Genomic DNA, 121896 nt, shown 5'->3' on the forward strand with positions numbered 1-121896 from the left:
GCAGGAGATGAAGTAGAAAGACTGTTGGCGCCACATACAGTGTGGGATGTTGTGAAACTGTCTTTCAGGCTGGACATGGCCTTAGCCTGGGACTTTGGTGCTAGGGAATCTCTGAGCCCAGTTTCCTGGACTCCCTAAGTTCACGCTCAGACTTACGTTGCCAGTAAGTTGCACATATTGAAGACTTACTGGGCTTGAGCACACATGCCCAGAAAGCGAGCATGCACAGAAAGCAAGCATGCCCATAGAGCATCTGCCCTTTGCAGTGCAACAGAGGAGCTGAAGCCCTCATCGTGGTTACTAGGTATCTCTTCTTCCTGACAGATGGCTCCACCCACTCCCAGTCTTACTCCCTCACCCACCCACCCAGCTCCACGAGGCAGAGGGTGCACACCTGAACCTGCCACATCACCACCACCTCCCAGGGCCCAGCTTGGCTCCAGGAAAACATAGTAAAAAGTTAAAACTATAAAATGTAGAAACGTGTGGTACCATTTGTCCAAGAGGCTCACATTCTTCACGTACTTCAAGTCCCTCTGTGGGGTTGGATGCTTTAGGCAAGGAACTGGCTGCCTGTAGAGCAGAGGCAGGACTCAAACCCACGTCAGCCCGTGCCCAAAGCTGCAGCTCAACCACGATGCATACAGCCTCTCTGCCCACCTCCCTATGACCAGAGGGACCCAGATGTGCAAAGGACACAGCTGCCGTCAGCCTGTAAGGATTCACAGAAGTCCCCAGAGGCAATGGATTCCCATGGTGGGGATTCCCTGTGGTCAGTAAGCAGCAGTTAGTCCTACCCACCTTCCCCTTGCCAAGGCTGTCCACCCCCAAAGCTAAAGGCACTTGGTCCTCAGGTGTGAAGAGGAAGACAGCTAAGGATGCTCCCTGGAAACTCAGGTCTTACCCAGGGAGAGAAAAAGAAACAATTTCAAACAAAGAAACAGGAGGGAAACAGAGACACCATTGTCTTTGACAGCAGAGTCAGAAATTGTATTGTTGCCAGGACAATGGCAGAGGAACCTGGGAGAGGGGAGGGGAGAAAAGGAAGAGGTGGGAGGGAAGGAGAAATCACTGGCCCTACCTAGAGGTAGGTAATGCTGTGGGTTGCTGTTCTGTAGTGTAATGGGTAAATCACTCCCTGTGTAATGGACCAAAACACATACTGCTCTCAAATAGGACTCAAGAAGCAGCTATTGATAACCCTCCCAGGACCAGCACCCTTCTCCCTTACCTGTTCAGCACTGATCAAGAGCTCTGTGGAATGATCACATGGCCATCTCTAGAGGACAGAATTAGACTTGTCTAAAACAGGCTGGGAGGGCAGCAAGATGGCTCAGTGGGTAAAGGTGATTGCTGCCAAGTCTGACGACCTAAGTTTGAACCCCAGAACCCACGCCAGGAGAGGAGTCACAAAAGCTGTCCTCTGACCGCCACACATGCTTGCACGCGCACACATACATACATACATACATACACACACACACACACACACACACACACACACACATGCTGAAAGAAGGAAAGGGAGAGAAGCTAGAGAGATGGTTCTGTCCATAAAGTGTTTCCAAGCAAGCATGAGGACCTGAGTTAATTCCCTAAGGCCCATTTGAGAACAAAATAAGCAAAAACAAGGGTGTGTGGGCTGGAGAGAGGACTCAGTGGCTAAGTGCGGCTGCTCTTCTAGAGGACCTAAGTTCGATTCCCAGCACCACGTGGCAGCTCACAACCATCTGGAATTCCTCATCTGGCTTCTATGGTGCACAGAAACACAGACAGACCAAAAAAAAACAAACAAACATAAAATTGCATATATGTGTGTGTGTGTGTACATCGTATGTATGTATGTATGTATGTATGTATGTATGTATGTATGTATGTATATATGTATATATGTGGCAGTTGTAACCACACAACCAACCACACACACCTACACACCTATAATCCCAACTGGTGAGAAGATAGGAAGATCCCTGGAATCCATTGTCCAAGCCCCGTTAGCTCCAGGAAATCCGGGTGCAGCAGATGTCTCTTACCCTAGACATGGTAGGACCAGATTGAGAACGAATGCTGTGTCACTCTGTGTTCTCTGAAGAGACAGAGTCTATGAGATTAGTGTGTAGATATATAGATATTGTGTGTGTGACTGAGACCATCTTATAATGAAATACCAACAACAACTCAATCACCCCTGAAAGGCTAAGAAATGGAAGTTGCTCGATCCTTGAGGCCTCTACAGTTGAAGTTGCAGGGTGGTTGTCTCCCGCTGGAAAAACCAACAACCCGGTAGCTGCTCAGTCCACAAAGCAACGTGCCTCAGCAGACAAGATGACAGTCAAACCCTGGCAGTCCCTGGAGAGCCACTGGTCTTGTTGACTCAAAAACCACAGCTTTTATCTTAAATAGGTTTACTCTGGGCACATTTTGAGTGACCGTGGCCTGGAAACACAGATGTAGGTTGCCCCAAATTCTAACATGCAATTGGTTTCATAAAGTTTTTGTTGTTTTTACAGAACAAAGAAAGTCATAAGCCAAAGCAAGGTTAGATACATTGGTGGGTACATCAGAGAAGTAGGTACAAAGAGACAGCAAAGCTTTTCTCTACACTAAGATGCTGTCTCATGACGTCCTTAGCTTTGGCGTTGGTGAAAGCTAGCTGTCTGTTAATGGATTCCAAATAAGTTTCTATAGATACTCGTCAGGGGACATTAGTTCCAACACAGGTGGCAAGGAATAGCTAGCTGTCCAGGGGCTAGAACTAGCCCAAGGTAAGGTAATTAGTCCCTGGATCTGCAAGATCCCAACCTCTCCACGGAAGTTGGTTCCAACCAGTCAGTGTCTGGGGACACAGCTTTTCCCTGACTCCTCATCCACAGTCTTTAGTCCATGCTGGGAGCCTGCGCGCACTCGGGGTTCTGATGTTAGCAAAGGAATCTGCAACAGCAGCAATAGCAGCAGGCTGAGTCAACCCGGGGGCAAGAGAGCAAAAGGGAGTGACCACAACCTTCTATCTTTCTATCTTTCTGCCACAACCTTCTATCAACACTGCTAGCAGAAAGCGTGTCAAAGCAATCTGGGCGGGTCCTCCCATGTCAATCCAAACAATCTGGGCGGGTCCTCAGGCGGGGATCCTTATTGCAGGTAAGGCTAATTTGTAGCAAGTTGACGTGAAAACAGCCAGTGTAACACTTGACCTCTGACCTCCACGAGACCAAACACACGGAGAAAAAGAGAGAGACACATGGAGAGCTGTCTAGCCCCATCATACTGCCCTGTGTATTGTTCATATCTGAACCAGCAAGGAAGGCATGCGCATGCGCAGAGAAAGGGCTGCCCGGCTCTCATCTGCCCTTCCTGGCATTGAGCACTGACTACAGTCTTGGAGCAGTTACCGTGAGGATAGTCATGGCCTACACGATAGAATCGGCAAGACAAAAAGATAGGAAACGCCCGTGATGCAACTATCTTCTAGAACAATCTTTTAAAATAAAGGCCTTGATAACTTAAGCTCCTCTTTGTTGGGGGTCGTTAATTTTTTGTCTGCCACACAGTAAAGTCTTGGTAATGAGTAACAAATCATTTCCGAGCTTGCAGATAGGAATGATTCACTTGCACGTCTTAACTCTGGGGATGAAAGTGAAACACGCCTACAAGTCTGGTAGAAACTAAACTTGCATTTTGATCCCCCCACCACCACAACCCACCCCGGACTTGTGACACACATTGCCTTCCTTCTTGTCAGGGCTAGACAGCAACGGTGAGCCTTGTCATCCATGTAGTCACTGTAGCAGAGAGGAAGATGTCCAGTTAGGTTTTTGTCAACTTAACCCAAGCTAGAGTCGTCCAGGAAGAAGAACATCAATCGAGAGAACACCTCCATCAGATAAGCCTGTAGGCCAGTCTATGGGACATTTTCTTGACTGACGCATTAGGGGAGGAGCCAAACCACTCTGGGTGGTGACACTCCTAGGCAGGTGGTCCTAACCGTGTAAGAAAGCAGGCTGAGCAAGCTGGTCAGTAGTGTTCAACTACTGCCCGTGATCCAGATGTGTAAGCCAAATAAATCCTTTTACCCCAACTTGCTTTTAATTTGGTGACTATCCCCAAATTGCTCTGATTTGGCAACAGATACCAAAGCACCTGGGTGGTGGCGGCGGAGGCACACACCGCTGTATTAACCCCAGCATTCTGGAGGCAGAGGCAGATAGATCTCTGAGTAACAGGTCAGCCTGGTCTACATAGTGAGTTCCAGGACAACCAGGGCTGCATGGAGACGCTGGGCAGGAGACAGGGAAAGGGATGACTGGGTTGCAGGTGTCACCTGTGAGGGTACATTCTCCCAGCTTCCTGCTAATTGGCCTACTAAGTGACTGGCTGCTGATTCTGCCCATTCCACACCCTGGGACAGGGTAGGTGATGCAGGTCTTGCCTGCTCAGTATCAGGCTCCCATCAGAGGCTGGGAATCCCTTGGTCTCTCTTCCAAGCCCCCCAGAACAAGGGCTAATGGGTTTGGTGTAGGCCAGGGTTCTGACTTAAGCCACCCTGGGCAGGTTTGGAGGGTTGTGCCCAAGCACACTGTGCAGAAGCAGACGAGGAGACATCAAAGGGAAGGTAGAATGCCCCACTGAAAACTCTGGGATTCAGTAGTGTTTCCCAGGGTGTGGTTGGAATGTAGGGTCCTGCGTTATACATCTGTTTCCTAGCTCCCTTATGATAAAGAATTGGCAAGACCTAGCTGTGGCCCTTTGCAGCTGTAAGGAGGCACCTGCCTGACCCTCTGTCTCCTCATCTCTAAAAAAATTAGTGGCATCCTTCCTGCTCCATCGGACAGCAGGAAGGACTCTGGGGCAAAGCTGCCCCTATGTAACAGGTGTGTGTCTCCTTAATCTCTTCTTTTTGTTTCCTGCAGGGAAGGTGGCAACCGATGCATCCCCCACAGCCCCTGTACTGTGAACAGTGTCACCCGGAGATTCGGGTCCATTCAGAACCTGTGAAACTGACCTTGTTGGAAAACAGGGTCTTTGGAGATGTGACCCTTTTGAGGGAATGTCACAAATGATCTGGAGAGGGAACTCTCTTCAGTGGCAGGAGTCTGTCTGTCTGTTTAAGGAAAAGTTTAGAGACATCAGCACATGGGAAGGTGGCATGTGAAGGCAGGCAGCAGGAAAGGTGGGCATGCCCCCACAAGGCCAAAGAGAGTGGGGAAGAGGGCTAGAGAGATGGCTCAGCAGTTAAGAGCACTGACTGCTCTTCCAGAGGTCTTGAGTTCAATCCCCAGCAGCCACATGATGGCTCACAATTATCTGTAATGGGATCTGATGCCCTCTTCTCAAAAAGAGAGGAAGAAAGAAGAGCCAGGGACCAGCAGAGGCTGATCCTTAAAAAGGCAGGACAGGTCCTATAGATATTTCCATCCTAGATATCAGGCTTCCAGAGCTACACAAGGCTAAATCCGGTCCCCTTTAACCCACCCACCTGGACAGTCCTAAGACACAGTTTAATCCAGTACCCAGCATGTGGGCCACTCTCAGGAAGCAATTGTGAAGGCTGGTACAAATCTCTAAGCTGGGAGCTGACCTGACTGGGCTTAGAAATAGTGCTGCCAGCGCCCCTCCCCCTTCTCGTTTTTGTTTTTGTTTTTGTTTTTGTTTTTTTTCTGGAGACAGGGTTTCTCTGTGTAGCCCTGGCTGTCCTGGAACTCACTCTGTGAGTTCACCAGGCTGGCCTCAAACTCAGAAATCCACTGCCTCTGCCTCCCAAGTGCTGGGATTAAAGGCCTGTGACACTACTGCCTGGTTTCTGCCAGCTCCCTTACAGTCATGGCTAGTACTCGGTGGTCTCTTCCGGTCATTGACTGGCTGGCCACTTCTCATTTATACTGAGGCCCTGCTTTGAATCAGAGGTTCAGTACTGGCTGCTGACACCATCCTCGCTTGAGGATGAATTGGGGAACTGGCCTTTTTTTTCTAGTCCCTATCTCCCCCAAGTTTTGACGGACACTTCCCGAGAAGCCACCCAAGCACACCGCCCCAATAAAAGGAGAGAGGAAATCTCATAAGAGTCCAAATGGCCTTCATATATTAAGCTACCGGTAAGTGCGGCAGCTCAGGGTTTGCCCCCCTCGTATTCTCCAGACAAGTTCCCGTGTTAATGAATTCTAGATTCTCATTTAATAAATGTTGCGTGGGAAGCCTCGTTATTCGAGGCTTCATCAATCTCTGGCTGGCACACGGACGCCCCTGTGGAAGTACCTGAGATCGATCGAGCATGGGGCTCACGTCCTCGGTTCTCCGCTCTGCCACCTACAAGAATTCAGTAATTGAAAAGACCTTATAAATCAATACAGCCAAATTGAAAACTCCCAGAGAACAGCACATCATTCAGTGGGGGGTGTTTGTCAGGATTTCTCTCTGCCTTCCCAGGAGGGGAGATGCAGAAGAAGGGCGAGCAGGCAGAAAGACAGCTGTTGTCCCGACCAGGGAAAGGGGTGCTTAGCGCTCAGACACTCAGAGTCCATTCAGCTTTGATTGCTTGTCTGGCCTGTTTTTGGTTTTTTTGTTTGTTTGTTTGTTTTGTTTTGTTTTTTTGTGACTTGGCCTGCAGTCAAACACTAGATTTTACCACTCCAGACAAAGGTTTGAGTTTCTTGTAGGAAGATGGAAGTGCAGAGCTGCCTTGGTGCTAATTACGCCCTGGGGAGGACCCCTCTCCAGCTAGAAAGGAATGCTTGTAGCTCACCAAGCAGAAAGGAAATGGTGTGGAGGCTGGGAGGAACAGGAGGAAGAGAGGATATGGTTGCCCAAGGAAAAGGAAGGTGTTTGAGAGCTGAAAAAAAAAAAAAAAACATGAAGGAAATTCGAAACAATGAAAGGAAATCTTACTGTTGATCAGATTAGCCAAAACTAATTGCCCACCCTTGACAAGGCAGAGGGAGGGGGAGACCTTCCAGCAAACAGGCAAGGGCTGCTCCAAGCCTGCAAGTCCATCCCGCCTCACCTTGTCTCCTACAGAAACATGCACAGACAAAAGGAAAAGCTGGAAGCCTGTATTGGTCCACAGGGGGGATAGATAACATTCCCTTAGGTTATTAAAGAGCTCTTTCAGAAAGAAACCAGGTCTCCTGGTGCCCAAGACCTATTTCTAAGTAACTAAGAAAAACTTGCAACAGTCTGTGTGAGTACGTGCTTATAGCAAGTGTTCAAATATGGAAGAAAACCCGGTAAGGATGTGCCCAAGCTGTTCAGAAGTAGACCAGGAGGACAGACTAGACTGATACTTTGTAGTCTAGGCAAAGAAGAGGGGAAAAAAATCTAAGGGGGAGGAAAGACCGCATTGATACTTTCTTTGTATTCTAGGCAAAGAAAAAAAAATCTAAGAGAAAAACAATAGAAATAAACAAGGAATGAGGTGTGTAGATAGCGAACACAACCACCTGCCCCTACTGTTCTTTGTTTTATTTTTACTAATTATTATTGAATTAGTGCGTGTACATGCATGCTGTGGAGGTCAGAGGACAGCTTTCAAGAGACACTTCCACTGTGGGTTACAGAGACCAAACTTGGGCCCCACAGCTTATACAGCAAGTGTTTACTGAGCCATCCTTCCTGCCTTGGCCAGGTGGGTCCTCATCTTAACTGTTTAGAAGGCTTTCAGGCATTTGCCTTGCTTGCTCTGCCGGTCCCTTAGGGCTAGCCATGGGGTGTGCAGCCACCAGAAGTCACCCTAAATGAACAGGTCTAGACAATTTCAGGGACTTAGTCATAGGACTTTGAGCTCAGCTATTCTTTGTGTTTCTGTAAACCTTTCTTTCTGATTTGTTCCCCTTAACGCACTCGAGTCCCCTGGCAATGGGTATTGTGCTCCTTCAGCCTTCTGGTTACTGAAGAAACCAAATTAAGAGAAGGTAGAACCTTTTACACACATTCAACAAAACATCTGCTGTTCCAGCTGCCTCTGTTAACGGCGGGACTTGGCTAGGTTTCAGGAGCGGCTAGATCCAGGGACTTGCACTTTCTCAGAAAGCACTTCGCCTGCTTGTGTGTTCTTTTCTTATGTCCACACTGGAGCCTACCACTTGTCAAAGCAGTGGTAGCACAGAAAAGTCGAAGAAGGGGTCGGTTACCAATGTACATAGCTCCTTCTTACGAGTACAAAACCACGAGAATGACACACTCACCCAGGAAGCTCTGGAGTGAAATAAGATTTTATCCAACCTTTGTGAACTCAACAGGGGTGCCCCCCCCCCAAAAAAAATATAAACAAAAAGAAAACCCTTCACATCAGCACCCTTTCTTCCTCCTCCTTCCTTCTTCCCTCCTCCCTCCCTCCTCCCTCCTTCCTTCTTCCCTCCTCCCTCCACCCTCCCTCCTTCCTCCTTCCCTCCTTCCTCCCTCCTCCCTCCTTCTTCCCTCCTCCCTCCACCCTCCCTCCTTCCTCCTTCCCTCCTTCCTCCCTCCTCCTTCCTTCCTTCTTCCCTCCTTCCTTCCAGCCCCCACAGAGCCACCAGGAAGGCCTTCTGCAGAGTTGCTCTGACAGCAGACAGACCTGTAGAGCACGGTGTTCAGCATCACCAAAGTCCAATCAGGGTCTCAAGGCTGCTGGCACATAGGTCACATCTCATAGAATTTTCAAGTAGGAACTTAAAGGGCTGGGTGACCCAGTGGTAGCTTGCTTGCCCAGCATGCACAAGGCCATGCTTTTCATCCCGGCACTGCAAAGAAACACAAAAGGAAGTTGACATGGAGTCCTGGGCTTCACTCCTCCTGTCTGATGTGCTTGAGCCGTGATATTCACTAGGGTTGGCTGACTGAGGCCTCTTGCCCACCCTGAACCAACCACTGTGTTCAGACAAATGGACTGTTTTGATTGCCTCAATCAAACCAATGAAAGCCCATCCCTGGGGGCTGGAGAGATGGCTCAGCGGGTAAGAGCACTGACTGCTCTTCCAGAGGTCCTGAGTTCAATTCCCAGCAACCACATGGTGGCTCACAACCATCTGTAATGGGATCTGATGCCCTCTTCTGGTGTGTTTGAAGTCAGCTATAATGTACATAAAATAAAGGAAGGAAGGAAGAGAGAGAGAGAGAGAGAACCCATCCCTGAAGCAAGAGGCAGGAGGTGAGTTGGTGGTTCTGGGAACCTGGGAACCTATGGCTGAGTGGAACTGAAATCCAGTTCTCTAAGGAAGGAGGGTAAGGAGTGTGACCTGACAGCTGAAGTCAGCTACCCTACCAAATCCAGCCAGCTGTCTGGGGTGTGTCCGTGCACAGGTATGTGAGGCCAAAGGACAACCTCTGGTGTCCTTCACTGTCCACCTTGGCTGTTTTAGTCTTTTTATGTATGTGTCTGCCTGTGTCTATGTATGTGTGCCTGTTGTCCTGTGAAGTCACAACTGGAATTACATGTGGTTGTGGAGCAACTGTGTGGGAGCTGGGAACCAAACCAAATGCTCTAAACTGCTTAGCCATCTCTCTTAACACATCCCTTGTGTTTTTTGAGACAGGAGCTCTCATTGGCCTGGAACTCACGGATTGGGCCAGGTTGGCCAATGCATTCCCAGGATCCATCTGCCACTGTCTCCCCCATTCTGGGATCACCAGTATACTCCACCATGCCGTTTCCTATAAAGGTTCTGGAGTTTGAACTAGGATCCTATGCCAGCAAAACCCAACCAATTGAGCTGTCTCCCTGGAGACACTCATGTGGCTTGCACAGCTGAAGATATTTATTATGGGGTCTTTACAGAAGAAGTTTCCAGTCCTTCTGTGCAGGCAAATGTACCATTTTTGTTGCAATTTGTTCATGATTGCAATTTCTGTCCCTGTTCCCTCTCTGTTGAGCGCCATCGTGACAAGACAGCAGAGCAGACCTCTGCGAGCAGAAGAATCCTCCAGGTTCCATCGCTCCTACCCAGCTTCCTGTAAAGCCCCTGAGTTCACATCAGGGCCAGGATCAAATGGAAGGAGCTTATCACAGCCTCTGGATCACAGACCGACTCCATTACCCACCGCAGAACCTCCCCGCTCAAAGATCAATGTCGCGCAGCCTGCCCGAGGCTGGCAGGCCAGGGACTGTCGCCCAGTCTTCTTAGGAGACAAACAGGAAGTCATCTGTAGCGGTTCCAGCCAGAAAACAGTCTTAGTTAAATGACTTTATCTCCCAGTGAGCGATGTCTGGCTGCAAAGAGAAATACAGGCTGTGCATGCTAAGTCAGCCCAGCCTGGGTGCATCCTTCCTCCATGTCAACTCAGAGCAGAGGCCTGGAAGCCACACTTCTGCAACTCCACAGTAAAGATGGTGTCTCTGTCCTTTACTGGTCCCCAAAGCACGTGTCTGCTTTTACTTCTGACTTAATTTTTCATTTTGTTTTATTTTTGCTTACGGGCATTGTTTATTTGGTTGGTTTTGGTTTTTCAAGACAGGGTTTCTCTGTGTAACCCTGGCTGTCCTGGAACTTGCTCCATAAACCAGGCTGGCCTCGAACTCAGGGATCTTCCTGCCTCTGCCTCCCTAGTGCTGGGATTAAAGGCGTGTGCCACCACCGTACAGTTGTTTGTTGAGACAGGGTTGCATGTGACCCAGGCTAGCCTCGAAGTCACTACATAGCCAAGGATAACCTTGCTCTTCTGTTCCTCCCTCCCCTTCCTTCTGACTGCTGGGGTGACACACCTGGTATATGCAGTGTGACACTCAAGCCCAGGGCCTCAGGCTTGCTGGGCCAACACTTTGCCAGCTGAACTGCATACCCAGCACGTAACAGGTGTCTTCCTCTATCTCTCTCCGCCTTGATTTTTTTTCCTTCTTTTCATATGTGCGCGCAGTATACAAGCATGTGCGTGCATGTTCACATGTATGGGCATGCATAGGCATGTACAGGCCGGGCTCCAAATCCACCTTATTCTTTGAGGCAGGGTCTCCCCTTCCAACGCAGACTTTGCTAATATGGCTCGTCTTGGTCAGCTTGCTCTGGGGAGCCCACCTTTCAGGGCCTGGATTACAGAGCCACTGCCTTTCCTGCTTGGTATTTACACGGGTTTTGGGATCCAAGCTGAAATCCTTGTTTCCACTGGCTTTAACCACTAAGCCACCTCCCTGGCTCACCTTGGGTTTGACTTTGTTTGTTTTTAAAGCATCTGTGCGTCTCACGTGTGTGTGTGTGTGTGTGTGTGTGTGAAGATGTGCCTGAATTCATGCATGTGCACTGAATGTGTGCTTGGTGCCTGTAGAGGCCAGAAAAGGACAGCAGATGGTCTGAAACTCGAGTTACAAATGGTTGTGAGACACTATGTGGGTGCTGGGAACTGAACCTGGGCCCCCTGAAAGAGCAGCCAGTCCTTTTAACCATCTCTCCACTCCCAGAGTGTTTTTAAATACTTATTTTAGTGTGTGTGTGTGTGTGTGTGTGTGTGTGTGTGTGTGTGTGTGTGTGTGTGTCTGGTGCTACAGTCCAGATAAGGTGTCAGATCTCCTGGAACTGGAATTACCAATGGTTGTGAGCCACCATGTGGATTCTGGGAACTGAACTCAGGTCCTCAGCAAGAGCAGCAAATGCTCTTAAGGACTAAGCCACCTTAGTTTTCAAGACAGGGTCTCTCTCTAAATCTGGAGCTCATCGGATGGCTAAACTCAGGAGCCCTCCTGTCTCTGCCTCCACAACACCGGGATTACAGGTGTAGAATGCAACACCCAGTAGGTCCATGGGTGCAGGGGCTCAAAGTGAGTTCTTCCTGCTTAGACAGCAAACATTCTGATCGCTGATTCACATCCCCAGTGCCTGGCAGCAGGGCAGAGTTCTGATGGACTCTGGCAAGACACAGACAGACAGCCACTCCTCTCCACTGAAGGAAAGAGAGGCAGGCAGTGACTGAGCACCTGTTAAGGCAGAGCCGGCCTTCCCTTCCCCGCTCCCCTTCTTTTTCCTTCTTCCAAGCTGCACCCAGCAGAGAGGAGAGATCTCCAATATCCCATCTGTCCTCATCCTTTCTTGTAGCGAAACAGAACACAAATTAATACCTCGATAAATTATCCTGCCACATAAAATTTCATGCTAAATCAACTATCTTCTCATACCAACCTCTAACACAAGCCAGAAGCAGGCGCCGATGATCTGGTTGGGGCAGAAGGAAGAAAAAGCCAACCCTATAAAGTCTATGCGTTCGGGGCTGGCTTAGGGACCTTCTCCGTGAATTGGAAACATGTTAATGTTAGTAGTGGGGAACCATCTGGTAGACAGTAGGTGCTCAATAAATGTTTAACCCAACAGAATGTGGAGGGGTGGGAAGGGACAGCTGAGAGGACCCTTCCAATGCAACACTACCACTCACCCCTCTACTTCATCCCCCACACCCTGCACGTGGTGACCCCTTGACACCTGCGGTCCTCAGAACCCTCCTCTGACCCATCACCACCCTACTCCCTGATTCAGAGAGGACCTGGGCCCAGATCAAGGGCATGAGATATAGCCTGTATCCTTAACAAATGACCAGGCAACAACCCAGCTTCCTGACATCACTTCCTCCTGAGTCAAGGGGATGAGGGGAGGGGGTCTCTGTTCATGCTGCCTGCCCTCCCAGATGAGCAAGAATATCAGTCATCATCAGAAGGCTAATATTAAAACGGAGTAGGAGCTACATCAAGACAGACAAGGCCAAGCTACCACTCTTACCCCCAATCTAATCGGATCTCTAATGAACCCAGCTGACTTCCAGCCATTTCCTACTGTGGGGGCAGGGAGGAGGCAAGGCTCCTCTCTGCTGTCTGACCTGCACCCTTGCTCTCACAGGCCCTCTGGCCCAAAACACACCCAGAGTCCTTCCTTTTGAAATATAAATTGGATCTCACATCTTTTTCCAACTCCAAAGCTCCTACAAATGATGTTCCGTGGTACTTAACGCCTTCATTTCTTTCCCTGACAGGATTTGATACATCCATGCTCCCAGACTCATCTCCTGCCCGGACTCCCTCACCCACCGGACTCCTCTTTCTGCCCAGGGAAAGTGGGAACTACCAGCTCTGCCCCGGGCTGGGCACTGTCCATGATGTGCCCTCTCTGAAACTCTCAGCCTGCAGGTGTCTGCACCTGGGCTCTTCCTCTCACTTCAGGCCTCTGCTCATGGGTCAGCTCCTTAGAGAGGCCTCTGCAGACCCACACAAAGTCCCCTCCCTCCCTCTCTCCCTCCCTGGCAGCTCAGCAGTCTGCCTCCCTTTTAGGGAACTATGAAGGTTCACAAATCATCTAGTTCACCGCTGTTTATTTGTTGATCTTCTATTCCAGGCTGATACAAACATGACCAGGGCAGGGATCTATCTGTCTGTTCACACACCCAGAACGCAGGAGGTAAGGAACAGGGAGGGGAGCCAATGGAGCCTCCGATGGGTCATTCTAATAACAGCTATGCCCACAGCCTTGGCTACCCAGAAAAGAACCAGCTAGCCAAGCAGTCCAGCTGTCCCAACCCCCGTCATTCAGCTTGCAGTGAGGTTGATCAGCCAGCTAGGACCTCAGAGGAGAGGGCTGAAGCCCTGCAGACCTTCTCTCTCTGGTGCCTCCACATCTCCATAAACACTTCTGTTTGTGTGGGGCTGGTACATCTATCCTCACTCTGTGACATCATAATAGGAAGAGCTGCCTGGGCTTGGGTTTTGGGGTTGTGTGGTTGTTTGGTTTTGGCAGGTGTTAGAATTCTCAAGTAGAGGGCTAGGGAGATGGCTCAGTGGTTAAGAGCACTGACTGCTCTTCCAGAGGTCCTGAGTTCAAATCCCAGCAACCACATGGTGGCTCATAACCATCTATAATGGGATCTGATGCCCTCTTCTGGTGTTTAAAATTTTTTCTCAGGTAGAGACAAGGACCCAAAGCTGGGAACACCACAGACTCTAACAGGGTTGATGTGAGTTTTGGGGTGTCCCATTAGACAATTTCTCTCCTCCCTTTTTCTCTTGGTCTGAAGGTGTCCAGTCCCCTGCCTCTGGTAGGGATTGGGGTCTCTGGCCAGAAGCAGAGACATAACTGAATTATTGATTGGCTGGGGTAAGACTAGGTGTCCAACCTTCTCTGTGGTGTAAGGATCCAGAAAGACCCACTGCATGACCAAAACAAACTATGCAGCAGAAACAAGGAGACATATTCCTGGGGACAAAAAGCCATGAAGAAATGGAAAGTTTCTGCCCATTGCTGGAGGCAAAAGTCATAAACTCAGACTGGGGTTGCTATATCCCCTCCTCCCATCTTAGAAGCCTCATGAGAGCCTCACAAGGTGGGAGCCATTCTTGGCTTATTTTACAGTTGGAACAGGGCTCAGGGAGGACCCGTGAGACTCAGGCTTAGGTGGGCAGAACTGAAAGCTGAATGGATGCTGTAGGGAGGGGGGACACATCACCAGGATGCCCCAGCAGTTCACACTGAAGCAGGGATGAACCTGTCCTGGCCTTGGATGAATCTTTTCCTCACTGGGTGAGGCCCAGGAGCCCAGTTATATCCAACCATAGCTGCATCCTTGCTATCAATCTCATGGCCTCTGTAACAAGAACACGGTATTGATTCTGCAACATCCCTGGCTGGCACTCTTACACCTGTTGTAAGCTGGCCCGCGGCTTACAAGGACCGGGTACCTGGGAGGCAGGCTGGGGCTGAAAGAGACTTAGACAGCAAGAAATTAATGGAGCCAAGACATGATTCTGTTCAAGGCCCCCTGGTTTACTAAGAGAGTCTACTTATAAAAGGGGAAGGCCTATCCCCCACCAGTCCATTCTCGGTGTCTGGAGCCAGCCTGTAGGTGATGTGCAGATTAGGATGCTCCTCCAGAATGTCTCAGGGGCTTCTCAGCAGGTAGCAGTATCTTGGAGAGCAGTGGCAGGTGGCCTCCATGCATCTAACTGTCTTTGTGGCTGTGTTGTTTGTGTTTCTATCCTGACCACACCTCTCACTCATCTCTTAAACCTTTTGGGAGATGTCTCAGTTAGGTGCTGCGAAAAGACACCATGATTAATGCAGCTCTTATAAGGACAGCATTTAATTGAGTCTAGCTTACAGGTTCATAGGTTCAATCCATTATCAGGGCAGGAAGCATGGCAGCATCCAGGCAGGCCTAGTGAAGGCTGCTAGGGTAAAACTGACTTCCAGGCAGCTAGGATAAGGGCCTTAAAGCCCATTCCCCACAGTGGCACACCTAATTCAACAAGGCCACACCCACTCTAACAGAGCCATGCCTACTTCAACAGGGCTACACCTACTCCAACAGGGCCACACTTCCTCCAACAAGGCCACACCTACCCCAACAGGGCCACGCCTTCTCAAACAAGGCCACACCCACTCCAACAAGGCCACACCTACTCCAACAGGGCCACACCCCCTCCAACAAGGCCATATCTCCAAATAGCGCCACTCCCTAGGCCAAGCATATTCAAACCATGACAGGAGACAAAACAAGATCAACCTTGCTCCCTCAGGTGCACGTGAGATACCTTTCCTACCTGAGGCATCTTCTCCTTGCTGCCCATAAAGCAAATCTTGGAGCCAGTGTTGGCTTAAGCAGTGTGTGGTGCCAACGCTTTGCTTCCTTATTCAACGTTATTCTTTTTCTATATGGTTTTCTCGTGTGTGTGTGTGTGCGTGCGTGTGTGTGCATGTGCGCACATGTGTGTGCGCGCGTGTCTGCACGTTTGTGTGTGCACATGTGTTCGTGTGTGCATGTGTGTGTCAGTGTTTCTATGCACATTTATTTCTCAGTGTGTACATGTGTATGTGCAAATTTATCTGTGTGTGTGTGTGTGTGTGTGTGTGTGTGTGTGTGTGTGTGTGTGTGTGAGCACATTTACCTGTGTGTGTACGCATGCATACACTTGGACATCAGAAGACAACTTGAACTAGTCAGCTCTCTTCCTCCACCATGTTGGACTGGGAATGGAACCTTCGGCCTGCCTGTGATCACCCTTGCCAGCCCTGTTCTAAGTCATTCTTTAAAAAAAAAATTATTTATTTATTTATTTATGTAATGTATATGAGTACACTGTTGCTGTCTTCAGACACAACAGAAGAGGGCATAGGATCCCATTCCAGACGGTTGTGAGCCACCATGTGGTTGCCGGGACTTGAACTCAGGACCTTCGGAAGAGCAGTCAGTGTTCTTAACCGCTGAGCCATCTCTCCAGCCCATAAGTCATTCTTATTTAGAGCCAAGATTGTCGTTATTGTTGTAGAACACTTTATTCCAAGTTACTTATTTTTATGCAGTGGTTATTCCCCTCCACAGACTTGTGATGGCTGCATCCTTTAAATCCCTCCTGGTGTAAAATCTTAACCTTTGACACCCTGTGAATAGTTACGATTTACAATCTAAGCACAGAAGGTGAACAGGACTGATAGAGGTGATTTTTAGGTCCTGCACGATTGCAGACACTCAGCATCCCCTGCCACCCATCTTGCTGTCGCCTGCCTCCATGGCCTCAGAGCTACACACTGAGGGGACCGCCTGGAGGCTTTGGGTGTCTTTCTACATCACTCTCCACTTGACGTTTTGAGACAGTCCCTCACTGAGCCTGAAGCTCCCTGATGGCTGGGCTGGCTGGGTAGTGAGCACAGCCCCCCCCAGCCCCTCCCCACCCTGCCCCACCCCCTTCCAGGCCACCATGCCTGGCTTCTTCATGTGGATCCTGGGCTGTTAGACTCAGGTCCCCAGATGAGCCCATTGACCAGATGAGCCCATTGACCACCTGGGCCATCTCCAGGCCAGATTTAGTTGCTTCCTGTTCTGCTCTGAGAGTTGGCACACCTGACCTGACCTCTCTGATTGGATGACCCTTCTGTTTGTTTGTTTGTTTGTTCACTGTTTTACTTTAAAAATGTTTAAATCTTGGCTGGGAGATGTCTCCGTGGTTAAAAGCATTGTCTGCTCTTCCAGAGGCCCTGAGTTCAATTCCCAGCCACCATACGGTGGCTCACAACCATCTGTAATGAGATCTGATGCCCTCTTCTGGTGTGCAGGCAAACATGCAGATAGAACACCCATATGAATAAGTACATCTTTTAAAAAAAAGTTTAAATCTTATTTTGAAGGTTACTTGTTATTTTTCAGTCTACATTTATGGATTTCTTTTCAAATTTAGTTTTAATTAAGACATTGCATTATTTCCCCCTTCCATTTCTCTCCTCTCTCCAACCCCTCCTGTGTCCCTTCCTTCCATCTGCCCCCCCATGCCCCACTTCACTCCCCCTCAAACACAAGATCTCTTTTTCTTTGCTATTGTTTAACACACACACAAATATATAAATACAACCTGCTGCTCTGTCTAGTGCTAATTGTGTGTGTGTATTTGTGTGTGTGTGTGTGTGTGTGTGTGTGTGTGTGTGTTTGGTTTCAGGGATGAACACTTGGTATCAGAGAACCAACTGGAGGACTCATCCCCTAATTAGTTAGGTAACTGTAGACCTTTGTCCAAAGATGAGCTGGTGAGAATTTTTTCCCTTCCACAACAATAGCACAACTATTGGTCATCAGTGACTCGTATTTTTGTCTCTCACAGCATCTGGTGGATGGGCTATAAAAATAAATCTCAAGCCAACATTGCCACCCAGCCCTGTGGCACGTGAGTGCGTTAAGAAAACCCACCCATCCTTTCCAGATGACAGGCATGAAGCCCAGCTTCTCCTGTGACCCTGAGGCCCACAGCCATTCAGTGCAGGAGGAGCCAGATGCAAAACTTTCTCTCTGCAGGTCTCTATGATCCAAAGATGCCCTTGATTGGCAAAGTCCCAAGAGTGCCTGCTCTTTGGCCTCAAGCAAGCGGGGTTCCCTAGAATGGTAGGTGACCTGGGGTTCAAGTACCAACTCTGGCACTTCCTAGCTGTGTGAACTCTGAGAGCCACTTCACCTCTCTGGGCCTTGTATGCTTCGTCTGTAAAATGTAGATAACTCGGGCAGTCACTCTCTTGGGCTGGTCTATGGTCTACAGGACAGGAAACTAATCATTGTAATTGAGTTAATAGCCACAGCCCTTCCTTCTGGTAGAAAAAGGGAAATCGCTGTACTTGAATACAATCCTTCTCTAGTCAGACATAATGACAGGCAGCTCTCTGACCACCATATGGTCTTGAATGCTGTCCCCAGCAGTAACCTTGACCCAAGAAGAAAGCCCTGCAGTTAGCAATGATCTTCACCCAGGCTTGGCTTTGGAGACTGTCACTGTGACTAAGGGTGGGGTCCAGTGCTTGCTCGGGAGGAGGAGGCGGCGGCAGAGGAGAAGGAGGGAAAGGAAGAGGAGGAAGAGGAGGAGAAGGCAGAGAAAGAGGAAAGTGATGGGGAAGGAGCAAGGGCCGTGGTCTAGGCATTCCCTTAACCTAGTGACCAGGAGAAGTCCCAGGCAATAAGGAAGCGTCCTATAGACAACATTCAAGTCACTTCATGGTACTCTCTGGTCTCACACACACACACACACACACACACACACACACACACACACAAAGCCCATGGTTATATACTCCACTGACATTCTGAAATATCTGTCACAGTTTTTTAAAGAGTAGTGGCCCTGTGAGGTATCATCGGTCCTGTTGGTATCACCGTCTTGCATTTTCCCACCTTAAGAAGACCTTACAGACCCCACCCCCACCCCTTCTCCTCCCAGGAACCTCATCCCACCCGACCGAATGAGTAAAAATAAAAATAATAATAAACTAATGCTCTTCAGTTCTCAGGTCCTTCTGGAGCCATTTGTTCCCCCAAGAGGGTGGCTTTTAATTCCACTTAGGTGAGAGCCTAGCTTTCATCTGCTCTCTCTGCTGCTATGGCAACCAATGCACTGGCAACACGAGGAGAAGAGAATTCATTCTCCTTCCACCACGCTGAGGAGAGTGGGGAGACCGCCCAGGGAGAGGAGACTGTTCACACTGCCTTTGTAAACAGTTGATAGAAAGATGCTCAACTGATTTCAGGACCATGGAAAGCTCCAAAGGATGCAGTGGGGGCGGGGCTGAGAACGGAGGGAGGGAAGAGACTGTTCACGCTGCCTTGTAATGAGGGAAGGCTGCTGGAGGTGGGGGTGGAGCTGAGAAGGGAGGGCGGGAGTGAGGGGGGGGGGAGGAGAGAGGGAGAAGGGAAAGGGGATGGGAGAGGAAGGAGGGGCAATTACCACTAGTGATTGCATCCTTAGCTTCCCCAGAAAGTGGAGTCGGGGAGGTGGGGTTGGGTTTGTTCTCTGCACCAACAGAGGACTGTCATCAATGTGAATTCAGTTTCCTAAAGCCTGCTGGGAAGGAGGGAACAGCCTTCCAGCCCCTGGGATTTTATTGTTTCTGCTCTTGCAGGATCACTTTGTGTAAGCTTGAGTCCTGGGTTGTAGTTTTGAAGCATCTCACCAAACAGTTCCAGCGCACATTTGGTCTCAAGGCCGCCTGATGTACCCACACTGTTAGCATTCTGTCTAAGCTCAACTCCACAGTTACCTGGCAACAGCCAGGGAGGCCTGACCCACTATAAAAGGGGCTGCTTGCCCCTCCTCGCTCTCTTGTCTTCTTGCTCCCTCTCTGTCCCCTCTCCCCTTCCCCAGGCCCTTCCCCCCTCTCTCCACCTGCTCATGGCCAGCCTCTACTCCTCTACTTATCTCTTTATCTCTCTCTCTCTCTCTCTCTCTCTCTCTCTTTCTCTGCCTCCACTACCCTCTTAATTCCCTTCCCCATGCCCTGAATAAACTCTATTCTATACTATACCATCATGTGGCTGGTCCCTCAGGGGGAAGGGAAGCCTTGGCATGGGCCTGCTGAGACATCCCCTTGCCGGACAGTGGTGGCAGACGCCTTTAGTCCTAGCTCTTGAGAGGCAGAAGCAGGTAGATCTCTGAGTTCGAGGCCAGCCTGGTCTACAGAGTGAGTTCCAGGACAGCCAGGGCTATACAGAGAAACCTTATCTTGAAAAACCAAATATATATATATATATATATATATATATATATATATATATATATATATGTATATATACATATATATATGCACACACACATACATACATGTGTGTGTGTGTGTGTTTAATGTGTGTGTGTCCCCTCTCTTTATCTTTCTATAAACACATCACACACTCATTATTTGGGGATCAGGGGAAATGGGCTCATCAGGGTGAAGCAGAATTCCCAGATCCAGGCACCGAGTCACAGCTCCAGAATCTCACTGAGTTGCCCAGAATTTCTCTCGTTACATCTCAACACACTGTCCTGGTCAAACATGGCAGCATGTCCCTATCACTCCAAGTAAGCCTGGTCAGCTGAGGCGGGACAATTGTGAGTCTGAATCCAATCTGAATGATATATTACGTTCAAGGCCAATCTGAACTACACAGGGAGACCTTAGTTGGGGGGGCGGGAGGGGGGATTTCAGAGATTCAGCAGATAAAAACACTTGCCAAGCAAACCTGACAACCTGAGTTTGGATTCTCAGAAACCATCTATGACCAGACAGGAGGGTGCATGTCTGAAATCCCAGCATTCTTTCACTGAGGTGGGAGACAGAAACAGGAGAACCACCCAGAAGCCCATGGGCCATGATGTGTTCCTTACTTTTCTATCATGGTGATAAGACGCCATGACCAAGGAGACTTATCAAAGAGAGTGTTCATTTGGGCTGAGGTTCCAGAGGGTTCAAATCCACCATAGTGGTGGTAGGAAGCCATGGCTGCAGGAGCATCTGAGACTTTACACCAGAGAGAACGCTGGGAGTGGTGCTTCTGAAACCCCCAAGCCCAACTCAGGTGACACACATCCTCCAACAGGGACAAGCCTCGTAACCCTTCCCAAACCTGTTCCATCAGCTGGGGACCTGGTACTCAGAGCTGAGCCTGTGGGGGTCATTCTCATTCAAACCAGCACAGAACTGAAGCAAGGAGAAACCTTGCCTCAAACAGAGGTGTGTCTTTTGGCTGTAGTGTTAGCTGCAGCTCCCTGGGTAACAGAAATAGCTCTAGACTAATATTACTGAGAAGAAGGGTGGAGGATGGAAAGAAGGCTTGCTGAGGATCAGAGACCTTACCCTTCCTGCAGAGGGCCATGTTCCTGCTCCCCATTCCCCATTCCCATTACCGACATCAGACAGCTCTTGGCCAAGTGAAACTCCACCATCTCTCGGCATCTGATGCCCTCTTCTGAGCTCTACAAACATTTGCACTCTTGAAAGGGAGTTACACACACACACACACACAGAGGCATGAATGCACACACACACAATTTTTAAACAATACACTGAGAAGTTTTTAAAAGAAACAGATGAGGACTTTGTTACAAAGTTGCGGAAGTGTCTGGAGAGGCCTGAGATGCAGGAGAGCCCTGACCAGCTGCCAGTGGGTATCAGTGCTGCCTCCTCCTCCCCTGCCCTGAAATGCTTCTCTCTGCACATGAACGCCACTCCAAGTGACAGAAGATACCGGTGGAACCAAACCCAGCATCACTCAGCTCAGGGTCTTCTTACAATGCGCTGCTTTCAGGGGCAATGCCCTAACCTGGGAGACACATCCTTGTTAACTCATTCACCGTAGCCAGGGAACAGCTCGGCACTGGGCACACCCCCTAGGGACACTGTGGCTCACAGACAGACAGGAACGGCGTACAGGACAGTACGCTGGACAATCCCTGTAAGCTCTTGGTGCCAACGACACATCCTGGCTCCAAACCAGGAAGAGGGCTCAGTTGTCACATGAGAGAGTTTGTTTAGTGTGCACAAGAGCCAGCGATGAGTGAGGGAGCTAAGCCAAGCCTGTGGCACCCCCATACTGAGTGTCACTGAAATGGCCCCTGTGACTGCTAAAGAAAAAGTGCCAAGGCAGAATTATCGTCATCAGTTTAATTGAGTGGAATTGGCTGCACATTAATATTCATGATTATTAGAGCAGCTAATTTTCCTCTTTATAGAAAGCAAATGGGGGTTCGTTTCAGCTGCAACATTTTTCCTCCCGTGGATTTGTGTGGGGGAGGAGGTGGATAAACGACAAGGCCCTTGGAATCAGCCATCCAGTTCTGACTGCTCTTGCATGATTGTCAAGGACCTTTTAATGGCTTTGACCTCTGAGAGGGGGCTGGGGAGAAGCGGCTTATGAATATTAAATAAATGCACCCAAAAGTCTCTAAGACAGGCCCCCTGACAGGTCAGCGTAGGTAACCAGAAGGAGAGACTCATCCTGTCTACTCTATTGTCCTGTGGCTCCCAAAAGCACTCAGGACCAGAGCAGCAGTCACAACAGCAAATCCAAACCCTAGTGGGATGCGCATGAGGTAGGTGCACACCTGAGCATCCTTGTGAGATGGAAGACCAGGATGGCCAGTGGGGAAGTTGTAACAAGAAAATGTTTACAACAGCCCAGGGCTGAAATCTAAGGATAGTGATGGAGCTCCAGCCATCCCTGGAAGAGAGAAGTAGAGGCGAACTGACAGAGCTGGATAGTGAGAGAGGGAGTCCTTCACTCATGAGACATTCATCTAGAGAAAGAACATCTAGAAAACACACACACAAACATATATACACACACACAAATACACACACATACATATACATACAAATACACACACATACATACACACATATAAATACATACATATACATATACATACACATACACAACAAACACACATACATGCATACAGATACAAACACACATGCATATACATACACACACATACACACACACCTACACAAATATACAAACACACCTACACAAATACACAAACACATACACACACATTCAAACACACATATACACACGTACACACAAACACACACATACATACACATACAAACAAACACACATATACATACACATACATACAAACACAATATGGCACACACACATACATACACATACACAAACACACAATACATACATACACACACAAATACAAACACACATACATACAGCAAACATACATACACACAAACATACAGACGGACAGACATGTGCACAAACACACACATACACCAAGACCTTTGTTCTAGATGTTTTCTGTTCAATTGAAACAGTGTTGCCTTGAGAGGCCTGATGCCAATAAATCTTCCAACAAAGGACCATGTTGTTCCAGAAAGCAAGGAGTACTCAAAGAATCAAAGAAGTCTAGAGACAAGGAAGCCTCGTTACCCAGCAAGGCAAGGTAAGCATCAAAATCAATGTCGGTGGTAACAGATTACAACCCACTTAATGAAACAGCAAAGAACCACTCGGTGCTCACGTGCGTAAATGAATGGGTGATGTGAATGTTTGATGATTCATGAAAGATGGAGCCTCAGCCAGGTGTGGTGACACACATTTAGTCCCAGGACTCGGGAGGTAACCATGAGGCCAGAAGTAGGTGAGTTCAAGACCAGCCTGGTCTAGGTAGTGAGTTCCAGGACAACCAAGGCTCCACAGTGAGACCCTGTCTCAAAAAGGAAGGAAGGAAGGAAGGAAGGAAGAAAGGAAGGAAGGAAGGAAGGAAGGAAGGAAGGAAGGAAGGAAGGAAGGAAGGAAGGAAGGAAGGAAGGCCTCAAAGACCCTCCCCACAATACTATTTCTTAGGGGTTTTGGGGGGGGTGCATCTTTAATGTGTATGAGTATTTTGCCTGCATGTGTGTCTATATGCCACATTGATGCCTACTGCCTGCAGAGACCAGAAGAAGGTATCAGATCACCTAGAACTGGAGTGACAGAGGTTGTGAGCCCACATGAGAGTTCTGGGAACCAAACCTCTGCAAGAGCAGCCAGTGCCCTTACCTGCTGGGGATGACTTCAACCACACAAACCAAGTTCTAATAAAAGCCCTTGTGTGCTGCTGGTGCAAATGTGCCTGAAGTGGCCACTATGGGAATCAGCCTGGAGGCTCCTCAAAAACCTACAGGCAGAGCTACCCTGGGGACCAGCTATGCCACCACACAAAGGGTCCAAGCCAGCATTCCATGGGTCAATGCTGATGCTCTATCCATAGCTGAGATAGGGAAGAGACCAGGGTCACAACCAGATGGAGGAAAGGAACATGCCATGCACATGATGGAATAGTATTTCTAAAGAACGAAAGTGGGACATTTGCAGTGAAGTCGGTGGATCTGGAGGTCTCCACAGCAGGGGAATATGCCAGTCTTAAAAAAGGCAATACTGTAGATTTCTTATCGTACATGCAAACAAAATTTGTGTATGTGTGCATGTGTTTGTACATGTATATATGTATGTATTTGTATGTGCATGTATGTGTGTACATCTGTTCATTGAGCATGTGTGCATGAGAATGTATGTATGCAGACTATGCAGGGGCCTAGCAAACACAGGAGTGGATGCTCACAGTCAGCTATTGGATGGATCACAGGGCTCCCAATGGAGAAGCTAGAGAATGTACCCAAGGAGCTAAAGGGATCTGCAACCCTATAGTTGGAACAACATGATGAACTAACCAGTACCCCGGAGCTCTTGTCTCTAGCTGCATATGTATCGAAAGATGGCCTAGTCGGCCATCACTGGAAAGAGAGGCCCATTGGACTTGCAAACTTTATATGCCCCAATATAGGGGAATGCCAGGGCCAAAAGAATGGGAATGGGAGGGTAGGGAAGTGGGGGGCGGTATGGGGACTTTTGGGATAGCATTGGAAATGTAATTGAGGAAAATATGTAATAAAAAAAACAGTGGGAAAAAAAAAGAGAATGTATGTATGCATGTATACATATGCATGTGTATATGTGTATGTACATGTATATATGTATGTATGTGTATGTACATGTATATATGTATGTGTGTGCATGTATACACATGTAAATGCATACATGTGAGCATGTGTGTACATATGTATATGTCTTTATGTGTGTGTACATGAGAATGTATGTGTATATGTGTATGCGTTTGTATGTATATGGGTGTACATGTTTGTGTGTGACTATATGTGTATATGCATATGTGCATTAAGCATGTATGTGCATGTGTACATACACACATACATGTGTTTATGTTTGTATGTATGGGAATGTATGTGTGCATGTGTATATGTGTAAATGTTTGTACATGTGCATATGTGTATATGTGTGCATGTGTACATACACACATACATGTGTTTATGTTTGTATGTATGGAAATGTATGTGTGCATGTGTATATGTGTAAATGTTTGTACATGTGCATATGTGTATATGTGTGCATGTGGACATGTGTATGTTTATGTATGTACATGAGAATGTATGTGTGCATGTGTATGAGTACATATGTGTGCTTTGTGTGTACGTGTGTATGCATATGTTTGTGTATATATGCATATGTTTGTGCGCAAGTGCAAAGAACATAAAAATAGAAAGGTGCCGGGCGTGGTGGCGCACGCCTTTAATCCCAGCACTTGGGAGGCAGAGGCAGGCGGATTTCTGAGTTCGAGGCCAGCCTGGTCTACAAAGTGAGTTCCAGGACAGCCAGGGCTATACAGAAAAACCTGTCTCGAAAAACCAAAAAAAAAAAAAAAAAAAAAAAAAAAAAAGGCAGCTGTGAGAGGGGAAGAGACACAAAAGGAGAAGAAGAGCAGGGAAGGGAAGGGAAGGAATAGATCCGCCCTCTGCTGGCCACTGTGGGTACTGCATGCACACGGTACACACACACACACACACACACACACACACACACACACACACACACACACGCAGGCATACACACATACTCATAAATCTTTAAAAGCACTTCCCTTTCAAAGAGAATAAAAGCTTCAAGAAGACAAGACCTCTCTCTCCTGCCATTCCCATAAAAGATGCACAGCCTGGACCTAATCACACAGAAACAACACACACACACACACACACACACACACACACACACGGAGTGGCCCAAGAAGTGACTGCCTGTTCTCTTCAGAACCGTCCAGGTCAAACGGTACAGTGGCACATGCCTGTAACCCCAGGACTCAGATGGAGGTGGGAAGGTCAGGTCATCCTCAGCTACACTGAGCTCAAGGCCAAGGCCAGCCTGGAACACACAGGACGCTGACTCAAAAGCCAAAACAGTGTCTAGTCCAGGTCACAGGGGTGGGGGGTGGAACGTGGGGAGGGGAGGGTCAAAGAGAGTCTGAGGAATGTCCCAGATTGAGAGAGACTCAAAAGGCAGCGCAGCTACGTATAATGGTGATCCTGAACTTCCTTGCTGGGACAAGGGGACATGCACTAGGCCCCTTAAGGTCAGGCTGGGAAAGACCCACCTCCCACCCCCGCAACTTTATTTGAAAGCATCCCTGCTTCAGATTTTGGAAAAAAACCTACAATGATGGTGGTGACATTCTGTGTGCTGTCTCCCACCCCCTGCCAGGTAACCACTGGCCACAACACAGAGCCACTGAACATTTAAAATGTGGTTCGTGCAACTGAGGAACTGATTTTTTCCATTGTATTTAAATTTTCATTATAATTAATTTCAGTGGCCGGGCGTGGTGGCACACGCCTTTAATCCCAGCACTTGGGAGGCAGAGGCAGGTGGATTTCTGAGTTCGAGGCCAGCCTGGTCTACAAAGTGAGTTCCAGGACAGCCAGGGCTATACAGAGAAACCCTGTCTCGAAAAAAACAAAAAACAAAAAACAAAAAAAAAAATTTCAGTGAACTGAAATGTAAATGTAAATGACCAGCACTCAGGAGGCAGAGGCAGGTGGATTTCTGAGTTCTCCAGGCCAGCCTGGTCTACAGAGTGAGTTCCAGGATAGCCAGGGCTACACAGAGAAACCCTGTCTCAAAAAAACAAAAAGAGAGAAAGAGAGAGAGAGAGAGAGAGAAATGACCCTGTGAGGGAGAAATTGACGCTTTCGCCAGGCTCCTATGTTCTGTAAAGAAAGCTAAGTTTGCCTCTATCACCCTTCCTTGGCGCTCCTGTTCTGGGTTCTACCTGCAAGGCTCAGCTCTTCTGAGAACCGTGTGTTAGCCTGCATGGCTGCCCCCTTCCTGACACGGTTCCCCCAAGGAGAGAGACTTCCCCTGGCTGACTCATCTTACAGGCTCCCAAAGAACCCTTTCTACTGAGCCTGGACCACTCCGAAAATCTAGGAGGAAGGATTCAGTTTTACCTCTTGCCAGTCTGGGGACAGCTGAAGCAATCTGTCTCCTGCTGAGATGCTGGGCCCTGGAGCAGGAGAAGGGAAGTTCCACCTGCTGTGGGGCCAGCTGAGTGCCATGTGGCCAGGTCTGTTACAGCCAGCATTGCCAGCAGAAAGCCTTGGCTTCCCTTGTACCCCGGAAAGAGACCCATTGTGTGAGAGTTGAATAGATAAAATTCATTCTCCAACATCAAACTGTGATGGTCTTTAAAGGGGCAACCTCCAGCAACCCTTAGCCTGGGGTTGTTCTCCAGTCACCTTTAGAGGGATCACCTTGACCTTGCACTCCCCCACACAGCTGAATCCGACGTTTGCCCCTCCCGGACCCTAGCCTGATCCCATCCTCTCTCACAGTGATGAACCAGCCTTGTCTGAGATATCCCGGATTCTTTTCTTTCATCAACACCTGCTCTCACAGACCCTGTCTTGAACAGGCCAGGTCAGGTTAGGGTGCTCTAACAAACGGTCCTCCAAGTCCCTCACTGATGGACCACCAAGGCTCATATTGCATACATTCAACTCGGACTGCATCTGCTCCGAGTCCCCACTGGCAAGATTCACCTCCTCCATGGGCAGCGGCTGTAGCCTGTGAGGGAGGGAACGTGTTCTACAGTATCCTTCAGCAAGGGTTCTGAGTCCCAACCCAGAACCAGCTGTATGACCTGCCAGGCCTTTGGATGCAGAAAGAAAGTTACCGCAGGGATGGACCTGACAGAGCTCTTAGTGGTAGGGAACCGGGGGGTGGGGGTGGGGGGTGGTAATCAGGAGCAGAATCGACTTATCCGTGGATTAAGGACAAGATATATCCTTTAAGGCACACAATTGCCTACTTCTGGACAGGTCAACAGCTCACCAGCCAGTTAGCCACAAATCCAACCAGGGAGGGTTCCAACTCGGTACACACAAGACCCAATTTGCCTCTCAACAGCGCCACCTGCTGGTCGAGAAAAGTCATCAGCGGAGGCGCCCACCTGGGAGCTAGCCGAAGAGCAGGGCCCAGTCACTGCTCACCCAACCAACTCCCAGCCTAACCAGGAGGCAGCCTCGGCAATCGACAGTTACGGCCTGAGGACAAACATCCTAGATCGGGCGCCAGAGCACTGCACAGAGTTTTCTCAGTGGCCCTCCAGAAGACCCTATCTCAAGATGTCGTCATCGATGCGTCGGACAGGTGCCACTCATTAACAGTCATTGAGAATCTTTTAAGGGCTTTTTAAGTTGACTGTGTAGTGTACGGGTAACATTGTACAGACGGAGCAGGCTGTGTTTGTGTATTTAGGAGTATATAATTATTAAAAAGACCATGAACGGAGACTGGTGAGATGGCTCAACGGTTAAGAGCACCGACTGTTCTTCCGAAGGCCCTGAGTTCAAATCCCAGCAACCACATAGTGGCTCACAACCACCCCTAATGAGATCTGATGCCCTCTTCTGGTGTGTCTGAAGACAGCTACAGTGTACTTAGATATAATAATAATAATAAATAAATCTTTGGGCCTGAGCAAGCAGAGTTGACTGGAGTAAGCCGAGTTGATTGGAACGAGCAGAGGTCCTAAAATTTAATTCCCAACAACCACATGAAGGTTCACAACCATCTGTACAGCTACAGTGTACTCACATACATAAAATAAATAAATAAATGTTTAAAAAAAAAAGACCATGAACTCAAAAGGAAGAGGTGGGGACATGGGAGCAAATGGAAGGGGAAATGATATAACTACATTATGATCTCAAACATATGTTTTAATTCTTTAAAGTTTGTTGCTTTTTTTTTTTTTTAAGGTAAGGACTGAGGGTGGTAGGCGAGGCAGCTCCGCAGACGGAAGCACTTTGCCAGAGGACAAGCTGACGGGGAGCCTCGGGAGAGCTGGCCACCACCTTTGACGCAGGGTTGCTCACTTCCCTTTCATGGCTCGTCACAGCAGTGTGCCACAAACAAGTGTCCTCAGAACGGACACTGAAGGGGAAGAGGGCGTGGGAGTGCACCGGGTTGAATGCTGAGGTCGCAGGTCACCTCAGTCAGGTAGGCAGCCGGGAGCAGAAAGACAGGCCTGGAGGACACAGACAGATTCCTCCAAGACCCTGGAGAACCCAGGAAATGTCATTCGCTTCTTCTCCACCACCATCCCCCCACCCCCGTGAGAAAGGAGAGGAAATAGGTATTTTTAAGGTATAAGAAGATATAGATGCCGACACAACTTTATATTACAAGAGGAACTGCTGGCCAAGAAGCACCAAATTATTTACAGCATGTTTCCCAGAACTCAAAGAAACACTAAACTTTTTTTTTTTTTTTTTGGAACAAGCCTGAAACCAAAGCATAATTTATAACAATACATCAAACTTAGCAATACATAAATCCTCCCGCCTTACAAAAAAACACACCGAGAATTGTTCACTCTCGGTAAGTGACTCAAAGCCAGCCTGAAGACACATGTCACCATGGACGGATCCCCATCACGGGGAAGGAAGCTGCTTCTACCGGAGGTGACTCCCACGGTGGCGGAGGGACCAGATAACAAGGGAAGCAGAGAAATCCCCAGGAAGCCGTCTGTGGAGACCTTCTCAGATCTGCCTGCAGTGCATGGGACCCCGAAACTAGTCTCCTCTTACTGAACTTCTGTCTCTCAAGATGCCTGATGGTACCAAGGGCGGTGCTAGAAAAATTTAAGGGTAGAAACTATGTCTAGATTTACACACTGCTGTAACCCAGGTACATAGTAACTGCTCAATAAACATTGCTTGGAAGGAGGAAGGCAGTTCTCTGCAGGATACAAATGTATCAGGTACCGGTTGCCACAATACTGCTGTGTAACAAATGCTGGGAAAATTCAGTGGTTGAAAACTCTTCTTTTTGTGGTTGTCTCGCTGAGTCTGAAGGCTGGCTGGAATTCTTCTGGCCCCAGCTGGATTCACCCACACAGTTTCCAGTCTTTCTGGTTGGTATCTGGCAACCTCAGTTGGGACAGCCAGTCTTTCTTCCTCCTCTCTCCCTGTGGGTGTCTTTTGTGTCTCCCCTGGAAGGCTGCTCTGGGATGCTCTCCAGATGCCCTGGGCATGTTTCTGTGAAGATAGCATGGGTACCAAAAGAGCAAGGGGAAATACCGGTGTCTCTGTTGACAGGGTGCTGGCAAGCGTCATCGGACAAAACATGTCACGTGTCATGCCAGCTCCAGGAAGGGTGTGGTAAAGTACAGGGCATGAATGCAGCCAGCCCACCTCAGAGCAATACCCAACTCCCACACTCACATTCCTAGCCTGTGCTACATCCCTAGCCACCTAACCCAGGGAGGAAAAACAGAAAACAAGAAACTCCAGCCTTGCCGGGCGTGGTGGCGCACGCCTTTAATCCCAGCACTTGGGAGGCAGAGGCAGGCGGATTTCTGAGTTCGAGGCCAGCCTGGTCTACAAAGTGAGTTCCAGGACAGCCAGGGCTACACAGAGAAACCCTGTCTCGAAAAACCAAAAAAAAAAAAAAAAAAGAAACCCCAGCCTCTCTTATGGTAAACGAATGGCCAAATGCTCTTCAGTTAGAGACAAGTTTGTTTGGAGAGCAGCCACAAGTCTTTGATGATTTCACAAATGTATGCCATGTATGTTGATCAGACCAACCCATCTCCCTGCCTCCTCCAACTCCTCCAGGCTTGCCCTTAACTGGGGGCAAACCTCCCACCACTTTGATTATAGGTATCTGCCTTCACACCGGACTGATGACTGGAATCTTTAGAGTCCATACGGACATCTCAGAACCATCATCTGGGGGAAAGGCATTGACCCACCCTCTCCTGTCTTCCAAGGCTCTTCTGAGCTTCAGGACAGCACTCGAAAGCCTTCTGAGAAGGAGGAGTCTCAGGCAGCTTCATCATAGAAGCGGGATGCAGGGGGTGCCCGCTCTGTGTTGGCTGGTCCTTTTGGTCAAAGCTAGAACGGTGGCTGGCTCCAGTGTGAGTCTGGGCTACCGGATGCTCCCCGATGATTGGTTTTGAAGCTCGGACTGGCTGTGCAGCTAATGACTGGCCTTATCTGTCTGCTAGCTTGTCAGTTAAGGAAAGAAACCACCTCCCAGGAACAAGGCCTCATCTGGGAAGAACTGTGAGTCCATCCACGCAGCTAGAAAGTACAACGCCTGCCAGCTTCTCTTTCCTCAGCTGTGTCTGAGTGCCCACTGCCTGGGTAGCTGGGGTTCAGTCTACCATGATGTCCTTTTCTTGGCTCGTCTGATACCATCATGCTTCCATGAATTCTCTCATCTCCTAAGATGACAGAGTAGATGTGTTTTTCTTCTGTGCCCTTAAAATAAGAACCAATGGCTTCCGAGGACTCATGAGCCTTCCGAGTTTGCCAATAATCCAGGGGGTGGGCCATAAAACGAGGACCAATGGCTTCCGAGGACTCACGAGCCTTCCAAGTTTGCCAATAATCCGGGAGTGGAGGGTGGTTGGAGGGGTGCTACGGTGGGCATTCTGTGGGCACCTACTGGAGCTGTCTACCACAGCTCCCATAGCGGTAGGCCCTCCTGAGCCAGGCTTGGTCTGAAGTAGTCATGTGACTTGACCAAGGCCAATCAAGAACTCTTCCTTGGTAATCTGCAATTGTCTTGGGGAAGGCCGAGCGTTGCTCTTGGCATGGCAAAGCTGAAATCCGGGTCTGCCATATGCTCATGATACTCGGAAGCAACCTGGTTCTTTCTGCCAGGCATCTCTGGGACCAGGGTTCCGATGACATCACCTCCTGGGGTCCATCTGGCCATGGCTACCAAGGTAACCTGCTATGGGTCCTTTGCAGATCCCCTTATTGACCCATTTGGCTTCTCTGCTGTTGCCGCACTTGCATTGGCAGCTCTCTCATCGACCTGCCCACCCCTCCATTCCCAGACATCCTCTTTCGCACAAGGACAACAGCCTTCTCAGATGCACATTGAACCAATTTACCTTTAACCCCAGTGGCTTCCCGTCAGCCTTAGAATAAGACCTAAATTTTTCACTGCGGCTTACAGGACTGCTGAAGTCCTGCCTGGCCCATTCCTCCTCATCCACGCCCTTCTCCACATGGAGAATTCAAATCCCCACCTTGAGCCAGTCCCTGGGTGTGGCAGGCTCTTTCCTCTTGTGAGCCTTTGCGTGTGCCTCAAGAGGCCTTCTCCTTCCTCTCAACCCTGCTTCCTCAACCCCTTTCCCCACTGTAAACACCAGTATAAAATGGCCCTTCGTCCAAGGCCTTCTACCCCGCCACCACCTTGTCACTTTTGATTGTCTTGGTCCCTCCTTCGGCATCATCTCATTCACATATGGAATGTCAGCCTTCCTAACTCACCGGCACATAGTATGGATCTGTGCCACCCTCGTATGGTACGACCAGAAACGGAACAGAGAGACAGAGACAGAGTCAGTCCAGAGGGGACTCTGTGGGTTGGGATGGAGGAGTACAGTGCCATGGTACAGTTTTTGCACAGTGTGCATGGCATCCCATGTACAGTCCCCTGCACTGCATAAACTGGGCATGGTGGTATCTATCTCCAACCCAGCGCTCCAGGGTGGGAGTAGAAGGATCAGAAGTTCGAAGTCATGCTCAGTTACACAGAATGAGCTTATAAAAACATAAATCCCTTTATTTTGTTTTGTTTTTTCCTTCCCAGCCCCTGCTCCTGGAATGGCAACCCTGAGACTAATTTGTTACTATTAAATGCCTCAGCCAGGCAGGTGAGGTGGCTCAGTAAGTAAGAGCACTGACTGCTCTTCTGAAAGTCCTGAGTTCAAATCCCAGCAACCACATGGTGGCTCACTGTGGTCTCCCTTCCCCCACCTGCTTGAACCTGCTTGCTCAAGGGTGGAGTTTCCTGCTCATTCGTGCTGCCACGCCCACTGCTGGACCCTGTCAGCTTAGCTGCTTGGAGGCACACACGTGTTCGTCCTGCTACTGGATCCCGAGTTACTTGGCGGGAAATTGGGTTCCCTCCCCCTTCCTTTATAACTGAATGTTGGAATTAAAAAGGCGGGCTTTGAACATGAAATCGTCTTAGCCCCATTCTTTCTTCCGCCCCGTCTAGATTCCTCTCTTTTCAGCTCGAACTGCCATTCTCAGTTGAACCGTTCGTGTTGTGGACTGCGGGCAGGCCGCAACAGTTGGCGCCCGAACAGGGACCTGAAGAAAAGCAGAGGGATGCTAAGAGAAACGGCTGCTGTGTGGAGCTCCACAAGAAAGGAAAGGATCTTCGTATAGGAGCATCGGAGCAACGGACAGGTACACGTGCTAGCGCTAGCTTAAAATTTCAGTTTTGTAAAGTGTTGCTGAGGATGCGGTAGGATACGAATCAAGTTTGAATCAGTGCTAACCCAACACTGGTTCTGCTTGGGTCAGCAGCTTGTTAATCGGAACTAGATACAGAAACAGGTGGTGTGCCGCAGCTTTTTAGAAAGCTGCTTAGGTGGAAGAAGGAAGGGTTTAAAGTCATGGATCAGGCAGTTGTATTTAGTTTTCAGGAGTTGTTTCAGGCCAGAGGAGTAAGGCTTGAAGTACAATTAGTAAGAAATTTTTTAGATAAGATAGATAGCTGTTGTCCATGGTTCAAGGAAGAAGAAATGATAGATTGTGGAACCTGGGAGAAAGTTGGTGAGGCCTTAAAAATTGCTCAGACAGATAATTTTACCCTAGGCCTCCGGACGCTCGTAAATGATGCTATAAAAGATGCAACTTCTCCAGGGCTAAATTGCCCTCAGGTGGAGCTTGTGGTATCTCAGGAGGAGTGCCTATCAGAAAAGGCCTCCTCAGAAAAAGATCTTCTTAACTCAAAAATTGATAAATGTGGAAACTCTGATGATGGACTGAATTTTAACAAAAATCACTCAGATAGAGGAATTGCCCATTACCTTAATGAGAATTGGTCCTCTTGCGAATCTCCCTCTTCACCTATAGTCACCACTTCGGGAGGTGCTACTCATAGGGACACACGGCTAAGTGAGTTAGAGTTTGAGATTAAGCTTCAGAGGCTGACTAATGAGCTTCGGGAACTAAAAAAGATCTCAGAAGCGGAGAAGAGTAACTCTTCTGTAGTTCACCAGGTGCCGCTAGAAAGAGTTGTGAGTCAGGCTCGTGGGAAAGGACAGAATTCGTCTAATACGCTGGCCTTTCCTGTGGTCGAGGTAGTTGATCAGCAAGATACTAGGGCCAGACATTACCAGACCTTGGATTTCAAGTTGATAAAAGAGTTAAAGGCGGCTGTTGTGCAATATGGTCCTTCAGCCCCATTCACTCAAGCATTACTGGACACAGTTGTGGAGTCACACTTAACCCCCTCAGATTGGAAGACTCTTTCCAAGGCTACCCTGTCAGGAGGAGATTTTTTGCTTTGGGATTCTGAATGGCGAGACGCCAGTAAGAAAATTGCTGCTTTTAATGCTCAGGCTGGTAACTCAGACTGGGATAGCAACATGCTTTTAGGAAAGGGTCCATATGAGGGACAGACAAATCAAATTGATTTTCCCGTTGCAGTGTACGCGCAAATTGCAACAGCCGCACGCCGTGCTTGGGGAAGGTTGCCAGTTAAAGGAGATATTGGTGGAAGTTTAGCTAGCATTCAGCAGGGTTCTGATGAACCATATCAGGACTTTGTGGACAGGCTGTTGATTTCAGCTAGTAGAATCCTTGGAAGTCCAGACACGGGTAGTCCCTTCGTTATGCAACTGGCTTATGAGAATGCTAACGCAATTTGCCGAGCTGCAATTCAACGGCATAAGGGACAGACAGATTTGGCGGGATATGTCCGTCTTTGCGCAGACATCGGGCCTTCCTGCGAGTTCTCGCAGGGAACCCACGTGCAAGCAATGTTCTCGAGGAAACGAGGGAATAATGCATGCTTTAATTGTGGAAGTTTGGATCACTTTAGAAGTAATTGTCCTAAGAACAAGGGCGCCAAGGGTAGACAAACAGACCGTACCCCAGGAATATGTCCCCAGTGTGGGAAGGGCCGCCACTGGGCAAAAGATTGTAAGCATAAACCAAGGGTTTTGAGCCGCCCGGTGCCGGGAAACGAGGAAAGGGGTCAGCCCCAGGCCCCGAGTTACTCAAAGAAGACAGCTTATGGGGCTATAAATCTGCTGCCCAGCCAACAAGATCAGTTCTTGAGCTTGTCAGGTCAAACCCAGAAAATGCAAGACTGGACCTCTGTTCCACTGTCCACACAATATTAACCCCAGAAGTGGGAGTCCAAACTCTGCCTACCGGAGTCTTTGGACCACTGCCAGTAGAAACCTGTGGCTTTCTCTTAGGACGGAGCAGTTCTATTGTAGAAGGCATGCAGATTTATCCAGGTGTTATAAATAATAATTATGAGGGAAAACTTAAAATCATAGCTGCTTGCCCTCGTGGTGTTATAACTATACCCGCTAATCAGAAAATTGCTCAACTTACTTTGATCCCTTTACGCCAGTCACTGTATAGATTCTTTGAAAATGAGGAAGGACAAAATAATTTTGACTCCTCGGGCGTAAATTGGGTAAAATCTATCACAAATCAGAGACCTAACCTTAAATTGACTCTTGATGGAAAAGGCTTTGAAGGATTAATAGATACCGGGGCCGATGTAACGATTATAAGAGGGCAGGACTGGCCCTCAAACTGGCCCTTGACTGTTTCCTTGACTCACCTTCAAGGAATTGGGTATGCCAGTAACCCAAAACGTAGTTCCAAATTGCTAACCTGGAGAGATGAGGAAGGGAAATCAGGAAAGATTCAGCCGTATGTTATGTCAAATTTGCCTGTGACCCTGTGGGGAAGAGATCTGTTGTCACAGATGGGTGTTATTCTGTGCAGTTCTAAGGAGATGGTGACTGAGCAGACATTCAGGCAGGGACCCCTGCCTGGTCGTGAACTAGTAAAGAAAGGACAGGGAATTAAGACCTTTGAGGATCTTAAACCCCACTCTAACATGAGAGGCTTAAAGTATTTTCAATAGTGACCACTATCTTGCCTGCATCCCACGCGGAAAAAATTCAATGGCGTAATGATATTCCGGTGTGGGTAGATCAGTGGTCTTTACCTAAAGAGAAAATAGAGGCCGCTTCTTTGCTAGTGCAGGAGCAGTTAGAAGCAGGACATTTGGTGGAGTCTCATTCTCCCTGGAATACACCCATTTTCATTATCAGAAAGAAATCTGGAAAATGGAGACTGTTACAAGATTTAAGAAAGGTTAATGAAACCATGGTACTTATGGGAACCTTACAACCGGGGCTCCCCTCCCCAGTAGCCATTCCTAAGGGATATTATAAGATTGTTATAGATTTGAAAGATTGTTTCTTTACCATCCCTTTGCATCCAAAGGATTGTGAGAGATTTGCTTTTAGTGTTCCTTCTGTAAATTTCAAGGAACCCATGAAAAGATATCAATGGACAGTCCTCCCACAGGGGATGGCTAATAGTCCCACATTATGTCAAAGGTTTGTGGCGAAAGCAATTCAGCCTGTTAGACAACAATGGCCAAATATTTACATCGTTCATTTCACAGATGATGTCTTGATGGCGGGAAAGGACCCCCAAGAATTGCTTTTGTGTTATAAAGGTTTACAAAAAGCCCTAGCTGATAAGGGATTGCAAATTGCTTCTGAAAAGGTACAAACTCAGGATCCTTATAATTATTTGGGTTTTAGACTCACTGATCAAGCTGTTTTTCCCCAGAAGATCGTTATTCATAGAGATAACTTAAGGACCTTAAATGATTTTCAAAAATTGTTAGGTGATATTAACTGGCTTCGCCCCTATTTAAAGCTTACTACAGGGGAGTTGAAACCTTTATTTGATATTCTTAAAGGGAGTTCTGATCCCACTTCCCCTAGATCCCTAACCTCAGAAGGATTGCTGGCCTTACAGCTAGTGAAAAAGTCTATTGAAGAGCAATTCGTTACCTATATAGATTACTCCCTGCCGCTGCACCTGTTAATTTTTAATACGACTCATGTGCCTATGGGACTGCTATGGCAAAAATTTCCTGTAATGTGGATACATTCGAGGATTTCTCCCAAACGTAATATCTTGCCATATCACGAAGCAGTGGCTCAGATGATTATCACTGGAAGAAGGCAGGCATTGACTTATTTCGGAAAAGAGCCAGATATCATTGTTCAGCCTTACAGCTTAAGTCAAGACACTTGGCTGAAACAGCATAGTACAGATTGGTTGCTTGCACAAATAGGGTTTAATGGAACTATAGACAGCCACTACCCTCAAGATAGGTTGATAAAATTTTTAAATGTACATGATATGATATTTCCTAAGATGACTTCTTTACAGCCTTTAAATAATGCTCTATTGATTTTTACTGATGGCTCCTCTAAAGGGCGAGCTGGATATCTTATTAATGATCAACAGGTTATCGTAGAGACTCCTGGTCTCTCGGCTCAGCTAGCCGAATTAACAGCAGTACTAAAGGTCTTTCAGTCTGTACATGAGGCTTTTAATATCTTTACTGACAGTTTATATGTTGCTCAGTCAGTACCCTTATTAGAAACCTGTGGTACGTTTAACTTCAATACGCCATCAGGATCCTTATTTTCAGAATTGCAAAACATCATTCTTGCCCAAAAAAATCCGTTTTATATTGGTCATATACGGTCTCACTCTGGTCTTCCTGGGCCTCTGGCCGAGGGTAATGATCGCATTGACAGAGCTCTAATAGGAGAAGCTTTAGTTTCGGATCCTGTTGCTCTGGCCCAACGTGATCATGAAAGGTTTCATCTCTCTAGCCATACCCTAAGGCTCCGACATAAGATCACTAAGGAGCAAGCAAGAATGATTGTAAAACAATGTCTTAAATGTATTACATTATCTCCAGTGCCACATCTAGGAGTCAATCCTAGAGGCCTTATGCCTAATCATATTTGGCAAATGGATATAACCCATTATGCAGAATTTGGAAAACTAAAATATATACATGTTTGCATTGATACCTGTTCAAGATTTCTCTTTGCTTCTCTGCATACAGGGGAGGCTTCAAAAAACGTAATTGATCATTGCCTACAAGCCTTTAATGCCATGGGGTTGCCTAAGCTTATTAAGACAGATAACGGGCCATCTTATTCTAGTAAAAACTTTATTGCATTCTGTAAAGAATTCGGTATCAAACATAAAACTGGAATTCCTTACAACCCCATGGGACAAGGAATAGTTGAACGTGCTCATAGCACCTTAAAGAATTGGCTTTTTAAAACAAAAGAGGGGCATCTATATCCCCCAAGGTCACCAAAGGCTCATCTTGCCTTCACCTTATTTATCCTAAACTTTTTGCAAACTGACATTAAAGGTCAGTCTGCAGCGCGCCATTGGCATCCAGTTACTTCTAATTCTTATACATTGGTAAAATGGAAGGACGCCCTGACTAATGAATGGAAGGGTCCGGATCCGGTTCTAATCTGGGGAAGAGGCTCGGTTTGTGTTTTTTTCACGAGATGAAGATGGAGCACGGTGGCTACCAGAGAGATTAATTCGTCAGGTAAACACAGATTCTGTCTCTTCTCATAAGTATCATTCTAAAGACTAAAATTCCTCTTGTGCTTAGAATTCAGCTGGGAATGGAAGCTCCCAGAAACGCTGTTTTCCTCTGAGCCAATTCCCCTACAGGAGGCCAGAGACTAGCTTTAGTTTTACAATTTGCATCTGAATAAGTACCTGGATTTCTCCAAAAGGAAAATTTGCATTGCTACTCTCTCATTGTCTAGATCTCTTTCTTTTTTCAGGTCAATGTCCACCCAAGCCAAGGTTAAAGGCCCACTCATCTAAGGATGAGAAAATCATTTGATCACCTCAGTTAAGCATTGCCTATTTAAACTTAATTAATAGGGGGGAGAGAGGTTGGAGACCTTACTGTCGAAAGGGCAAGCCCTTCACTGCCTCCCACCCAAATAAAATAGTCAATTGGCCTTATACTAAGGAGCCAGCCAGTCTTGCCCCTTCTCCTTGTTTCCCCGCCTGTCATCCAAAATTGCGGAGGATTATCAACTCAGTGTTATTCTAAAATTGTTCAGTCAAACTTAGCCAGGGTTCCAACGCCCTACTTAAAATGCAACCAGGTAGTTACCTATTCAGCACTAATTAGCATTATAAAGTCAGAGCCTACAGCTCAGCGCTATTCCACTATTCCGTTAGTGCTTTAAAGACAGTCTTAGCCAGATACAGTTTACCATTAGAAAAGATAGGGAATCCCACGAAAACAGGTTTTTTCTTTAGCCCTAAGAACTCAGGCAGAACTATTTAGCATAGATAATTTTTCTGCCTCAGGCCAGCCCTTTTTTGTTGTTGTTGTTAACTAATGGGAGGAGATGTGGTCTCCCTTCCCCCACCTGCTTGAACCTGCTTGCTCAAGGGTGGAGTTTCCTGCTCATTCGTGCTGCCACGCCCACTGCTGGACCCTGTCGGCTTAGCTGCTTGGAGGCACACACGTGTTCGTCCTGCTACTGGATCCCCAGTTACTTGGTGGGAAATTGGGTTCCCTCCCCCTTCCTTTATAACTGAATGTTGGAATTAAAAAAGGCGGGCTTTGAACATGAAATCGTCTTAGCCCCATTCTTTCTTCCGCCCCGTCTAGATTCCTCTCTTTTCAGCTCGAACTGCCATTCTCAGTTGAACCGTTTGTGTTGTGGACTGTGGGCAGGCCGCAACAGCTCACAACCATCCTTAATGAGATCTAACACCCTCTTCTGGTGCGTCTAAAGACACTACAGTGTGTACTCATTTATAATCTTTGGCCTGGAGCAAGCGGGGCTGACCAGAGTGATCAGGGCTGACTGGAAGGAGCAGAGGAGGTCCTAAATTCAATTCCCACCATGAAGGCTCACAACCATCTGTAGAGCCACACTGTACTCTTATACATAAAATAAATAAATCAGAAGAAGAAGAAGAAGAAGAAGAAGAAGAAGAAGAAGAAGAAGAAGAAGAAGAAGAAGAAGAAGAAGAAGAAGAAGAAGAAGAAAAGAAAGAAAAAAAGAACTCAAGCAGGGCAGGAACCTGGAGGCAGGAGCTGATGCAGAGGCCATGGAGGGGTGCTGCTTACTGGCTTGCTCCCCATGACTTGCTCAGCCTGCTTTCTTATAGAACCTAGGGCCACCAGCCCAGGATGCTCCACCCACAATGGGCTGGCTCCACCCACAATGGGTGGGAGCATTCCCTACCAAATTTTTTTTGTTTGTTTGTTTTGGTTTTTTGGGGGTTTTTTTTGTTTTGTTTTTTTGTGTTTTTTTGGTTTTTCAAGACAAGGTTTCTCTGTGTATCCCTGGCTGTCCTGGAACTCACTTTGTAGACCAGGCTGGCCTCGAACTCAGAAATCTGCCTGCCTCTCCCTCCCGAGTGCTGGGATTAAAGGTGTGCGCCACCACACCCGGCTCCCTACCAAATTATTAATTAAGAAAATGCCGTACAGACTTGTCTATAGCCTGATCCAATGGAGGCATTTTCTTAACCATGGCTCCCTCCTCTGAGATGACTGTACCTGTCTGTGTCAAGTTGACAGACACCAGCCAGGACGGGGAGGAAGGACATGCACCATGAGGGTGTCAGAGAACCTGCTTGGGTGTCAGTCCTTGTCTCCCATCTTGTTTGACCCACGGTCTCCTGTTCTCTGCTGTGCATTTCAGTCTTGATGGTCCGTGAGCCTCCTGTCTCCACGCTAGTGTGCTGAGCTTGCAGACACCCGGGGTGACATGTGCTTGTGCAGCAGGCACTTTAGCCATGGATCCCAGCCCAGAGGTGTTAGCTTGAGAAGAACAGGTTGCCTAGGCACTCAGCTTACATCTGGTTCCCCCTAAGAACCCCCCAGATGCCGCCAACCTCTCTGATTAGGGTCGAGCTCATTTATTCAGTAATTAAAGAGCATTTCCTCAGCTCCTGACATAAAGCCTTTGGATGTCTGACCAAAGCCACCCCCACCCTGCCCCATGAAAATGCTCTCTAAAAGAGAAGCAGAGAGTATTAAGAGCTTGGCTTCCCTGGCCAGCAGGAGCCTGTGCTCATTTCCATGGCTCCTGTTACTATGACAACACAACACTTCCACCTACAGAGCTTTTGGGTATCTGGATGAATCAAGGGGTCGGGGAGGTATGTCGCCCCTCTGACCTGCCCTGGTCACCTTGAGCAGATGAAGCAGAGGGTCTGGAGATTATGGGGGTGGCTCCTCTGGGGCCCCACTGCATCCTGATTTACGGTTCCAAAGCCAGAGGAGGAGAGAGTACTAGTCATGCCTTCGTGAGGCTGAGAGTACACTGAGCGCCTGAGGCAGTCTCTGAATCCACACTGCATCTTGAGGCTTTTCTGACCATTTAAGAGTCCTTCAGCTGGGGAGGGCTCATGCACAGCTCGGGCAGACGGTGACTAGAGGAGTTCCCTGCCCATTCAGAAGCTCCCGGCCTGGATCAAGGAGACCGGACCACTCAGCATAATTACTGCTGGGCCTGATGAGGGAAAGGCCAAGTGACCGGTCAGAGGCTTCAAGATGGAAGATGGTCTTCATACCGTTCCCTCATGACAAGTCTCACAGGGAACTCTCCCACATACCAAGCGCAAAGGCGACAGAGGGCATGTGGCTTCCAAAGACAAATCATAAAAGGCACTCCCCAAAATATACTCTGGAGGCAGAGATTTGGCTGTGTCTGCCTCCCCGATAGTGGGATTAAAGGCACGTGCCACCACACCACTCCTGGCTGATGTCCACTCTGGAGCCGTTCAGCCTGGGAGTGTCCCAGCTTCCTGCTTTGAAAATACTCAAGCACCCTGCACAGTGGACCTGCAGGCCTGAGTACAGGAGGCCTTGCAAAGAGGTCTCCAAGCCTCAGAGAAGCCTTCTGACACTGAAGGGCACAACACAGCTTCACTAATCTTAAGAGATACCACCATTGCCAACGGTCCTTTTTTTTTTAAAGATTTATTCAAGCCGGGCGTGGTAGCTCACGCCTTTAATCCCAGCACTTGGGAGGCAGAGGCAGGTGAATTTCTGAGTTCAAGACCAGCCTGGTCTACAAAATGAGTTCCAGGACAGCCAGAGCAATACAGAGAAACCCTGTCTTGAAAAACCAAAAGAAAAAAATTTATTCAAAGCTATAGAGATGGCTCAGAGGTTAAGAGTGCTGACTGCTCTTCCAGGTTCTGGGTTCAATTCCCAGCAACCACATGGTGCCTCACAACCATCTGTAATGAGATCTGATGACTTCTTGCTGGGCAGTGGTGGCGCATGCCTTTAATCCCAGCACTTGGGAGGCAGAGGTAGGCAGATTTCTGAGTTCAAGGCCAGCCTGGTCTACAGAGTGAGTTCCAGGACAGCCAGGGCTATATAGAGAAACCCTGTCTTGGAAAAACATAGAAAAGAAAAAGATTTATTCATTTATTTTATGTGACTACACTGTAGCTGTCTTCAGACACACCAGAAGAAGGCATCAGATCCCATTACAGATGGTTGTGAGCCTCCATATGGTTGCTGGGAATTGAACTCAGGACCTCTGGAAGAGTAGTCAGTGCTCTTAACCATTGAGCCATCTCTCCAACCATTCCCCCTCTTTAAAATGATGTATACTGGCTGTCTCAGCCCGGTCTGACCTTTGGAACCAAGACATCTATCTCAACTAGAAAAACATGACAGACATTCAGAGACACAGAGGCTCGTGTTTGGTTTGGGTTTTCATAATGGGTATATTTTTCACACAACCATTTTCTAAATTCTTTGTCATGAGTTAAGATGAGCGATTTAAAAAAAAAAAAAAAAACCCTCCTACTCCTGTGTGCCTCATGGAGGCAGTTCCACCTAATACAGAATGCTTCGGATGGAGAAAGACAACTTTTCAGGATTACTTCAGGGGCCATATTTTATACACCCAACCCACAGCTTCTCCTGACAAGGACTGGAGGACGAGAGCCATTCCAAAGGAGCTACCGCCCCCTGGTGGCCACACAGCCCTAACACTCAGCGCTCGTTTTGTTGTTTGGTTTTGTAGTTGGTACATTGTTACATTTTTCATTTCCCACACAATATATGTCGATTCTATCCCCCTCCCCTCCTCCCGACACTCCTGAGGCCTCCAAGATAAGCTTCTTTCAGATTACAACCTGGCTCACAGACATGCCTACTGTTAAAAATGTTGAAAATGTCACCTAACAATCCAGGGCAGATGACGCTTTTGAGAACTGGGGCTGGGGGTTAGGAGGAGCGGTCACGATCACCCGTCAGACTTAACCCAGCATAAGAGCTGTGGGCTAGACCTCAGCTGCAAAGGAAGCCCTGTGCTCTCTGGTACCCCGCAGTCCCCGACCCTCCCCAGTGTCTCCCATTCATCGCCAGGGCCCTTAGACCTTCTGGATTTGCCCAAGTCTGTTAGAGATTATGTCAGCTTCCCAGGAAGCCCTGGAGAGAGGAGGGCCCTACACATGGCAATTTTATGTCTGAGTGCCGAAAACTTCAGAGGGTAAGTGACTTGCCCGGGGTAGTGGCCCTGTGTGTGAATGGCCATCAGTCTAGCCTGAGAGCCCCTTGTCTTCTGTGACAGCAACTCCCCTCCACACACTGGTTGCCTCCTCTGTGAAAGGCTTTTACAATGAAATGACCACTTAGGATGTCTGAATGTCATCTTAGAGATTGCTCAGAGAACGTTGAAGACCCTTGATCAGGGGTTAGACATAAGATCCTCTGTGCGGGCCTGTGTTATGCCATCCTGACACAGGCTGGAGGTTCTCAACCTCCCTAATGCAATCACTACAAGTACTGCCTATTCCTGGCTGTCAACTCGATTATATCTGGAATGAACTACAATCCAGAATTGGAGGGCTCACCTGTTATCCGAATCTTGAGACTGGGAGACACAAGTTTCTGGATCTTGGGGTGGCAATCTTGAGGCATAGTGGCCATGAAAAGCCACTATGGCCCTGGGGCTGGAGAGATGGCTCAGCGGTTAAGAGCACTGACCGATCTTCCAGAGGTCCTGACTTCAATTCCAGCAACCACGTGATGGCTCACAACCATCTGTAATGAGATCTGATGCCTTCTTCCAGGTGTGTCTGAAGACAGCAACAGTGTACTCATATACATAAGATAAATAAATGAATCTTAAAAAAAAAGAGGGCCAGGCGTGGTGGCGCAAGCCTTTAATCCCAGCACTCGGGAGGCAGAGGCAGGCAGATTTCTGAGTTCGAGGCCAACCTGGTCTACAAAGTGAGTCCCAGGACAGCCAGAGCAATACAGAGAAACCCTGTCTTGAAAAACCAAAAAAAAGAAAGAAAGAAAGAAAGAAAGAAAGAAAGAAAGAAAGAAAGAAAGAAAGGAAGGAAGAAAAGCTTGGGCCCAGGCAAGGCCTTTAATCCCAGGAGACTGAGGCAAGGAGATCTCTGAGTTCAAGGTCAGCCTGGGCCAAAGCAAGTCCCAGATCCAGGCATGGCGGTACACACCTTTAATCTGGGCCACACCTTCTGCTGTGGGACCTATATAAGAAGGTTGGAAGAAGGAAGATTCACTCTTCTTCCCCTGCTTGCACTTACTTGCCAGCACATCTGTCGGAACCTACTTCTACAGAAGCCCAGCTGAAACACCCAGCCTCGTGGGACTGAGCAACTACTGGATCCTTGGACTTCTCATTCACAGCTGACCATTGTTGGAGAGTTGGACTGCAGACTGTAAGTCATCATAATAAATTCTCTTACTATATAGAGACTACCCAAAAGTTCTGTGACTCAAGAGAACCCTTACTAACATACTACATTATAAAATTATATTTAAACATAGTTTCCTCATGCCACATGTGGTGACCCCCAACTATAAAATTATTTCATTACTACTTCATAGCCATAAGCTTGCTAATGTGATGAATCGTAATGTAATGTAAATAGCTAATATGAGAGTCCTGTGGTTTCATGGCCCACAGGGTGAGAATCACTACACTAGCGTTATCTGGAGGGAAAGGAACTTCAATTGAGAACAATGTTTCCATAAGATCCAACTGTAGGGCATTTTCTTAATTAGTGATTGATGGGGGAAGGCCCCGCCCATTGTGGGTGGAGCCATCCCCGGGCTGATCAGGGGGTTTTATAAGAAAGCAGGCTGAAACCGGATTTGGTGGTTTATGCTTCTAATCCCAGCACTTAGAAGGCAAAGGCAGAGGCGGGAGGTTGGGGCTAGCCCGGGCTACACAGTGAGTCCCAGACCAATTTGAGCTACCTGCAGTAGATTGACACCACCAAGTCAGTCTGCTAGTGGCAGAGCTGGGATGCGAACCCAGGGCTGTGTGGCTCTATGAAAAGAGTCCCAAATCCAGAACCTGAGGGCTAAGGCAGGTAGGAGCCAAACTTGGTGAACTGCGTTCAATCCACAAACCTATATGGTAGAAGGAGAAAGCCCAGGTTTGCAAACTGATCTCTGTGCACGTGCGCGCACACAAACAACATTTTTTTTTTTTTTAATTAAGAGATGTGAGCTGTTGTCCCATTGTGCCGTTGAGAAAACTGATCCAAGATCACAAGAGGCTGAGGGCAAAACTCTGAATCTGTGGGCCGTCTGACTCCACAGAGTGTGCCCAGTAACCTCTCAAAGCAGGCCCTGGAAGCTTCCGGTTCAATATTTGTGGGTTGAGATGGGAGGCCTGTCCTCTGCACCAAAAAAAAAAAAAAAAAAAAAACTTTAATCTGGTAAACAAAAAGCCATAGCCAGCCGCTCCAGAGAATGCAAACTAAAAAAGGTCAGGAAGGTATGTTGGCTCAAAAGGACCCGGGTTGAATTCTAAGCCAGCTCGGGCTACACAGTAAGTCCCGACCAACCTGGGCTACACCGTGAATTAATTCCTAGCCAGGCCTGGGCTACACGGTGAGAAGCCATCTCAAAAACCAAAGTAGATTAGAGAGGACAAGAAAGGGGGAAAAGAAAAGGGACAAACGGTGAAGCCGGGATTAAGAAGTGGGAAACGTTTGGTGATGTGGCTACTGCCATTGCACACCAGAGAAACTGAGGCACACGGAGCCCAGGCGGAGGCCAAGGAAGGTAGCAGATGCTGGGACGGGGAGACAGAACGCGAATGCTCGTCCTGGCGGGTGGTCTCGACCCCGCCCCCTGCCGCTTATTGGCTGCTTCCCGCACGAGCTGCACACAAGCAACAGCCAATGGGAGCGGCACACGGCGCGCCTTTACCGGGGGGATGCCCTAGCTTGCTCGAGAACCCGGAAGCGCGACGGATGGACAGGTCGAGACAGCCAATCCGCCGCGGCAAGGGCGGCCGTCCGTCCAATGGCGAGGCGACGGGAGCGGGGCGAGGTGGTGGGGGCGGAGCCTGCGGCTGCGGGGAACGGCCGCGCGGGCTTGGATGGTGCGGGAGGGCACGAGCCCTAGGCTGGTTCGCAGCGTGAGCTCGCGGCAGCCTCAGTTTCCCCCCACCCCCACTTCGGGAGTAAGCCGAAGCCTGCTGGGCTCGAGCCGCTGCACAGGCCGCGCGAAGTGATGACGTGGCGAGTCAGGCCCCGGAGCTCCGGCGCCGCCTGTCAGAACGGCGTCATCCCTCATCTGTAAACCCGGAGCTACAGGTAGCTTGCTTGCTCTCTCTTCGCAAGGGGGCTGACAGCATGCAAGGCTGGCCGCCAGCGCAGTGTCCGGCACATCATAGTTGCCCAATAAATGCTTATTGTTGGCAAGATGGCATTTGCATACCTGCTCCCTCGCCCCCACCCCCCGCCCCGCCAGCCCCCAAGCTTGTGTTCGCCCTCGCGGAGGTAGGGCATCATCACCCACTGTTGTTGCCCAGACCTTGGGTTTCCTTGTCTATGATGGGCAAGCCAGGGAAGGAAGGGCAGAAGGGACACAATACTGGGCACCGAGGCTGTCGGTATTCATATGGTAACATCAGAACACCAGACTTGTCCTTATCGAAGATTGTGGTGTGTGTCCAGGGGCGTGTGCAGGAGTGACAGGCCAAACACTAGGTGTCCTGTGGCAACAGTCGCTTGTGGTGGACTAGTGGACTAAGAGGGGGGCTGACAAGTCCTCGACTTCACTTTTCTGAGTTCTGATTGCATCTCCTCTGGGGAGGGCGGTGTGGAAACATCACCTCCTGGGGTTGTAGGCTGAGATTATGAAAGTTAATATATGTAAATGCATTAGAGTCCTATCACTCTACCCCGGAGGAGCTATGGGTTAGGATGAATCTTTCCAGGCTGGCCCTGCACCGTGAGACCCCTCCCCCTTTTCCCTGGTCCCTAATGAATTAGAAAGTGTGATTCTCTGTGTCTGGTCTCTCCATCTGGGAACGGGTCCACACCCCCTGCGTCATTCTTTAACTATGCTTGGTTCCTTGCAGGGTCCAGCTTTTCCTCTGTGACGGGTCGCGTGCTCTGGACCCAGCCCTCAGTCCAGATGATACTCATGCCAATGGCATCGGTGGTGGCGGTGGCCGAACCCAAATGGGTCTCCGTCTGGGGCCGTTTCCTGTGGATGGCGCTGCTGAGCATGGCTCTGGGGTCGCTGCTGGCTCTGCTGCTGCCGCTGGGAGTTGTGGAAGAGCAATGCCTGGCTGTGCTCAGAGGTTTCCACCTGCTAAGAAGCAAACTGGACCGGGCACAGCCTGTGGTTCTCAAGTGCACCAGCCCATGCACGGAGCTCAGTGTCTCCTCCAAGGATGCGGGGCTGCTGACAGTCGAGACTAAGACGTCTCCAGGTGAGTGCACTGGCCAACTTGGTTGGCCTTGTCAGTTTGTGTGTGTGTAAGCATGAGGGCGTCCCAGTGAATGAGGCAGTCCGGAAATCCAGTCTGATGAGTGACTGAGAACGGGTGTGCCAGCATTTGGAGGGAGACACACAAAGGGTGGGCCCTGAGCTGCACCTCAGATCTACATGGGGGTGGTTCAAGGAAGAGCACCTGAGAACAGTGCTCCCTCCGGCCAGAAACCACTGGGGATGGGACTGGAGAGCGCTCCAGGAACTCAGGGAAGCTGAGTGTGGGTGAGTGCACCCTCAAAGGAAGCCCAGAGCTCAGTGCAAAGCATGCCCCGTGTGCACAGTGAGTGTTGCAGCAGCCTACCTGGATGCCAGCGGCACACTGTCCCCAGGGGTGACAACCACACATTACCACAATGGAATCACATCATTAGAAGCAGGGGCATAGCTCTGATAGCACCTGTCTGGTATGCACAAGGGCCCGGGGTTCCAGTCCCCAGCACTGCCAGAAAACAGAAATAGTCCAGGCATGGGAAGGGCTGAGGGTGAGGTGTTGACACTCCCAAGCCTGAAGGAGAGGGTCTCAAGAGATAAGAGCCACCTGTCCGTAGGGAAGGTGGGCCACCCAGTGCAGCCATACTGTAGGGCAAGCACGGGGATAGCAAATGCCCAGACTGTCTACGCCCAGGCAGAAGATAGTTGGCAGGGGACCTCCCAGTGTAGAGTGGCCTAGGATACAGGACAGCAACTAGCATTCCAACTGTGGAGAGTGGCAGTAGCTGGGGTCTGAGTCACAGAAGCGACATGGCTGTAGTAGTGTCCCTGGGAGGCCTGTACAGGGACAGCCCACCCTGCTCATCAGGCCTCTCTGGCTCTCTTCCAGCAGGGAAGCTGGAAGCCAAGGCCGCCCTAAACCAAGCCCTGGAGATGAAGCGCCAAGGCAAGAGAGGGAAAGCCCACAAGCTCTTTCTGCACGCCCTCAAGATGGACCCCGGCTTCGTAGATGCACTGAATGAGTTCGGCATTTTCTCGGAAGAAGACAAGGACATCATCCAGGCTGACTACTTATACACCAGGGCCCTGACCATCTCGCCCTTCCACGAGAAAGCCCTGGTCAACCGGGATCGGACACTGCCCCTCGTGGAGGAAATTGACCAGAGGTACTTCAGCGTCATCGACAGCAAAGTGAAGAAGGTCATGTCCATCCCAAAGGGGAGCTCAGCGCTGCGCAGGGTCATGGAGGAGACCTACTACCACCACATCTACCACACGGTGGCCATCGAGGGCAACACCCTCACCCTCTCGGAGATCAGGCATATCCTGGAGACCCGCTACGCCGTGCCAGGGAAGAGCCTGGAGGAGCAGAACGAGGTAATCGGCATGCACGCGGCCATGAAGTACATCAACACCACCCTGGTCTCCCGCATTGGGTCTGTCACCATCGACGACATGCTGGAGATCCACAGGAGGGTACTGGGGTATGTGGATCCAGTGGAGGCAGGCAGGTTCCGGAGGACCCAGGTCCTGGTGGGCCATCACATCCCACCCCACCCCCGGGATGTGGAGAAGCAGATGCAGGAGTTCACACAGTGGCTCAATTCAGAGGATGCCATGAACCTGCACCCAGTCGAGTTCTCGGCCCTGGCCCATTACAAACTGGTGTACATCCACCCTTTCATCGACGGCAACGGGAGGACCTCCCGCCTGCTGATGAACCTGATTTTGATGCAGGCGGGATACCCGCCCATCACCATCCGCAAGGAGCAGAGGTCCGAGTACTACCATGTACTGGAAGTTGCCAACGAGGGTGACGTGCGGCCTTTCATCCGCTTCATAGCCAAGTGTACGGAGGTCACACTGGACACGTTGCTCCTTGCCACCACCGAGTACTCGGTGGCGCTGCCAGAAGCCCAGCCCAACCATTCTGGGTTCAAGGAGACGCTCCCTGTGAGGCCCTAACCGCCGGCCAGCCCTCCCTTGGCATCCAGAGAAGGCCTTTCTAGAAACAGTTCTCCCCTGGTAGCAAAAGGAAACCCTTAAACATTCTTTACCTCCAGATGTTTTTCAGTTGAGAAAGAAAACTAAATTATTAAGCCTGTCTTCAGGATAATTTATAGTTCAGCCAAGTTATTTATTTAATTTTTTTTTTTTTTTTTTTTTACTTTTTTAGTGAGCTAGCAGCGACCGAGTGGTGCTGCGACCACAACACCTGTGGTGATCCCGGCACCCAGTAGGGCAGCAGTGCTTTTCTAATGTCCTGAGCCTGGGTGTCTAGACAGACTTTGCACTAAGGGCAGAGGCAGAGAGATCTGTGAGACAGAACTCAGGGCCACGGCAATCACTCTGATGCCTTGGAGGTCCTGAGACCTCAGAAGGCTGCAACCTTGGGCAGAACCTGCCCTGTGCTGAGGCAGGGATTTACTCCTGAGAGGCTGTGGCAGCAGCTTCTACTGGCAGCCCAGCCCTTTGACACAAGAAGCAAGCGTTGCCAGCTCCAGTAGGAGGTTGCAGATTCCCGAAGACCCTCTGAGCTATTAACTTGCTAACCTGAGTGACAGGGAATAGCGCTTCCCTGCCCAGACTGTTCTGAGGAGGGTGGAGGGCAGGCAGAACGGCTTTCCCTTATCTTTGCCCTATACTTCACTTGCATCAACTGAGGCTAGCCAAGCCAACCTACCCTCTCACTCCACAGAGCAGGTCTGCCGTCACCTCCCACTCAGTCTTCTGAGGACACGGGAGGTGACGCTTGGTGGGAGAATACTACCCAGCATGCACCACACACAAGGCACCTGCCCTAACATTACAAAAGGATGTATCTGAGAAACCACATTAACCCCAAATAAGCAGTTCTGATAAAAGATTTAAAACGGGCAAACACCTGTGACCACGACCACCCAGCCTTTCCCCCTTTGTCTTGTGGTTTGAAACCCTCTTCCCATCTGATGCCATCACAGGGTCCGGTGTCCCCACTGCCTTGGAGTGGCCTTCTTCTGGTAACTTGTAAAGTGATGGATGGTGTCACATCTGATAGACACATTTCCAAGTTGTCATCTTAGGAAAAATAAACTTTTTTTCAATCATATTTATGGCTTATGCCAATTTGACTGCTGCTATTTAGAGTCATAATGGCTATGTCACTGGATTTTGTTCTGAGACAGCCTACAGTGTCCCGGCGCACTGCACTTTTTGTTTGAATTGGAAACTCATACCAGCCACCAAGTGATGGTATCCAGCGTTTAGAAAGATACTCTGGCAGTTTTCTGACAGACTGAGAAAAAAAAATAGGTGAGAAAAAAGATGTGTGCGTGCAGCACCGCCAACAGCTCTGCAGGACGCAGCCGCAGATATCACCTGGTAAGACGCTGCATCCAGGTGCAGCCCCCAGCTCCTGGCTCTTCTCTGCACACCCAAGTCTCATGGGAGGCTCACTTTGTCCTGTAGTGAGAACCTGCACTTTAGCTACATGTGGAAAATATTATTTTAACAAATTCCTGGTTCTAATAAAGTATTTTATTACATACATTGCGATGTCTCATCCAGGACTTCCACCACCATGCATCCTCTTCTGAAACCATATTCTAGAGCAGCTCAGAAACTGCCTTCCTGGCTTCACTCACTGAGTTTTCATGTGCCTATTGTGTGTAGCATATAAACAAGACATCAAGCCAGCTCAGAGTGGTTCTCTCCATCCACCACTAGGATCAGAGCTTTTCCTGGCTGGTAGGGTTCCAAGAGACACCCGCCCCTGCTTTGTCATTGTGTGTGCCCCGAGTTAAATTTACAAAGTTTTCCCCCACATTTAAAATAATTTGGTGGCCCTTGCTGGCGTGTGGAAAGGCTCAGCTGTGTCATGATGCTGTGGAGAGCAGGAAGTCACACCTGGGCACTGGCCACCAGTAAGAGAACCAGGTAGGTTCTCTAACACAAGCAGGGAAGTCACTAGAACCCAGGGAGATTAGCTCAGGGCCATTCTTCCTAGTAAATGCCCAGGCTCACCCTTGAAGCTGTCTCTTAGGCTCCCTCACAGACTCAGGAGGAGGCCATGCCACAGGGAGGTGCCTGGGATCCACAGCTGTCATCTAATAGGTCTTTGTGTGTTATGTAATAAAGATGGAGGAGAATCTGCACTTTGAAAATGATAACATTTATAGGAAGGGTAAACTAACGTTTATGAGATGGGAGCTCAACTTGGGCCAGGTTCTTCTGGCATTAAGTGTACTCCTGTGTGTGCTGCGTGTGAGACACTGCTGTGGGCTGACTGAGGAGTACGCCGTGTCTGGAAAGGAGCAGTGGGTAGACGGCAAGGAGTGGGAAGGAAGGAGGAGCGGGAGCTGAATGTTGAGAGCTCCAGGACACACACAGTCACAACCACACTTAAATGCTCAGGGACAGCCGGGCGTGATGGCGCACGCCTTTAATCCCAGCACTCGGGAGGCAGAGGCAGGCGGGTTTCTGAGTTCGAGGCCAGCCTGGTCTACAAAGTGAGTTCCAGGACAGCCCAGGCTATACAGAGAAACCCTGTCTCAAAAAACCAAAAAAAAAAAAAAAAAAAAAAAAAAAAGAAAGAAAGAAAGAAAATGCTCAGGGGCTGGAGGGATGGCTCAGCAGCTCGGAGCACTGGGTGCTCTTGCAAGGGACCTAGGATCCAAGTAGCATCCAAATGGCAGCTCACAACCACCTGTAACTCCAGACCCACGGGATCCCTCCTTTAAACTCCATGGGCCCCAGGCACACACATGCTGCTCATACGCACATGCAGGCAAAACCCATAAATCATTTTTTTAAAACGTTAAGTTAAAAAAAATGTTAAAAAATAAAAATAAAAAACAAACTTAGGGCTGGGCAGATGGCTTACCAGGTGACAGCCTTACACAGGGCAGCCTGAGCCATCCTGGGGCCCCATGGTGGAGGCAAGAGCCAACTCCTGAAAGTTGGCTTCTGATGTCCACAAGCACACCCCAGCATGTGCACACATGCATTCTTTCCTTAGGAGAGAGGCTCAGTGGTTACAAGCACTCGCTGCTCGTGCAGAGGACCGGGGTTCAGTCCCCACAGCTGCAGGGATCCAGCAATGCACTCTTCTGGATTCCACACATGGCACACACTCACACAGACACACAAATCTTTCTTCCGAGCTTTTAAATGCAGACCGAGGGCTACAGTGCAGAGAACGGGTCTAGCTTGCACAAGGCCTCGGTTCCGTTGCTAACACCTAGACAAACATCATGGGCACACAGAACACACAGTCGGCATCCAGCACGCATGCACGGACCCCCTCACATTTCCCTCCAAGGTGCTTTTAGACAGCGAGTCCTTGCCCCACCGCCCTCTCTCCCCTTGACGAAGGGCTTTCAGGGCAGAAACCGCACGTCGAGAGGTGAGAGGTAAACTCTTCCCAGCAGTGCCAGGCTGCCAGAAACTCCAGTCTGTCACTGCGGCATCATATGAGCAGTGACACAGGACTGATTTGCACAAGCTGTTAACACACAGCTTGTGTGAAAAGCAGGTGCACTGTCACACACACACACACACACACACACACACCATAATGAGCACACACCCAGCTGCAATGCACAAGGCTTCTGTAAGAACTTCAGTTTAATAAACAAAACTCAATGGGGAGACTCAACTTTGTACTAGACATGGCATTTCGACGTGAGTGTCTGAACAGAGGGCTTAGGGCTCCAGTCATCAGGCAAAGAAAGTGGTCCAGAGTGGCTGGCACACAATTCCTATGAACAAAGGTCACAGACATTCCACTTTTAGGGAACATTAAACAGTGTGAATTAGAAATACATAATAGAAAAACTCATAGCCTCTTTGGACAAAAGCCCATCACACGTGTCTTCTGTGACGTCCCACACTTCTCGACAGGCCATTCTGATGAGTGATAAGCTCTCCCATTCCATCTTCCACACTTACAGAGTGATGGGCATACGTGCTGTGCAGGGCCGGGGGAGGGGGTTCGTAGAAAAGGGGCCAGAGGCGGTGAAAGCATCAGGACAAGTGGGCCTCGAAAGCTGGGTCCCTCCTTGTTAGGACACTAACGTACCTGGGGACAGCCCATAGAGCGGTCGGCCTCCGCCCTCAATGTGAGGGAACACTCCTCACCGCCATGTTCACCGTAGGCTCTCCCTTCCCATCCACACCAGAGGAGAATCTGTGGGAGCGCAGGCGAGAACCCAGCCCTTCTGTCTCAGGGCCCGTGGTGGCCAGCCCGGCCAGCAGGAAGGACAGGTAAGGCGTCTCCATCTCAGAGTCCTGCTCACTTTCTCAGAAGCAACTTCGCAAAGTCGGCATTGGACATCTTAGGAGCCTCGGTGGCCACAGATGGGGCGACCGCCGGCCCCGGAGCTGGGCCGTTCTCAGCCTGAGGAGCAGCACCCTGGCGCTGCAGAGCTCGAGGAAGGAGAGAGAGCTGGGTCCGTCCCTTCCCGCGTCTAGAAGAGCAAAACACAATGACCCTTTGGCAGCATGGTCTCATGGCCCCAGCTGGACTGAGATGTTGGGATTATGAGACCATGCCAGAAGACAAAACTGTGACAACTGTTGAACTGTGACAACTGTTGCTGGCCCAGCATACACAGCTGAGTTCTAACCTTGCAACAAGAAAAGCGAGCACAGGAACCACAGGGCACTTGACCCCAGCTAGGAGGTGAGGGGCAGTGAACAAGCCTCCTCCTCTACAGTTCTGACAATGAGCATCCCTATGCCACATCATGGAGGTGACAAAAACAGCTACCATCTTCCAACCTCAACCTCCAGGCCCAGAACCGTCAGTTCCGTCATCAGCGAGCAGAGCAGCACAGCTTGTGGGATAACAGCTGCCCCACAGACTTGGGACCAAGCGGGTCCTGATTAGTGATCCGGTGTGGGTGGGAGGGGCCAGTTCCTGGGAGTGGGGGCATCCCTGGCAGGGGTCCTGGGTTACATGAGAAAGCAGGCTGGGGCTAGAGAGAAGAGCACCTGCTGCTCTTCCAAGACTGGGGTCTGATTCCCAGCACCGACAGCGGGTGGCTCCCAACCACCTTTAATTACAGTTCTGGCCTCCACAGGCACTGCACACACATCCTCCCTGTGTGTGGACATGCAGTAGTGCAGAAAAACACCCATATGCATAAAAATAAAGACAACAATATTTTTAAAAGGAAAAGACAGCAAGCAGGCAGGCAAGCTGAGGGGCTGGAGAGATGGCTCAGGGATTAAGGGCAATGGCTGCTCTTGCAGATGACCCAGGTTAGATTCCCAGCATTCACAGATGCTGACAACCATTTGTAACTACAGTTCTAGGGGATCTGATGCCCTCTTTTGGACTCTGTGGGCACGGCACTCATGTGATACACAGACACCCGTGCAGGCAAGATAACACATAATATAAATGTAAAAAACAAAATATTTTAAGAAAGCACGCTGGGCAAAGCAAGGTGAGAAAGCAGTGAGTGGCGTTCCTCCGTGACCTCTGCCTCGGTTCCCACCTCTGGGTTCCTGCCTCGCCTTCCTTAGATGACGGACAGACGATGTAAGAGGTACGCAAATAAACCCTTTCTTCCCCATTGGTCTCTATCGCCAGAACCAGACACCTGACCCTTCCTTGCCTCACCAGGCCCTGGGGGACTGACAGACACCACAGCATGCTGCCAGGGCCGCTTCCCTTGGAGGCCTGCTGTGTACATCTATGGTCACATGCAGAGCAGCAGGTCCTGGCTTTTCTGCACTAACTCCCCTGCCCCTCCAGACCTGACTCTGAGTCTCAGCAATGGCCAGGGCAGATCTGTACAAACAGCAGCAGACACTTACGCGCCATACATCTGCCGGGGGACCATGGGGGCCCCTGGTGCTGTCCTCACTTCTGGCTTCTCTGGAACTTTCCGCTGAGGGGGATTGCTGATTGCCACCTTGATGACATTCTCTCTGATGGTCATGCCATCCATCTTCATCACTGCCTGGGACGCCTGGGATTCGTTTTCATACTCCACATACGCCAGGCCCTAACACACACAGTGCACAGCCGGGTCAGGTGAGAGGCATGCACTGACGCCCAAATGCTGCCGTTCTGGCTACAGACTTACCCCTTGACTAACCGTCTGACTGGCTGTCACTGACTAAAATCTGAAAAGCCTCACAACTGTGCTTGCCCAGGGAAAGAAACTGTAAGGCCAGCAAACAGCAGGGGAGGAGGCACGAGCACCCACACAGTCCCCTGTCCACCGCTCGCCCACTCGCCAGTGTGAGGAGTCAGAGCTTGTCCAGCTCCAGACAGACCCGAGCCCGCCGTCCCCACTCACCTTCGGCTTGCCAGCCCTGTTAGTGACCAGCCTGAGGTCCTTGACGGTGCCATGGGCCTTACAAATGTCCTCGAGCTCCTCTTTGGTGCAGGAAAAGGGCAGGCCGGAGATGAACAGTTTGTGTTTCTCCAGGGTGGTACTGTATCTGAACACCTGCAAACACAGCACAGCCCGTGGTTCAGGCAGGCACGCCCCAGCATGTGTGTGTCCTGCGCAGGCACAGCTGAGCCATTCTGGTCTCAGAGACTCACGTGACAAAATCGCCTGGGCACCCCACCTCTGTAAATGGCCATCCACTGAACACAGGTGAGGGGCCACTCTTGCCACCCTCTTAAGCACCCCAAGGAAAGCAGCCACCCTCCCAAACGCTACCTCAGCCACTACCAATCAAGAGGCAGCAGCTCACAGCGACCAAGCCACGAGGCAGCCTGAGCTCCTCTCGAGGTTTGCCGCTGTCAGTCCTCATGGGCTCCAGCGCTGAGCACTGCCTATCGGGCAGCCCACCCTGAAGACCCCCTTCTTCAAAAAGCATACCTTAAAATCAGGGTTTTTGCTCTTATCCACACAGGGGGACACGAACATCGGCCTGCCCTCCACAATCTTCCTGTCCAGCTCCAGGGCCTGCTGGGCTGACTTCTCCTCTCCAAACTCCACATAGCAATAGCCCCTGAAGTCCCCGCGGTTGCTGAAGATTGGCCTGATCTGGACCACCTCCCCACAGACCTCAAAGAGTGGCCTGAGCTTCACCTCGGGCTCTTCTATGCTGTAGGGCAGGTTGCTGACAAACACGGTGACACTGTCCTTACTGCTGTCGTGAGCCACCTTGGGCATGTCCCGCTTAAGGGAGGCTGCCTTCTCTTTCTGCTTGGAAGGAGGACCAACGTCTATTGTTAAGCATTTCCCGGAGAGCTCTGTTTCTTCCTTCATAGCCGAAGCTGCTCCAGAGGCCAGACTGTTCTCCATCCTTCTGCGTTTGGAAGGCTGCTCTGCAGGCATTCAAAAGACAAGCAGAGGCAGTTAGCCAGGTCTGCACTCCTTCAGCATCAGGCCTGCCCCACCTCACACAAACTGCACCGTCTCCACACTCAATTCAGTGGGGCTCACTTTACACTCCAGCAAAGGTGCTGCGTCAATGAAACCAAGAACATAAACGTCCACTGTCAGTCATCCCTGCACAGTCAGGTTCCCACTCCCCGCAGCAGAATGCAGAGCCCCTCCCCTGCCCCCATCCCCAAGTCAGCCCTGAAGAACGGAGCTGGGAAGCCGTTCTGAAGCCCGCAGGTGACTGCTCCATACATGCACTTCTCCTGCATCCTGCCAGAGGACATGGGCTGGGCTTGGATGGTCACTGCCTCAGGGAGAAGCTACACAGGGCTCGGACACAGAACATTAATTTTTAACTGGGTCTTTAGCAGAGTCACTACTGAGAAATGGCAGCCGATGTCAGTGCTATGAAACCTGACTGAGCCAGGGCAGTGCAAGTATGCCCACTGAGGAAGCACAGCCACTCTCACAGAGTTAAGAGGCTCTATGTATGGGTTGTGCCTGCACCCACGCCCGAGTGCGATGGTACCTTCCTCCTCTTCGCCCCACTCGTTCTCTTCGTCCTCGTCCGCCCTGCGCTTGTCGGCACCTCGAGTTTTCTTCTTCTTTTTCAGGGCTTTCTTCTCCGCCCGCACCTTCTTCCGCTGCTCGGCCTTTTCTTCTTCCTGCTGCACAAGAGCTGCTTCCTTCTCTGCAGCCTAGGAATGAGAGGACAGGGCGTTCTGGAGGCTGTGTCCTGCTGGCTGGCTTGCTTGTAAGATAGGGTGGGAACCCTCATACAATACACAGCAAGGAGGAGACTCAATTCATATTCCTCTCAATACATGCTGCAACATTACACACCAGGAAAAAGAGGCAGGCAGTCCCAAAGCAGGCGTCTGCTGCTGTGACACAATGTTGACAAAAGCCCCAGGGAGAATAGGTTAGCCTGAGCTCACACTGCAGTCGTTTACAAGTCTATAGAGGGGCTGAGGATGCAACCCTGAAAAAGCTAGTGCCATCCACAGAAAAGAGAAGGAAGGAAAGTCTGTGGGCTGTGCTCCGCCCATTCTTTTTATTTCATTTCAGACCCTAGCTGAGAAACAGCACCAAGCACATTTAGGGTGGGTCTTCCCACCTCAGTTAATCAGAAGACCCCGGCCAGCCGGCCAGTGTAAGCAAGCAAGAGATGTTCACACAGGGCCTATCATGGCTCCTTTACAAACTTAACTCTTGATCAAATTCCCCAGTCTCCCCTCCAATCCCCTTGGATGACAGCCCCACGTCTCCCTCAACTGCACTGACTCTTGTCTGTCTGTCTGTCTGTCTGACTATCTTTCTTCCCACAGAGTCCTACTGGCACCATGAGTGTGTCCAGCATCCACCCAGTGGAAGGGCAGCCTACCCTAGGCTACACCCTGGATGGAGGCTGAAGGTCCCTCCCAGGAGCTATCAATTGCCAACAGCTTCCAGGAGAGAGGCTCTGTGAGCCCTCTGAGGCTTCTGTGTGATCTAGGATGCTCAATTCCTGGGAGTCCAAAGCTTTATGTGAAGCTACAAATGGCAAGGGGTAAGTTTAACTACTGACCCACATGCTTTCTAACTAGCATCTTGGAAAGGGGCTGGGGGGATGCTCAGTGGTTACCAGCACCAGCTTCAGAGGACCCAAGTTCAATTCCCAGCACCCATATGGTAGCTCACAACTGTCCCAGGATCTGATGCCCTCTTCTGGTCACTGTGGGCACTGCCCACACATGGTGCAAACATCCACGCAGACAAAAGACTCAAAGCAGACCAAGGGGCATAGCAGTGCAGTTCCCAACCCTCGGAAAGCATCGCTGTCACCTTCATTCTCTGCTCATTCACACGAGCCAAGCGCGTCTCCGTTTTCTGAATGGCTAGATCCCAATCTTCTAAGGTCCCTGGAGAGAGAGAAAAGCAGAGATCTGACACACCCACTCCTAGGCTGCGGCAGTGTTCCCTGACCCCACTGCTCCAGAGCACAGAGCTCCCTTCACAACAACTGCAGTGGCTCTTGCTTTAAGACAATGCACGCCATCTGCCAAGTCTGCAATTCAAACATCCTTCTGGGTTCCTGATATGTGTCCTTCTCCTTCCAAAGACAGATTTAAAAACAAAAATCTGACTTTATAGGCTCTTGATGGTAAAGACTATAAAAACATGCCAATGAAAAGAGCACGTGAACTCGAGAGCCAGGGGAGCCACTCCAGTGTGCTGGAACTCTGTTCTCTGTCTGATCTACAGGTCTCAGCCTCATCCTAATCCAGATGAGTCCCAGGAGAGAGAAGCCCATGCTGTCTCCCAAAGCTCTATTGCTATGGCTTAGGACCAACAAGGGCCAGCTGGCCATGCAGCCCGTCTCTCCATACTGTCCAAGTGTGTTTGTGGTGCAGACCCTGCCAGAGTGGCAGTGCTCATGCAGGCTCCCGCTGCCCAAGGGGGATCTGTTCCGAGTCCCATTTGGCTGTGGTAGAGTGTGAGTGTGGCCCGAGGACACGAAACAAGCCTGTCACTAAGGGTCACCTTCCAGTGCTGCAGACTGAGCACTGCTGCAAGAGGGCTCCCTCCCACAGGCAAGCCATCTTGCCCTCACAGATGTTTCCACCAGAGACCACTGGCCAAAGGACCACACTCCAAGCCAAAAGCAAAGGCCAGGCTCCCACCTTCAGTCCTCTCCATGGTGAGCAACACTTCACAGACATGCTCAGGGTAGTCACTCGTGCACTGGACAGCTCGGTGCAGAGCCTTCCGACAGTGTTGTGTGTCACCATGTGCCCTAGAGCAGAAAACAAACAGCTGCCATCACAGACCACAGACAGGCTGCCTGCTGAGGCACAGAGGGAGACCCTTCCATAAACGCTTTCTCTTGACCACACAGGGGCCTGGAGCCAGGCCTTCTGGTCACATGGGAGAGAACAAGGCAGCTCCTGACTGCACCTGGACAAGGTCCTCTGTAGTCCACCTGAGGGATCTGTGATTCCATGACTCCAAAATGCTTTAACTTTCATGCTGAGTCAGCTTTTACTCTAACGAGTCACAGAATGCTGATCACACTGGCCTGTGTGTGTGTGTGTGTGTGTGTTGTGTGTGTGTGTACCAGCACACTCAGACCTTCAGTGCAGGTGTGCTTTGGCTACAATCCACACACCCAAGGCCTCAGGAGTCTTTGTGGAGCCCCCAGATGTCCCAAGGTTTTGCAGCAGGGCTGGCGCTTGCATGGATGTTGGGAAGAAGTGGAACCTTCCCGTGAGAAGCTGTGCACACCATGGAAATGCACTAGCGCTCCTGTGTGCACGCAAGGATGGCACTTCACAGAGAAGGTGGACATGGCAGAACATCAGGCCAAAGGTTTATCGAGTCAAGGGGCAGACAGACACTACTAGTGCAAACCATAAAAGCAGGCAGACAGGGTTCCTGACACTCCACCTGGCCCTGCAGAGTTCTTCTGTCGTGGAGGGAAAAGACCGAGCTCATCAGAAGGCAGCGAGGCTCCCTCCCTACCCACCTGTGTACAGGCCAGCTGCTTTACAGCTGCAATGAGAACTGCAGCACAGCAGAGCGAAGCAGACACAGACTCGAGAGCCAGGGAGTGAGCTGTCTGTTACTACATGAATACATTTGCCAAAACCTAAGACTCGGATTGGAGAAATGGCTCAGCAGTTAACAGCAGCAGCTGCTCTTACAGGGGACACAGGTAAGAACACAGCACCCACATGGTGGCTCACACCACCTGTGACTCCAGTTCAAGGGCCTCCCTCTGTGGATACCAGGCACCCATGTGACACACAGACGAATGTTCACGCAAACACCCACCCACAGAAAACAAAATCATAAAAAAGGTATTAAGCCAGCTGTGACAGTACATGCCTTTTATCCCAGTAACTGGGAGAAAAGAGGCAGGCAGATCTCTATGGGTTTGAGGCTAGCTTGGCCTACATAGTGAGACCCTGTCTCAAAAAAAGAAAGAAAAAAAAGAAATGAATGTTTTGTGGTTTTTGTTTTTTTTAATTCCAGATTGTGTCACAAAATTATCTGGAGTTTGGAAAGTATGAAATTTTCTTTTTTTTTTTTGAGACAGGGTTTCTCTGTGTAGCCCTGGCTGTCCTGGAACTCACTCTGTAGACCAGGCTGGCCTCTTTTTCTTTTTTCTTAAAAAAGTGTATTATGGGCTGAAGAGATGGCTCAGCGGTTAACAGCAGTCACTGCTCTTCCAGAGGTCCTGAGTTCAATTCCCAGTAACCACATGGTGACTCACAACCATCTGTAATGGGATCTGATGCCCTCCTCTAGTGTGTCTGAGGACAGCTACAGTGTACTCACATACACGAAATAAATCTTTTATAAAAAAGAAAGTGTATTTATGTTAAATGCATACCTTGCCATCTTTAAAGTCACTTTTATTTGCAGGTACTGTAAACCTGGCCTCCCACATACACAGTGATGACATGTCAGAGGCACTGGAGAAGCCTGACTTGCTTGCCTGGTGGCAGGACCATGAGAAACTCCCTCTACACCACACCTTCAGATGCACTTTAACTATTTTAATTTGGGCACACATTTTTTAAAAATGGGAAAACAACCTTTTAAAAAGGAAAAAGCATTAGAAACATGGTGGATTTTCAATATGTGCTGAATCAAACAGCTGCTGAGTGAGCTCATGCTGTCATCTTGGAATGCACTTGGAAGGCTAAGCAGGCAAGTCCCCATGAGCTAGCCTGGGCTACACAGAGCCTCAAGCTTGGGAGGGAGGGAAAGGGAGAACAGCAATAATCTAGAGGGTCATAGCTCAGACAGAGCCCACCTTAAACCCTGAGTGACAAGTCCAGCCAGAGGCTCCTAGCTGATCTGACGCCTGCCTTACTTTCTCTTTTCTTTATGCTTCCTGTACATAATAAACAGTGACATACACCCCACTCCAATCAGGCATGTTCAAAACTCAAAAACAGAAACAATTTAGAATCATGGCTATAGGAGCCTCCCCTCCCCATCCCACCCCCACCGAGAACATTTGTCTGGAGACTTGGCAGCCACAGGACCTGCTAAGGAGAGGGAGGAAGGTGCCCACCCCAAGGAGCAGGCTCAAGTCAGCTCAGCCAAGGCTGGATACGGACGCCGCCCACCCTGGTTCACTCACCGTTCCAGGTTGTAATACTCCAGCCACATGTTGGCGTACTTGGCATTCCCTCTGGTCATGATGCTGTCCCAGAGCTCTCGGGCTTTCTGCATGTTATTGCACAGACGAGCCTAAAGCACAGCAGCAAGGCCAGCTAGGACACCCGAGCCTCCTCACAGCAGTACCCACACAGGCATGGCTACAAACTCCTTCTCGCCATGACGGTCACACTAATGCCCGAAGGCCCCAGGCCTCCCTCCAGCAATACCAGGCCTAAGGCTCAGCCGCCTCTCAGCAGCAGCCTCCAAGGGTCTGCACGCGGAGGTGCACTCAGGCAGAGCTTGCAGCACAGTGAGGCCTGGTTCCTGAGTAAGAGGTTTGCCTACAGCTCCTGCAGACACAGGGCAGGGGGCTTCAGCACCCGGCAGTTCTGAGTACCCATTCACTCTCCCTTCATGTCCAGCAAACCTGAGCACAACTCTTCCCCTGGGGAGCATGCCAGATGCAGCGGCAGCAGAAGCCAGGTCAGTCATGTGATCTAAGTGCACACACAACCTGTTTCCTTATCCTTCCCAATTAATAGAATCTCATCCAGACGAACAACAGAGCTTAATAGACCCAACTCCCTTGGTGGAACAGGACTGGAACTCTGGAACTCTATCAGCTGGGGCTCCGTGGCTCATTCGCTCCGTGTCCCTGGCTTAGGAACTGCATCGACTGTCCTGCTATTGCTCAAATAGTCCATCTGCTGGACAAGGTTACAGCCTGAGCACACAGAGACGGGCTCACTCACAGCACACCCTCAGCAGCCCTCAGGCAGCAGTGAGGGAGGGCTGGGGAGGTGAATACTCAACAGCCAGCTTCCATGTACCACTGCTATGCTGCTCTGGCTGAGAAAATCTTCAGGTATGTACAAATCCTCTGGGCCCTAGAGCCCAGCTCAGATCCTGCCCCAGTCTTCATGGATGCTGCACAGGCCTTCAAGGGAGGGAGGCAGGGACAAGTCTGTAAAAACGCTCACCTCAACCCGAGCCCAGCTCTGCATGATCAGGCAGCTTGGATCCCCACTCTCGCTGAAACCTTCCAAAAGGGAATGTGACAATTAGGATGACCATGAAGCAAGCACCTGGCAGGGAAGAGTGGCCCAAAAGCAACCACAGGCAAGGTGGCTGGGCGGACAGCGGGCAGGGCCACTTACGCTCCTCAACCTCCTGCTGCAGATACTCCAGAGCCCGCGTGAACATGGACCGCAGCTCTTCCAGCTCCTTGCTAGAGTCTGTTGGAAAAGGTGAGTAGAACTTTGTAAAGCCACCAAAGCCGACATTTTAAACTTCATACCAGAACCATGGAGGCCTACAACAGACACGTGACCCTGTCACACATCCTCTCACAATAATAAACCTTGGGAAGGTACGGTGGCACTGAAAAGCACAGGCACTGGCCAGCAAGCAGGGACAGGCAGGTGGCACAGAGACTGCATGGAGCAGCGTGTGACCCAGGGACAGTGGGTGGCACAGGGACTGCATGGAGCAGCGTGTGACCCAGTGACAGTGGGTGGCACAGGGACTATATGGAGCAGCGTGTGACCCAGGGACAGTGGGTGGCACAGGGACTATATGGAGCAGCGTGTGACCCAGGGACAGTGGGTGGCACAGGGACTATATGGAGCAGCGTGTGACCCAGGGACAGTGGGTGGCACAGGGACTATATGGAGCAGCGTGTGACCCAGGGACAGTGGGTGGCACAGAGACTGCATGGAGCAGCGTGTGACCCAGGGACAGTGGGTGGCACAGGGACTATATGGAGCAGCGTGTGACCCAGGGACAGTGGGTGGCACAGGGACTATATGGAGCAGCGTGTGACCCAGGGACAGTGGGTGGCACAGGGACTATATGGAGCAGCGTGTGACCCAGGGACAGTGGGTGGCACAGGGACTATATGGAGCAGCGTGTGACCCAGGGACAGTGGGTGGCACAGGGACTGCATGGAGCAGCGTGTGACCCAGGGACAGTGGGTGGCACAGGGACTGCATGGAGCAGCGTGTGACCCAGGGACAGTGGGTGGCACAGGGACTATATGGAGCAGCGTGTGACCCAGGGACAGTGGGTGGCACAGGGACTATATGGAGCAGCGTGTGACCCAGGGACAGTGGGTGGCACAGGGACTGCATGGAGCAGCGTGTGACCCAGGGACAGTGGGTGGCACAGGGACTATATGGAGCAGCGTGTGACCCAGGGACAGTGGGTGGCACAGGGACTGCATGGAGCAGCGTGTGACCCAGGGACAGTGGGTGGCACAGGGACTGCATGGAGCAGCGTGTGACCCAGGGACAGTGGGTGGCACAGGGACTATATGGAGCAGCGTGTGACCCAGGGACAGTGGGTGGCACAGGGACTGCATGGAGCAGCGTGTGACCCAGGGACAGTGGGTGGCACAGGGACTATATGGAGCAGCGTGTGACCCAGGGACAGTGGGTGGCACAGGGACTATATGGAGCAGCGTGTGACCCAGGATTTTCCTAGCTAACCTTTGGTATGCAGAGGGATCCTGTGGACAAAAATCTAAAAGAACAGGCCAGTCCTACTAGGAAAAAGATTTGGGGCTTCTGACAGTCATTGTCAACCCCACAGAATCTAGAATCAGCAGGAGACAGGTGCCTGAGCATGCCTGTGAGGGACGATCTGTTACGTTGATGGCGGTAGGGAGGCCTGTCCACTGTGGGTGGCACCCTGCTGTTCTCCCGTTATCACCACACATGAGAGACTCTAACCCTTCTGCCCTGGCCGCCTTTGTCAGAGTATTTACCACAGCAACAGAGAAGACACTAAGACAGGGCTTATGGAAGGTCAGACACAGAAAATGAAGGGTGAGGCCCCAGCAGCGGCCAAAGCACAAGAACCACCATTCCTTTCACGCCACGGTCTGACTTCAGGTGGGAGTTGCTAAAGTTTCTGAAGAAAAATGTTACTTATGGCCAGTCAGTCACCAATCCTTTCCCAGGGACATATCTCCAAAAGACACACTAAGAAAAAGCACAGCAGTCATAAAGTGCTTGCACGCCATCACAGGGCCCAGATCCCAGCACCCAAGTAAAGAGCCAGTGAGGTGACACACGCTTGTGTCCCACTGCGGGGAGTTGGGGACGAGGGCCTCCTGGTGCTCACTGCCAGGCCAGCCAAGCTGAAGCTCAGGATCAGCCAATCAAAGGCCCTGTCTCAGAACTCAGTGAACACCACCCAAGAGGATCAGCCAATCAAAGGCCTTGTCTCAAAAATCAGTGAATGGCTCTTGAGGAACACCACCCAAGGCTCATCTCTGGCTGACACATATGTACGCACGCACGCACGCACAGACAGACGCCCCCACACACACACTCTGCAGTCTGAGGAGGCCACACAACTGTACCCTGTCTGAAGTCAACCCTTCTCCTCAGGTAGTCGAGGTACACCTGCCAGATCTCCACATAGTCAGTGGCCTGGATGAAGCCAGCACTCAGAGCGTTCTCGAAGGTCGCTGCAATGCAGAAAGATACAACATTCACTACCAACAGTTCAAAAACAAAGAAAGCCGTCAAAACTCAATAAACGCGTGACTTATGCACTTACAAATTATGCATTTATAAATACACAAGCCCACAGATTCCCATCCCCAGCATCACACACCGAGGAAGGAAAAAACCCCAAGTGTTTAAAGGGGCCTGTGGTCTACAAAGGACTCTTCTACAGTGACTGACAGGCCCAGTTGGGCAAGGAAGACAGATCGTGATTTTCACAAAAGTCATGAGTATCAGAGGCTACGAGCACTAGGAAACCAAACAGACACAGTCTGCAGGTCACAGAGCCTCTGCTGCTGCAAGGCAGATCTGGGATGCCGGCTCGACACTGCCACAGCTCTGCTCCTCAGAGGAGACAGAAGGCTGAGAGCTGTGGCACGGTGGCTCGTACCTGTCACCCCAGCAAGCCTGGGCTCCACAGTGAGCTTACACAGGAGGAACACTCAGAAAACATAACTCAGACACACTCTCACACAAACGTTCACACCAGAAATCGTTTGATGGTCCAGTCCATGTCGCTCCATGGCCAGGAGGTACCGACTCCACAGGGCAACTGTCCACGGGCAGTTCCGCACAGCACGGCTGTGTACAGACAAAACCAAGTCCTTAACTTTCAGCTGTCGATCCTATGACAAAGAATTGCAGAGTGAGAGGACAGCCTGGAAGACTTCCTCAGTGTCAGAGCTTGAAGGGAAACTCCCTCACGAGCCCTCGGGTCCCATCACTCAGCACCAGCTACTGGCACCGTTTTAGGAAGTTCTGAAACTCTGGGAGGCAGCCGGCGGGCCTGGGAGAGAGGAGAGTCTTCAGAGCTGCAGCTCAACCCTAGCCCAACCCTGACCATGCCGTAAGCAGATACCTCTGCCACAAGCACATCATCACACCGACCCAGCCCAGCACCAGGGGCTGTCCCTCTGCCTCTTCCTTAGGTTGCTTCTTTTCAGGGTTTAGCCAGGAGAAAAGTAACTCGAGAGCATCAGAGACACGCCTAGCACAGCACACTGGAAATGTCTCTCGTCACGTCACGGTGGCATGAGCATGTGTGCACCTGTCACCTCAGCACCCAGGAAGCTGAGGCACGACAGTCACACATTTGAGGCCAGCTTGGGCTACGCATTAACAAATGTCTCAAAAGAAATGAAGACTAAAACATAAATAAAAGAATGCTGTGGCCTAGCTTCCTCAAGGAAGAAATCACCAGGGGAGCGCAAGACGGGCAGGGCAGGGGACCTAGGCACCGGATTCAGCCCAGAGACGCATCCCTAACGTGTGGACTTCACCAGGGCCCTTTCACACAGAAGGACCTTCATTGCATGCTGGGTCAGAACTGAAGAACAACAGAGATGGAGACCCAGGGAAGGATACAGTGAAGCCACAGGGAGTTCAGCCACACGGACTGAGCGCTGCTGGGGCCAGCGCTGTGCTGTGCAGAGGGCTTCACTTGATCCATCTCCCTCCCGTTTAGAATGTTTCCGTAATGGAAAGGTAGCACGGAACACTAATCTCTTAGACAAGTTCTCTCTAGCGCCTGCCACTCCTGGCTATCCCTGTGTAAGGTTCTACCTTGAAAGAAACAGAACTGGAGCAGTTATCTTACTAGGTACTGACTGTAGCGGATCCATAAGTCTGGAACCAGGCAGTTCTCCACCAGGGCACGCTCAAAGATCAACTGAATACGGGCAGGATCCCCGATTTTCATCTCGAAGTCGATGTAAGCTTGGTATTCCGCCAGCCGAGGGGCCTCTGCCTGTAGCTGCAGCACAGGGAAGTCACGCTTGTTAAATTTAGGTGTTTGACAGTTTCAGACAGCACAAAACATCTTCAAACAAGTGAGCCTGGGCAAGAGCAGCTAACCCATGAGAGCCAACAGGGCTTCTTGCTCAGAACTGCCCACCACAGGATAGATCTGTGACCTGGGAGCACTGGGAGACTCAGTCACCAGCATCCAATCCTTGTTCTACAACCTCCCGAGCACACAGGGATGACTGAACAGTGGCCTGCCCACACCCACTGCTCCCCATCTAGAGAGGGCTGTGGTGAAGGCCTCGCTCAGGCATCAGTGCTAGAACACAGCTGCAGGCTAAGGAGGGCCAGCCGGGCTGACACACCATATAGCCCATTAACCTCTTCAGCCCCACTCTGCTGACAGCCAGAGTGGAACAGATGGCTTTGTGCACATAAGTGCACACACACACCATTTACAGAGAGAGAGAGAAGAGCACATGGCTCCTGCACACAGCAGCAGGCTACTTTAGTGCCGTGTTTCCCATATGACAATGAGTTGGTCATCTAGACTCTGTGCCACTGAAGGACAAGAGCTGTCCCAGTAACAGCACAGAGGGTGGAATCTAAGGAGGGCAAAGGCAACTCGGGGTCAAGCTTCTGCTGACTTTTGGGGGAGTCTGAGACAGGGCTTCTCTGTGTAGCCCTGGCTGTCCTGGAACTCACTATGCAGACCACACTGGCCTCAAATTCACGGAGAACCACCCGCCTCTGGCTCCTGAGCGCTGGGATTAAATGCATGCGCCACTGCGTCCAGCTGCTTCACAACTGATCCTCAGATCATGTGTAAGAGGCAGGTCTCGGTACTGTCCTTGTCTTACAACCAGAGAAACTGACGCACAGGGAAGCCCACATCTGCCCAGAATCAGGGTGGTGGAGTGGGTTCAAAACAGGCACATCCTGACTCTCTCCTCGCTGTGCTCAGAAAGATATGAAAGCAGAGTCAAGATGCCCAAGGAAGCTCAGAGGACCACAGGGCTGCCTGCACACCTAAGGGATGAGACTGCAGGCTATCACATCAAACCAATGGGAGATTCAAAGCAGACACTACTGATTCCTTCCAAGAAGCAAGTCCATGACAGACAGCTGAGCTATCTATGACAATACACAAGAGACACGTGTATTGTGGTCAAAAACATCACACCAGTGCAACCTACAGCCTGAAAACAGCTGTCAACAGGAAAAACAGAGACAGGGCCTGCCAGATACAAAACAGGGAAGATTTGCTGCCAGAGAATCCCGGGTGCTGAGACAGTACACATTAACGTCAAGCCAGATTCCAGATAGAGAGCTGAGAGTCAACAGGAAGAGGCAGAACAAAGAAAGCAGCGCTCACAGAAAGGCTGCCAACGTGGACCAACCACGACTGTCTGAGGTGGTGCTGACAGCTGTGCCTGGAGGGGCAAACCAAAATGCAAGATAATTCAAGAAAATAAGAGCACAATGAGGTGTGCGGTAAATCCTGTCCACAAACATCACTGTTCCACAAGACGCTGAAGCCTAACACTCCTGCCGTGAGCAAGCCTGTGGATGAAAACCATGATGTGAAATGCCGCCTACACTCTGTACATCAGCAAGCACAACAGTAAATAAGTCTTTACAGAAACAGCTTACATGTTCACCAAAAGCCACTGTCTGCTCAAAGCTTCCACGACAGTGTGCGCTCCCGGGGTTAGCACAGCCTCCCAGGTGAGAGGGACCTCCCTCACACTGAGCACAGATCTATGCAGCAGCAATCAACATTTAACAGAACTGCGTGTAGGCCTGCCAGAAACAAACTGAAGGCAGCAAGGTCCCTCAGAAAAACTCAGGGAGGAACGATCAACTGACTACCACAGCACAAGCAGGGCAGCGGGCAAAGAGCCACGGCACACACTCATCACCATGTGGTTCCACAGAGAGCCACGGCACACACTCATCACCGTGTGGTTCCACAGAGAGCCCAGCACACACTCATCACCGTGTGGTTCCACAGAGAGCCACGGCACACACTCATCACCGTGTGGTTCCACAGAGAGCCCAGCACACACTCATCACCGTGTGGTTCCACAGAGAGCCACGGCACACACTCATCACTGTGTGGTTCCACAGAGAGCCCAGCACACACTCATCACCGTGTGGTTCCACAGAGAGCCACGGCACTCACTCATCACCGTGTGGTTCCACAGAGAGCCACGGCACACACTCATCACTGTGTGGTTCCACAGAGAGCCCAGCACACACTCATCACCGTGTGGTTCCACAGAGAGCCACGGCACACACTCATCACCGTGTGATTCCACAGAGAGCCACGGCACACACTCATCACCGTGTGGTTCCACAGAGAGCCCAGCACACACTCAGTCACTGTGTGGTTCCACAGAGAGCCCAGCACACACTCATCACCGTGTGGTTCCACAGAGAGCCCAGCACACACTCAGTCACCGTGTGGTTCCACAGAGAGCCACGGCACAACTCATCACCATGTGGTTCCACAGAGAGCCACGGCACACACTCATCACCGTGTGGTTCCACAGAGAGCCCAGCACACACTCAGTCACTGTGTGGTTCCACAGAGAGCCACGGCACACACTCATCACCATGTGGTTCCACAGAGAGCCCAGCACACACTCATCACCGTGTGGTTCCACAGAGAGCCACGGCACATACTCAGTCACCGTGTGGTTCCACAGAGAGCCACAGCACACACTCATCACCGTGTGGTTCCACAGAGAGCCCAGCACACACTCAGTCACTGTGTGGTTCCACAGAGAGCCACGGCACACACTCATCACCGTGTGGTTCCACAGAGAGCCACAGCACACACTCATCACCGTGTGGTTCCACAGAGAGCCCAGCACACACTCAGTCACTGTGTGGCTGGCCCTACACTGCAACAAGGGACACACTTGTTATAATCAGGACCACACTGGCTCTCCACACAGGTTCGTATAGTTACTGCCTGCCTGTTCCTGCTAGATGGAGACCCAGACAGGGAATCTAAACTAAGATTTCAAGTCAATGAACCATCGCCAACATAGACAGTAGTTCGAAAGCAAAAAGATACCATCAGAAGCCAGGACTCCCAAAAAGTACCCAGAAAAAGAAAAGGAAAAGGGGGACCGGGGGGGGGGGGGGCTTTACAACTTCTAACGCTGAAAAAGCTTCACAGAACAAAAAGCCCCGAGGGCCAACGCACATGAGCAGAGGCTGTCATTAGTAATCAAGGAAAACACAAAACTCCAACTCAACTTGGAGCACAAGCTGAACTCACTGACGTCAACACAGGACTGGCAGCAGAGGGTCCAGCACTGCTGGCAGGGTGAAGGCAGCATGGCCCTGTGACCAGCGAGTTCCTTCTTCTAACACAGCCTAGAGAAACCCCTCTGTGTGTACAGATGACACTGTGCCCCTGTGCGCACACTGCTGCACATACAGCCGCACTGGGCGACACACGGGCTAAACACTTATGACACATAAGCTAAATACGCACACACACAAGCACACGAAAAGAACACAGTCTGGACCACCATGCCGAGGTCTACAAGCAGGATCAAGCACGATGCTAAGGGTCCATCCACAGGAGCACAGCCATCCAAGGGGCAAGAGGGACTGTCATGAAGCCATCGAGTGGCCACCTTGAGTCCAGAGAGGAGGAGAAGAGACTCCCAGGGCACTGTGTGCTCTCTAACCTGAGGGCTGGGAACACGGCTGTTCATGATGCTATATGTACTACACATTACACGATAGAGCAAACCTTAGAGACTGTTCTCTGTGGCTATGGCTGCGAGTTGTGGGAGAGCTTTTGGTTAAGTCCCCAGTGAGCAAGGCACTCACCAGCGCTTCCTCATAAGGCTTGTACTTCTCCAGCTGCCCCAGCGCTTTCTGATAGCTCTGAAGTACAGACTCCGGCATGGGCTCCTCTGACCATTCTTCATACTCTGCAAAGGTGGCCTCCATCTCTACAGAAAGACAGACTCAGGCTGTGGGCTGTGCCATTGAGTTATACCAACATAAAAAGCCAGAAGATCCCAGTGCCACCCACCCCTCCCACACCTGTGGTTACTACAGCTCTCACTGCTCAGTCCCCAGGTCTGTGCAGTGGCTCCCAGCACTGATCGAGCCGCACTGCAGTCCTACACCTCCACCCTCTACCTCCTGGGGCCCCACCTCTGCACGGTCTGTTCTTCTGAAATCCTCAGGGTGCCATGAGGAAAGAAGCTGACGTTAACAGCAGAGCAGCCTGGCTGCCTTGAGCTACCATGTCAGATGGAATCTACAAACATGTCAGTTCTGGTCTGTAATGGACGACACCCAACAATTCCAGCAGACAGCACTTGCTAACATGAGATCTGCAGCCCGGGGAGCCGTGACGTAAGAGACCTCAGGGCTCAGCAGCTGCCCTGAGGTTCTGAGCAGGGCCTGAGACAGGCAGTAGGGAAGTGCCGACCCCACACACACAAAAGGCCCTCCCGGCACTGCCTACGCCCAGTGCCGGAGTCATGCCAAAATGGCCTCACCAACAAGAGACCCTAGGCAAAGCCACTAAAATTGAGACATGAATAGCTACAATCTACTTCTGAAGCAAGTCACTGTAGGATCGGCAGAATGCCCGTGACATGCAGAGACAGACCAGCGTGGGACTCTGGGTCAACAGTGTCCCAAGTGTCCCAGGAAATGAGGCACTGTGATCATGTCCCCCTTTGTAAGTGTGTCTCAAAGTAGTGAGAACTGTCAAGTGGGCTCCAGGAACCATGGTCTCTCCCGCCCGCCTCTGAGCCTAATAACTCTCAGTGTTAACAATTCGAAACAGACTTTTCTGACAGTATTGAGAGCACCAATCCTGCCTGCCCCATAGGCTGCTGGGAAGGATGTGAATGAGGGCACTAGCAACACAGAGGGCTGGCTGCTGACAAGTCTGCTGCTCTTACCGTACAGTGGGATCGCCAGCTGTCGCCGGAAGAGGCTGTGCACTTTCTCCAGCTGTGAATCAAAGGTTTGTTCCCGGTCAGAAGGGGAAAGGAAGGCAGCTATGGGCTAAAGAGGCAAATCGGCAGTAAAGAAAAGCATTGGTTCCTTCCACTTCAGAAAAACTCTCAACAAACTGTCAATTCAACCTGAAAATAAGAGTCTATGCTGCGTCACACAGGAGGTGTCATCCATACTGTGGCCTCTAGGGCTACGGCAAGAAGAGAAAGAGGAACACAAGGGACCCAGGGGCCAGTGAGATGGCTGTGCTGGCGAAGAGGGCTTGCTTGGTCCTAGGTCCACAAGGTAGAAGGAGAAAACCAACTCCTGCAAGTTGTCTCTGACCTCTACATGCAGCTATGGCATACATATAACACACACACACACACACACACACAACAAAACAAAACAAACAAAAACAAATCTTTTTAAAAAGAAAGCAATCTGGGCTGGAGAGATGGCTCAGAGGTTAAGAATACTGGTTGTTCTTCCAGAGGACCTGAGTTCGATTCCCAGCACCCACATGGTGGCTCGCAACTCTAATGGGATCTGATGCTTGCTTCTTCCAGACAGCTGTTAAGGAAGACAGAGCACTCATATAAATAAATCTTTTTGAAAGAGAGAGAGACAGAGACAGAGAGAGGAAGGAAGGAAGGAAGGAAGGCAGGCAGGCAGGCAACCAACTACACGGTGCTGAGCCTAAGAATCACAAGGAGAGCACTTAGGGTCCCAGCCTCAGGGAGGCTGGGAAGGGATCTGGACAGCACAGTGGCAGGAGTCAGACACGGGGCAGAGCTGCAGGCTTGGGGACTGCACGTGAAGTACGCTATGGTAAAGCCACAGCAGACAAATGCAACAGTGTTTGGAGAGCCAGCCATGGAGGGCACGTGAGCCCAGCTCTGGGTAGCAGAGGCAGCAGGCGCTGTTGTCTGAAGTCAGCCTGGGCTCATGTCCAAAGTTTAGGAACAGACGCTGCAGAGCACAGGCCCCGGCCTCACCCGGTGATCTGCAGACTGAGGACAGAAAGTCGCCAAGGCTGCACTCGTCACACAGCTGTCTTCACTCAGCACCCTTTTCCAAATGTTAGACTATAAGCAAACAAAATGGGATCCAAAGCCAGGCATGGTGGTGCACGCCTTTAATCCCAGCACTCGGGAGGCAGAGGCAGGCGGATTTCTGAGTTCAAGGCCAGCCTGGTCTACACAGTGAGTTACAGGACAGCCAGGGCTATACAGAGAAACTCTGTCTCAAAAAAACAAAAACAATAAAAACAAAACAAAAAAAAACAAAAAGGGGGGGGGGGCTGGTGAGATGGCTCAGTGGGTAAGAGCACCCGACTGCTCTTCCAAAGGTCAGGAGTTCAAATCCCAGCAACCACATGGTGGCTCACAACCATCCGTAACGAGATCTGACTCCCTCTTCTGGAGTGTCTGAAGACAGCTACAGTGTACTTACATATAATAAATAAATAAATCTTAAAAAAAAAAAAAAATTCGCTCCCCGTACGGGCCAGTAGTAATTCCTTGCCGGGCGTGGTGGCGCACGCCTTTAATCCCAGCACTTGGGAGGCAGAGGCAGGCGGATTTCTGAGTTCGAGGTCAGCCTGGTCTACAAAGTGAGTTCCAGGACAGCCAGGGCTATACAGAGAAACCCTGTCTCGAAAAAAACAAAAAAAAACAAAAAAAACAAAAAAAAAAAAGACAAATAAAATTAAAAAACAACAAAAAAAAAAAAAACAACAAAAAAAAAAAACAAAAAGGGACCCAGGCACCCAGTGCAGGCATGAACACCTCATACACCTGCCTGAAAGCCATTTTATACAATGTCACAGGGGATCACAGGGCCAGTCTCCCAGTCCCACTGTCAGTCAGCACCAAAAAGGTTTGCAGAACAAAGCATTCTGGATTTCTGAGTTCCAGATTAGAGATGCTTGACTTGTGATGGCTACCTGTGAGGGGGCCCAGAGAGGGCTCAAATGTCCATCCACCCGTATGAAGTAAAACCTCCCCTCAGTCACACTGAACGGGACACAAAGGTATACATACATAATATACACACATGAAGATACACACACACACACAGATACACACAGAGCTGTATAACTACAACTGCAGTGTTTTAATGTAGCAAAAAACAGTCATCTATTTCCAAGTCAGCTACCGACTTTGCTGTTGACTGCCCGTCTCTTAACAGGCCAGCAAAAGCTGGTCAGGCTCTTAGAGTCTGTCTGAAAACAGCCCTTCCTCCGAGCAGGGACCTCAGAGCCTGGACTCACCCGAGCAGCCTCCACGATGGCGCTTTCAAACTCTCGGTAGGCCTCCCAGATGGCCAGGCCTTTCGTCATGTGTAGGCCAACAGAGGACAGGGCTCTTTCAAACACAGAGCGAACCTTCTCAAGGCCACCTTTCTGACCAATGCCACCAACTGAGTACTGGCCATACTCTAGCCAAATGTTTGGACCTAAAAGACAAGAAGCGATCTGTAAGTTCGGCTCATTGATATGCCCCATGTCACCCTCATGAAGACAAAACACATGTCCACCGAACACATGTTCTTTCTGCAAAGGACACTGCCATCAAGCACTCCAGCTTCCCACAACACTTAACTCTCAGAGAGCTGTCCACATGTTCCTAAGCACAGCAGAGATCTGACCACACACACAGCACGCCAGGGGTGCACACCAAGTGCATGCATACACACAGTTTATTAAAACTGAAGGGGTAGAGCATGCAGCCCCATGTGTTTATCCCAACAAAGCAACAGACAGACACATGAGGGTGGGAGCTTGAAGGAAACCACTAACATATTTCAGTGACCATAAGTATAAATCTGAGACGCTTGTCCAAAACACTTCAGTTCCTAGAGCTTCATTTCTTGCTAGGCCTTAATCTTGCAAGTCTTCCGGTAAAAAGGGGAAGAGAAAGCCAGAGCACCCAGCCCGTGATTAGGAATCCACTTGTTCTGATTTGAGACTCTGAGGCAAGGTCTTCCCTTCAGCCCTGCCTGTCCTGAAACTCTGAGACAGCATGCACACACACACATGTGGAGTTTCTGATAGCAACATCTTCCCCATTGAGTGTATAGCTCTGAAAACCAATAAGCCCTCCCTGATGGGGGTGGTGGTGACACCCGTACCCAGTACAAGAGAAGCAGAGGCAGGAGGATCACCACAATGGCCACAGCCCCCTTTGACACACCTATTTTTTTGGTCATCTTCGAGCCAGGACCCAAATGCTGCTCTCAGAGGTTGGGTTCTTTTCTTAGAGACAGGGTCTCATGTGTACCAGGAGAGCCTTCATCTCACTAGATACTCTAGGCTACCCTTGAACTCCTGCTCTACTTCCTGAGTGCTGGGACTACAGGAAAGCACCCGCACTCAATTTCTTAAACCGTTTCAATGCTCTTCTCGAAAACATGGTGTCAAAAAAAAAAAAAAAGAAAGAAACAAAAAAACGAAAACATGGTGTCCGGACTGTAGAAGACGCTGTGCAAAGCCAATATTTCAAACTTTTTGTTTGTTTCTGAGATAGGGTCTCACATGAACTCACTGTGAGGCCCAGGCTGTCCTGGAACTCTTGATGCCAGGGGTAAGTGTGTGAGGACACACCTGTGTACAGGTTAGGACGAGGCTGAAGCCCAGCAGCCTGAGCTACAAGGTGAGACCCTGTCTGAAGTATTAGCATCAAAAAGGACAGAAGGTCAGAAGGTCCAATCTTAATACCAGCACTCAGGACGCTCACAGACTGTAGCTTGATGGGGTGGGGAGGGGGGAGGCTATTTCAATCAAAGATACAAGCTGAACTTTAAGTGCCTAGAAATCCCATTTAAGCCCTCCCTGTCAGACAGGTGCTGAGTGCAGGAGCCACTTAGTCTCTTCCCAGTAAAGTGGTAGTTTCTTCTACTTTAATCTTAGGCCCAAACAACCTCTACCGAACAAAGAACTGAAAACCCTAAGTCTGGGACTAAAGCATCCTTCCCTGGCCATCCCTCCCCCCACAAACAGCTCACAGCACGGGGAGGGAGGGACCCAGGGCCCAGGCACTCACAGATGTAGTCCTTCACCGCTCTCTCGAAGAGCTCGTACACGTGCTCGCGGTCCAGGCCGTCCATGGCCATGCTGATCTCGTCGTGGAGCCACTCCAGCCAGAGCTCTAGAGACGACAGCACAGATCAGCACACGCCCTCTCCTGCTCCCACGGGCTCTTATAGCAGAGCACATACTGCGCTCTCAACAGAGGCAGTGAAGCCATCACGGCAGACATTCACTACTCTGCAAAGCACTTGGCATGTTCCCATGAAAGGGAGGTGAGGAGAGCTGTGTCTGACCGACTGACCGACCGACACCAGGGTTGCCAAGCTGAACAGTCAGTCAGCTGTAAACATGCACAGGCCCAGCCACAGAGCTGCTCACCACCAGTGCGCTTCTCAGGGGCAAATGTGTGGACATAAGCAAGATGGACAACTACTACCCCAAACACACTTGCATTCCACTTCCAGGCTGGAGGGATAACTCAAAGGGAAGGAGCTAGCTGCTCTTCCAGAGGACCCAGGTTTGATTCCCGGCACCTAAACCCATTTCAGGGGATCCGACTCCATCTTCTGGCCTCTCTGTACACCAGGTACACACATACTTGCATAAAGGCAAAACCACCCATATACTGAAAAACTTAGAGAGATTTAGAACTATAAATGTTGGGCTGGAGAGATGGCTCAGCAGTTAAGAGCACTGATTGCTCTTCCAGAGGTCCTGAGTTCAATTCCCAGTAACCACATGGTGGCTCACAACCATCTGTAACGGGATCCGATGTCCTTTTCTGGTGTGTCTGAAGAGAGCAATAGTTAACTCACATACATGAAATAAATAAATCTTTTTTTTTTTGGGGGGGGGGGGTCGAGACAGGGTTTCTCTGTATAGCCCTGGCTGTCCTGGAACTCACTCTGTAGACCAGGCTGGCCTCAAACTCAGAAATTCACCTGCCTCTGCCTCCCAAGTGCTGGGATTAAAGGCGTGTGCCACCATGCCCGGTGAAATAAATAAATCTTAAGAACTATAAATGTTTACCTAAATTTTCAATTCTGTGGTACAAGAGGCTAACTATACACTTGTTGAAGTGGAAGAGACCACAGTGAAGTTAAATTACATTAAAGATAATGTTTCTCATTGTATTGGGGTAAGCGACCAGTATTCCACAGGTGAATCTGTATGACAGACCACAGTCTGCAAAACAGCCTGAGGCGATGAAGAAGCACGGAGCAGGCAGCGCTCCTCTCTCTCCCCGCAGCTTACCTTCAGTCAGGGGGAAGAGCTCGCTCATCTTCTGGCGGGCCGCCCTCACTCTGCTGAGCTCGCCTTCCAGCCGCAGCAGCCTGATGAGCTCCACGTGGCAGTTGTAATCATAGCCATTGATGGACAGCTAAGAGCAAAGGGACACTCCTAAGAGCGGGCCTCAGCATGGCTTAGCAGTTGTCACCACAGCCCCGCCACACAGAGAACTCCAGAGGTTCCCCCAGGCTCTCTAAGGAAACAAGGAGCTCCATCCTTAGCCAAGTGACCTGTGACTTCCTGGGCCTCAGCTCCCCAACTATGTGGGGGCCCTGCTAGTCTCAGCCCACGGAGCTCGTGGGATTTAAATGGCAGATGTATCATGAGTTCCTTCATCTTACTGAACAGAAGTAGGGACAGCGAGAAGCTGGTGTAGGATCCATGACTGTGCCACCAACTCTGGCACAGGTCCCAAACCTACAAAATAACTCCCGTGGGAAAAGACAGCCACTGACTGGCACCTGGGCTGACTCTAGAGGGACACTGCCACAGTCACAGCTCCTCGGTTGTTTGTTTTTAGTGTTTTCTTTAATTATGCACATCTGAGGTAACTGACGTCAGCTGTTCTCAGCGTCTAGAAGGCGGAGGCAACCCCGGCTGAGGTCACAGGTGGTTCCCAACCTGTGTGCTGAGAGCCAAGCTCTTCACAGTGAGCTCTCACCAGGCTCAGTGACAGGTTCTGGAGAAGGGCTGGTGCATTCTTGTTAGCCCTGGCCACCCTCCTACTCCGGAACGCAGATCTTGCTGTCACTGGAGACCTGCATTAAGCTGCACTTTGTGTAGTCCTGGCTCCTCTGCCTTTGACAGCCAGAGCTCACACTACAGTGGGATTTTTCCAAATTCCACAACAGCAACATAAAGGCTCATTTTTACATTTGGAACTTTTCAAGGTAAAAACTGAAAATATTTTACTCTTACACATCAACACAAATAGAATATAAGAATAGGATTAGCAATCCCGGCGGTGGTGGCACACGCCTTTAATCCCAGCACTTGGGAGGCAGGGGCAGGCAGGTCTGCCTGGTCTACAAAGTAAGTTCCAGAACAGCCAGGGCTACACAGAGAAACCCTGTCTCAAAAAACCAAAAAAAAAAAAAAAAAAAAAAAAAGAATAGGATTAGCAGTAGCCCCACCATGAGAGAACCAAAAACAGCCTTCCAACAGGACAGGGGTGAGTCTGAGAAGGGACCGTGGAGCCCACAAAACAGAGTGGGAGCAGAAAACAGTAGGGGGGAGCCCTGTCTCCTGGGGACTTTTCTAAGTCATATAAGGAAGAAACATACAATTTAAGACCATCTGACCCCAAGACAGCATTTATGAGTGGGAGTGGAAGGGAAAGGCTCCACACCACTCAAGCCCGATGCTAAGCGCCTTCAGTGGAAGATGCCAACACACAGAGAGAGCAGCACCATGAGTTAGGCCTGGGGCAATCCCAGCACTGCCTTCGCAGAGATAAGAAGGCTGAAGTCTTCCCTTGCTTACTCTGAGAAATCCTGGTTCGGGGGGAAAACTGGATGGTGTGATAGATAGTCCATGCCTTTAATCCCAGACATGTGGACAGCAAACAGGCAGACTGTGTGAGGTCAGCACCGTGAGCCAGTGAGGACAGACACACGGAAACAGTGTCATTCAGTCCAGAGGGGCTGCAGACACTATGCCCACCTGCTACAGCCATACAAGGGCAACACCTCAGCTGCTCCCAGCACCCAGCCTCCACCCCCACACCAGCCGGCACATGCGAGCTCACAAAGCTTTCTTCCTAGCGCCCAAACTGCAAACAGCCTTATGGTGCAAGGCCAAGTCAGGGTGGAGCACCCCATTCCACTACTACGCTACAAAGGGAAGGGACATTCTTGAAATGGAAAGGTGGTTTTGAGTCAGAAAACAATTTTCCACTCAGCAGATAAAGGGAAGACAAGTGGCCTCAGTGCAGAAGGGCAGCTCACAAAACCATCCAACCAGGACTTAGAATTTGTATTTGGCAAAAGAACAGAAAGACACAGCGTGGCCTGTGAGCCTCCCCTGGTGCTCCCCAGTGGACATGCACCCAGAACCTTCTAAAACCACACAGAGATGTCCACAAGTTCTCTTGTCAAACACATAATTGAGTCTGAGGCTCAAATAGCTAAGGGAAGGAAATGAACGACATGAGGGGAGGGGAAGATGGCAGCTGCGCACACGTCCTTAGAAACAAGCAGCCTGATGCAAACAAGCCAACTTTACAGGAAGTTTCTGAAGTAGCTAAACTCACAGAAAGGAAGCTGACCTGGACTGGGAGAGAGAGAAGGGGCTACCGCATGGGCACTGGGCTCCAGGTCTGCAAGGTGAACCCTTCTCCAGACCTCCACACATATGAACTGATGTCAGACCAAGACCTACACATTTGGAAACGTTTCAGATGGCGAATTCTAGAGCAGAAAAATCTGGAAGGCATTCCAATAGGCTGGCACAACACAACCCTAACTGCAAAGTGTGGCAAACCTGTCTCCTCAGTGACAGCATGCCACAACAAAGTAAAGCAACAAAGTGCATGGACCAGTGTGCTCCTCTTTCTGGATTCCAGAACTGTGGTGGTCCGAGCCTCTAGTCCCACCACTCAGGAGACAGAGGTAAGAGGATCTCTGAGTTCTCAGACAGCCAGGGCCATTTTAGAGAGAACTCACATGAAAAAGAGGGGGAAAAGGTTTTAATAATAATCGAGCAAGAAAGTTGTATTAGGAAATAAAAGCAGTGCTAAGAAGGCAGGTGGCTAAGCTGGTGGAGAACTGAGCAGAAGAGCCCAGAGCACACAGATGAGTCAGCTCTTGTTCCATCTGCTGACATCAGCCCAGGTCCACAACTGAGACCCAGAGTTTGTAAAACGAGACTCAGACACTAACTCTTAAGCCAGACTTAGAGACTAGCTCTCCAACCACTTGCTATCAACACACAGAAAGATGTTGATAAAGAACATAAACAGTGACTTAAGAGTGAGCTGGGCTTGGGCTTCCTTCCCAACAGGTGCATGGCAGCTTGCAATCACCTGACTCCAGTCCCAGGGGATTGAAGAACACAGAAATAGCATAAAAATATGTTCTCGTTTTAATCCCAGGTGTGGGATCCAGGGCTGCTTCAGATTGTCCACAGCAGGTGACTATGATTGGTCTCATGCTCTAGAAGGGGCGTGATTTTTGCCAGCTGTGACTGTGAGTATGTGACATTTGAAAGTCTGTGGACTTTTCAGAGTATAAATGCTAAGGCCCAATAGCCAGAGGCTGGTTGGTGGTTGGATGCTGCTGATTGCAGTTTGTCAAATAGTTACCATGTGCAGAGAAGATTAGATATCCTGATGGCGAAGATCAAACTTGCCCCAAGGAACTCGATGCCCCTAGTCAGCAGAGAACACCCCTTTCCTCTCTATCTATCCTTTTGCCTTTCCACCTAGTACTGACAGGTTGAATGGATGGAAGAAAAAGGAACCCACAAAGTAGCTATGTCCGGGCTTGTGGGCCCAGGACACAAGCTATGTCCGGGCTTGTGGGCCCAGCATCTGGAGGCTAGGGATGGTTAGGGCTAGGGATGAAAACATGTACTTCCCATGAACACTGCATGTGATCGTTCCCGCTGTCAACATGACACAACCTAGAATCACGTGGATAGAGTCTCAGTGTGGGGTTTCTAGACCAGACTGGCCTGTGGTGTGTCTGAAAGGACTGTCTTGATCATGCTAGGTGAGGTGGCACTATGGGTGGCACATTCCCTAGGCAGGGCAGTGCTAATCTGAATTGAGTGCACACTCACAGGCATGCACACACTCATTCTCTCTGCACTTGACTGTGTGTGACTGACAGCTGCTCCACGCTCCAGCTGCCATGACTTCCTCATAATGATGAACTAGACCCTCAAGTTGTGAGCAACCTTCCCCTAAATTGCTTCTGTCAGGTTCACCACAGTGAACAAAGCTAAAGCAAAAGCCAAAAAGGAGCCTGAGGTGGACAGCGTGGCTTCTGGGGTCAGCCTCTTACTTTCTGAAACAAGGCCGATGCTTGGGTGGAGTATGAAGCTGTGGCACGGCATCAAATGCCCCTGACCTACACCTCTGGCCGGCCCAGGCGGCTCCGTGGACAAGCACATATGGAACAAGCATTCGGCTCTGAGTCTGCTCTGTGGAAGGAGAGACGGGCTTCAGGAAAGGATGACTTCGGCCCAAGCACACACACGCACACACACAGACGCTTCCAAGCAACTGTACTGAGGAGTGAGTACATTCCGCTCTATGCCAGGCTCAGGCCATCACTAATGACACATAAGGCTTTAAGAAGGAGGCTCGACCACGGCTACGCGGTCAGGACAGAGCAGAAAGGACACCACACGCCAGGCACCCAGCATGTGCACAAGAAAGGCACTGCAGAGAGGATACAGCTGCCAAGACTGCAGAAGCCAGGAAGGGAAAGGCCTTCACTTAAAGGTCTAGTATGCACCAAAATGGGCCAGACTTATGTGTGGGCCAATGTGAGAGCGCACATGACATACACTGCCAATGCAAGAAGTGTGCGCCATTCCACAGCCTGAAGACATTTCTCCTTTAAGAGCAAGGAGAGCCAGTCTGCTCCCTGAATCCCAGAGTTTCTGCTGAGTCAATGCATGGCAGCTAAAGCCTGTAACTGTGCATGTGAGAGGCTAGGGCTGGGGCTGGGGCAGACGTCTGAGTCAGCCTAGGCTACAGAGTGAATTCCAGGTCATCCCGAGCTACCAAGTCAGTCCTCTTGGAGCTGAAGAGATGGCTCGGCTCCTGCAAACAAGCCCACCAACATAACCTGGACCCCTGAGACAGCAGTGAGGAAGGAGAGAAGTGACCTCTACAAACTGTCCTCTGCCATGGCACAGGTGCACCCGCCATGGACACCAAATAAAGAAATGTACGTTTTAAAGAAAGATCTTGTCTCTCAAAACAACAAAAAGGATTCAAAGCATTTATCACTAAAAAGTAGGCGATAACCACCTGCTCCAAAAGACCTCTAATAATTAATTAGATATGGTGGCAAGTGGGGCAAGCCAGGTCATCGTTTTGTAACTAGAAAATTCTCAGCACCACAAATCCAGACAAGGCTAGCTGACTGGACTGTGTTCCGCACATTGCTGAGGAACTGCACCTCCGGGGGAATATCTCGACCACAGGTGACCGGAAGAGACCAAGTCCCACTTGTGGGAGTTCGGACCAGCCATCCTACCATTTCTGAGCCTTGTTTCCCCACGAGAACAGGTTTCATCTCTCTGGGGCCCCACTCCTCCACATCTTTACCTTATCCTATGAACAACTGGGCGCACAGATCTTGGTCTTCCTGGTGCAATGGTTTACAGCTGGGTTTGCCCAACAAGAGGTACTGGCAGAAGCAAGGAAGGGGTGAGGGGAGAACATATCAGGTCTCCAGTCCTGCTGTGACTAGCACCCCTGGTTCTGCTCCCACACTTTATAGACAGTGACTGACTATTCATGCACCTTTGCTCAAACCATTCTAATTTGAATTCATCACCTACCCCTGCTAGCATACTGGATTATAAAGGAGTTATCACCAATAACAGATCAGGGACGGCTTTACTACCTGGGACCAGACACTGGGGCCATAGTTACCATGGCAACTTCATTATGCAGGAGTCTGGGCTATAATGATTATTTCACAGAAATTATTGCTCCTAATCTACAGCGAAAGCTATAAAAAAAAATCACTGAGGACACATGAGTATTAGAGCTGTTACCGAATTCCAAAAGGATGCAGCCTCGGCGACTAGGAACATTGGCTGCTCTTCCAAAGAACCCAGGTTTAATTCCCAGCAACCACAGAGCCCCTGACAACAGTCCGTAATTGCAATTGCAGTTCTAGGAGACCTGATGCTCTCTTCTGGTCTCTGCTCACACACCCATGCGGGGAAAACACTCATACACGTAAATTAAAAATAAGAGGGAGTTGGGGAGGGCTGGATATGGCCGCTCTGGCCTGGCAGGGGCGACAGAGGCAGGCAGATCTCTGTGAGTTCCAGGCCAACCTGATCTACATAATGAGTTCCAAGGCAGTCAAAGCTACATACTGAGATCCTGCCTGAAACCCCGCCCCCACAAGAAAGAAAGAAAGAAAGAAAGAAAGAAAGAAAGAAAGAAAGAAAGTTAGTTAGTTGGGCCCTAGTCTTCAGACCAAAGAAAGAAAGAAAAAGAAAGAAAGAAAGAAAGTAAGTTAGTTGGGCCCTAGTCTTCAGACGAAAGAAAGAAAGAAAGATAGATAGTTGGGCCCTAGTCTTCAGACCAAAAGCCTCAACCTCTGCACTTCTATTACAGTCGCGATCGTTTTTTCGTTCTACACCACTTTTGACCACTATTACTATCCTTAAAGGAAAATAAGTTCCCCTCCGACTGTCAGACAGTTAAACCACTTGGTTAAGAGTGACAGTCCGGGGCTGGAGAGATGGCTCCGCCGGTAAAGTCGTTTGCCGCCACACCTGATGACCAAGAGTTCAATCCCCAGAACACACATGGTTAAAAGACAACCGTGTCCACGCAGACATACAAGCACAAGTTTAAAATAAGAAGAAAAAAAAAAAGAGAGAGTAAAAGCTTAAAAAGATAAACACTCTCAGCGCGGTGTCACCTTGTGCGGGAGCCTCCTCCACGAGCCTCAGTTTCCCGAGTAAACCGGATTAAACACTATTCAATGGAATACTTTAGGGACGCCCTGGGCGCGCACTGAGCCCAGGACGAGGGGGCACACGGTGGCTCACGGCGCCCCGGCGACCTCAGCGGTCTCCATAACCACTGAGGACCGAGGGGGCGGGGCGGGCCTGGGGACCCGAGGGGAGGAAGGGAGCCCGCCGCCGCCACCCAGGCCGGCCCACCTGCTCCTCCAGCCGCTCGATCTCCAGCTGGTTCTTCTCCTCCTCCTCGTCGTACTCCCACTCGTCCTCCCCGGCGGAGCTCTCGGCGGAGGAAGCCATGGCGTCCTCCTCATCCCCGTCGCTCTCGCTCGCGCCTTCCCGCTGCAGGTCCCATCCGGGGCCCTTGGCCTCCGCCGCCTCCGCGGCCACAGGGCGGGACAGCACCTTCCGCTGCACACCGGCCGGCTTCGCCTCATCCTCTTCTCCCTCGGCCTCAGGTCCGGCCTGGGGCTCAACCTCCGGCTCGGACGCCGAGGATGCGGCAGCCGTCGCCATCTTGCGCAGCCCGCGACTCTCGGGTCTTCCCTCGCCCGCCGAAGCCCGGCGAGCATCGGGCTGTCCGCGGCGTCTGCCTAATCAAAAGTCCGCTCGCCCACCAGCGGGAGCGTCGCGGACGGCCTAAGGGCGCAGGAAGCCGTGGGGAATCTACCACCGATGCTATCCTTTAGCGCCTCCAAACGCCACTGTCAGAAGGAAAGGCTCACGAGCATAACCTGCGTCAGGCTACAACCGTGGACAGCTGTCGGGTCTTTGGGCCGGAAGTGGCGGCCACAGCTGAAGTGGTGCGTGCGTGATGTCCGTAGTTAAGGTCGAGACGCCATCTTAGGAAGGTCAAAGTCGTCGTTTTGGACTAAAGACCTTCTGTAAGGCTCGGCCAGCTCCGGTGCGTGGTTGTTTCCCGGCAACCGATCCTCAAGTGCGGACAAGATTGCAGCTCCTCCGCGATCAGAAGCACCATCTCAAGGGAAAAGTCTCATCTCTCGATCTCATGGGAAGTCTCATCTCTCGAATAAAGCTCCCTCCCCTTTGTAACACCTAGTACCTCGTAGTTGTGTTAAACGCGTCGCTTTTGTGGATTTTTATGGTCAATGATAATACATTACAATAAGTATTGATTCGGAATGATGTGCATGGCGGTAAAACAAACGTAGGTGTCGAGGGATGGGGTTCGTTTCTCTTATACCCTCGTTCTCGAGGTCGGAAAAGCATTGCTGTTTCCCTCTGCACTGCCTTTCCCCTTTATCAACAAGGTTAACGAGCCAGAAATCGCGTCCGTTTTGCTCCCAGGATTTTTTTTAGTGACACCTAGTGTACACTTAATATGCATTTGCTCCATGGATGAAACGGCTACCTCGGAATTAGGAAAAAGAAAGAAAGAGAAGAAACTTCACAGCCTGAGCAAGAGTCTACCAGGGACGTATGCACAATTGAATCCTAAACATGCCTGAAACCGAGCATCCGCAAGCCTATCGCAGCACCAGACAACCATGCACGCCGCTTCGGACCTTCCCGCTCTGCGCCTGGCCACGCCCCTTCCGAGGGCGCGGTCGGAGGGGGCGTGGCCGGGCCGAGACGCAAGCGTCGATCTGCGGTGACGTCAGACGAGCGCGCCCTCCCTCCGGCGTCGCCGAGGTCGACGCAGAGCAAGCCCGCAGGATGGCGGCGGCCATGGGAGCGGGCCGTCTAAGGCGGGCGGCGTCGGCGCTGCTGCTGCGGAGCCCCCGCCTGCCCGCCCGGGAGCTGTCGGCTCCGGCCAGGCTCTACCACAAGAAGGTATGGGCGGGCGAGGGGGTGCGCAAACCATCGAGGGGACCTGCCGCCGTTGCGCAGATCACCAGCACCGAGGAGCCCCGCGGCCGCCTCTGTCCCGCCGGGGCCGTCACTCCGAGTGTCCCAAGGCTGACAGCCCAGAAGGGAGGGTCCGGGTATGTCGTGTCGGGGGTCAAGGGGCAGCACGCACACACACACACACACACACACACACGCATGCTTGAGCACACTCGACAGCACCAGCGTCCTCCCCAGCTAAGCCATTGCCCTGGCCAGGTGGCCTTGAGCAAGTCACTGGTCCCCTCCCATCCTTTCTCTCAGACCTGACAGGAGTCTTCTGAAGTCCCCGTACGTGGAGCGCTCAGTCCAACCAAGGGAAACCACTGATGGCGATTTATTTACTCTTTTAGGAGCCGATGGCCTCGAGCTCAGCCAAGCACCTAGCCCAACATTAAAACTTCGGTTCTCAGTTGTGTGTTTATTGGTAGGAAGCAGAAAATATAAAAGAAGAGTAGTTTGCGGGCCCCGCGCTCTTAGGGACGTTAAAGTCCTCTTAACAGGAGACTCACTCCGAAAATCAAGGCTACCACAGCTGTACAAGACATTCCCTCCCCACAAAGTCCTTGACTAGATGATGCGTTATGGGGGCTCAGGACTTAGACTCAATCTGCAGATGAGGGTGCCTCCTGGTAACTAGCGGGAGAAAGCTCGGTTACTAAATCTTGGTGTGTCCCTGACTTTAACGGCTGCTTGTTCTGTTCTGGCTTGGGTGCTCTTGCCCAAGGCCTTCTACCCCAAAGGGAAGGTTGTTTTGTTGACATTATAGCTGCAGGACCTTGACGGCCTGGCAGCCTTAGGCACCAGGGGGCGCTCCTGCCCCAGGGTAGCGCTATGTTTATGTTTACAGCCACCAATGACTCGTTCGTTCCCCAACCTCTGGCTCATCTCTGACCTTGAAACTTCTGGGGAACTCTTCCATTTGGGGCCGTTTTTAATCTCGGGATTTTTTGTAAGTGCATACTTCTCTTTGTGTATTGTGTTTGGTAAAAAAGAGAAGTTGTGCTTTGAGCTCAGATCTGGTACAGTGTGTGAGTCAGGGGATTGCTTCTGGTTGACAGCCCCCTGAAAGGAAGATGTGTCTGAGTTTTCACCGGTTTCTTGGACAGTATCTTCGATACAAAGGTCGTTGGGGAGGAGATAGAGTTTGGGTCACACATGGGTCTCCCACCTCTGTCCCATACAGATTGCTGATCTGAGAGAGAGAGTAAAGACCATAGCGATTTCTGTTGATCTGCCATTTCAGGTTGTGGATCATTATGAAAACCCTCGGAATGTGGGATCCCTTGACAAGACATCTAAAAATGTTGGAACCGGATTGGTGGGGGCTCCGGCATGTGGTGACGTCATGAAATTGCAGGTACTGACTGGGTGAAAAGGATTACCACCTGCTCCCCGATAAGACCTCACAGAGCATTTTTGTCCTGTCTGTGAGGAGGGATCAGTGGCTGACATGGATGGTGAGGGTAGAGACTTGGGTCTCGTTCTAAAACAGATGACCTTATCCTCCACATCACTGGTCAGCGTAGATCCTGCTCTCACCGAGCGAGTGAAAGGCTCTGTGACTGTTCTGACCAAGTGAAGGCCCCCAGGAGCTAGCACTTTCAGTGAGAAAAGGAATATTGTGTTAACCAAACCTCTCCAGGAAAAGGAAGCGGGGCAGAGGGAGGTGGCAGGCTGTGCTTCAGTCAGCCATAGCGTTAGCTCAGCCTCCTTCATGGCAAGCAGGAAGGAGCTGCTAATTATAGTTGGTGCCCCAGAGAAAGGTACTGATGGAGGTAATATCTCTCTCTCTCTCTCTCTCTCTCTCTCTCTCTCTCTCTCTCTCTCTGCGCCTGAGGTGCTAACAGGGGCAGCAGCTGTAAACAGACCTCTGCAAAACAGGAGTTCACATACAGCGGGCTAGGGCTGAAAATAACCAAGTGGGGTGAGGGGCACCATTTCCCTGCCTTTGTGACAGCTGGACCTGTGTGGACCCCAAGCTTCACTCTCTGTCACCAAGCTCTGTGAAACAAATCACGGTGACCAATGTCACAGCATCTGGAGTGGACGCTAGCCAGGGCTCTTGTGGGACACACACTGTGGACCTCCAGAAGGTCCCGGCTCTCAAGGACAGGTCAAGCTGTGGCCGCTTAGCTTCTGTTTCCTTTCTAGATCCAGGTGGATGAAAAGGGGAAGATTGTGGACGCCAGATTCAAAACATTTGGCTGCGGCTCCGCCATTGCCTCCAGCTCCTTAGCCACGGAGTGGGTAAAGGGGAAAACGGTAAGGCCACTCACAAGTGTCATAGAGCTATTTAATCCCGGAGCAGTAAAGCCCAACAGAGGCAGAAGGAGCTCTGTGAGTTCTAAGCCAGCACGGGATACATAAGGAGACCTGTCTCAACAAAAAACATGGAATTAAATCAGAATTCCCTACGACCCTGGCTCTGGGAGAGTCTAGTCATGAATCGCAGCAAAGCAAGAAGCAGGAAGATAAAGATGGTGACTTCAAAGCCTGCCTGGGACACCCAGCAGGAACTCAGAAAAAAGAAAAGAAAGAAAAGAAAAGAGCCAGTTTTTAAGCCCTGGTTACATTCCTCACGCTGGGAGTTCAAGACCATCTCCTTGCTTAAGGCAACGTGTCAGTCGCTGCTGTCACTGGTTGTCAGTTCCATAGGTGAGGATCAGCACCAGGCCGCCCAGCCACAGAACTGAAAGGCAGTCTTGGGCTCTCCCCGAGGTCACCAAGGTCCCCTGAGAGCTGCTGTGTAGCATTGGCTGTTTTGTCCCATCTCCTGCTTCAAGTAGGAGTCTAGACGGGCATGCACAGGAAGGCAGAGACAGCCGAGTCCTAAGGAGGCTTAGAAATCAAAATCTGTAAGAGCTGAAACTGCTGAGATCCAGCAGCTATGAAACCACCCACTCTAACATGGCGTGGTGGCATAGGGCACACAAGCCTGTAATCCCAGCTCATACAAGGAAGGGACAGGAAGCTTGGGGTGTGATGGTCTCCCTCAGCTACTTAGCAATTGAAAGACCACCCCAGACTGCATGAGACCCTGTCTTAGAGCAGTGTGTACCTTCACAGGGCCCAGTCCTGGATGCTCACAACGCCAGCCAGCTCTAACAGAGCCACCTGCTCCACAGGATCCAGGCGTTCTGGCCTTTGAGCTCCTGGGGGCCAGGGAGACCCACACCTGCTTGCTCTGGGGGAAAATGGCTCAAAGGAAGTTGGTTAAGAACTAGCCTTGGAGAAAGGGGAAGTGAGACTGGGCACATGCTCCTGGCATTTCAGGGCTCTGAACTATGATCAGACAGTAGAAAGACCCTTTCTCTGACCTTGAGGCCTCCTGTCTGAGGGAGACTGGCTTTCCTTAATGCATAAGCATGCCTCTGCCTCTTCATCCATCAGAGCTCTCAGACCCAGGCATCCTCAGGCAGATGCTGTCCAGCAGCCTAGGCGTTGCCTGCCTTCAGTGGGCAGTAAGCTTGTTCCTGCTTACCCAGCCAGGAAGCCCGGGTGTGTGTCCCCGACTAGAGATCCCTTGGTACACAGTGGCAGTCCTGTGTTGAATTAATTATATAGCAGGAGTTCCCTCAGACAGCCTATCCTGAGGTGTGTTCTGCCCACACTCAGCAAGGTCAAGTTCATTGAAACTGTACTTTCCCCCACACACACTTCAGGTGGAGGAAGCCCTGACCATCAAAAACACCGACATCGCCAAGGAGCTCTGCCTGCCGCCTGTGAAACTGCACTGCTCCAGTGAGTGCCCCACCTGCCAAGCAGCTTGGATCTGTTCAGAGTCTGTTGTTCCCACCCCATGGTGGCCGGGCAGCTGAGACAGGCAGCTCTTCCCCCACCCCGAGCTTCCCCAGTCTGCCTTTGCTGTCTCTGTCTGAGTGTGTCTGCAGTGCCTGAGGCCACCATGCACTACCCACCACACTGCCCCACAAGAGCCTTCCCACACTCCTAAGCCTCTTCCAGAAAGCAGGAGTGAGACGTCACCCTGACATGCTCAGCTTTCTGCCCCCTTCCAGCTCTCGGCTTCTGCTTCGCCCATAGCCTCACCCTCAGTATCCTCTCAGTACTAGCCTTCCAGTGTGGGGCTGCAGCAGGAGGCTGCCAGGTGACAAGCACTCTCTGCAATGTCCTCACTGTCCCAGCCAGAAAGGTGTGCAAGTAGCACACTCTTGAGTCTTCCTGACTCTAGTACCCACCAACTTAAAAAGGTTCTCTTCCTTAGGCCCGCCTCTCAGGCCAGGGAGATGGCCCAAGTAACGACTTGCCACCAAGCCTGAGTTAGAACTTCTAAACCCATTCCCCAAAGTTGTCCTGTGACCACCACGCATGCCCGAGCACATTCAGCCACTCACAAGCACAAGCATACGTATTCTCAATAGATAGGTATTTATACCGACACACAAATATACAATGCTGTATGTGTGTAAGTGTATAAGATGTAATAAAGACCATGCCTCCGGTGTCAGAGATTGAAGCTGTCTACCTTTCCATGCCTTCCAGTGCTGGCAGAAGACGCCATCAAGGCCGCCCTGGCTGACTACAAACTGAAGCAAGAGTCCAAGAAGGAAGAGCCGGAGAAGCAGTGAGCCCTGGAGACACTCCAGCCGGTCACAGCAGCTGCTTCCTGCCACCCTGCACATCAAAGAAGCTACGCAAAACGCACACTATTCACCACTTGCACAAAATGTGCCGTTGATTACGCCTGATCCCGTATTCCTTTCAGCTCACGCGTGTCCTTAGTGCAGTTAGTGTCTTGACTTAGTTTGTGGCCTGGGACTGAACTCAGCACCGAAGTCTTAAGCTCTGGAGAGTGACAAGGACTTGTACCTGACCTGAGGTAGATTGCCAGCAGAGCGCCTTATGCTGGCTATCTGATAGGATCTATTACTGAGTACTTAGCAGATCTGCATATATATATTATAATAAAAATGTGAGACAATGGTTTTCTGTACTGAACCTGATTCTCGACTCCCTCACACACCCCTAGTGCAGCCAGAGCGCCTTGGGGTTCTCAAAGGCCAGACTGTGGTGGGTGACAGCAATGGCCACTTAGCTGCTTTCAAAAGGCTGGAAGAGATGCAGGATCTCTCCCCTCTGGGAAGTATGGTCAATTCACAAGGACTTTGAGGGTCCCTGCAGTAATCCACTGGTCAGTGAAAGTCAGAAATTAACCCCAGAAGCTGCCCGAGCCACCTAATTCCATGGGCCAAGCAGGAACAGCCTCGGGATTACACCATTGGACTCTAGACCCCAGGCTCCAGCCTCACTCTGACAGACAGTTCTAGCCTCCAGAGGCCACCCAGGCTCTGTGGTGGACAGTGAACTGAAACCAACTGAAGAGGCTCTGATATAAGTGTGTCTCTCATGTTCAGCCAAACCGAGTACACGCACCACAGTAGCCTTCAGTTTGTTCCAGATACACAACGCTGACTCGGACACAGGGAGCAGAAGCTCCTGACCTGCCCAGTTGTGTAGCTCAGGGAAGGGCCCTGTCTTCCAGTCTTGGCATTGGAAGATACAGCGAACTTCAAAAGCAAACTCTTTTCTGATGGTGGCTTTGTGTCCCAGCATACACAGGCTGACTCTTAAATCATCCTTTATTTTTAAATATTCTGGGTTCTGGAGAAGGGCTCAACTTCAAAGGCCACTTCCCCCGCAGTTGGGAGGAGACCACAGGCCAGAACCCATCAGAATCTCAAATTAGGCCCTGGGTGGAGCCATGTCAAATTGTACTGAAGGGCGTGTTGTGGCTGTGCAATTTGGTCCCTTCCTCGTGGCAATGCCACAGTTCCCACCCCTATTTGTGATTTTAAAATGAGACACTTCTGAATTCCACACATCAAGTTGCTGGCACCGCCCAACCCTGAGAATACGGTGTGCAGCCCAGAAACAGGTCCAATTTCTGTAACTTTCTATAAATTTACTCTGCAGGCAGGTCAATTTGGGCCCCAAGTACTCCTCAGTGAACTAAGAAAGGGGGTTTGTCACAGTCTCCGTGTGTGTCTCAGAACACTAAAGGAACTCTTACATGTAGTGACTGCTATGGGGGGGTTGGGAGAATCTTTTGGGTTTTTTGCCTCAAACTCGAAATCTTCTTGCCTTGGCCTCCTGAGTGTGTCTTTACAAGCATGCACCACCATGGGTGGATCACATGATTGATTGGTTTTAAAAGGCAAAAGATGAATCTCAGGTCCCTCGAATTTTCTCCTTTGCTGGCAGCCCCTGGGAGAGCTGCACCTTTAAACACATCAGCTGGCCCAGGCTGAGCAGCCCTGAGCCTACCCGTGTGCACCGTCCCTCCTGGCAATCACTGTGGCTCTGAGGACATTAGAGGCTTCACCTTGAACCCCACATGAAGACACATTAGGCCTCACATGTCGTGACTCTGTCACCCAGGGAATCACCACTACTGAATGGCTGGCTCCTCAGTCTGCCACACAGCAGGCACTGTCGCTGGATGCTCAGTAGAGAGAAAGCTACGTGCTAGGAATGTAACAAAGACGAAGGTGAAGGATGGGGTCCAAGGTCACGAACCCTCCAGTCAGGAATCAGCACAGGCAGGACCTTGTCTGTGACTGTGGCTGCCCTGAACACTGGCATCATTCACTCTGCCCTGCTCATAGCGACTGACATTCCCATGACAACCATTGGTTGTCTTTTGTGAGAGCATGATCTCAAGGTTTCCAGCCTCTGGTCTTGTTAGCCTGGAACTACATAGTGCTGCACAGTACTCCAGTACTACACAGTGCTGCACAGTACTACACAGCACCCCAGTCGTATACAGTGTTGCACAGTACTACACAATACTGCATAGTACTACACAGTACTACAGCACTCCACAGTACTCCTTACTACACAGTACTACACAGTACTCCAGTACTAAACAGTGCCACATAGCACTACACAGCTCTCCAGTACTACACAGTGCTGCATAGCACTACACAGTACTACACAGTGCTATGCAGTACTACAGGCTACTACAGTAATCCACAGTACTACTACACAGTGCTTCACAGTACAACAAACTACTTCAGTATTATAGAGTGCTGCACAGTACTACACAATACTGCACAGTACTACAGCACTCCACAGTACTCCAGTACTACACAGTCCTACATGGTATTACACAGTACTCTACAGTGTTATACAGCACTACACAGTACTCCATAGTACTACACAGTATTACACAGTACTACACAGCACTGCACAGCAGTATGCAGTACTACACAGTACTATATAGTATTACACAGCACTACACAGCACTATTCAGTACTGCAAAGTACTACACAGTGCTGCACAGCACTACACAGTACTACCAGATACTGTATAGTACTCCTGTACTACACACAGTATTACACAGCCATATATAGTACTGCACAGTATGACACAGTACTCCACAGTGCTGCAAAGTACTACACAGTACTACCAGGTACCAAATAGTGCTCCTGTACTACACAGTACTACACAGCAGTACTTAGTACTGCACAGTATTCCACAGAACTACATAGATTCTCCTCCCATCAACACCCACGCAGCAACACCCAGTAACGTCTGTCACACTCCGCCACAGTCAGCCTGCCTAACACCGGGCTGAACGCCACCCCCACCGCTCCCACTGCTGCCCAGCTGTCTTTGGAACCTCTACCCACCTCCACCCCTGGCCTCACTTCACGGAAACCTAACTCCCAGGAGTCTCCGTAGGGAGGAACACCCTCGCTATCCTGGATCTGCTAGTGCAGAGCAGTTTCTGCGCCCTCCCATGCTGCCCCACAGCCTCTGACCAGTGGGGTCACAGGAAGCCCGAGAGGGGAAATGAGCTGGACCTTACTCTGCCCAAGCACAAGCACACTCCACAGCCCTCTGCCCTATGGCCTGTGAGCAGGGCCATGGGACTTTAACAGCTTTGGAAGAAAATTCGAAGGCCTGATTTCTGACCCTAACAATACCACGTTCTGTCTACAACAGATACTTCGGGTGCTTAACCTCACTGAGCCTCTCATGGGCTCCTAAGATACAATTGTGAGGATTAATTCCACATAAGGTGGAAATTTCCACAGCACCAGGAATCTAGCAAGCACTGGTATTCGGCACAACATCGCCAGCACCGTCAACACACACCGTGGCTGGCATCCTCCCTACTACACAGCAAACTGCAAGTCCTCAAATCCACTGCTTCCCTCCAAAGCAACGGTCTCTGGAGACAGTCTTGACGGGCAATTAAAGTTAAACAGATGTGCAAACGTGAACCTATTCCAACAGGAGTGGTGGACTTACAAGAAGGGGCCTCTCTCCACACTCAGAGGAAAGGCAATGTGACTATCTACACTCCAGGAAAGATTCTGCATCAGAAACGGACCCTGCACGGGAGCCTGGACCGTGGACTGTCCCACTTCTATAAAGTTCTATTGTGGAAGCCACAGGAGTCCGAGGTACCCTGTTAGGACAGGCCAAACCCTGATACAAGTACCACCTTTACCATCATCACCATCACCATTGTCTTCAGGTTTCTGTTGCTGTGACAAATACCATGGCTAAAAGCCACTTGAGGAGGAAAGGGTTTGTCCACTTACACTTCCAGGTCAGGACAGGAACCTGGAGGCAGGAGCTGATGCAGAGGCCGTGGAGGGATGCTGCTTACTGGCTTGCTCCCCACGGCTTGCTCAGCCTGCTTTCTTATAGAACCCAAGACCACCAGCCTAGGGATGGCCCCGCCTACAATGGTCTGGCCCCACCCACAATGGGCGGGGCCTTTCCCCATCAATCACTAATGAGGAAATGCCCCACAGCCTTGGGCTTTTTTTTTTTTTTTTTTTTTTTGAGACAGGGTACCACCACATAGCCCTGGATATTCTGGAACATGCTATGTAAATCAAGCTAGCCTCAAGCTCACAGAGATTCCCTTTGCCTCTGCTTCTGCCTCGTGAGTACTGGGGTTAATAGTGCGAGCCACCACACCCTACAGGCCCATCCTTCAGAGGCATTTTCTCAATTGTGGTTCCTCCCTTCTCAGCTAACTCTAGCTTGTGTCAAGTTGGCAAAAAAAAAAAAATCTAACCAAGACAGTCACCATCACTGTTCCCACCAACGGCATCATCAACACCCATATCATCACCATAATCGGCACCACCATCACCATACCCATCATCATCACCACCATCACCATCGTCATCATCCCCATCGCCACCATTATTACAGACCCATTTTCCCCAGAAAGAGACTCTCCAGTGGATACCACAAGCCGGCGTTCACTTGAGGCTACTCCTGGGCTCTGCCCATATCTGGGGCAGTGGAGTAAGAATGCAGAACCAGGCAGAGAGGAGAGACAGGCATGGGGTAGCCCATCCAAGGCCTCAGTCCCCCTGGCCGGGTGCTCTAGGCCTGACTTTCCTCATGCTGTCCTGCATCAGGACCTATGTCCCCAACAGTCCCTCCGCCCCCTCACACTGGTGCCCTCTCCTTCCCCGGAGAATTCTAGTTCACACGGGGAGGCGATAAGATGCCTGATGACTAAGCCGCTGGAATCCAGAGCATCCTCCAAACTTGCTGTCCAGGGGTAAAAGGTCTTGCTGAGAACATCTTGCCCCGCCCCACGGTCCTTCAGTTCTGGGCTCCCTCTCCCTTTCCCACAACAGCAGGGTCCCCCAAGAGCACTCCCTGTCAGGGGGGTGACTTGGGCATCCTCCCAAGCTCCCTCTCCCCACCCCCTCACCCCCATCTTCAGGAGAGCCAAGTGGGGGGCATTATGTGGCTCTCTGGTTTGGTCTAGCCTAAGCTAGGTCCCTAGGGGATAGCCTGTGCCTGTGCCCGAGAACCACCATGAGACCCCATTTGCTCAGCTCATTTGGGTAACGCTACCGAGCACACGGAGAGTGTCCAGCACCACCCCAGTGCCAGGAACCATGTCCCCAAGACTACTGGCCCCCTCAAATGGGTCTCACCTAAAGGCCACCTGAATGTCGCCTTTGCACCAGAACGGCTCCCAGCAGCCACCACTCACGTGACACAGGCCTGGCCACTGCACCATCACAGTCCCTCTAGATCTCTCTCTTGCTCAGAGAGAGCAAGACATCCCTGACACCAACACTGGCCCTCTCTGTCACCGTCCTTCACACCCTGTCCACAGCTAGGGCCCAGAAGAGCCAGGAGGCAGAGCTTGCCCCTAACTCCTGAGCAACTTTCTCTGCTTGGTCGCTCTGTCTACAGAATGAGGTAGTTAGATCCCATGAACCATATTCCCTTCCAGCTCAAACAAAAAGATTCCACAGATTCGGAAAACTCCTCATTTTAGCCAATATCCAGTGTGGGCCAGCGCGTGATTCATCCGCGACTCTGCCTAGAACAACTTCTCCCCTCCCCCGAATCTCGCAAGCATTTCTCCCCTACCCCAGCCGCAAGTGGGGGCGGGTAAGAAGTCACAGCATCAAGCTCCCCTCCTGCCTGTCTGCCACTGACATTTTTACACAGTCTCAGAATGTCCCAAGCTGTGTCTGGAACAACTCAGGGGGAAGTCCCATCCCCCTGGGGATCCCACCAGCAGGAGGAAACAGCCCCAGAAGTGTGCGGAGAAAGTGCTGAGCCAGCAGGCGAGCAGGGGATGCTGTCCCTGGGATGGATCTGCCTGTCGGGCCCAGCTCTCAGCTCTGCAGGGTCAGCACTTCAGGGAGACTTCAGCCAAGGCGGCAGAAGAAGGGTCTGTGCTCCTCACAAAGCCCGATATTTCTGCTTACTGAAGATCTGTCGACCCAGCCTCCCCCGTGAGGAAGAGCTGTGTTCCAGTAGAGACTGGAAAGCATTTGCTAAACTTCGGTGACTGTCCTGGCTGGTTTTCTGTCAACTTGATACAAACTAGAGTCATCAGAGAGGAGGGAGCCTCAACTGAGAAAATGCCTCCATGAGATCCAGCTGTAGGGCATTTTCTCAATTAGTGATTGATGAGGGAGAGTCCTGCCCACAGTGGGCGGAGCCATCCCAAGTTCTAGTGATTGATGGGGAAGGCCCTGCCCACTGCGGGTGTCGACATCTCTGGGCCGGTGGTCCTGGGTTCTATAAGAAAGCAGGCTGAGCAAGTCATGGGGAACAAGCCAGTAAGCAGCACCCCTCCATGGCCTCTGCATCAGCTCCTGCCTCCAGGTTCCTGCCCTGTGTGAGTTCCTGCCCTCACTGCTTTTGGTGATGAGCAACACTGTGGACCTGTGAATGAAACAAATCCCTTTCCTCCTGGTGAACATGGTGATTGGTCACAGCAACAGTGACCCTAAGACAGTGGCCACCAGTGACACGAAATCCTAGCAATCTATCAGTGGGAAAAGGTATCCTTACCTCTGAAAAGGTCATTTGCTATGAACAACAGCTGACACCTGGTTGCCCTTTGCCCTGGACAGCTCTCTGCCCTACCCTACCTGCTATTGGGGGTTGGAGATGAGGTGGTGTGGAGTCAACAACAGACTCAGGAGCAGGTGAGAAACGCTACAGCAAGCTCATCTGAATGCTGCTGCAAGCTCCTTTAATACCTTCCACCCGTGCCCTCATTGGTCCCAAGAAAGCATCTCTTTTAAACAGCAGCTCCTGATTGGCTGACATTGTCTGCAAGGCAGTCCTCAATTAGGTCCTCCTGCAGGAGATGCTTTTGTAGCTGCCCGGGTCCCCAGCATTTACATAGAGGCTGCTCCTCTGTTCCTGCTACAATATCTCCTCACTAGCAAAACACTGAAACATGGACAACAGGCGCAGAGAGTACACTCAGCCATCGCTACTGTGAAGGCCATCATGGCCCCTCACATTTACCTGTCACCAGCCAGCCACACAAAGATTACAATCGCCAGCATCACCTTCAGGGTACCACACATCCCCCCTGAACCCAGGACTACCGTAGCTCCTCCCCTCCCCTCCTCCACCTTCTCCATTACATATGCACCACAGGGTCCTGTAACTTGACTATCACAGACGCTCCCACACACTCCAAGACACATGCCCATCCACGGTCACCTACAGCCCAGGACAGGAGAAGTCTGAATCTGCCCCATAGGCGGGTAGCCCCTCTGATCCTAGAGCCACAGTGTCTTCCCTGAGTGCCAGCTGGATGCCCTGTGGTACTGCCTCAGAGGGGGGAAAGAGAATCTCGAATTTTCTTGTCATAAAATGACCTCAACCTAAGAGGCAGGCGGATCACAAGTTCAAGGCCAGCCTGGTCTATAGAGTGAATTCCTCAACAGCCAGGGCTGCCCAGAGAAACCCTGTCTTGAAAAACAAGACAGGGCTGGAGAGATGGCTCAGTGGTCAAGAGCACTGATTGCTCTTCCAGAGGTCCTGAGTTCAATTCCCAGCAACCACATGGTGGCTCATAACCATCTGTAATGGGATCCGACATCCTCTTCTGGTGTGTCTGAAGACAGTGACAGTGTACTCATATACATAAAATAAATAAATCTTTAAAAAACAAAACAAAAAATGAACTCAACCAAACCCACAGCAGCTTCTTACATATAACCATTTGTGTGAAATAAAGACTGTTTCTGTTCCAACCAGAGAGCCAGATGCAAAGCTCTCTGAATATCTTTGTTAGAGAATCAGTTTCTAGGGCTGGGGCTGTAGCTTACCCCGTAGGGTTCTTGCTTGGCATGTGTGAAGCCTTGGGTTCCATCCCCAGCATCACACAGAACTCAGTGTTTGTGGTTCATGCCTGTAACCCCAGGACTCATGGAATGAAGGCATTCGGGTTAGAAGAGCACCTTTGGCTCCACTGAGGGCTTGAAGCAGGCGGGCTGCAAGGGGCAGGTTGAAAGACAAAGCAAGGAGGGGATCAGAGTCCGGTCCTCAACCAGCCCTGGCTGAAGCTACCATTTCTCTGTCATCCCATTTCCCTGTTCTCAGTCATTCTAAACAATGCAAACACAGCCGGCCTTCAGTGTGCACCCCGGTGTAGACACGTGGGCATTTCTGAACACATTTCTAGAAAAGATTTTCTGATCTTCACTCACCAATGCCAACCACCTCCCAGGAGGATTGACTGCCCCCCACCAATCGGATGTGCAGAGAACAAGGCCAAGGCAACATGCGCTGAGAGTCATGGGAGAGGCAAAACCCCGGCAGGGCTGTCCCTGATGCTGAACTAGGTAGGTCTCCAACACAGTTCTGCATAGACTGGGCTGTGAGGAAATGGGCCCTTGAGTTTGAGATGCTCACCTTTGAGCTAGACAGGATAAGGACATCCCCAGTGTTCAGGGTTGTTGGATAGTGGAGAAAGTTGCTTAGGCAACTGGGGGAGGTGGGAGCCTGAAGAGGGAGGGCGGAAGTGGTTTGGTCACTCGCCCGTGGATTCCAGAAGATGGAGACAATTTCTCATGGAAGGGCTGCGTGATTTTGCTTAGCAAAGAGTGCCTATAGCAGCCTTCAGCCCCAACTTAACAACATCTCCTGTGGAAATGGGTCTGGGGGACACTTGGGATTATCCCTGGCTAAATCCAGGACAATCTTCATTCTCCCCTAAATCAGAGATGCAACTACTGACTTGATCCAGAGGACCCAGCCACACAAGGGGCAGAGGCCAGCCCTTTCTTTCTCCCAGGGGTCCCTGCCCATGACCAGGGCCTACCCAAGGACCCACCTCCATCATAGATCTCTGAAAAACCTCAGGGTGGAGGGGTGGGCTCCAGAGCCCTGGACTCTCACCCACATGCTGCATCTGGGATCCAACCCAGGCTTCATCCTTCACTGGCCCCGAGAGTAGGCCACTCAGCAGTTTCCCTACCATAAGAGGAAGATGGGTACCCATGCAAGGTGCTAGGCTGCCACGCACTCTGCCACATGGGTGCACCCCTGGAGGTTAGAGGCCTGAGGGCAACTGCACCATGTGAGCAGACAGACAGGAAGAGCCTGGTGAGAAGCCAGCTCCAGTCAGAGCCTTTGAAGACTCTCTGGCAAACCACAAGAGACAAACAGCAAAGTTACCACAGGCTGCCCGGGATCCTGAGGAAGTCTGAGCTCACTGGTTTTGGGTTCCTTCCCTCAAAGCACTCACCCATTCAGCCATTCACCCATTCAGAGATTCATTCACTCATCCATTCATTCATTCACCAATTCAGCCATTCACCCATTCATTTATTTATTCATTCATTCATTCATTCAGCCATTCAGCCATCCATCTGTTTATTTATTCATTCATTCATCCATCCATTCATTCATTCACCCATTTAGTCATCCATCCATCCATTCATTCATTCACTCATCCATCCATTCATTCAGCCATTCATTCATTCACTCATCCATCCATTCATTCAGCCATTCATTCATTCACTCATCCATCCATTCATCCATTGACCCACTCATCCCATTCACTCATCTGCCTGTTCATTCACTAACTCATTTTTCTCAAACCACCGGAGTAAGTGCAGGAAACTGACTGTAGAGTTCAACCACCCACGAGTTAAACTTGGCTCAGACACTTTCTGGCTGTGTGACTTTGGGCAGGTGACGTCACCTCCCTGAACTTCTGGGTCTTTCCTTGGCAGAAGGTCAGTGACCTCCGCCCTTCTCTCAGCTTTGTGAGGAGCCGAGTGCACAAAGAAGAGCATTATCCCAGCACTGGGGAGGCTGAGGCAGGAGGATCCAGAGCTTCAGACTGCGCTGAGCTACACCCTGTCTCTAAACAAACAAAAGCAAGCAGCCGATTGCCATTCCTAGTCTGTGGTGGTGCCCAAGAAGGGGTGGAGATTCTAAAGTGAGACCTAAATGTTAAGGGAAGACAGAGCTGTGGGGCTGGGGGCCTGGAGCTTCAAGCACAGCTTGCCCAGGAGGAGGTACAGGGAATATCCAACTCATTGTCACCAATCTGCCCCCAACTCCTCATCTATGGGCCCAGCTTTCAAAGGAGTGCCACACTCCTGATTAGCAGGGTTGGAAGGAAAAGTCATGAAGCTCGGGGGTGGAGGGACCCACAGCACCCCCATGAGAGCCCCCACTACTGCAAGCAGTAACGGCACAAAAATATCCCGCAGAAGGTTCCAGGCGAGCCTCCCAGCATGCCCTCGCAGGCGTGCCGTCTGGAGGCTCCAAGCTAGGGGCACAAACTGCTTAGGTCAGGGCATGGATTAAACTTTGAGATTTAACCCAGGTCCTTGGGGACCTGTGGCAGACACCTCACACTCTACCTCAATTGTGCCTGGAGGTTGTCCCCTCCCAGACTTCTAGGAACACAACCCAGGTTCCCTGAAAACTAACCCCAGGGTCCCTCAACTCCCCTACAAACAGCTTGGCACCTGGCCCAGTGGGGCAAGGTCTCCCCCATCCCTAGGGCCAGACATGTCTCCAGCTGCTGACCCAGACAACATTCAAGCACTGGTCACGGTCACCTCATCCCCAAGGGAAGACAAGAAACAGCTGAGCTGTGACCCTTGACCTCATTGAACACTCCACAGGCACCCAGGGATGTGCGGTTCAGAGGGCCAGTCTTTGCTCGGCCAGTCTCTAAACCCACCCCCATGCATAGGGTCTTTGAACTGCCATGAGGCAGCCTCAGCTCTGACACCCCAGCCCTCAGGACCCTTTGGCTGCCCCAAGGAAGAGCTGCTTTAAGAGTCTCTAAGACTCAGGCCCAGAGCCTCATAGAAGAGGGGCAGCCTTCTCCCCATCACAACCAAACACCCTCAGGAGGCCTGATCCCTGAAGAGACTCAGTTCTCACCTGGGCCATCACTCTCATTTCAGACAAGCCCATTGCAGCCCAGAGGGGTCAAGTGACTTGCCCAAAGACACACAGCTGGGAGACAGCATTGAGATCCCAACCCTGTGTTCCTGTCACTGTGCCATCCCCCTCCCCCCACCCACGCTCACACTCACAAGCCCCACCTCATTCTGGGAGGGAGGAGCCCTGGCAATAGCAGAGGCCCAGGTCCTACTATATCCCCTGCCTTCTACCACCTAGCTTAAGCCCCTGTCCCCCTCCAGTTCCCTTGACTGACGGAGGATCTTGAAGCCCTGAGGAAGAAGCCCCCCTCCCCCCACCTCCACCCCCCTCCACACCCCAGGTCCTTCCAGGGAGCAACAGACAGACGTCACAGGCACCTCTGGCACCAGTGTTCCTGGGAAGGCCGGTTTACGAGCTTGGCTATTTTTCACTGTGCAGCTGCTACCATAAACCCTGTCCCCCATCCCACCCCCAAGAGGGGGGGGAGACAGCTGTAAAGGATCTCCAGGGCCCAGAGCTGGCGCCAAGTCCCCCACCCCCATCCCCACCCCACATGCTATTTCTGAGCAGCCAGAGAAATCTTGAAATTAAAACCTCCTGAAAGAGGGGCAAACCCCTGTTCCGCTCCAACAGAGGCTCATCCTTTCTCCAAAGCAGAATCAGCACGAGGTCTGCCCAGCTCCCACCTGGGCCTCCTGTGGCCAAGCGTACTTACTCTAAAGAATGGAATGGAGAGATGGCTCAGCAGTTTAGAGCACTGGCTGGTCTTCCAGGGGACCCTGGTTCAAATCCCAGCTCCCACATTGCAACTCATAACCATCTGTAATGCCAGTTCCACAGGATCCAATGCCCACTTCTGGGTCTACCCTCACCAGTGACACGCATGGTTCACACATATGCAGGCAGCCAAAATACCCACACACGTAAAAGAGACTAAGGGGCTGCTTTAGATCAACCTGATCTACATCCAGAACAGCCAGAGGGACCCTAGGTGATTCTTTTTTAAATTGTTGTTGTTGTTTGTTTGTTTTTTCAAGACAGAGTTTCTCTGTGTAGCCCTGGCTGTCCTGGAACTCACTCTGTAGACCAGGCTGGCCTCGAACTCAGAAATCCACCTGCCTCTGCCTCCCGAGTGCTGGGATTAAAGGTGTGCACCACCACGCCCGGCTTAAAAATGTTTTTATTATAAAAATATTAAAAATTAGGGCTGGTGAGATGGCTCAGTGGGTAAGAGCACCCGACTGCTCTTCCAAAGGTCCAGAGTTCAAATCCCAGCAACCACATGGTGGCTCACAACCATCTGTAACGAGATCTGGCGCCCTCTTCTGGAGTGTCTGAAGACAGCTACAGTGTACTTACATATAATAAATAAATAAATCTTTAAAAAAAAATAAAAATAAAAATATTAAAAATTAAATTAAAAAAATGTTTTTATTAGCCAGGTATGATGGCACACAACCTTTAATCCCAGCATTTGAGAGGCAGAGGCTAACCTGGTCCAGGGAGCCAATGCTACATAATGCAACCCTATCTTAAAAGAATCAAAGGAAGAAGAAAATAAAATATCTATTTATTTACTTATTTTATGTGTGGCTGAGAAATGTGTGTATGTGTGCACAGGAGCCCTTGGAAGTCAGAAAAGAATGCTGAATCTCCTGGAACTGGAGTTATGGATGAATAAGCCACCACGTGGGTGCTGGGAGTTGAACCCTGTCCTGCCAGCCCTTGACAGATAGAGAGGCAGTGATGAGGCCAGGGGGCAGAGGCTGGCCTGCCCTGCAGCCGGCACAGAGGAAGGAAGCAGAAGAAAGGGAAGAAGTGGCACTCACTCACGCGCATCCCCTACCCCACCAGTGCTGAAGCAAGAGATGAGGGCAGGACTGGGCCACATAACACAACCCTGCCAAAATAACATAAATCACATTTAAAAAATAAAACTAAAAACCCAACATGTTCTAAAATAAGGCAACCAGTCCTCAAAGTGCTGAGGACTCTGCCCAAGCTGCAGATAGACCGTGTTCAAAGGCAGTTCTTCAGGGCTGTGTGACCTCAAGCAAGTTGCTGCCCTCTCTGGGCTGCTGGTCTCTGTGGTGATGGTGAGGGTTAGATGTGGCTATGTTTGTCTTCTCTCCTCCTCACACAGGAGCGTGCACACACAGAGAGCACCAACTGTTAACTCATCAGCAATTCCACTAGGCTCCTCCCACGGACCTAGCAACCGTTATCACCTGCTCACCTGCTGCCCGTGCCAAGTCGGGATGGCCTGGGGTATAAAAAAGACAGCTCTCTCTCTCTCTCTCTCTCTCTCTCTCTCTCTCTCTCTCTCTCTCTCTCTCTCTCTCTCTCTCTCTCTCTCTCTGTCCCTTTTGCTCTTATCTGTCCACCCCTTCTCCAGATCCTCACGGCCCTGCTTCTCCCACAACCCTCTTTTCTTGGACTTTGTATCTCTCAGCTTTGTGCCAGAGAATTGGGCTAGTGCTGCTTCCTCCTCCTCCGCAGGGTTGGAACTAGGGGACTTGCTCACCCTGGACAAGTGCTCTACACTGGGCTACACCTCCGCCCTAACCCTGGGATAAAACACCCCCTTCTTCACACAAGAACAGATACCCAGAGAGGTGGGGTGTGCCCAAGGTCAGGTGGTTGAGGATAGAGCTGACATTGAGCCAGAACTTCTGACCCCCACCATGAGATTAAAAAAACATCTGCAGAGGCTACACTCTGCCTACCTCTGTTCTCACCTGAATGGGACCAGCCTGTCCCTGGGGCTAACCAGAGCAAGGTGAGGAAAGGGGAGTGCCTGCTTTCCTTTGTGGCTTTTCAATCCCTCCACCACAGGTCACCAGCAACACACACACATGCACACACATTTGCAGGAATGCACACACAGATGCATGCACATGCACACATGCACATGTCCATACACATGCACGCACACACATGCACGAATGCACACATTCTCACACATATACACACACGCACACACATACAGAGGCATGCATGCACACACAAGTGCACACATGCACGCACACAGATGCATACACACATGCATGCACACATATGCACACACGCCCACACGCAAGCACTCGCACATGCACACAGTGGCAGCAGGCCTGGCCGGAGACAGATGAACAGGTTACTAACAGAACAGGGACAGACTGTGCAGACCTTGATCTCCACCCCACCACCCCCTATGGTCTGGGGGACACTGAGGATGTCTCCTTTGGCCTTCAAACCCAGTTCTGTCCCTGTGATCCTAGCCTACAACCCATGCTCCCCTTCTCTGGTTTCCTGGGTGTGCCCACAAAACAGGCCTTCTGGGTCGATTCCTGTAGATGTGGAGAAATTAGAGGGCTCTTAGCAGACCCTGCTCTCTCTTCCCTGAGAGCCACTCTCTCCTCCCTGCCTCCCTCCACCCATTCACCCACCCACGCATCCATCCATTCATCACGCCTCCTCTGTCATCCCTCATGTTCCTCCGTCCATCCTCCCATCCCCCTCCCCTCCCTCCTCCATCCCTCACTGGACACTCAGAACAGTCTCCACTGAGCAGCTGTGTGACATGGGTAACTAGTTGTGCTGTTCTGGGCCTGTTCTTTCTTTGGGTTGTAACAATGGTGCTTCAGAGCTCAAGGGTCTTGGTGAGTAAGTCAGGTAGGTAGAGTGGTCCTGGCTGAGGGCAGGGGTCCAGTCACTGGCTGCCGTGCTCACCACGGGCCACGGCCATCACTGAGCCCTGGAGGTGTGGATGGAGGACTAGGGAGGGAGGGAGCAAGATTCTGGGAGGGTCTAGCCCAGGAACTGAAGGTTGATGCTCAGTTAGCTCTGTGCTATATAGAAGGATAGGAGATAATGGGACATACGGACCAACACTGCAAAAGCTCAGAGGCAACAGGAAGTTGAACTCCTGTCACTCAGGCAACCTCCTCAATCCCGCCCCCTCCAGAATCAGAGATACACACTACCGTTAAGGCCTCGTACCCCAACATTCTCCAGGAGCCCTCCTGGAATTAGTGGGAGGCTGCTGGCCAGAGAATTACCCTCCAGTGTCTTCAGGGTCTCAATGTGACCTGAGGGACCTTAGGCACTTCCCGGCCACGGTCAGAGCCAGTCAATAAGGACACCAGAGACATTGAGCCACTTGGCCAGAGCCACACAGCATACTGGAACGGTATTTGGGTGTTCATATCAACTCTCCTGGTTCCTAGAGAAAGCTCACCTGGGCTGAGAGAGGCGGATCCTCACTGGGCTGCACTACACAGAGGCCATTGTGTTCCGCAAGCCTAAGCCGGGAACCCTCAGACTGGATGGGGATCCTTGAAAGGTCAGGGTTGTAGGAGACAGCGCCCATGGCACTACCGTCCTGGGTACCCAGCACATGTTCCCAACCCCCCACCCACAGCTGGATTCCAGAGCACCTAGGCAGGGGATCATCAAGGGGAAAGAGGAAGCTAGAAGGGTGGGGGGAGGTCAAAAGACCTGCCAAGAATGAGTGTCAGCAAACATTGTCCCTGAGGCTCAGTCAGTTCTCACCCATCTGTAGGGATTTGGCAGCCATGACTTTGCCCCAGCTTTGTCCCACAGCACAAAGAGGTGACTGTGGTATGGCCACACCAGCTGCAGAGTCAGGCAGCAAAGTGTCTGTGCGTTTGACACACCACCTTCAGGACTCCTCAGGTATGTGGGTCCAACACCTGTGAGCACCCACACACAGTCTCAGCTCTGTGACCTGGCTGATGCCCTCCCCCCAATGCTGCCCCCAGCCCATGAACACCCTATTCTTGCAGACCTGTGCAGATAATCCAGAGAGACTCAAGCCAGATCAAGGTTTATTATGCTAGTGTGTCATATATCCACACCAGAAGAGCTGAGGACTCGGGAAGCCCTGAATGGATGTGTGGGGAGCTCCTCAGAACAGAGCCTCAGGACTGTCAAGGACTGAGGAGTTGTGTGGGCTCAGGCTGCCAGACCACTGTATGAGCATAGGACGGGCCAGGCCCCTGCTCCAGGCTGGGCGTCAGAATCCAGAACGGCAGTTGCCCCCAGACACCTGTTGGCTTCTAGTCTACTTCGTGGACTGACAGAGAAGAGTTCTTCTCACTCCCCTCACCCCACACTAGGAAGCCAGGGTCGCTTGACACTTGAGAGAGTCAGATGCCCTGCATCCCATATTCTAACTCTGAACCAATCAGAAAGCAGGGTACCTTGGAAAAAATCCAGAACAGTATTTTCCAGTGCGGGTACTGTGAGATTGGACTTTGTAGCTATGAAGCATCCTGGTAATAAGAAAGCGGCTTGAGCCGGGCATGGTGGCAGATGCCTTTAATCCTAGCACTCGGGAGGCAGAGGCAGGCGGATTTCTGAGTTCGAGGCCAGCCTGGTCTACAAAGTGAGTTCCAGGACAGCCAGGGCTGCACAGAGAAACCCTGTCTCGAAAAACCAGAAAGAAAGAAAGAAAGAAAGAAAGAAAGAAAGAAAGAAAGAAAGAAAGAAAGAAAGAAAGAAAGAAAGAAAGAAAGAAAGAGAAAGGAAGGGAGGGAGGGAGGGAGGGAGGGAGGGAGGGAGGGAGGGAGGGAGGGAGGGAGAGAGAGAGAGAGAGAGAGAGAGAGAGAGAGAGAGAGAGAGAGAGAGAGAAAAGAAAGCGGCTTGAGGAAAGCATAGCAAAGCCAGCCCAACAGGAACCCTTAGAGTAGCCATGTCAGCTTGTGGAGGGGCACGGCGGTCCTAAAGCCACTTGATTTTGAGTTTGTGTTTCCACAGGGTGTCTAGGGGAAACTCTATGATATAAGTAGGGCCCCTTTCAGAAGTTTCCTAACTAATCAAGTCCACTGAACAGGGGCAGAGTGACAGCAACATTGCAGGTGATGGGGAGATGCAAAGGGCTCTGCTGTCCCTGGTGTTACCAGACTGCTATTTAGGCAGGGTGCAAGGGCAGCGAGAATCGCTGCAAGCCCAGCCTTTGAAGTCTTCCAAATCTAACAGCCCCTCTGGTCTCCACAGCCAAGATGCAGTTTGCCCAGTCACAGGTGGCCTCTGGCCTGGTCCCCTTCTGCTCTGAGGACTGCCTCATGCAGCCCCAACTGGGATGTGTCTGACCTTCCCCTTCCAGAGAAGTGGTGCGTTAGGGTGAAGCCCCCAGGGTGGCAAGAGTCATTAAGGGCGCTGGAACTTGGAGAGATGTTTCCTGGGGTGCACCAGAGGGTGTCGGCTCTGCCAGTTCGGGGTCAGCCTTGGCACCAGCAATGGCCAAGCCACGTGGTGTCAAGGAGCAGTTAGAGCTGAATACCTTTCTTGACCAAAGAGGTGACCCTCGAGGACCCAACATTCGGGTCCCAGCAGTTCTGGGGCCTGTTAGACACTGGGGGAGACTCTGTTGCAGGCACAGGGACTTCCAGGAGGACCAGCTGCTCCCTGGGATTCCTGGGCTAAGGAGAAAGACCCTTCTGCTCCCTCTTGGTCCTCACTGGCGGCAGGAACCCCTTCAGCCTCTGCTAAGACTGACTCCTCTGGCACCCCCAGCTTCTCTTCAGTGACCCCACATACTGGGGCTTCCTGGGCCTCCTCCTGACCACTGAGCACCTCCTCCTCCTCCTCCGACCCACCCTTCACCGGCTTTGCTCCTTCCCCATTGCCTGGCAGGGCTCTAGCTGGAGACCGGAGGTTCTGGGTAGCAGCCAGAATGTCAGCCTGGAGCTGATGGGAGGAGTCCAGGCCTTCTTCCGGCCGGCTGTCAGGTGCCCTATCAGGGACCTCGCTGAAGGTACGGGGTCCCCCAGCCCGGTCTCTCTGGTCCACATACTTCTTTTCAGGGAACGAGGATGGGTAGTAGGCTGTGGCCTTGTGCTTCTGGCGCGTGATGAGGGCCGCACAGACTATGAACATGATGAGGAAGGTCAGCGAGCCCACCACGGCGATAAGCATCACGTACTGCCGGAAGAAATCCATGATCCCTTCCAGGAGGTTGGTGGGTGGCACGGGGCCGTCCAGATCTGTGGGCTGGGGTCTCCCCAGTGTGGGACTGAAGGCTGGAGTCCGGGGCGGCGGCAGGCTTGGGGAAGAGGCTGAAGAACCCTCAGCTTCCCCGCTGCCAGCTACATCCTCCAGGAAGGAGGCCGGGAGTGACACAGAGTAGGCCACCCCAGGCACAGGCCTCGCAAGTAGCAGCAGAGACAGGAGGAACCAGGGGACCATGTTGAGCTACGGAACCTGCGCGGAGGGAGAGTTAAGAGAGAAGTCAGGCTGAGTCTCCTGTTGCTCCAGGACTCCGGCAGCACGAGTGGTCTGCTAGTTCGGGAGGACGGCCGGGGAGCCAGAACACACTCCAGAAAATCACTTAGCTGAGCAACACGCACACACTCCGGGGTCTGTCTACACGGGATGCTACCCGTCCTGGTTTCCTTTTGGCGGTCCTGAGGACAGAAACTGCATCTTATTCATTTCTGTCCTCGGTGTTTCAAACCCAGAGTATACACTGCGCTCAATAGTTGCTGTACCAGGGTGGCTGAATTCACAATCCTAGCTTACACTCATGGCTAACCAGGCATCAGATACAAGTGGAAGTGTCTTTGTGTGTTTGTGTGGGAGGAGGGATGCATTTGGAGACCAGAGGATAACCCCAAATGCCCTTCCTCCTCAGGGACCCTCCACTTCTTCTTCGAGGCAGGGCCTCTTACTGGGTGGGACCTGGTGCTTATGTATTAGGATAGGTTGTCCGGCCAGGCTCCCAGAATCCTCCTGTGTCCCCATCATTACTTCTGGCCTTGCAAGCATGCACTACTACATTGGCTTTCGACCCCTGAGCCATCTCCCTGTCCAATTAGAAGTTTGTCACGGAAGCCTGAGAGCTACCCACCCGGTGAAGAGCTGTCATTGTTCCCATTTCCAACTTCAGTGACAGAGGCTCTGGTGAAACTGGCATGGAGTGACTTATCCAGAGAGACATGGAAGACGTAAAAGAAGCAATGGCTTATACTCTGGGAGGCAGGGGGGATGGGAGAACAGGAAGCTGAGGGGCACCGTTGAACAGGAAGTGGCCCCAGGGCACCGTTACCCTGAAGTCTTGGAAGCTCCAGCCCAGGCTTTTCCAATCCACCCACTTCCTTCTCCAGAGGAGTCTAGTTTTGAAGCTGCCAGGTCTGCAGGCTTTATAGGAGACTTGAATGCCAGGGTGGGGCATTTGAGGGTATTTGTGACCCCTCCCCCCAACTCATGGAGGCCTGGACCTCACTGCTGAGCCTTCAAACCCCCCACTCCAGCCCCCCCACCTCACACTCCCGCCCCGAGAGGTTCCAGGGGGAACCATAGTTCCTGGGGAGAGACAAAGCTAGCTAACACTGTAGCCCCTCCCCCAATGTTGCAGCCCCTCCCACCGCCACCACTAAATGGGAACCAGATGCGCCCCTCCCCCCTGGAAGGCTGCTCCCGGCATGAACCCCCCAGACCCCATCTGGCCCAGACAGCCGGATTGATTAATAAATTCCTCATTGCCCAAGTTTACACTAAAGTCTCCCAGCCAGTGCGAATGGGATCTGGACTTCAAACTTTTGCTAGCCCCGCAGAGGGCTCGGGTTCCTGAGGCTGACTGGGGCTACAGGTCTAAGAGAGAAGGATTTAAGGCACTGTCTGGAGGGTGGGGGAAGAGTGGGGGGAATCTCCCTTCATGGACTGAGATGGGGAGACAGAGGCAGAGGCCCAGCAGGAGACAAGCCACACACACCAAGTTTCTGAACTGCAGCAGGAAGCTGAGGTCCCCAGCACCACGGCTGCAGGTCCTGTTGGATGAGCCAGATGCCAGATGTGTGGCAGGGACACAGGGAGTGAGGTAGGAGTGACGCTGGTCATGTAGTAACTGTCTAGGCGGCCTCAAGCTTTCCAGGTATGTGTGGTGAGCCCTCGGCATCCAGGAAGCTGGTACCAGAGTGCCCCACCCCGACCCAAAGGAGCCAAAATGAAACCATTGGTACAGTGTGCAGGGAGAATCTCTCAACCTCCTGGCCCTTGCAATCAGCTCCGGGTGACTCACAACACACAAACGTGGGGGGGGGGGGGTAGAGTCGTTGTGCCGTTCGTTTTTATCATTAAATAATTACAGCTTAAATTTTTTCTAATTCTCTCTTGCTTGGATCTGCAGCTGAGGCAGTCAGCTCGATCAAACTGGCTCACACAGCAAAAAGGGCAGTCGTTCACTTCAGAGGCTAAATGGGCCAGCGAGGTGGCTCAGTAGGGAAAGGCGCTTGCTTGCTGCCAAGCCTGATGCCCTAAGTCCGATCTCCAGGACTCACAGGGTAGAAGAGAATCATTTCCCACAGGTGATGACCTCTGACCTCCAGGCATCCACCGTGACCTCTGCAGCCTCCTTATAGAAATGTAAATGTAATAATAAAAAAAAAAACTTTTCTAAAGTGCTCTGCTTATGTTTCTCTTTCTCTGCCGAGCGAGCGAGGGGAGCCTCTAAGCAAGCGCTCTGTTGCTGAGTCCCCGGGCCCCTGCACAGTGATGGGTCCTGATCCCACGGGATTCAGTCCCACAGTGGTCACACCCTCATGTTCAGAATGGACAGTGACATGTTCAAGGATGGACAGGTGATCAGTGGCTCGGCTGGGATTTGATTCCTCTCTCAGGTGTGAGCACTCACGTGCTATGACGGTATGCATGTATGTGCGTGCACGTGGAAGCCAGAGGCTAATTTGGGGTACTATCCCCCACCCCCGCCCAGGAGATCTCTCCCTGGGAGTGGAGAATCACAAGTGTCTAGGCTGTTCCCTATTGCTGACCTTTCAAGGCTGAGATCTGGGGCACACATGACTAACTATGCCTGGCTTTTTACCCGGATGCTGGGCCTGAACTGGAGTTCGAATTTTTTTTCTTGGCAAGAATTTAACTGTCCTAGCATGCTCCCCTTTTTTGGGGTGGTGCTGGGAACTGGACTGAGAGCTTTGTGCATGCCGAACTACACCACAGCCCTGGGTCATCACTCGGGAGACAGAGGCAGGGTTGCACATTCAAAAATCATCCTGAGCTACATATTATGATGTCGTCTAAAAATATGGTTGTGGCTAGTGAGGGCTGTTGCTCCAGAGGGACAGGCCACCGTGACCACAATGCCACAGCACCAGAGAAGTCCTCAGACGCATCAGCTGAAAAGCCACTGGTCTGGCTAGATCTCCCTGGTTCCATCCTGTCTAAATCTGCCAGCTGTCTCCTCTCAATCTCACTTTGCCCATCTGCAAATGGGCAGCGGCAGGATGACTCCACGCTGATACTCAAAGAGCTGTCGGGACTGTGCGAGAGAACATTCTAGAAGTGCTAGCACAGGGTCGGACCCACAGGAAAGCTAGAACTCAGGAATGGAATGCTGCAGGGGAAGCCAGCTTTTTCCCCTCTGCGGATCCACGGCTGTCCTCACTTGTCGTCCTTCCCCCCACCCCCACCCCGCTCCGCACCCCCAGCAAAAGAGCAGAATACACGTGCACACACGTGTGCATGAACACGCACATGTGGACCGCAATGGGGATTCAAGAAAGCATTGGCCTCTCTGGTACCCTGCAATCAGCCAAAGGGGTGCGGAGAAGAAGCAGAAACCATTCCTGTCTCTGAAGAGCAAGACCCCTACTCTCAGAACTTCACCCCCCCCCCAATTCCTCAGTCTCTCCTTGCTTCCAGAGAAAGGTAGCAGGTGACTAAATAAGAGGACTCAGGTCTGCATGGAGATGGTCATGGGACCCTTAAACTCTCCAAGCCTCAGTTTCCCCTCTGGGGAACAGAAGAACTGACCTGAACAGGTCTGAAATGATTGCTGATGTGCCAGACGTCCTTTGCCTGCCTGCTCCTACACAAGCACTCAGGATTCACGCCAGAGGGAACTCAATCAGACTGTAAACAGCCTGCCCAACAGAGAGAGCCCCTGATGGAGAGGTGGCTCAGAACAGCTCCATGTGGCCTCCCAAAGGGTTGGGCATGTCAACCCTTTGAACTCCAGTTTCCACATCTGCGCAATGGGGACAGGTCACAGCAGTGCCTAGCATGTAATAAATGTTAGCAAGTGGATGCACTTGTCCAGTATGCTCTCCCTGCTAGACCCTCTGTCATAAGAGCTTCTGTTTTAAATTGAGATGTCCATGAATATGCAGATGAGGCGAATCCACCCCGAAGGAAGGACTGGGTACCCGAGGACCTGAGACAGCTAACCCAGAGCCTCTGTTCTACCAGCCATCACTCAGAAAAGGATGGCCAGTGATGGAGAGGCAGGCCACAGAAACCTGGCTTCAATTAGGAGACTGGGGTGGGGGGGAGGGGGCTGTGGCTGAAACATTGTATCCTATTCCCTCCGGGCCTGCCTGCAAGGACAGGGTCCTGGGCCCCTCAAGAAGAGGCTTGGAAGGAGCCTGAGGTCTCAGAGTCTACACATAAGCTTACATACACACACACACACACACACACACACACACACACACATTCCAACTGGTGCATCAGACATCCCAAGCACAGCCTACCGCAACACACAGGACAATACAAGTTTACACCAGCAGCACAGTGGCCCTGGAAACGTCGCCCTGGCACCCTCTCTACATCCCAACTACACGCGTGCCGCCTTCATCCATGCCCACACATCTAATCGCATGGGTGCTCACGGCCTCAAACACACACGCAGATTGCACGCACACTTAGGGATTCTGCAGAGTTCTCCAAGAGTCCCCAGCAGCAGTAGGCAGAGACTTACCAGCTCTGGGTGAAGGATCGGGTGCAGCTGCCAGGTAGGCAAGCCAGGCCCGCTAGACGGTCTGACTGTCTGCCTGCCGTCTGCCGCCAGCTGCTCTGGCTGGTGCCTGCCCGCCTCGGCCTCCAGGCCCTCCCCCTTCCTCCTCCCTGCTGGGCTGGAGGGCCAGCTTGATTTCATTAAGAGGGCTTGGGGTGGGGACAGTGTGGGGCGGGACTATGACGGGCCACCCACAGTCCCACCCTCTTCACACTCCAAGCTTGCTTCTTCTTGACCTCAGGTCCCCTGGGCAGGCTCAGACAGACTGACAGACAGAGGGGCTTCCAGGAGCACGTCCCCAGAACTCTGAGCTGAGGTCCGTCCCATCCCCCACACTCCCTGAAGGATGAGGTCAGGAAGATCTGGGGCCCCTGGAAGTGGGAAGGAAAAAAATCTCCGTGGCATGGCCCAATCCAGCTGTGACTCAGGATTTCCAGGCTTAGGGTGCAGAGTGGGAGTGGGGGTGTCTCAGGGAAGCCTGGGGATGCTGAGATCAGGCACTGCCCGGGCCCTTCCTCCCCTGGCCTCAGTTTCTCCATTCGTAGGGGGTCAGGGAGCTCCCTGAGGTACTGACATCCTGAACTCTGAGATCTCACAAAGCCCTAGTAGGGCAGCTTGAGCAGAAGCTATGAGCCCATTCCACAGAAGTGGAGAGGGGGTGGGAAGTTCAAATACCCTGAAGCACCATGGGTAACTGACCCATGGGACCTGGCACTCATTCATTCATCCACTCACTCATTCATCCAGTCATTCACTCACTCATTCATTCATTCACTCATTCATTCATTCACTCACTCACTCATTCATTCATTCACTCACTCATCCACTCACTCATTCATTCACTCACTCATCCACTCACTCATCCACTAATTCATTCACTCACTCACTCATCCACTCACTCATTCATTCACTCACTCATCCACTCACTCATCTACTCACTCACTCATCCACTCATTCATTCACTCATTCATTCACTCACTTATTTACTCATTCATTCATTCATTCACTCACTCATCCACTCACTCACTCATTCACTCACTCACTCATCCACTAATTCATTCACTCACTCATCTACTCACTCACTCATCCACTCATTCATCCACTTATTCATTCACTCACTCATCCACTCATTCATTCATTCACTCACTCATTCACTTGTTTGTTTCAGTAAATGGCTGACACACCCTGACACTGAAGATCAGACAGAGCTGAGCAGGACCCAGTCAGTCAGGACACAGACACAGACCTGCCTCTAGGAACTCACAGGCTTCCAGAGCTGTGTGTGCCAAGACTCATCACGGGGTGTACAGTGCCCTTCCACAAACCAGAGGGGGTTCCATGTCAGGAGAGGACCACAGGGGAGCCAGGCAGGGAGGCTAATACACCCTGGAATCCCACACAGGGAACCTGGCAAGGCACTTCAGGTAGCAGCCGAGTGGCAGTAGCCAGGAAGGAGCTGGTGTGACCAGGAGGCATGAAAGATGGAGGGAGAACAGGAAAGAGGTCCCCTGCAGGGGTGCTGCCTGGTGGGAGGTGCAGGGTTAGCTTCCAGGGGTTCATTCATCTTAGCACAGTTAGGAGCTGGTTCTTCCCAGTGTGGCTGTGCCTTGAAATAATCCCAGCAGCCCCTACTTGGCCAAAAGAGGACCAATCCTTTGGAAATCAGGATGGAGACTTCCCTGCTCTCCCTTGCATCAATTCCCAGACCCTACCGTGGAGGAAGGAGGAGAGGGGTGTCTACCAGGGACATACATACACGTGCAGGCCTGTGCCCTCTTCCTTTACTTCAAAAAAAGGCTAGGTCCTCCCTAGCCTATCTTAGACTGGTCATCAGTTTCAGAGGCAGCCAGCCCTCCCCAGGGCCTCCTCCTCCCAGGGAGTAAGCCTGTTCTCAACAGACTGGGGACTCCTGTCAGAGCTCTGGTCTTCAAGGGAGGGCCCGATTCTCAGTCTCCTCAGGCTTCTGGCTCCTACTCGCCTCGGTGACAGGCCTCACCCTCCCTCCTTGTCCAGCACAGTGCACAAGGCTAGGGCAGTCAGCTCAGTGTCCTCTGGCCTCTTCCCTTCCCTGGGTGAAGGCTCACCAGGGTGACCAAGGACAATCATGTCCTCAGCTAAGGTCTCTGTCCCCACTAGCAATACACGGAAGCCTTCATAACACAATCGCAGAGTAGAACAAAGGTTGGGGTACTGACAGCCTGGGCCCCAGATCAGGGATCTACACCTCTGTCTTCTGCCCCAAGGAAGAGACGGTCCTACCTTGTTGCTAGCTGGGGCTGCTTCCAGCGCTTACAAATGTTCAAGTCCCTCCTGCAACTCTACATAGGGTCTGTGCAGACCCTTGCCTGTCCCCACCCCACCCTACATCCTTTACCTTGCCCCAATGTGACTTGATGACTTTTTCTTCCTTTTCATTTTTCCTTTCTTCCTTTCTTTCCTTCTTTTTTAAAGATTTATTTGTTATTTATATGAGTACACTGTAGCTGTCTTCAGACACACCAGAAGAGGGCATCAGATCCCATTACAGATGATTGGGAGCCACCATGTGGTTGGTGGGACTTGAACTCAGGACCTCTGGAAGAGCAGTCAGTGCTCTTAACCACTGAACCACCTCTCCAGCCCCTCTGCTTTCTTTCTTTTTCTTCTCTTTCTAGACAAGAGTGCCCTGTACTCAAGGCTGGCTCAGACTTGACACACAACCAAGTACGTTGTTCTTGAGCTTCTGATGCTCCTGCCTCTACCTCCTGAGTGCTGGGGTTTCAGTGCCTCTGAATGTACTTCATGGGACTCAAGACTGCAGGCATGCTGCTGGGCCACTGAGCTGCCTCCAGGTGACAGACTCCTGCTGTGTGACAGGTGGGTACAGGCAGTCTCTCCACTTCGCTATGGAAGGCACAATGTTAAGGAAAAGTCTGACCACGCTCAGTGCAGATGTGGTCATTTCTGCTTTCTGCTGAGCCTGAGGATGCTAAGCAGCCACACCCTGCCACCTGGGTGACTCCTGCCCTGCAGAGCCTGGTGCTGTGGTGCCTGAACACAGCTCTGCTGGTATTTAAAATATGAGAGAATGATGCTCCAGACCAGAATGGGAAACTGAGGCTCACAGTCGAGTGAGCACTGGGGTAATGGAAGGCTGGCCAGAGGGCCCCGTCTGATGCACCAAATTCTATTTCCAAACCTCTGAAAGTGACACCACCAGGCCAGTGGCCCTCCACCTCTGACTGGGCTGTTCCCACAGCCAGCCCCTCTCCTACCTCCGTATGCCTCAGGAAAGGGACTATAGGACCACACACACGCACGCACGCACACGAACGCATAGGTACACCGTTCCTCACCTTGCACCACACCCATTGTAGATGCTCTGCAGATGCCACTCACGAGCAGAGACAAGGAACACAGCCACAGTACATCACAGCTCTTCTCCTGGGCCACAGCTAAACGTGGCTTCCGGTCAGATGCCGGTGGTCATTCCCTGCCAACCCTCAGACTCCCACCTGAAGACATCCCAAATTCCACTCGTTCTGTGGAAACAGCTGGAGACTGTGAGCTGGATACCACAAGACGTAGGAGAACCACAGAAAGGGAGCGAGCCTTAAAGGGAGACCTGGGGACCTCTGACTGCACACGGGTGAGAGCTGGGAGGGGTCGCTCAGGGCTCCATGCAGGGGTTGCCCAGGGCTCCCTGCAGGGGTTGCACAAGGCTCCATGTGCCATGGGAGTCTAGTCCGGTCCCAGGCTTCCACTGCAGGAAGTAACTACAGAGTTGCCCTCAAAGATAGCGAGAAGGTATTACGAAGACACGAGTGCAAGACGGTTCCCAGCAGCTGGGCAGGATCTGGAAAGGTCCTGAGGTGGTCGAGAGCACACACAGCGCCACGGAGGGAGGCAGCTCTGGAATAGTCTCAGGCCAGCATGGGTGAGCAGGGTCAGCAGGGACAAAGAACTTTGCTTGTTTGGGGCCCTGATCCTAACTCTACGTCTGTGTCAGTGGTTCTCCGTCTTCCTAATACTGTGACCCTTTAATAGGGTTCCTCAGGTTGTGGTGATCCCCGCCCCCCCCCCATAGAATTATTTCATTGCTACCTCATAACTGTAACTTTGCTATTCTTATAACTCACAATACAAATAGCTGAGATGCAGGATATCTGATATGCGACCCTTTGGGGGCTTGCAACCCACAGGTTGAGAACCACTGATCTAGGCCATTGCCTGGAACAAAACGGGGCTCAAAAAATATGGTGCTGCCTGTTTGAATGAGGCCTCTGCCCTCTGATCCTGCGCCTTCAGGCATTGGGCAACTACAAGAGACGTCCCATCCTTCTTCAGTGTCTCATACCACGTCCCGCGGTTTCTGGGACATGTGTGGGGCCCTGCTGTGGTATCTGTGAGGCGTGGCCAGGCCTGCGGTGTGGAGCACAGGCTGGGCAGTTCGCTAGCAACCCATAATTTCAGGGGCCCAGAAAGTGCCAGGGTTTCTGCTCAAACTGAAAACACTTCAGAGACCCTGCCCTGAACCCCTTGCAATTAGCAGCCACACGACCCTGTTCAGCAGCCCTGACCAGTGGAGCTTGGGAGGGCCGGTTAACACCCTTAGCTTAGGTCTCTGCTGAGACTCTTCCTCCTGGCTCCTGCAATGCCAGCCCACCACAGTCCCCAGTCCCAGCCCGTTATGGGTCCAAGGCCACATCTCATTACATAACCCTGAGCACCAGGGCTTGCCATCCAAGCAAAAATAGCTGGGCCTTTCATGTGGCTAGAGAGTCATGGGCTGCAGCACCACCACAGCCCAAGTCTGGCCTCTGGAGGGTTATCCTGGAGTAGCAGGGGCTGGGGCTCCTGCCTGGGGCTCCCAAGAGGCATGGTAGCTATGTCTGACTGGACCAGAGCTCTGAGGTTGCTATGAAACCAGCCTGGATCTCGGTTTTCTCATCAGAAAACAACCTACATTCCCTCATTGCTCATCTGTTTATTGAGCATCTACATGTACCTGGAACTCAGAAAGCAGGGCACAATACAACCAAGCTATGCCTCAGTTTCTCCTTTTGGACCAGGGTGGCTTACTACCTCTGGGCATCCTGCAATCTTCTGTGTATTTTCCATCATGTGCTGGTGGGAGAGAGAAATGGCTGGGTGACATGGACAAGGGTCTTAGTTTCTAAAAAGGATTGCAAACCTGGCCTAGGAGCCAGCGCTCGCACCCCAGGACGTATGTGCCCAAGAGGATGAAGATACAGCCACACAAGTGTCCATGGCAGCTTTCTGCACAGCAGATCCTGAACTGGAAACATCCCAACCCTCAGCAGGAAGTTTTGCACACACGTGTGGTTTCTATTAGTAAATTTTCTTCTCGCCTCGACCACGTGACAGAACGACTTAAGACGGGAAGGTTTTGTTCTGGCTCAGGATCTCAGAAGCTTCAGCGGAGAACGTCGGGGCGGATGGAGTTTGTGACAACGACAAACTGTTTATCTCACCAGCGGACAGGAAACCAAGAGAACAGGAACACAGAATGGGGCAAGATGGAGCTCTGAAGACACCCAAGTGACTCACCACCCCAAAAGCTTGACCTCCTACCTGTCACCCACTCCCAGCTCACCCTCAGGAATTTGTCAGTCTAGTCAAAATGACATCAAGACCGGCTATGACAAGCTGGAGATGCAGGCATTGCTTGGCTTTTTGTTGCCAACATGAAGGGAAGCCAGGGCAAGAACTCAGGCGGGAACGTGGCTTGCTGGCTTGTTTTCAGGCTGGTGCTTAACTGGCTTTCTCATACAGCCCAGGGAATGGTGCTGCCCACACTGGGCGGGGCTCTTCTACATCAATCAACAAGACAATCCCGGACTCTTCTCAGGGGATAGGCAATGTCCAGTTCACAGAGCTAAATAGAACAATAGAGCTCAAGGGGCTGAGCCCTCACACACGAGGCCCAGAGTTCATCCACAGCAACGCAGAAAGCAGGCATGGTGGCACATGTCTGTATTCATATAAAAATATGGAAGCAAAAGGATCAGGAGCTCAAAGACATCCTGGGGTACATAGTGAGTTCAAGACCAGCCTGGGCTATATGAGAGCGAGCCTGTTGCATGAACAAACAAACAAACAAATGTACACACACACACACACACACACACACACACACAAACAACATAAAGTTTGCCTCTCAAAACCTAGGATACCCAAGATATAAGATACAATTTGCTAAACGCATGAAACTCAAGAAGAACGAAGACCAAAGTGTGGACACTGTGCCCCTTCTTAGAATTGGGAACAAAACACCCATGGAAGGAGTTACAGAGACAAAGTTCGTAGCTGGGATGAAAGGATGGACCATCTAGAGACTGCCATATCCAGGGATCCATCCCATAATCAGCTTCCAAATGATGACACCATTGCATACACTAGCAAGAGTTTGCTGAAAGGACCCTGATATAGCTGTCTCTTGTGAGACTATGCCGGGGCCTGGCAAACACAGGAGTGGATGCTCACAGTCAGCTATTGGATGGATCACAGGGCTCCCAATGGAGAAGCTAGAGAAAGTACCCAAGGAGCTAAAGGGATCTGCAACCCTATTGTTGGAACAACATGATGTACTAACCAGAACCCAGGAGCTCTTGTCTCTAGCTGCATATGTATCGAAAGATGGCCTAGTCGGCCATCACTGGAAAGAGAGGCCCATTGGACTTGCAAACGTTATATGCCCCAATACAAGGGAATGCCAGGGCCAAAAGAATGGGAATGGGTGGGTAGGGAAGTGGGGGGGTATGGGGGACTTTTGGGATAGCATTGGAAATGTAATTGAGGAAAATACGTAATAAAAAATATTAAAAATTAAAAAAAAAGTTTGCCTCTCATGCATATGGTAGCCCACAACTGGACAACGGAGAAGGACAGACTGAACTCTCCACACACAGAGCAAAGGAGCACAGTCTGTGTGTTCTAGGACAAAGGGCAGACTCGGCTGTGGGTTGGGACGTCAGTAGAGTAACTCTTACGGGGTTCTGGCTGGCAAGGGGCTCAAGAAATGGGGTGGTTCTGACACTGTGACCTTTAGACCTGGGTCTCGCACTGCATGGAAAGGTCCAGCTGGACACTGGACATCTGCATGGTCTAACTAGATGATGACTCAATTCAAAGCTCTTGAGAACCCACATCCCTCCGCGGGGGGGATACACGTACAGCCGGAGGACAGGGGTCCCAGGACTTCCTGTGGCCGGGTGGCCAGCCAGCTGTGGCTGCCTTGTAAACATTTACATTCTCACTGTGGAAGAAGCCACTTTATGAGACTCGACAGGGGCCAGGGGCCGCCTCAGTGTGGTGCGGCTGGTGGCTGCACTTCTCATTAACCAGCTGTCTGCCGGCTCTGTCAGGATAGTCACCAACCACACCCCTACTACACTCTGGGCAGTCTGTGAGAAATGCAGACCCTGTGTCTAATAGCAGGGAGCGGCCTGAAGTTCCCAGTTGCAGGATATCTCTCTCCATTATTTCTCCTTGCTATACCCCTCTCATCTCTCCACATCACCCTTCCCTTCCTTACCCTTCCCTTCCCTCCCCTTCTCTCCCCTTCCCTCCCCTTCTCTTCCTTACCCTTCCCTTCCTTACTCTTCCCTCCCCCCCTCTTTCCTTCCCTTCCCTCCCCTTCCCTATCCTTCCCTTCCTTATTCTCTCCTTCCCTCCCCTCCCCTCCCCTCCCCTCTCCTTCCCTACTCTTCCCTATCCTCCCCTGCCCACCTCATGGTATGTTCTGAATATTTTCCAAGTGTCATACAGGTCTGTCCTTGTGGAACCTACATTCTGGTCAGAAGTTATGGACCATTGCAAAGATGCTCCAACGGTGTCTCCGTGATATGGAGCTGGCTGCAGTGTAGGGGGAAAGCTGCATTCCAGCAAACACAACCAGGAGGTGACCAGAGGGTCCAGGAGATGTTCTGAGAAGTGGTCCGGGCAGGAGAGCGATGCAGAGGTCCTGGGGTGTGGTCCCTGGTGGCATCCAGGAGTGGGAAAGAGGGAATGAGGCAGAGCAGAGCCGGGGAAGTGGACATGGGAGGTCATGAAGTCAGAAGGCAGTGGGCCAGGTCTGGAGCTCTGGGGACATTTGAAGGGATTTGGTCTCCTCCATGTCGACCATGAGTGGTACATATATGTAAAACGTAGCCACATCTTTCTTCCATTAAGCCTCTGTGTACCCACTATCCCTTTCTCTCAAGGACCTAGAGA

At 51.0% G+C, this 121896-nt stretch overlaps 4 protein-coding genes across 5 annotated transcripts; 2 read left to right on the plus strand and 2 right to left on the minus strand.

Annotated features, from left to right (window-relative positions):
* The first annotated feature begins 46288 nt into the window (after positions 1–46288).
* Ficd (FIC domain protein adenylyltransferase) lies at positions 46289–50767 on the plus strand. Its single transcript, XM_021162601.2, has 3 exons — positions 46289–46559; positions 47330–47686; positions 48569–50767. The coding sequence occupies exons 2-3, from the start codon at positions 47386–47388 to the stop codon at positions 49642–49644; spliced, it is 1377 nt and encodes a 458-aa protein (XP_021018260.1). The 5' UTR covers positions 46289–46559; positions 47330–47385; the 3' UTR covers positions 49645–50767.
* A 2498-nt stretch (positions 50768–53265) lies between these two features.
* On the minus strand, positions 53266–84951 carry Sart3 (spliceosome associated factor 3, U4/U6 recycling protein). Of its 2 annotated transcripts, XM_021162368.3 has the most exons (19): positions 84597–84951; positions 77697–77823; positions 76456–76560; positions 74685–74869; positions 72373–72424; positions 71279–71403; positions 67278–67433; positions 66168–66306; positions 65533–65640; positions 63326–63403; positions 63149–63207; positions 62149–62258; positions 59678–59790; positions 58839–58915; positions 57544–57712; positions 56505–56956; positions 55971–56123; positions 55483–55673; positions 53266–54125 (listed from the first exon to the last, which is right to left on the minus strand). In XM_021162368.3, the coding sequence occupies exons 1-19, from the start codon at positions 84909–84911 to the stop codon at positions 53951–53953; spliced, it is 2889 nt and encodes a 962-aa protein (XP_021018027.1). In that variant the 5' UTR covers positions 84912–84951; the 3' UTR covers positions 53266–53950. The 2 variants fall into 2 exon arrangements, with proteins under 2 accessions (XP_021018027.1, XP_085693161.1); XM_085837035.1 differs by lacking the exon at positions 55483–55673.
* A 1073-nt stretch (positions 84952–86024) lies between these two features.
* On the plus strand, positions 86025–91187 carry Iscu (iron-sulfur cluster assembly enzyme). The gene is made up of 5 exons (XM_021162711.3): positions 86025–86189; positions 87490–87603; positions 88398–88508; positions 89909–89987; positions 90747–91187. Exons 1-5 carry the CDS (start codon positions 86073–86075, stop codon positions 90830–90832), a joined length of 507 nt encoding a protein of 168 aa, XP_021018370.1. The 5' UTR covers positions 86025–86072; the 3' UTR covers positions 90833–91187.
* A 16335-nt stretch (positions 91188–107522) lies between these two features.
* Positions 107523–113784, minus strand: Tmem119 (transmembrane protein 119). The gene is made up of 2 exons (XM_021161684.3): positions 113644–113784; positions 107523–109130 (listed from the first exon to the last, which is right to left on the minus strand). The coding sequence occupies exon 2, from the start codon at positions 109113–109115 to the stop codon at positions 108276–108278; it is 840 nt and encodes a 279-aa protein (XP_021017343.1). The 5' UTR covers positions 109116–109130; positions 113644–113784; the 3' UTR covers positions 107523–108275.
* Positions 113785–121896: the final 8112 nt, after the last annotated feature.

The sequence above is a fragment of the Mus caroli genome, unplaced genomic scaffold, assembly GCF_978045245.1.
Source record: "Mus caroli unplaced genomic scaffold, Mus_caroli_1 scaffold_4, whole genome shotgun sequence".
Classification (NCBI taxonomy): Eukaryota; Metazoa; Chordata; class Mammalia; order Rodentia; family Muridae; genus Mus; species Mus caroli.

Bases quoted from the DNA above. Each gene is read 5' to 3' on its own strand.
- Ficd (XM_021162601.2), top strand. From the start codon at position 47,386: ATGATACTCATGCCAATGGCATCGGTGGTGGCGGTGGCCGAACCCAAA. The intron at 47,687-48,568 runs GTGAGTGCACTG...GCTCTCTTCCAG, and splicing joins CGAGACTAAGACGTCTCCAG to CAGGGAAGCTGGAAGCCAAG.
- Sart3 (XM_021162368.3), bottom strand. From the start codon at position 84,911: ATGGCGACGGCTGCCGCATCCTCGGCGTCCGAGCCGGAGGTTGAGCCC. The intron at 77,824-84,596 runs GTGGGCCGGCCT...CTTTGCTCTTAG, and splicing joins TCGAGCGGCTGGAGGAGCAG to CTGTCCATCAATGGCTATGA. The intron at 72,425-74,684 runs GTGAGTCCAGGC...TTTGATTCACAG, and splicing joins CCATCGTGGAGGCTGCTCGG to CTGGAGAAAGTGCACAGCCT.
- Iscu (XM_021162711.3), top strand. From the start codon at position 86,073: ATGGCGGCGGCCATGGGAGCGGGCCGTCTAAGGCGGGCGGCGTCGGCG. The intron at 86,190-87,489 runs GTATGGGCGGGC...CTGCCATTTCAG, and splicing joins CCAGGCTCTACCACAAGAAG to GTTGTGGATCATTATGAAAA. The intron at 88,509-89,908 runs GTAAGGCCACTC...CACACACTTCAG, and splicing joins AGTGGGTAAAGGGGAAAACG to GTGGAGGAAGCCCTGACCAT.
- Tmem119 (XM_021161684.3), bottom strand. From the start codon at position 109,115: ATGGTCCCCTGGTTCCTCCTGTCTCTGCTGCTACTTGCGAGGCCTGTG.